At 41.9% G+C, this 144,179-nt stretch overlaps 1 protein-coding gene across 2 annotated transcripts; it reads left to right on the top strand.

Annotated features, from left to right (window-relative positions):
- Positions 1-29,497: 29,497 nt before the first annotated feature.
- LOC134575560 (zinc finger protein 566-like) lies at positions 29,498-121,725 on the top strand. 2 transcript variants are annotated; one of them, XM_063434857.1, is made up of 6 exons: positions 29,498-29,561; positions 54,422-54,611; positions 81,385-81,573; positions 81,655-81,775; positions 116,000-116,068; positions 120,387-121,725. In XM_063434857.1, exons 2-6 carry the CDS (start codon positions 54,528-54,530, stop codon positions 121,601-121,603), a joined length of 1,680 nt encoding a protein of 559 aa, XP_063290927.1. In that variant the 5' UTR covers positions 29,498-29,561; positions 54,422-54,527; the 3' UTR covers positions 121,604-121,725. The 2 variants fall into 2 exon arrangements, with proteins under 2 accessions (XP_063290927.1, XP_063290926.1); XM_063434856.1 differs by lacking the exon at positions 29,498-29,561 and adding an exon at positions 39,161-39,177.
- Positions 121,726-144,179: the final 22,454 nt, after the last annotated feature.

Raw genomic sequence — 144,179 nt, 5'->3', positions numbered from 1 at the left:
GTTGGTAGGATCTCCCTTAGTGGCACAGCACCTGGAGTGCATAGAAGTCTGCTGTCTGCACTTCCAGGAGGTGGAATACCCTTATAACACCACTACAAACATTTCTCCCACATACAATCCCAACACCACGCAAACATACCTCACAAAGCAGCTGCCCCCATACATAACCCATGTAGAATTCTCCAACATACAGAAACATTACCTTATATCAGGGATTCCCAATTAATTTTTCCCGTGGTACTCTTTGACATAAGCAGTGTCTTTTAGAGCAAAAGTTTTTTTGGGCACATACACTAATTTCTACAGATAGTAAACAGATTATAATACTTAGGAGCAGGTGTGCTTTTGTGTTAAGTTTGTGTTTTTATATAATTCTAGCATTAATAGAGGGGTGTGTTTATATGTAATGGTTGCATTTGCGTGCAGGGGTGTGTTTGGATGTACATTCGCGTGTAGTATTGGTGTTTGTATATAAATTTGGAGTTTTAATTTAGAGGTGTATTTGTATGTAATGTTTGTGTTTTCAGGGGTGTGTTTTCATGTTGTGTTGGTGTTTGATTGCTGGGATGTATGCACATACATTTTAAATTCTTTATTTTTCTTTGTGCAGAGATTGACAGAACGTTTGACCATGCCACAACGGCAGAATTAAGAGATAAAAACACGGTATTTGTACAGTAGTGACATGGAAATATCGGCACTTTTTAAATGTTAAGTTATGAACAAGCTATTCGTATGTTGCCATTTGTAGTTCTCAGCTGATTAAAATCGGTTAGGAAACAATGTTAGTGTTAGTGTCGGATTGCTCGTCTACGTGTATCGATCATTTTAGCTAAACCCAGTGCTGAGTACTACTCTCAAGGAGGTAACTTGTAAGTAATTTGTATGCTAAGTTATGCTTTTATGTAAAGTGAAAAAAAACTTTGTTTAAACGTGTAGCGGATTGGTACCGGGCTGTCCCACAACATGTATGAGAATAATTGTATTTGGTCATATTGCTGGTTTAATGTGTGTGAACATGTATAGAAATCATGGTATCCGGTTATATGGACAGTTGAATGTATGTAAAGAACTGTATTCCTCTAGTTGTTCGGTAGAATCATTCATATAAAACAAGGGAATGAAACTACCGAACAACCAGACCACCCTGTGTAAAGTGTGCCTTCAATTACCGTTTGCAACAATGTTGCAAACGGGTAATTACCTATTCGTGCAGTGTGGTCTTTGTCCTCTGGGTGGCCGCCATTCGGGATACGAACACGTGGCGGCGGCCATCTTAAACTGCCGAACAGCGGTGTTTTGCCGTCGAGTGTCTGGAACCGAAATCGGACACTTGACTAGGCAACCACCGCTGAGACCTCCAGACTCCTAATACTTCGTGGGGAAACTACCGAACGGCCCGCCGTTCGGTAGGAAGAACCCCACGAACTAGGGGATTCATCCGACTCCCCGTCAGGCCACTTAACAGCAATATTTCACCCATTTGTATTCGCCTGTTTGTGACCGACCGCAGGGCCAAAATGCATGGAACTGTTTTCGGATACTTTACCTCTGCGGTCGGTCCAAACTTCAAAGTCCCATAACTCCCGAACGCTTTATCCGAATGGGCTGATTTTAAAGTATGTTGGTCCCCCAGAATAGAGCTATCTGGGGATATTAGATTTGTGGATGTACCCCAAGTATTTAGGGTACATCCAAAACTCGGGGAAAACTATGTACATGCTAAGGGGATTATGATGCTAGAGGAGGGGAGGAGATCTGTGGGAGGTTACTGCTTGTAGATTGGATAATGTCTTAAGTGATAGAACCTCCTCCCTTGCATGGGAGAGGGCTTTATAAGGAACTGTGAAATAAAGCTTGTCAGTTCTACTCCTGAAACTGTGTGTCGTCCAGTTATTGGGATTGCGATGGGGATATTGCTGTATTCCTCTACCTGCTGGAAACCTTGCCTGTGGACTGATCATCACCTTGTTCCTGAGCCTCACTGGGATCTCTAGTGGAGAATAGCTGTGCAAGATCGGCTCTCCGCTACATTGGTTGGCAGCGCTGGGATCCAAACTCACAGAGGAACAAGCGTAAATGGAGTACGGATGGAGATTGATTTTTCTGCGCTAAAACGCTCCACGCTAAAGGACCTCCTAGAGGCAAGGGGTATACAAGCCAGCAATAAGAAGAAAGCAGTACTTGTTACAGAACTCATGGCAGAGTACAGAATGGAGGGCGATTCAGTTCCGGCACAGAGGGAGCCGGGAGGAACACCACAAGGATCGGAATTCCAGAGGCAGGTTCAGTTCAGGCTATCCCTTTATGGGGAAAACCCCCCAGCAGAAATTGTTACCAGGACAGTGTCCGAGGTACAAGAATTCATCCTAAGGACACAGGCACCAGAACAAAGCTCTGCAATTAATGTGCCACAGGAAGGTAAGCCTAAAATACCGTACCAGGCTTTTAAAACATATGTGGAGGCAGAGGAAGATATAGACGCTTTCCTGCAAGACTTTGAGAGACTGTGTGCACTGCATAAGATTAACGCAGAGGACTGGGTACCTATTTTGGCCGGAAGGTTAACCGGGAGGGCAGCAGAGGCATATCGGACTGTACCTAATGACGAAATAAGGAATTACAGTAAAGTAAAAGAAATTATACTCGCCAGGTATGCTATAACACCCGAGGCATACCGGCGGAGGTTCCGGGATCTAAAGAAAGCAGAGAAGGACTCGCACGCAGAGTGGGCATGCCGATTACAGGGGGCAGCACTCGGGTGGGTGCAAGCTAGCAAGGCACGTTCTATGGAGGATGTAATACAGATGTTGCTGATGGAGCAGTTCTATGAGGGAGTAACCAGTGAGGTCCAGGAATGGGTAAGGGACAGAAACCCTACTTCCCTCACCGAGGCTGCTAGAAAAGCGGATGACTACCTGGATGCACGCAGGCCACAAAAACCTGCAGCTCCAAAAGCAACCTTTAAAACATTCGGGGGAACCACCTACACCCCAGCTCCACCGAGACCACTACCACCACCACCACCACCCGCTGCACAGCCCCGGTTCCGACAACCCACCGCTGGCCCCCGTCATCACTGCCAGAAGTGGGGACATTATAAAAGGGAATGCCCACAGCTACGGGACCGTTCCACCTGGATTCGTCCAGGCCCACCTCCACCCAGGGCGGCCGCAGCCCATCACTACCAGGACCTAGTTACCACCCCGTATGGTTCCGCAGTCCCCATTACCACTGTGGAACAATGGGAGGTACTGCACGAGGCAGATCCTGTCCAGGCCAATGTGGATAATCTACGGCACCATCGACAGACGGTATATCTGAATGGTACAGCAGTCCGGGGATTACGAGATTCGGGAGCCACCATCACTTTGGTACAGAGCCACCTGATTTCAGATCAGGCAAAACTGAACAAAACTGTTGCCGTCCGGGTAGCTGGGGGAGCAGTGTACCGGCTACCTACAGCAAGGGTACATTTACATTGGGGAGCGGGGGCAGGGGAAGTGGAGGTGGGATTGATGCCGCATTTACCGGCGGAGGTTTTATTGGGGAACGATCTGGGGAGGCTCACTTCTGCTTTTGAGCCCCAGTCGCCCACCACAAGGGAGGTCAACCCTGTAGTCACCCGACAACAGGCCCGCACCCAGGACCACAACACACTGCCGGAGGTCCAGGTAAGCAACCCTACCCCCCCTCTAGAATGTGTCCCCTGGGCTCCACCTAATGAATTTGTTGCTGAAGTTGCAACAGACCCCACGCTTCAGGTGTATAGGGACAAGGTTGTCACGGGTTCCCCCGGGGCGGAGGGAGAGAGGTTTATCTGGGATAAACAACTTTTGTACAGGGAAACAAGCAAACAGATTACGGGGTCAGACCCGATAGCGAGGAGACAATTAGTGGTACCGCAGCGGTACCGGGCTGAATTACTCCGGATAGCGCATGATATTCCGCTATCCGGACATCTAGGGGTTAGTCGCACCAGGTACAGACTAACCCAGAGTTTCTTCTGGCCAGGGATTAGCCAGGAAGTACGCAGATATTGCACGACTTGCGATACCTGCCAGAGAGTGGGAAAAAGGGGAGATCGCAGGAAGGCTAAACTTCACCCCTTACCCATAATAGAGGAACCTTTTAGCCGAATAGCGGTGGATCTGATAGGCCCCCTCAATAAAGCTAGCCCGTCAGGAAAACTGTATATTTTAACGGTAGTAGATTATGCCACCAGGTATCCAGAGGCAGTGGCTCTGACCAACATCCACGCTGAGACGGTCGCGGATGCCCTCATGCGGATATTCTCCCGGATGGGATTACCCAGGGAGATTATCTCGGATCAGGGTACCCAGTTTACCGCAGAATTCACCCAACACCTCTGGAGGATCTGTGGCATTAAGCCTATTATCAGTGCCCCTTACCACCCCCAGACGAACGGGCTCTGCGAACGATTCAATGGTACCTTGAAGCAGATGCTCCGAACCTTCGCAGAGACCCACAAGGACTGGGAACGATTCCTGCCGCACCTCATATTCGCATACCGGGAGGTGCCGCAGGAATCCACAGGGTTCTCCCAGTTTGAATTATTGTTTGGGAGGAGGGTCCGAGGCCCATTAGATCTTATTAGAGAGCATTGGGAGGGAGACCGGAGCACAGATGGCACTCCCATCATACCATATGTGTTGGCCTTTCGGGACCGCCTAGAAGCGCTGACCAAGACGGCGAGGGAAAACCTTCAGGAGGCCCAGACCCGCCAGCGCACATGGTATGATCGGGGAGCCAGGGACCGTAGCTTTCAGGTCGGGCAGAAAGTACTAATTTTAAAACCTGTCCGACATGATAAGTTACAGGCCGCCTGGCAGGGCCCATATAAGGTGGTGGAGCAAAGATGTGATACCACCTATATTATCGGCCCCTGCACAGGGACTGGGGGGCGACGCATGCTCCATGTGAACATGCTGAAGCCCTACCACGAGCGTACTGAGGAGGTAACCGCCATCTGTGCCCCTAACACAGAAGAGTTTGACAGCTTACCCCTCCCCGATTTGCTGGGGGATGGGCAGTTGTCCGGAGATTTAGGGGAGGTCACGCTGGGAGATCGGCTGAGCCCACAGGAGCGGATCGAGGTACAGCAACTATTAGAAGAGAAACGCGACACGTTCTCTAATGTACCTGGATACACGCCTCTGGCAACTCACCGGGTCGAGACCCCAGGGCAACTACCCATGCGCCAGACGCCCTACCGCATCCCAGAAGCGGTACGGGCAAACATGCGTAAGGAGATCGACGAGATGCTCCAACTGGGGGTGATTGAACCCTCAGACAGTCCTTGGGCATCTCCTGTAGTCCTCGTACCAAAGCGAGACGGTACGACCCGCTTCTGCGTGGACTATAGGAGATTGAACGAGAAGACTGTATCCGACGCCTATCCGATGCCCCGGATAGACGAGTTACTGGACAGAATGGCCAGGGGCCAATACCTCACCACTATTGACTTGTGTAAAGGATATTGGCAAATCCCCCTGGCCCCAGACGCCATCCCGAAGTCGGCCTTTGTCACCCCATTTGGCTTGTACCAGTTTAAAGTCATGCCATTTGGGATGAAAAACGCCCCAGCCACCTTCCAAAGGATGGTGGATCGACTCCTGGATGGATTGCAGGACTATACCTGTGCATACCTGGACGATATTGCCATTTTTAGCAATACGTGGCAGGAACATTTAGCTCACATAGGAGCTGTGCTAGATAGGATAAGGGAAGCAGGTTTGACCTTGAAGCCGGCCAAGTGTAGTATCGGAATGGCTGAGGTACAGTACCTGGGACATAGAGTAGGGTGCGGTAAACAGAAACCCGAGCCCGCTAAAGTAGAGGCTGTAGCCCAGTGGCCCACCCCTAGGACTAAGACCCAAGTTTTAGCGTTTCTAGGGACAGCGGGGTATTACAGGAAGTTTGTTCCCAATTATAGCGCCCTGGCCAAACCCCTCACTGACCTGACCCGTAAGAACCTTCCCCGCCAAGTAAACTGGACCCCGGAGTGTGAGCAGGCATTCCAACAATTGAAAAATGCACTGATAAATGCCCCTGTCTTGGCAGCTCCCAATCCAACTAAACGTTTTCTTGTTCACACAGACGCTTCTATGTTTGGATTGGGGGCAGTACTGAGTCAAGTCGGGGCCGATGGCGGAGAACATCCAGTGGCTTACATCAGTCGCAAACTGTTACCTCGAGAAGTAAGCTACGCCGCCATCGAAAAGGAGTGCCTGGCTGTGGTGTGGGCCCTAAAGAAACTGCAGCCCTATTTATACGGACAGCCCTTTTCCTTGCTCACGGATCACAACCCGTTAGTCTGGCTGAACCGGGTGGCTGGGGACAACGCCAGGCTGCTGCGCTGGAGTTTGGCGCTACAGCCTTTTGACTTTAATATCCAGTACCGGCCGGGTAAGCAGAATGGAAATGCTGACGGGTTGTCAAGACAAACTGACTTAGAGAAATGATCCGTGAGCCCCCGGACATCCCCAAGCCGATCCGTGTTGGATGTCAGGGTACCTGAAGCCTCTACCTCTGAGAGAGGTAGAGACTTAGAAGTTTATCCGTCCGGACGGCATGTCTCCTCGGTCCCTCGCGGTTCACCCGGTCTTGCAAACGCCGGCCGCGAGGGAGTCACTTCCTTTTATAGCAGGAGGACCGGAGGTCGACGTCATGACGCCAACCCGGAACGTCCTGTCACTCAAATCTCTGGAGACGAATCAGGACTCGCCGGAGGCGTGTCTTCTCTCCCTAACCAGGATACTTAACAGTGGTTCTCTCATTTACTCATTGCCCTGTCGTGGTTCTAGTCTGCCTAGTCACACAGTGCTCTGTTATTCTCTTGCCTTTTGGTTCTGACCCGGCTTTGGTATTTACTCTCCTGTCTTTCTGTTATCCTTGACCCGGCTTGTCTCTCGCTTACCTGTCTTCTCGTTCCCTCGACCTCGGCTTGTCTCTGACCATTCTATCGTAGTTTTACGTTAAGTCCGGCCATTCTAAGGACCGGTATACGTATCTGCTACTCTTTGTACTCTGCGTGTTGGATCCCTGACCCGATCCTGACATTACGACAGGGCCATGGATCCTGCAGGTACAAATTGTCAGCTTGGTTCTCCTGATCCTAGGTTTGACGCCATGGATCATAGGATGGATCAGATGGCTCTAGCACTACAGGCGCTGCTGAGAGTTTTATCGACCAAAAGTTTCTCACCAAACACACTATCCCATCCCAGTTAAGGAAGATACCCTTGGCTGTTGAGGCCATTGATGGTAGACCTTTAGTTGAGCCTGTGATTTTCCGGGAGACCACACCTCTTAACTTAACTATTGGTATTCTACACAAGGAGGAAATATCCCTACTACTCATTTCATCTCCTTCTGTTCCCATAGTCCTGGGATACTCCTGGCTTAAGAGACATAACCCCGTTATAGATTGGAGATCAGGGGAAATAGTTTCGTGGGGTCAGGATTGTCAAGAGAATTGTTTAAAGAAAGTGTCACCTCTCTGTAGTGTCAACGCACTTAATAACGCTACCGACTCTACCAAAGTACAGATACCGTCCTTGTATCAAGATTTAAAGGCAGTATTTGACAAAGGAAAGGCTGATACTTTACCACCACATAGGCCTTTTGATTGCAAAATTAATTTACTTTCTGGTACTATGCCCCCCAGGGGTCATGTATATCCTTTGTCTACGAATGAGAACTTAGTTCTAGAGGAGTATATTCGTGAAAACCTAGACAAGGGGTTCATTAGAAGATCCTCCTCCCCTGCTGGGGCTGGATTTTTTTTTTGTTAAAAAGAAGGATGGTTCTTTAAGACCTTGCATTGACTACCGAGGTCTTAACAAGATAACCATTAGAAATGTATATCCGATTCCCTTGATCACCGAGCTTTTTGATCGATTAAAAAGTTCTAAGATTTTCACTAAGTTAGACCTTAGAGGTGCTTATAATTTGGTGAGAATTCACGACGGAGACGAGTGGAAAACTGCATTCAATACTCGATATGGGCACTATGAGTATACTGTAATGCCTTTTGGTCTCTGCAATGCCCCGGCGGTATTTCAGGACCTTATTAATGAGGTTCTTAGGGAGTTTCAAGATGACTGTGTGATTGTATACCTTGATGATATACTTATACATTCCAGGGATATTGAAACTCACCACGGACAAGTCAGAAGGGTTTTACACAAACTTCTTCAGCATGGCTTATACTGCAAATTAGAGAAATGCAGCTTTGATCAATCCCAAACTACCTTTCTTGGTTACGTGATTTCTGGAGAGGGGTTTGAAATGGATCCGGAGAAGCTCCAATCCATATTAGATTGGCCTTTACCTAAGGGTCTCAAGGCTATCCAGAGATTTATTGGTTTCTCCAATTACTACAGACGTTTCATTAAGGGATACTCCTCTATCATTGCTCCCATCACCAATATGACCAAACAAGGGGCTGATACTAAGAATTGGTCTACTGAAGCACTTCTGGCTTTTAAGACACTCAAGGAGCTGTTTGCTTCCGCACCAATTTTAGTTCACCCTGATACTACACTACCTTTCCTGCTCGAAGTTGACGCTTCTGAGACAGGTATAGGTGCCGTTCTGTCCCAAAGGTTGGGTGTAGATAAACCATTGCATCCTTGTGGATACTTTTCCAAAAAATTGTCAGGTACTGAAAGCAGATATGACATTGGTGACAGGGAACTCCTAGCGGTTATAATGGCCTTAAAGGAGTGGAGACATTTATTGGAGGGTACTTTGCATCCTGTTACTATTTTGACAGATCATAAAAACTTATCCTATATTGGAGAGGCTAAACGACTATCATCTAGACAGGCTCGTTGGTCCATATTCCTCACTCACTTCAACTACGTACTCACATATAGGCCAGGTTCTAAGAATTCTAAAGCCGATGCCTTGTCTCGCCAATATGAACCTGCTGCCATATCTGAGCCGGTTTTGTCCTCTATAGTACCTTAGTGTAACATTATCGCTAACACTACTCTCAAAGTCCAGTCTCCGCTACTTGAGCAGATAAGGAGCTTGCAGCATCTGGCACCTAGACTGACTCCTGCTTCCAGACATTTCGTTCCTCCTGAACTCGAATTGGAGCTCTTACAGTGTCTTCACGAGAGTAAGGCGGCTGGTCATCCGGGTGTTCGCAAGACGTATTCTTTGATCTCCAAAGATTTCTGGTGGCCTTCGTTACGGAAGGATATTAAGGATTTTATCGAAGTTTGTGAGGTCTGTACTAAAACTAAACTACCGCATTCGCTTCCTTGTGGCCTTCTACAACCTCTGGAAATTCCTGACAAACCTTGGTCCTGTGTGGCAATGGACTTTATTGTGGATTTGCCTGTTTCTAAAAGGCACACTGTTATCCTCACCGTAGTCGATAGGTTTACCAAGATGGCACATTTCGTACCTTTGCCTAAACTTCCGACTTCTCCTGAATTGGCGGAGATATTTGCTAAAGAGATTTTTCGCTTGTATGGGATTCCTTCGGAGATCACTTCTGATAGAGGCTCCCAATTTGTTTCAGGTTTTTGGAGATCATTCTGTTCTCAATTAGGCATCAAATTGAATTTTTCTTCCGCCTATCATCCTCAGTCTAACGGAGCTGCCGAACGAACCAACCAGAAGATTGAGCAATACTTACGTTGTTTTGTTTCCGAACACCAGGACGATTGGGTCGGTTTGATTCCTTGGGCGGAGTTTGCGCACAACAATCTCGTTTGTGACTCTACGCATTCAAGCCCCTTCTTCATGAACTATGGCTTTCATCCATCTATTCTTCCCTCGGTTTCTCCTTCCCAAGGAGTGCCGTCGGTTGATGTCCATGTGGCCAATTTGAGGAAGTTGTGGGATCAGACTCGACAGATTCTTCTACACAATTCTATGCTGGTTAAGAAACATGCTGACAAACGTAGAAGGGCGGCTCCGAATTTCGTTCCAGGCGATAGAGTTTGGTTGAGTACTAGGAATATTCGCCTTAAAGTTCCTTCCATGAAATTCGCTCCTCGTTATATTGGTCCCTACAGGATCTTGACTCGAATTAACCCAGTGGCGTATCGTCTAGCTCTCCCAGCTACTTTACGCATCCCGAACTCCTTTCACGTGTCATTGCTGAAACCTCTAATCTGTAACAGATTCTCCTCCACAATCGCCCCTCCGCGCCCTGTTCAGGTGGAGGGTCAGGAGGAGTATGAGGTTAACTCCATTATTGATTCTCGTGTCTCCCGGGGGAGAGTACAATATTTGGTTGACTGGAAGGGTTATGGTCCTGAGGAGAGGAGTTGGGTACCACAAGAGGATGTTCATGCTCCTCGCCTTCGCAGGGCATTTCACTCCCGCTTTCCATCTCGCCCCGGCTCCTTCCGCCCGGTGGGCGTATCTGAGAGGGGGGGTACTGTCAGGGTACCTGAAGCCTCTACCTCTGAGAGAGGTAGAGACTTAGAAGTTTATCCGTCCGGACGGCATGTCTCCTCGGTCCCTCGCGGTTCACCCGGTCTTGCAAACGCCGGCCGCGAGGGAGTCACTTCCTTTTATAGCAGGAGGACCGGAGGTCGACGTCATGACGCCAACCCGGAACGTCCTGTCACTCAAATCTCTGGAGACGAATCAGGACTCGCCGGAGGCGTGTCTTCTCTCCCTAACCAGGATACTTAACAGTGGTTCTCTCATTTACTCATTGCCCTGTCGTGGTTCTAGTCTGCCTAGTCACACAGTGCTCTGTTATTCTCTTGCCTTTTGGTTCTGACCCGGCTTTGGTATTTACTCTCCTGTCTTTCTGTTATCCTTGACCCGGCTTGTCTCTCGCTTACCTGTCTTCTCGTTCCCTCGACCTCGGCTTGTCTCTGACCATTCTATCGTAGTTTTACGTTAAGTCCGGCCATTCTAAGGACCGGTATACGTATCTGCTACTCTTTGTACTCTGCGTGTTGGATCCCTGACCCGATCCTGACATTGGATCAGACTGTGTATGCCGGCTTGTGGGCAAGGGGGAGCAGTGTAGCGGATTGGTACCGGGCTGTCCCACAACATGTATGAGAATAATTGTATTTGGTCATATTGCTGGTTTAATGTGTGTGAACATGTATAGAAATCATGGTATCCGGTTATATGGACAGTTGAATGTATGTAAAGAACTGTATTCCTCTAGTTGTTCGGTAGAATCATTCATATAAAACAAGGGAATGAAACTACCGAACAACCAGACCACCCTGTGTAAAGTGTGCCTTCAATTACCGTTTGCAACAATGTTGCAAACGGGTAATTACCTATTCGTGCAGCGTGGTCTTTGTCCTCTGGGTGGCCGCCATTCGGGATACGAACACGATTCGTATCTTAAACTGCCGAACAGCGGTGTTTTGCCGTCGAGTGTCTGGAACCGAAATCGGACACTTGACTAGGCAACCACCGCTGAGACCTCCAGACTCCTAATACTTCGTGGGGAAACTACCGAACGGCCCGCCGTTCGGTAGGAAGAACCCCACGAACTAGGGGATTCATCCGACTCCCCGTCAGACCACTTAACAGCAATATTTCACCCATTTGTATTCGCCTGTTTGTGACCGACCGCAGGGCCAAAATGCATGGAACTGTTTTCGGATACTTTACCTCTGCGGTCGGTCCAAACTTCAAAGTCCCATAACTCCCGAACGCTTTATCCGAATGGGCTGATTTTAAAGTATGTTGGTCCCCCAGAATAGAGCTATCTGGGGATATTAGATTTGTGGATGTACCCCAAGTATTTAGGGTACATCCAAAACTCGGGGAAAACTATGTACATGCTAAGGGGATTATGATGCTAGAGGAGGGGAGGAGATCTGTGGGAGGTTACTGCTTGTAGATTGGATAATGTCTTAAGTGATAGAACCTCCTCCCTTGCATGGGAGAGGGCTTTATAAGGAACTGTGAAATAAAGCTTGTCAGTTCTACTCCTGAAACTGTGTGTCGTCCAGTTATTGGGATTGCGATGGGGATATTGCTGTATTCCTCTACCTGCTGGAAACCTTGCCTGTGGACTGATCATCACCTTGTTCCTGAGCCTCACTGGGATCTCTAGTGGAGAATAGCTGTGCAAGATCGGCTCTCCGCTACAAAACGAGTGTTGGGATGTACGTCAGCGGTTAACAGCGGGAAGCATGAGATATAGCTGTTCATACAAACCAACAGTGAAGTAATGTGATCTAGCTTTAGTCTTATGTGTCAGGTAATATTATAAGTGAAGGTGTAAATACAAATTCACTTACTGAAATGTTATAAAATAATAAAGTAACAAGCTTAATTAATTAAGTGTACACACACATGCAAATATATGTTTTCCATCGAGATTCACAGATTGGTACGAAAGTACTGCACATTATTTTGTGTTTAAAACTTTATGGTTCAAGCTATACACATTTGTAGACATATGTTGATTGGTGTCGTGTGGATGTCTCAGTGGGGTAGCGTAATGTTTATTAAGTTTAGCTAATGTGTGAGAATGTGTTGCTCATACATAATCTTGGTTACTGTAGGTAATACATGTTATGCTTCGGTAGTAGGCTGCATTGATGCGGTGAGATATGGGAGTATATTATGTACGTGAGATACGAGAGTTATACACTGCTGATTAGATCTAGTGTATGCCTGTTTGATATGAAGGATACCAGCCAGGAACTGCTGTAGTGTCGTTATTTTAGTAAGATGAACCCAGCCTAGGCGTGCATGGTGCGGTGTCGGCAGGGGTTAACTTATGGAATGTGAGGTGCCGCAAACCTGTTGGTAGGCATGTAGTGCACCTTGTCAAATCTAAATAAACTATGAACACAAAACTTAAGTTATCAATGAGAAGTAACATGGGGACCATCTCGGTCGCTATCAGTCCCGGTCAGAGAGCCTCTCGGGGCTTCATGTAGTCGCTGTAGCGTACGGATCCGCTGTGTGTCGTCATGGTGTAAACGGGGTGATTTTGCGTTGGCCTGGTATCGGGTTGCGACTGAGGTTTTAATAAAAGGTCCTGCGGTAGTCCTAAGTCCCTTAGGAGTGTGCCTGTGTCTCGTAGATCCTGGAGTTGGTGTGTGGTCTCTCAATGTATGACCTGGAGCATGTGGGGCAGGCGCCAGCGGTATCCTATGTTGCGCTGTGGAGTAGTGAGGTAAGGGGCTTGAATTACCTCCGCCAAGCCATTGTACTGCCGGACAGGTCGCTGTAAAATTCCAATGCCATATTTTAAAGCAATAGTTTGGCTTACCCCTGATTGCCATCTTGTCTGCTCGGTGCCTGAATTGGATAATCAGGTCGCTCGATGCCGTTGGTGAGGCTTTGGCCGGCTTGGGGATATGGAAAAGCCTGTTGAGGGGAGTTGCTTTGGCCTGCTTGGGTGGTAGTAGGTCTCCCATCATTCTTCTCATTAAGTGCGGCAGCTCCGCTTCAGGGACCGCTTAGGGTACCCCCCTGATTTTCAAATTGTTTTGCTGTCATAGGTCTTCCTGGGCTGCGAAGTGGCGTTCATGGGCCTGATTTTGCTGCTGGAGGTCCTGCACCGCTCTCTCCAGCACCTGTATCCACTGGGAGTCCTGGTGGGTGGTAGTTTCTAGTGTTTCGATTCGGCCTGTTAGTCCCTGCAGCCCTCTACGTATCGTGGCAATGTCTGCTTGCAGGGTGGTCTGTAGTTCCGCAAGGATTTCCTTGGGGATGTGTCCAGTTGTGTCTGTTTTGTTGGTGGGGGGTTTCGCTACTGTGATTGAAAGTGTCTCTACCTCCTCTGAGGCCAGGTCGTCCGAGAAATCGGAACAACCACCTGACAGCGCGGCCATCTAGGGCCCGCTCACGCCATGTGCTTGGCGCCACATTTCACCGATGTTCATCCGCAGGTTAGGTCGGTCCTGTTTGGGCTTTTTTTGTTTTGTGTCCCATGGTGGTAAGCAGGGCCGTCTTTAATAGTGATTGGACCCTGGGCAAGCATTTGCTTGGGCCCCCTGGACCCTGCTGCCCTCCCACTCCCTGGCATGCAATCATGCCTTACATTCCAACCCAGTGGCGGAACTAATGCAGAGAAGCCCTGGTACAAGAAAGTTGTTTGGGCCTCCCCCTCTAGCACAAGAGTGGTGAAAAGATACACCCCCATCTGTCATACAACTCCCACAATGCTATGCTAGCTGGGGATCTATACTTTGCCTATTCTTGTAGGGTTGTATTTGTGTGCAGTGTTTGTGCATTTGAATGTAAGCCTGTTTTTGTATAGAGTATATGTGTGCATGAAGAGGTGTATTTGTATGTACTATTACAATTGGAATGCAGAGGTGTACTTGTGTGTAGTGTTTGCGTTTGAATGCAGTGGTGTGTGTTTGTATGTATGGTTGACTTTTAAATGCAGGTGTGCAACTGTGAGTTGGTGTATGCATATCATTTTGGCATTTTAATACTGGGTTTTGTTTGCATGTAATATTTGCCTTCAGGGTTGTTATAGGATGTAGTGTTGTCTTCTAAACATTTGTGTATAGTATTGGTGTTTGAGTAAAGGGTGTGTTTTATATATAATTTTGGAGTTTGAAATCAGGGGTGTGTTTGTCTGTAATGTTTGTGTTATCAGGGATGTGTTTGCATGTTGTTTTTGATTGCTGGGATGTATACACATACACAGTTACATAAACATCAACACACATATAAACATACTGACACATGCACATACCTTGACATACAGATACACACACTGGCACATGCACACAAATTATGATATGCACACTGGCACATAAACACTCAGATACACACCGACACAGTTACACACTGGCACACACATACACACAGATACACACACTCTGACATACATGTGATAATTTTTATGTTTGCAGCAGGGCAGAAGCAAAGAGTTGGAGGAGGCATAAAGCTTGTAAATGCTGATGCTGCTGTGGCAAAGCAAGCTGGTACTGTTATATGTAATGCACAACAAAAAAAGAATAAAAACATAAAATAAACACTGTGCTCAAATGCAACTGCAGCAATAATTAAACTCAGCTAAACAAAAAAAAGCAGTGAGTGGGGGCACATAGTAGAAAGGCAGTGAGTGGGGGCACAGGGTAAAAAAAGCAGTGAGGGGGGAAGGCAGGAGCAGTGAGTGGGGGCACCGAGAAGCAGTAAGTGGGGGAAAGCAGGGCAGGGGCAGAGAGTAGGGGCATAGAGAAGAGAAGAAGTGAGTGGGGGAAGGCAGGGCAGGGGCAGAGAGTGGGGGCATAGAGAAGATAAGAAGTGAGTGGGGGAAGGCAGGGCAGGGGCAGAGAGTGGGGGCATAGAGAAGAGAAGACGTGAGTGGGGGAAGGCAGGGCAGGGGCAGAGAGTGGGGGCACAGAGAAGAGAAGAAGTAAGAGGGAAGGCAGGGCAGGGCCAGAGAGTGGGGGCATAGAGAAGAGAAGAAGTGAGTGGGGGAAGGCATGGCAGGGCCAGAGAGTGGGGGCATAGAGAAGAGAAGAAGTGAGTGGGGGAAGGCATGGCAGGGGCAGAGAGAAGAGAAAAAGTGAGTGGGGAAGGCAGGGCAGGGCCAGAGAGTGGGGGCATAGAGAAGAGAAGAAGTGAGTGGGGGAAGGCAGGGCAGGGGCAGAGAGGAGAGAAAAAGTGAGTGGGGAAGGCAGGGCAGCGCCAGAGAGTGAGGGCACAGAGAAGATAAGCAGTAAGTGGGGGCACAGAGAAGATAAGCAGTAAGTGGGGTAAATCAGGGCAGGGGCATTGAGTGGGGTGTTTTTTCTAAAAACTATCCTAGCTGCAGCCATTCACCCAGAAGGAGAGGATCAGGGACTGGATACACTTACCTTCAATGCAGCTTAGTGCTGGCTGAGGCTGATGGGAGTGGGAATAAGCAGCAGCTCATTCCTGCCTCTCCTCCCCATGCTGCTACCTGCTGCTGCCTCCTTCCTCCCGCGGTGCTCTCTTCTGAAGCTGGGAGGAAGTGATCAGCTGTCACTTCCTCCCAGCCAGCTAATACTACAGGGGCCCGGTTGGCTCTTAAAGGGCCCTGGCACCCCACCGGGTCTCTGTTCAGAGATACCCATCGGGTGACCCTAAATGCATGAGCCACCTGATAGGCCCCTCCAAATTGTTGTGGGCAGTGTGGGCCCACAGGGCAGCTGCTTTGAGCCCCCCAGGAGTAACTGGGCCCGGGGCAGCTGCCCCTTTTGCCCTGTGTTAAAGACGGCCCTGGTGGTAAGGTGTGCAGGTTTGATGTCTGGGATCTCGGTATAGCAGGAAATAGCCCTTAAAAGTACGATTTTGTCGGCTTTTAGTTCGGAGCTGCAGTGGCATGCAACTTTTCTCTTTAGTAGCTAGGCTCCGCCTCCCTGATGTATGCACATACATATTAACACACAGATACACATTCATACACACACACACACACACACACTGACATAAATACAAACAGGCACACCTTGACATACACACAAACGCACACTCAGATACACACAATCTGACATGTTTAAATGTTTGTATTTGCAGCCACCCTCTTGTTAGATTACCTTTATGTCCAGGAGGATGGCTTTGGTTCTTGTCCTAGCTAAGGCTGATGTGAGTGAGCATGCTGCAGCAGCAGCACACTCCAGCTTCTCCTCATGGAGGTAATGTTTCTCTAATGTGCCTGTTATGAGCTGCTGCCTCAATTTGTTGTTGTTATTATTTTATTATTTATATAGCGCCATCAAATCAAACTCTATTACTACTGCACCAAGCTCTGTGAAGCTGGGAGGAAGTGACACGCTGTCACTTCCTCCCATTCAGCAGATACTGCATGGGCCTGGACACGTTCTTAAAGAGCCATGGCACCAACCCGTGCCCCTGTTCAACGATAATACCAATCAGGTGGCCCTAAATGCATGAGCCACACGATGGGCAAATCGCAGTGGAACCCTATCCTTGGCTTAGTGGACGACCTGACAGTCATCCCACCTTACAGACAGCCACATATACACAACATAGACAGCCCACATCACACACACATAACACATCAGGCAGCCTAAAGCTACACACGTACAATGCAGCAAACCACTCCAGAATACCACCATATACACATGCGTAACAACACAAATATTCCACAAACAGATAACGTACACATGATGCTCAGCCCAATCACAAATAACTAAATAGAAAACCCACATAAAACCTCAACATGCCACTGCACCAATACATAACACATGCAGAATTCTCCAATGTACTTAAACAATGTCAACACCCTATGGGACTAATGCTATTAAAAGGTTGCCTACCCTGGCCGAGAGGATGAGCAGATCATTGAACCCTCCAGCACAGGTTAGTTCTTATTTCCAGTGATGGGAGACAATGCTATACAACGATATTGGGAATACTCAGGTGCCACAGGCCACTACAAATGCTGATGTTCGTTCCCTACAGAAAACCATACGCTGAGCTAAGCGCTCACATGACAAACCTCAACGATATGGGGACATACTAAAAGGAATGACAGATTGGAATGCCCATAGACTTTAACAAGGCAGTGGAATGCCCATAGAGAATAATGGACATAAAAGGAATGCCCATAGAGAATAATGGAAACAAAAGATTTCAATTAGAGACAAAACTATTACACATATGAAATAAATATTTTGCCACAATACTCTCCAGATTCAGTGTCAATTTTTGAAATTGAGATTAAGTGGGATTATCATTGTTTTCTATGGAATGACAATGGTGAATGACTAAAGAGAATGCCCATAGACTATAATGGGAGGCAACACATAAACTCATTTGCAGGTAAATCTGTGTAATGTAGCAAATTCATCTTTACCACAGGTGTTCCCCAAGTACAGCAGTAGATTGTCAAATTAAAAGTAATTGGGATTATAGCTCTTTTCTATGGAATGACAGGTAAATGATACAATGGAATGACCATAGACTATAATGGGAAGCAATATGTGACTTGGAATCTGAACCGTGAAACATATCAAGTAAATATTTTGCAGGCATACTCTGCGAGTTCAGTGGCAATTTTTAAAATTGAGATTAAGTGGGATTATCATTGTTTTCTATGGAATGACAATGGTGAATGACTAAAGAGAATGCCCATAGACTATAATGGGAGGCAACACATAAACTCATTTGCAGGTAAATCTGTGTAATGTAGCAAATTCATCTTTACCACAGGTGTTCCCCAAGTACAGCAGTAGATTGTAAAATGAAAAGTAACTGGGATTATAGCTTTTTTCTATGGAATGATAGGTAAATGATGCAATGGAATGCCCATAGAGTATAATGGGAAGCAATATGTGACTTGGAATCTGAACCGTGAAACATATCAAGTAAATATTTTGCAGGCATACTCTGCGAGTTCAGTGTCAATTTTTAAAATTGAGATTAAGTGGGATTATCATTGTTTTCTATGGAATGACAATGGTGAATGACTAAAGAGAATGCCCATAGACTATAATGAGAGGCAACACATAAACTCATTTGCAGGTAAATCTGGGTAATGTAGCAAATTCATCTTTAGCACAGGTGTTCCCCAAATACAGCAGTAGATTGTCAAATTAAAAGTAACTGGGATTATAGCTCTTTTCTATGGAATGACAGGTAAATGATAAAATGGAATGCCCATAGACTATAATGGGAAGCAATATGTGACTTGGAATCTGAACCATGAAACATATCAAGTAAATCTTTTGCAGGCATACTCTGCAAGTTCAGTGTCAATTTTTAAAATTGAGATTAAGTGGGATTATCATTATTTTCTATAGAATGACAAAAGTGAATGACTAAAGAGAATGCCCATAGAGTATAATGGGAGGCAACATATAAACTCATTTGCAGGTAAATCTGTGTTATGTAGCAAATTCATCTTTACCACAGGTGTTCCCCAAGTACATCAGTAGATTGTAAAATGAAAAGTAACTGGGATTATAGTTCTTTTCTATGGAATGACAGGTAAATGATACAATGGAATGCCCATAGACTATAATGGGAAGCAATATGAGACTTGGAATCTGAACCGTGAAACATATCAAGTAAATCTTTTGCAGGCATACTCTGCAAGTTCAGTGTCAATTTTTAAAATTGAGATTAAGTGGGATTATCATTGTTTTCTATAGAATGACAATGGTGAATGACTAAAGAGAATGCCCATAGACTATAATGGGAGGCAACACATGAACTAATTTGCAGGTAAATATGTGTAATGTAGCAAATTCATCTTTACCACAGGTGTTCCCCAAGTACAGCAGTAGATTGTCAAATTAAAAATAACTGGGATTATAGCTCTTTTCTATGGAATGACAGGTAAATGATACAATGGAATGACCATAGACTATAATGGGAAGCAATATGTGACTTGGAATCTGAACCGTGAAACATATCAAGTAAATCTTTTGCAGACATACTCTGCGAGTTCAGTGTCAATTTTTAAAATTGAGATTAAGTGGGATTATCACTGTTTTCTATGGAATGACAATGGTGAATGACTAAAGAGAATGCCCATAGACTATAATGGGAGGCAACACATAAACTCATTTGCAGGTAAAAATGTGTAATGTAGCAAATTCATCTTTACCACAGGTGTTCCCCAAGTACAGCAGTAGATTGTCAAATTAAAAGTAACTGGAATTATAGCTCTTTTCTATGGAATGACAGGTAAATGATAAAATGGAATGCCCATAGACTATAATGGGAAGCAATATGTGACTTGGAATCTGAACCGTGAAACATATCAAGTAAATCTTTTGCAGGCATACTCTGCGAGTTCAGTGGCAATTTTTAAAATTGAGATTAAGTGGGATTATCATTGTTTTCTATGGAATGACAATGGTGAATGACTAAAGAGAATGCCCATAGACTATAATGGAAGGCAACACATAAACTCATTTGCAGGTAAATCTGTGTAATGTAGCAAATTCATCTTTACCACGGGTGTTCCCCAAGTACAGCAGTAGATTGTCAAATTAAAAGTAACTGGGATTATAGCTCTTTTCTATGGAATGACAGGTAAATGATACAATGGAATGACCATAGACTATAATGGGAAGCAATATGTGACTTGGAATCTGAACCGTGAAACATATCAAGTAAATATTTTGCAGGCATACTCTGCGAGTTCAGTGTCAATTTTTAAAATTGAGATTAAGTGGGATTATCATTGTTTTCTATAGAATGACAACGGTGAATGACTAAAGAGAATGCCCATAGAATATAATGGGAGGCAACACATAAACTCATTTGCAGGTAAATATGTGTAATGTAGCAAATTCATCTTTACCACAGGTGTTCCCCAAGTACAGCAGTAGATTGTCAAATTAAAAGTAACTGGGATTATAGCTCTTTTCTATGGAATGACAGGTAAATGATAAAATGGAATGCCAATAGACTATAATGGGAAGCAATATGTGACTTGGAATCTGAACCGTGAAACATATCAAGTAAATCTTTTGCAGGCATACTCTGCGAGTTCAGTGTCAATTTTTAAAATTGAGATTAAGTGGCATTATCATTGTTTTCTATAGAATGACAATGGTGAATGACTAAAGAGAATGCCCATAGACTATAATGGGAGGCAACACATAAACTCATTTGCAGGTAAATATGTGTAATGTAGCAAATTCATCTTTACCACAGGTGTTCCCCAAGTACAGCAGTAGATTGTAAAATTAAAAAATAACTGGGATTATAGCTCTTTTCTATGGAATGACAGGTAAATGATACAATGGAATGCCCATAGACTATAATGGGAAGCAATATGTGACTTGGAATCTGAACCGTGAAACATATCAAGTAAATCTTTTGCAGACATACTCTGCGAGTTCAGTGTCAATTTTTAAAATTGAGATTAAGTGGGATTATCATTGTTTTCTATGGAATGACAATGGTGAATGACTAAAGAGAATGCCCATAGACTATAATGGGAGGCAACACATAAACTCATTTGCAGGTAAATATGTGTAATGTAGCAAATTCATCTTTACAACAGGTGTTCCCCAAGTACAGCAGTAGATTGTAAAATTAAAAATAACTGGGATTATAGCTCTTTTCTATGGAATGACAGGTAAATGATAAAATGGAATGCCCATAGACTATAATGGGAAGCAATATGTGACTTGGAATCTGAACCGTGAAACATATCAAGTAAATCTTTTGCAGGCATACTCTGCGAGTTCAGTGTCAATTTTTAAAATTGAGATTAAGTGGGATTATCATTGTTTTCTATAGAATGACAATGGTGAATGACTAAAGAGAATGCCCATAGACTATAATGGGAGGCAACACATAAACTCATTTGCAGGTAAATATGTGTAATGTAGCAAATTCATCTTTACGACAGGTGTTCCCCAAGTACAGCAGTAGATTGTAAAATTAAAAAATAACTGGGATTATAGCTCTTTTCTATGGAATGACAGGTAAATGATACAATGGAATGCCCATAGACTATAATGGGAAGCAATATGTGACTTGGAATCTGAACCGTGAAACATATCAAGTAAATCTTTTGCAGACATACTCTGCGAGTTCAGTGTCAATTTTTAAAATTGAGATTAAGTGGGATTATCATTGTTTTCTATAGAATGACAATGGTGAATGACTAAAGAGAATGCCCATAGACTATAATGGGAGGCAACACATAAACTCATTTGCAGGTAAATATGTGTAATGTAGCAAATTCATCTTTACCACAGGTGTTCCCCAAGTACAGCAGTAGATTGTAAAATTAAAAAATAACTGGGATTATAGCTCTTTTCTATGGAATGACAGGTAAATGATACAATGGAATGCCCATAGACTATAATGGGAAGCAATATGTGACTTGGAATCTGAACCGTGAAACATATCAAGTAAATCTTTTGCAGACATACTCTGCGAGTTCAGTGTCAATTTTTAAAATTGAGATTAAGTGGGATTATCATTGTTTTCTATGGAATGACAATGGTGAATGACTAAAGAGAATGCCCATAGACTATAATGGAAGGCAACACTTAAACTCATTTGCAGGTAAATCTGTGTAATGTAGCAAATTCATCTTTACCACGGGTGTTCCCCAAGTACAGCAGTAGATTGTCAAATTAAAAGTAACTGGGATTATAGCTCTTTTCTATGGAATGACAGGTAAATGATACAATGGAATGACCATAGACTATAATGGGAAGCAATATGTGACTTGGAATCTGAACCGTGAAACATATCAAGTAAATATTTTGCAGGCATACTCTGCGAGTTCAGTGTCAATTTTTAAAATTGAGATTAAGTGGGATTATCATTGTTTTCTATAGAATGACAACGGTGAATGACTAAAGAGAATGCCCATAGACTATAATGGGAGGCAACACATAAACTCATTTGCAGGTAAATATGTGTAATGTAGCAAATTCATCTTTACCACAGGTGTTCCCCAAGTACAGCAGTAGATTGTCAAATTAAAAGTAACTGGGATTATAGCTCTTTTCTATGGAATGACAGGTAAATGATAAAATGGAATGCCCATAGACTATAATGGGAAGCAATATGTGACTTGGAATCTGAACCGTGAAACATATCAAGTAAATCTTTTGCAGGCATACTCTGCGAGTTCAGTGTCAATTTTTAAAATTGAGATTAAGTGGGATTATCATTGTTTTCTATAGAATGACAATGGTGAATGACTAAAGAGAATGCCCATAGACTATAATGGGAGGCAACACATAAACTCATTTGCAGGTAAATATGTGTAATGTAGCAAATTCATCTTTACCACAGGTGTTCCCCAAGTACAGCAGTAGATTGTAAAATTAAAAAATAACTGGGATTATAGCTCTTTTCTATGGAATGACAGGTAAATGATACAATGGAATGCCCATAGACTATAATGGGAAGCAATATGTGACTTGGAATCTGAACCGTGAAACATATCAAGTAAATCTTTTGCAGGCATACTCTGCGAGTTCAGTGTCAATTTTTAAAATTGAGATTAAGTGGGATTATCATTGTTTTCTATAGAATGACAATGGTGAATGACTAAAGAGAATGCCCATAGACTATAATGGGAGGCAACACATAAACTCATTTGCAGGTAAATATGTGTAATGTAGCAAATTCATCTTTACCACAGGTGTTCCCCAAGTACAGCAGTAGATTGTAAAATTAAAAAATAACTGGGATTATAGCTCTTTTCTATGGAATGACAGGTAAATGATACAATGGAATGCCCATAGACTATAATGGGAAGCAATATGTGACTTGGAATCTGAACCGTGAAACATATCAAGTAAATCTTTTGCAGGCATACTCTGCGAGTTCAGTGTCAATTTTTAAAATTGAGATTAAGTGGGATTATCATTGTTTTCTATAGAATGACAATGGTGAATGACTAAAGAGAATGCCCATAGACTATAATGGGAGGCAACACATAAACTCATTTGCAGGTAAATATGTGTAATGTAGCAAATTCATCTTTACCACAGGTGTTCCCCAAGTACAGCAGTAGATTGTAAAATTAAAAAATAACTGGGATTATAGCTCTTTTCTATGGAATGACAGGTAAATGATACAATGGAATGCCCATAGACTATAATGGGAAGCAATATGTGACTTGGAATCTGAATCGTGAAACATATCAAGTAAATCTTTTGCAGGCATACTCTGCGAGTCACATTCTAGGTTTCTAATTTTCTTTGTTAACTCACTGAGGGTTATTTTATATATATATATATATATATATATATATATATGTGTGTGTGGGAGTGTGCTGTGTGTGTGAGCGAGGGTGCTGTGTGTGGGGATCCTTTCTTCCTGGGGTGGGGAGCCATGCTTCCTTCCCTGGTGGTCCAGTGGTGAGAGTGAACTCTAACCTCGCGATAGGACCCGGCGGAGCTGCTGGCTAGAGCTCCGCCGGTACTCTCTCCTGCCTCCCTCCTTCCCTCCCCAGCCCGCGGCCGCATCTCAATGTCTCTGGGCCGGTGTGGGAGATCTTTGATCTCCCCACCGGTCCATGGAGACGCACAGCAGGGTTGGCGCTTGGATAGCGCTGGCCCTGCAGGGGCTGGCAAGGGAGATTTCCCCTGCCGGCCTCGGCCCCACGGCCATCGCGGCCCACCGGGCATTTGCCTGGTGTGCCCGATGGCCAGTCCGGGCCTGCTATACAGGGAGTGCAGAATTATTAGGTAAGTTGTATTTTTGAGGATTAATTTTATTATTGAACAACAACCATGTTCTCAATGAACCCAAAAAACTCATTAATATCAAAGCTGAATATTTTTGGAAGTAGTTTTTAGTTTGTTTTTAGTTATAGCTATTTTAGGGGGATATCTGTGTGTGCAGGTGACTATTACTGTGCATAATTATTAGGCAACTTAACAAAAACCAAATATATACCCATTTCAATTATTTATTTTTACCAGTGAAACCAATATAACATCTCAACATTCACAAATATACATTTCTGACATTCAAAAACATGACAAAAACAAATCAGTGACCAATATAGCCACCTTTCTTTGCAAGGACACTCAAAAGCCTGCCATACATGGATTCTGTCAGTGTTTTGATCTGTTCACCATCAACATTGCGTGCAGCAGCAACCACAGCCTCCCAGACACTGTTCAGAGAGGTGTACTGTTTTCCCTCTTTGTAAATCTCACATTTGATGATGGACCACAGGTTCTCAATGGGGTTCAGATCAGGTGAACAAGGAGGCCATGTCATTAGATTTTCTTCTTTTATACCCTTTCTTGCCAGCCACGCTGTGGAGTACTTGGACGCGTGTGATGGAGCATTGTCCTGCATGAAAATCATGTTTTTCTTGAAGGATGCAGACTTCTTCCTGTACCACTGCTTGAAGAAGGTGTCTTCCAGAAACTGGGAGTTGAGCTTGACTCCTTCCTCAACCCGAAAAGGCCCCACAAGCTCATCTTTGATGATACCAGCCCAAACCAGTATTCCACCTCCACCTTGCTGGCGTCTGAGTCGGACTGGAGCTCTCTGCCCTTTACCAATCCATCCATCTGGCCCATCAAGACTCACTATCATTTCATCAGTCCATAAAACCTTAGAAAAATCAGTCTTGAGATATTTCTTGGCCCAGTCTTGACGTTTCAGCTTGTGTGTCTTGTTCAGTGGTGGTGTCTTTCAGCCTTTCTTACCTTGGCCATGTCTCTGAGTATTGCACACCTTGTGCTTTTGGGCACTCCAGTGATGTTGCAGCTCTGAGATATGGCCAAACTGGTGGCAAGTGGCATCTTGGCAGCTGCACGCTTGACTTTTCTCAGTTCATGGGCAGTTATTTTGCGCCTTGGTTTCTCCACACGCTTCTTGCGACCCTGTTGACTATTTTGAATGAAACGCTTGATTGTTCGATGATCACGCTTCAGAAGCTTTGCAATTTTAAGAGTGCTGCATCCCTCTGCAAGATATCTCACTATTTTTGACTTTTCTGAGCCTGTCAAGTCCTTCTTTTGACCCATTTTGCCAAAGGAAAGGAAGTTGCCTAATAATTATGCACACCTGATATAGGGTGTTGATGTCATTAGACCACACCCCTTCTCATTACAGAGATGCACATCACCTAATATGCTTAATTGGTAGTAGGCTTTCGAGCCTATACAGCTTGGAGTAAGACGATATGCATAAAGAGGATGATGTGGTCAAAATACTAATTTGCCTAATAATTCTGCACACAGTGTAGACAACCAGATCACTTCATCTGTTTTAAGTGTCTCTATATTGTAAGCTTGTCTGAGCAGGATCCTCATCAACCTATTGTTCATGTAAGACTTTATAATTGTCTAATTTAATTAAATTTCCTTCTTTTCTAATATTGTAAAGCGCTGTGAAATAAGTTGGAGCTATATAAATACCAATAATAAGTGGTTTGGTACATTGCTGTTTAGCTATGTGAGCTATGTTTTGTTTCCATTGGCTAATCCAGTTGTTCCCAAACATTTTAGGTTAAAGGTGCCCTTAATATTTCAGTATTTTCCCAGGGCACCCCAAGTCAAAATTTCTAGGTTGTATACAGGGCCGCCGTCAGAAATTTTAAGGCCCCTAACTTAGCTGCGTGTCTGGGCCCCTGGGAGCCTGCATCCAAGCCCGCCCACAGGAATACACACACACACAGACACAAACACACGCACTGATACAAAAGGACACAGATACACACAAAGATACATACTAACAGACACGCATACTGAAATAGACATACACGCATATAGGCATACATACTGACACACATATACAGACACACAGGCATACATATTGACAGACAGACACATAATAACATACATACTGTCAGGATCCCGCGGGCGGCTGCGAGGGGAGGCTGCAGTCCGCTCGCGGCACTCACCCTCCAGCCGTCCGCGGGTCCTTTCCCGGCATACGCTCGCTGGGCGGCATCCTCCCAGCCTCGGATGCCGCCCGCGTCCTCCTTTCCGTCCCCCAGCGGCAGCATGCATGACGCTGAATGCTGGGGGACCGCCCACTCTTGTACACACCGTGGTCAGCCACCTGACCCGGCGTTAAAGACACAGTACGACAATCACAGTGGGAGACATAGATATCTCCCACGTGTGATTGTTAATTCTGATTGGAAGTTATCCAATCAGAATTAACCACAGGGTTGAAATACTTACCTTTCCTGTTCCTCCCTGCCCTGTTGTGGTCTTTGCTTACTAGTATTGATACTGAACATGTGTTTCTGGTTACGTACTCTCTGGCTTGTTAAACTGACTTTGTGACTTTCTCCTACCCTTTGACCTCGGCTTGTTTCTCGTTATCCTGTCTTCTGGTTCCCCTTAATTGGCTTGTCTCCTGACTATTCTGTGTGTGCTTAGCCCGGCCACTCTAAGGTCCGGTACGGCACCCTTTCTGTGTGTGTGTTAGCGTGTTAGGTTCCCCGAATCGTGACACATACAGACACACACACGCATAAGGACATACAGACACTGACATACATACATTTATACTGGCATACATTGACAGTGGCATGCATACATACTGACAGACATAGATACATGCATACTGACATACATGCATGCATACAGACATACATGCATACAGACACTGATATCCATACACACACACACAGACATACATTCATAATGACATACAATGGTACTGGTATACATACATATATGCATACTGACATGCATGCATACAGACACTGACATCCATACATACACACAAACATATATTCATACAGACATTGATACTCATACATACATATATACATACTGACAGACCTACATATATACACATACTGACAGACGTACATACATACTGACAGACATACACACTGACACAGACAGCTCATTTGTCAGCCACCCTCCTGTTTCTTACCGTTTCTTTGCAGGAGGGTGACTGGGGCTGATGGGAGTCAGCGTGGCTCTCCCTCTTCAAGGCCTCCATGCTGCCTCTCCTCCTGCGCAGAGTGAGCTGGGAGGAAGTGACCGGCCGTCACTTCCTCCGAGCACCACTTGCGTTGCGGCTGCATTTATTTTTTCTTCAAGGGGCCCTGTCGCGCTATTACACGGTCACAGTGCTGACAGTGCCCCTGAAGATATAGGGCCCATCGGGTGGCACTAAGTGCATGGGCCACCCAATGGGCCCCATTAGCGTGCGGGCCCCGGTACAACTGCACCGGCGGCAGTTCCGTCGCTACACGTGTGGCTTGGGCAATTTCAAGAATTTACACTGAACCTTCATGGTTCAGAGTCCAAGTCACATATTGCTTCTCATTATACTCTATGGGCATTCCATTGTATCATTTACCTGTCATTCCATAGAAAAAAGCTATAATCCCAGTTACTTTTCATTTTACAATCTACTGATGTACTTGGGGAACACCTGTGGTAAAGATGAATTTGCTACATTACACATATTTACCTGCAAATGAGTTTATGTGTTGCCTCCCATTATAGTCTATGGGCATTCTCTTTAGTCATTCACCATTGTCATTCCATAGAAAACAATGATAATCCCACTTAATCTCAATTTTAAAAATTAACACTGAACTCGCAGAGTATGCCTGCAAAAGATTTACTTGATATGTTTCACGGTTCAGATTCCAAGTCACATATTGCTTCCCATTATAGTCTATGGGCATTCCATTGTATCATTTACCTGTCATTCCATAGAAAAGAGCTATAATCCCAGTTATTTTTAATTTTACAATCTACTGCTGTACTTGGGGAACACCTGTGGTAAAGATGAATTTGCTACATTACACATATTTACCTGCAAATGAGTTTATGTGTTGCCTCCCATTATAGTCTATGGGCATTCTCTTTAGTCATTCACCATTGTCATTCTATAGAAAACAATGATAATCCCACTTAATCTCAATTTCAAAAATTGACACTGAATCTGGAGATTATTGTGGCAAAAGATTCATTTCATATGTCTAATAGTTTTATTTCTAATTGAAATCTTTTGTTTCCATTATTCTCTATGGGCATTCCTTGTATGTCCATTATTCTCTATGGGCATTCCACTGCCTTGTTAAAGTCTATAGGCATTCCAATCTGTCATTCCTTTTAGTATGTCCCAACGATATGGCTAAAACCCAAAATGTTAGACTTCATGGGATGCTGGGGGACATTAGAAGTGAAGTGCTACATTATTTACAGTATCTAATTAGTCCTAGTATCTCATTTTTGAAAGCGACGGAGATAGCGGAAAAAAGAGGAATAGTGAGTTACAGGGAGCAAGATGAAGTCAGGTAGTGTTAGTGAGAAAAATAGCTAGTGAGTAAGAGACAGTGGGGGAGTGGGAGAAAAAGCTAGTGAGTAAGAGACAGTCAGGGAGTGGGAGAAAAAGCTAGTGAGTAAGAGACAGTCAGGGAGTGGGAGAAAAAGCTAGTGAGTAAGAGACAGTCAGGGAGTGGGAGAAAAAGCTAGTGAGTAAGAGACAGTCAGGGAGTGGGAGAAAAAGCTAGTGAGTAAGAGACAGTCAGGGAGTGGGAGAAAAAGCTAGTGAGTAAGAGACAGTCAGGGAGTGGGAGAAAAAGCTAGTGAGTAAGAGACAGTCAGGGAGTGGGAGAAAAAGCTAGTGAGTGAGAGACAGTCAGGGAGTGGGAGAAAAAGCTAGTGAGTAAGAGACAGTCAGGGAGTGGGAGAAAAAACTAGTGAGTGAGAGACAGTCAGGGAGTGGGAGAAAAAGCTAGTGAGTGAGAGACAGTCAGGGAGTGGGAGAAAAAGCTAGTGAGTGAGAGACAGTCAGGGAGTGGGAGAAAAAGCTAGTGAGTGAGAGACAGTCAGGGAGTGGGAGAAAAAGCTAGTGAGTGAGAGACAGTGGGGGAGTGGGAGAAATAGCTAGTGAGTAAGGGACAGTCAGGGAGTGGGAGAAATAGCTAGTGAGTGAGAGCACTAGCTACCGAGTGTTCCCGCTGATTTGAGATTCCCGCTTCCTGCTGCGCCGTATACTATGTGACCTCGATAATCACATGGTTCTTGTGGCATCACAAGCCCTTTACCTGGATAGGATCTGACCGCTACCCTGGAAAGAGGCTCGAAACGCAGATACAGGAAGTATAGTGACACGCAAATTTGCTTTCCGGTTAGGAACTTCCGTTTATTTTCATATGTAATACAAACGCCGTAAATGAACTGCTGCAGGTTAGTGACTGGGTTCTTGCTTTTACTCTGTATTGTTGTTTTAATGTTTGAAGCGGTTTTCTCGTTCTTTATTCTGCTCTGCTTAGAATGAGGAAGTGATTTCGTCATCTTCTGATTTCTCCCGAGTTACATAGGTGTGAGTTGGCTTTAGTCATTGTCTTAATCACATCCAGATTCTGTAGATGACACATTATATATATATATATATATATATATATATATATATATATAAATTAAACACACACACACACACACACACTATATGGTAATCGGCTTTTTTTTTCTCAAATGTTCTATCAACATTTATTGATTTATTTTTCTTCCTTCCTACAGATTTTAGATTACATTTTTGGATAAAGGCTATGTCCCTCTGAGATGCTTATACCTCAATTTTTTGTTTCAACCAGGATACTTGTGTGTGATTTTGTTTTCCTCTGTGATGCCAAAGTTACCTTTCTCCTATTGTTTCCGCTTCCGATATCCCAGAATCTGTTCTTTTCTGATCAAGTTTTCTTTGAAACATAAGATAAAGTAGGGGCTACTTTGTCTTATGTATTTTTCCTACATAAGAAATTAATTGACCTTCTTAAGTCAGCTCCATACACCCCCTCCCCCACATCTGATAAAGTGCCCCATGGTGGGGCACCCACCCACTAAAATAAACACCAAAAATAAATCCAGGTTCACCCAGCGAAGGCTCTGTCCAGAATGAGCTCCACAGACCTTTTCTATGCCCTGCAATTGGACTCCGACCGCTCTGATTGCTTTCATGTTAAAACAGAAAATTTACACCATACTCACCGATATTTTCTTTTCGCAGATATATGCCATGGCAGCACTATGTATGGGTATAACCACCTCCTAATGAATTAATAAAAGAGACTTCCTCCCATGTCCCTTCAGTCTTCGTTCAAAGCCACAAAACAAAACAAAAAAATTAGAAAGGGTGGGACTGTAGTGCTGCCATGGCATATATCCGCGAAAAGAAAATATCGTATGGTGTCAATTTTCTGTTTTCCCCGGATATATCCATGGCAGCACGATGTATGAGTTATACCGAAAGGTACAAGGGAGGGGGAAATAAAAACAACAACCAAAAAACGCCCAAGTCATTGCAAATTAAAACTCTTTATTGACAAATCAACTATAAGGGAGCGGAGAGGACACTTCTACCAGATTCCGTGGTAGAGGACCGAACTACGTCCAGCTGATAGTGATTAATAAATGTGTTAAAGGAGGACCATGTTGCTGCTGAACAAATGTGGTCCGGAAAAATGTTGGCTGCAGCTGCCCATGAAGAGGCCAATGATCTGGTGGAATGAGCTCGAACACCTGGTGGAACTGGAACCCCGGAAGCTGCGTAAGCCTGACTTATGGCTGAGATTCTCCATCGGCCAATAGAAGTATAAGAAGCAGCCTGACCCATCTTGTATCCTGAAGGAATGATGAACAGATAATATGATTTCCTTATTTCAGAAGTACGGTTCAGGTAAACAATGAATTAGATCCAGACAATGCCATTTCTCTTCTTCTTCAGATGAGGGATGGGGGAAAAAGGCTGGCAAGATGATGTCCTGATTCATATGAAATGCGGATGGCTTGAAGAAACCTTCCAACGTCCAGATCAAATGCCAATTTCCAATCCAACAGAGCAGAAAGAGCTGAAATTTGTACTTTCAAGGAACTGAGGCTCAGACCCTTATCAAATCTATCTTGCAAGAATTAGTCTGGAATAGATTTCAAATCCTCTTTCATTTACGTGAACAGGACAAATTACTCCTTCCGCTGAATGGGAAGAAACAAAAGAATGAATGGCCACTGCTTTCTCTGGTTCTAGAGGAATGCTTTTAGACACAAACAGAGTGTGAGGGATAGTGGAGAATTCCAGGGAGTAGCCGGACCTTAGGATCTTCAGCACCCACTTGTCTTGTATTGTTTGAGTCCAGACCTCGTCGAAATGTAGGAGTCTTGCTCCCACTCCAAAGGGCTGGACTGGCGTCCCATCAGAATTGTTTTGACGGTCTGGTACTGCCACCTTGTCCCCGGGAGCTTTTGGAGGAGGAATATCCACCTTTCCAAGATTGGAATCTGGAGAATTCTCTACTAGGCCTGTATCGTCTAAATTCCTTATCCCGAAAGGAGCGTCTGTCTTGTGAAAAAGATCTTTTAGGTCGTCTATCTTGAGGAAGGAAAGCTTCATGTCCTTCAAATGCCCTGTTATTACATTTGTCCAGATATTTGCCACAAAGCATATCCCCTTGAAAAGGGAAAGCACACAGGCTATTTTTTTTAAGAAGTATCTGCCACCCAATTACGTAGCCAAAGAGCACGTCTTGATGCTACTGACAGGACTATGCTTTTGCAGATGGATCTCACCAAATCTATAGACGCTTCCGATGAAAATTCAATAGCCAATTTTACTTTTTTCAAAGATTCTAACAGTCTGGATCTACTGACTCCACTTGAAATGTCTTCTTCGAGATTGTCCACCCGCTGCTTTAAAGCCCTGGAAACGGATGTCAAGGCCACGGCTGGACGAAGCCCAGAGCCAGAGGCAACATAGGCTTTGGATAAGTTAGAATCCATACGTTTATCCATGGGATCACGTAATGATCCGTCATTATCCACTGGAAGGGTGGTGTTTTTGGCTAATCGGACAATTGCTGCATCCACTTTGGGGGCAGGATCCCAAGAAACATTGCCATCAGATTTAAAAGGGTAAAGTTTAGAAAAACGACCCTGAATAGAAGCTCTCTTCTCAGATTTTTTCCATTCTTGTTTAATAAGGTCCTCAATGGCCTCATGCAATGGAAAAGTAGGATTGCGCTTTATTGGGTCTGCAAAGTGCTTAATAGAAGTCGGTTCTTCTAAGGTCCAAGGTATCACTGTGGCGAAACCAACCTCGCCACTGTCCACTGGAGGAGCCTGGTTGCCAGCCTCCTACCTGCTGACTATGGCCCCATGTATGCTTGTCCTGTTTGAGCGGTGATACCCCAGATAGCTATGCCATGGAGCCCATTCGTATGATGAAAGACTATGGGAAAGACTTTAGCTCCATGGCAATTGAACTGGATGTGTGTGGTCTGAGCGCCATTCAATAATGTGCACTCAGACCTAAGCTATCTGGGGATATGTTGCATGTATATGTTTTATGTAGTAATTGTAACATTGTGTAATTTTATGTCCTTTTGCAACCATGTGCTCAATGGAGTCTGCCTCTATCCCTGGATATAATTGGATTATTTTCCCCATTGTCTCCAGGATAGAGGGCTCTGTAAACCGGCTTGGGCCAGAAAAGCCATGCTTCATTTTTTCAAATAGGACTTTCCCTTAACTTTTTAACCCCTGGTCTGATTCGTGTCATTTTTTAATATGTTGTTCCCCTGAATGGATTGATTGTGAATATGTAGTTTTTATGTGAATGTGATTTATAGTTTTAAAGTTATAGCATATTTGTAAAAACTGTATTTCTCTGTCTGTGATAATTCGATTACCCATTGTGTTCAGTAATCATATTACAGGCAGAGGGGAGGATTTTGTGTGGGAGTGTCTGTGTGTATTGTACGGATTGATTGGTTGTTCTGTAAAACCCTGTGGGCTGTACTATGTTTGTGGATTGGGAATAAAAGAGACTGTATGTGCCAGTACAGTCAGAGATTCTGCTTGACCCTCAAAACGAAGTGTCGTCTCGTTATTGGGGGAATTGGATTGTATGCTGACTACCAGGAGTGTAAACCGTTCGTATGGTTTTTCCTGTTCGGCTGTTTCCAGGTTCGTGTAGTTTGCAGTTCGGGAGATTGGTGCTTACAGTAGCTGCCTGTGTATCTGGAAAGGGGGATATCGCCTAAACGTTTTATATCCTGCTTTGGGCGCAACGGTCCGTTACAATCACGAACCACCTTGATTAGAGCTTCAATTTTACCTTTTGCTAATAAAGACAGGAGAGGCCCCAGACTCTTTATCTTGAGATGAATATGTGTCTTGTTCAAATACTGGGGGCATATATTCATCTGAGCTCAAATCAGGATATTTTTCAGGGCTAAAAGATCTACGTTTTTTTCTTTGCCATATCAGACTGCAGAAGACCCTCTGAAACTGCTTTACCGATGTAAGAGAGAACATCTGGATCCGGTTCTGCATCACCTGCCACTGCTTTAAGACAAGCTAAGCAAAGTATTTTCCCAGGCAGCACCTTGTCATCACAAGCTTCTCACAAGGGGGTCTTATCCATCTTTTTCCTGTTTGAGGATCTGTGGGCAGAACTGAAATCCTCCAATTAGATAGATGAAATGCACTATTTTTAATTTGTATATTAAATGCTGAAAATAAAAGTGACTTAGTCTGAACCTCGAGATTGCAACATATTTTTTGAAGAATGACCAGGGGACTCCATCCTAAGAGGGCAGCTAGAAAATTAAAAACAAAGTTTCTAGCAATCAAGAAAAAAAATATAAATTATCCAAAGGACTAAGAACAATAATTAAGGAACTCTATTACTTTAATAACTTATTAACTTAAAAACCTCTACAGTTCCTTATCATTTTAAATCAAAAGGAATAACAAATATTCCACTTACCTGCAGCCAGGATAAAATATGATCACTACAAAGAGAATGATGCAGGGATACAGGAACCGATAGAGGGAAGTCCAAATGGCCACTTTAAATTGAAAAATAGAAACCCGGAAGTAAAATTTCCTTGCAACTGGCCTCACTCCGGCGTGCATTCCACGACCGGATTAAGGACTGCGATGGGCCGAAAAACCCGGAAATGAGACATATGCGTTCCAAAACTGGGAAGTGAAACACAGAAGGACACCTATCCGGAAAGCACCGAAAGGGAGAATAAGCAAAGAAAAGCCCCTGGTCTGGCAGACCTCTTTCAGGAACTGCCACTTCACCAGGAGACAGGACAGGATCCATCCAGGAAATGGGAAAGCCAAGAAGCCCATAATTTATGCAGCAGGTAGGTGTACCCTTTTTTGGGGAATTATCACCACAATGGGTTTGGCATATCCAGCTGCTACCTATAGGGTCACTGCAGCATAGCTCCCCGGTCGCTGAGGGGAGAATCCTCCAGGGGGTCGCCCTTGGTGAGGCGCCGTGTCCTGAGGTTTCCATGGGGAGAGAGGCTGAACTCCCCATGGGCTAGGGGTACAATAAGACCAGAGTAAGCCACAAAATAAAAAAATAGGAGGTGAAACATCCTATGTCCATGAGAAGTGGACAGGAAAAAAAGACTGAAGGGACATGGGAGGAAGTCTCTTTTATTAATTAATTAGGAGGTGGTTCCTGTCCAATTGAGAAGGGCAGGAGCTATACCCATACGTAGTGCTGCCATGGATATATCCTCTGCCCCCACCCTCCACACAGGGATGAGGGCCGAGGGATGACGACAATAGGTTCTACCTTACCTTTTGTCAATTAGGGCGCCACCCGTGGGGTACGGCCAGGGGAGAAAATAGATTACCTCCTCACTCCCCCCTTAATTTTGTCAATTAGAGCCGCCACTCGTGGGAGGGGGCCGGAGGAGAGGACCCTTGGTCCCCTGTTTAGTTGAATAGCCCCCACTTATGGGGTACAGGTGGGGGCTGAGGGAGGACACTATGTCCCCCTGTTAATTATTTTAATATATGCCTCACCAAATGTGGTTTGCTTTCATTGTTTGTAATTTCTATTTATTCATTCGTCTTTCTGAAGAATGAACGAATAGCTGAATTTCCTGTCCGAATTTTGCACAATAGCGCCCAAGTGTTAATCGCCGATTACGTGTCACACAGGGCTATCATCTGCCCACACAATGATGGCGACATCGTATGTATGAATGTATGCATGCATACGTACATACATATTTAAAATCAATAAACCTGCACTCCAGACTGTTAAAGTCTATCAGGCCCGGTGCTGGTCTGCAAAATTATCCAAAATGCACAAACAAGATAGCATTCCAGGGACTTGTGGATATTATAAAAATAAAACTTTACTTTTATTCAGCAAATGCTTAGCAAACAAAAATATTGACGTTTCAGTTCTCACACGAACTTGCTTCAGGATGACTGAACATGCATACATAATAGGGTGCTGCTGGGGCCAAAATATCCAAAATACACAATACAGCGCACTCGCTTTTTCACTAAATAATGATTTCAAATCTCACAGTGTAGCGTTACTTACCTTATCCTGGGGCCGGCCGCGGTCCTCTTTTCGAGCCGTGCGGTCCTGCTGCTGCACGAGCTGCGCACGGCTCATCCGACGGCTGCAACAAGAAGGCGGACAGTGACCGCGAGAAGCGGTCACGTGTCCCGCCTGAATCTAAGAGCACGCCGTGGGTCTCGGGCGCACTCTTAAAGAAACAGTGGGAGCCTAAATTGGAAAAAGGCTCCCATTGGCCCCTGTCATGCCACACTCCCAATACTCTTACCTTTTGGGGGTGTGGATAAGACAGGAGCCAATCAAATTAATTTAGAAGGTACTTATTACTCACCTTTTTCCCTTAGTCCTTGCCCTATCGTGGTTTCTGTTGCAGTTCCCTTTAGCGCTTGTTGTGTTCAGTTGTGTTCCTTCGTATTGACCTTGGCTTTGTTTCTGACTACGTTATCTCATTATCCTTATCTGTTCTGTTTGTCGGCTTGCTGTTTACTGTGTACCAGACCCCGGCTAGTCCTAGTTTATGCTGTCTCTTTGTGCCCTTGACCTCGGATCGTTCCTGACTCTGTCTCCTCTCATATACGTCGAGTCCGGCCACTCTAAGGTCCGGCAGACGTATCTCTCCTCTGTGTTGTCTTTTGTCGAGTTGAATCCTGCGAGTTGGGGTATATTTCGTTACACACAGATTGCAATAGTTACATTTTAAAAACACCTATCACCTATGCAAAAAATAATGGGGTTTTAGTTACATTATATGATTGTATATTGCATAAGCCTGCCACAACATCAATGTACCCCATTCTTGGCAAACGATCCTGTGCTCCCCAAATTCCGAATACAAGTGCACGGTGCTTGTTGGCAATATCATACAAATTTAGCACTCCAGGGACTTCATCCAGTGAAGTTAAAACATAGCTTTTATTGCTTACATAGACATTTCAGTCTGCCCCAGCAAACTTTCATAAGGATAACTCTACATATGCGTACTCTGCAGGTTCACATGACGCCAAAAGGTACAAAGGTATTAAAACTGTTTATAAAGGTACTTAGATCATATATTTGTGTTCGGCAACATAAAAAGCCATGTTAAAATACGATGGTGCAGCGCCAGGAATGTCCTTCAAGTATATGTTGTAAAAACTGAGAAAGAAAGCTGATAGTGAAGTTTGTCACAGTTCCAATATGTAGTAAAATAAAATTAAGTACAGAAACACTTTTTCAGAGCTAAAAAGTGTCCCCAACTTGAACGCCTGAGTGGAACTACAGATATGATGGTGTGTCAGTCCATGTGATTTAATTCTTGCGGTAGTGGTGGCTGTTGTAGATATGTTAGAAAATAAAAGATATATGGTGCAATATGTCAAATCCAAATTTAAAAAGTAAGAATAATGGTAAATATTCACTCACATGTTCCAGAGCCTGGAAAGTGGCTCTGCAGATTCAGCTTGAAGTGTCATAATCCCCACTCATGGATTTGTTTTGATAAAAATTGAAGAGAAATAAGGTAAAATAGATCTTTAAAACAATATTAGAATACACTTGATGCATTTCACCTTACAATACTTATGCTGCTTTAAATACGGTTGTGATGTCATAGGTCACATGACCTTAACCAATTAACATGTATTTTTTTTTTATTATTAAAAACAGTATTTAACATAAAATTATACAATCATAAGTAAAATCGGACAAAATAAATGTTATGATTAAACACGAGCATTATTTGGATGTGTTTTTATGAACAAGGGAGGGAAGTTCCAGGGTCAAATATGGCGCTGACGGCCACGCCCACTTGATCTTGTCAGATGCAATATGTATGCATATCGTGAATGGGTGGGATTTAGGATAGAGTAAGAGGCCTCAAAGGGACAAGAAAGAGAAGAGTAAAAGATGGTAAACACCAAAAAGACAGAGTTAGATCCATATAAAGTGAAATAAAAGTAAAATAGGAGAGACAAAAATGAAATAACAAAGGAATATTTAAAATAAGAGCAGGGATATATGGAACAAACTAAAAAAAGAAATAACTGCAAAGGACAGCAATATAGATAAAAGGGAATAAAAAAGCAATATATAAAGCAATTTAAAAAAAATAGAAAACTACAGTAAACAATTTTATAATTAAAAAGGGGGGGAGAAGTTGTTATAATAGAAGGAACAAGTGGGGAAGAAATGAATGGAAAATTAAATAAAAAAAGGAGTACAAAGTTAAACTTAAAGGACCACTATAGGCACCCAGACCACTTCAGCTCAATAAAGTGGTCTGGATGCCAGGTCCATCTAGGGTTAACCCGGCAGCTGTAAACATAGCAGTTTCAGAGAAACTGCTATGTTTACATTAGGGTGGCTGTCTCATTGACGGCCTATAGAGGCGCTTCCATGCTTCTCACTGTGATTTTCACAGTGAGAAGACGCTGCCGTCCATAGGAAAGCACTGAGAAAGGGAGGAAAGTCCCCGGAGTTGGAGAAAGATAAGTGTTTAACCCCTTAACCCCTCTTGAGCCCGGCGGGAGGGGGACCATGAGGGTGGGGGGACCTATTAACACTATAAACTTGTTTTCCTGGCACTATAGTGGTCCTTTAAAATGTATATAAGGGGCAATCTAAAACATGTATATAAAATAAATAACTAGAATACAGCAGTCGAACTAAATGCAGCAGCAAAAATATAAATTTTCTTATTCTTCCTCAAACTAACGTTTAACTTCTTGTTTTATAATATTTTTTAAATATTAACATGTCACGACTGGCCTGATCAAGTGGGTTTGACCTTCTGTGCCATATTTAACCCTTGAACTCCCCTCCCAGGTTCATAAAAACATTAAAATACATCCAAAGAGCGCTGATTTGTAATCATAATAACATTTATTTTGTCAGATTTTACTTATAATTGTATAATTTTATGTTAGATTCTGTTTTTAATAAAAACAAATGTTACTTGTTTCAGGTCATGTGACCTATGACGTCACAACTGTTACATTTTAATTTTTACCCCTATTTAAAGCAGCATAAGTCCCTTCTTATGTAAACACTTTAGATAAAGCCTTTGTAAGGTGAACCGCGTCAAGTGTATTCGAATATTTGTATTCTAATATTTAATATAGCTTTTGGCTATAGCTAATATATGTCTTGTATAGCTATTTTACCTTATTTCTATTCTCTTTTTTTATCAATCAAGTACCTTTTTATTGGACCTATTTTGCTGTTGGATTTCCTGAACATCTATATTCTTGGTGGGGATGGCACCATCTATGCCTGTTGGATAAGAGCAATCCTTATCTCCTCTACTAAACGGGAGTAGTTTTTATCCATTTAAATTTATTTTGGATTCCATACGGTGTACACTATTTTGGTTTGTCTTTTCCTTTCATCTAGATCATTGGAGAGAGACAGCCACCACCAAAATCCATGAGTGGGGATTATACCACTCCAAGCGGAATCTGCAGAGCCGCTTTCTAGGCTCTGGAACACGTGAGTGCTTATTCAATATTATTTCTGCTTTTTATATTTGGATTTGACATACTGCACCATATACTTTTTAATTTAATTTTTTAAAATATCTACAAGAGTCACCACTACCGCAAGAATTAAATCACAAGGACTGATACTCCATCATATCCCTAGGCGGGGATTGTTCCGCCCAGGCGTTCAAGTTGGGGCTACATTTTAGCTCTGAAAAAGTGTGTGTGCTTAACTTTATTTTACTACACATTGGAACTGTGACATACTTCCCTATTAGCTTTCCTTTCTCCCTTGTTTTACAATATATACTTCAAGGACATTCTAGGCGCTGCACTATCCTATTTTCATCTGCCTCAATACGGAATGAGAGACCCCGGTTCTGTTGATTAAGCTGTTTTTTAGACTACATCAGCATTTGTCAAACGCTGAATATTTTCTTGTTCTTTACATATAAAAAGCCATGTGATAACACAGGTGAGGTGCAAGTCAGTAGTGGTGTGCAGAAATTAGTGATGCTCTGAAATTTCGGCTGCTGAAAAGGGGCCTATCCCATTTTGGACGAAAAAAAGGGTAAAATCAGCCAAATATAGGGCAGAGTGACTTGTCACATCCTCGGTCCATGACCAAGGACTCGACATTGGGAGGAGGCCCGACGGCTTTCCCTTTGTGCTGCCGATTGCGAGGCCTCTCCCGTCTGCCCAGGGAGAGAGCCAGCACAGTCTGCAGCTCCGCCTGGTGTGAGCTGCAGACTGTGCTGTATCTCGCAATCTCTGGCCAATCTTGACTTTTTGATATTGCGAGATACAGCACAGTCTGCAGCTCACATCGGGCGGAGCTGTAGACTGTGCTGGCTCTTTCCCTGGGCAGACGTTAGATGCCTTGCCATTGCGTAAAGAAATGTTTGTATGCAATGTGTGCCTTCCCTGGGGTGTTCTCACGTAGCCAGTATGCTCCATTAATGCTGTTAATACATTGCATATTTGCGTGGACTGGCTAATGAGAACGCTCTCCTTTTTATTTATTTATCTTCGTGCAAAACACAAATGGAGACAGGTGCACAGCAATCTGCACTCTGCCATCTTTAAATCCGGCATAATTACAGAGCCCACTATCGGCATGGAATATTAATCTTTGTACACAGAGCTGTGTAGATTTTAAGACCTCACATTTTATTATAATTGATTGAAATGCAAATTGCAGGATGGCAGCTACCCACTCTAAGCTTTTTTTCCACTAACACATTTTGTGTTTTGTGAGAAATATGGATCCATTAATGATGCGGTTTGAAATTGAGTCTTAATGGTTAGCAGGATTGTATAATGACCTCAGTCACAATGAGATACGACAGTTTGTGTTCATAGCTTTAATGCATGGTTTCTTGTCTAAAGGTTTACTAGCAGTTTACATAGGGTGGAAAATGTCCTGTGCCATTTAAAGCAGAACTTGACTGCATTCTGGGAACCCATCTCCTTAATCTCTTAACCAAGCACTGCCTGTCCTCATAATGTGTAAAATGATTGCCCTACATATATAGACCTAGCTCTGTCTGAGCCTGTCCTGATAATGTACAGTCAGATCCCCTACATTTGATATAAACCCAGCATTATCTGAGCTTGTCCTGATAATGTACAGTCAGATCCCCTACATTCAATATAAACCCGGCATTGTCAGAACCTCCCTCACTCAATCACTCTGTTACCCCCTCCCTCAGTCACTCTGCCACCAGTCACCCCCTCCATCCCTCACTCTGCCACCAGTCACCTTCTCCCTCACTCTGCCACTAGTCACCCACTTACTCTGTCACCAGTCACCCACTCCCTCACTCTGTCACAAGGCACCCCCTTCCTTACTATGCCACTATGTCACCCCCTCACTCACTCTGCCACCAGTCACCCCCTCACTCACACTGCCACCTGTCACTCCCTCTCTCCCATGCTCTGTCACTAACTCCCACTCCCTCCCACGCTCTGCTATCCCTATCCCACCCCACACTGTGTCCTACCCATACTACATCCCTATCACCCCACACTATTTGCCCCATAACACCCCACCCTACGTGCCCTACACACACTACATCCCTAGCCCACCCCACACTATGTGCCTTACACACTCTACATCCCTATCCCACACCACACCGTGTTCCCTACACACTCTACATAACCTACAAACTACATCTCTATACTGCACCACACCAAGTTCCCTACACACACACTATATAACCTACACACATACACACTACACCCCTTTCCCACGCCTCACTGTATTCCATACACACCCTACATAACCTACACACATACACACTACATCCCTTTTGCACACCTCACTATATTCCATAAACACACTACATAACCTGCACAAATCATTTGGGGTAAAAGTCTGTTTCGGTTTTCGGCCAAGGGCTTCCAGAATTTTTGGTTTTGGCCCAGAATTTATTTCAATGCATCCCTAGCTGTAATCAACATAGCGGTAGGCCTGCAAATAAAAGGGCTTACTAGTATATAAGATTAAAAGGAGAAGGGGATAGGTTGATTGGATGACCTATATGTCACAGCCCTGGTAAGAGGAAGGAAAGGGGATTTTATAAGAATGCTAACTTGTCCCACAGTTACAGGCCTCCGGCCTTAGATTTGTGGTCGGCAACATAAAAAGCTGTGCAATAACACAGGTGATGTGCAAGTCTGTAGTGGTGTGCCGAAACTGACGTACGGGTAGGCCTGCAAATAAAAGAGGGCAATAAGGATAAGGATGCTTTGAAACACACTTTATTACACATAACTTATAAAACAAGATTCATGAAGGCTTTCGTCAACTCTTTCTCAGTTTAAGGAATATAGGTGTTAAACACTGAAGAATTCCAACGTCCTAGTGTTTTAATAATATGAGTTGGATTATCAACACTGGATATGGTGGTGGCAGATAGGACATTTTGAGATAGTGTTCTGCCTTGAGATAGTAACGGAGTAAGTCCATGATTAGATTGTGGAAAGCTGGTGTTCTGGCTGGGTATCTGCTGGCAGTCGGATGGAGTAGAAAGAAATTCTGTAAACGACAACAAGATAGAGCATCAGCAGCCGAGTTATTGCACCCTGGGTTATGCTCACAGACAGGTGGCCGCCAGTCATGTCCATCTGTGAAATAATTTCATGATGGTCAACACAGAAGACCAACCTTTGTTTATTATTTCGCAAGCTTCCGTATTGTCAGTAACATTTCACCGCCATACCTGACCATAGCTTTCTCTGCATATATGCTGCTGCCACGATATGGAAAATATCAAATAAGGCATGTCTCCTGAAAGGAGGGTAACCCAACACTCTCAATAGACTTCATGTCTCTAAACCCAAAGTTGTCATAAATAGCTGCAAATCTTGTGTGGGCAGTAGTGTCAGTCCAGAAAACTAGGGATTGATCAAACAGACGGGGAATAAACATAGTAATTCCATTCCAATGGGAAATAAATTCTTGCCACATGGTTAAATCGGCCTTAGCAGATGGGTCTAGTAAAATTCTACCATCATCTTGAAGGTCTGGTTGGAGGCAAAGCAATCTGGATATGAAGGAACCTGTCTAATTCTTTGCAAATACGCAGGAGTTTATCGTCAGGGAGACAGGACTGCATTATAGTGGAGTCCAAGATAATCCCCCAAAATATCAATCTGGTATCGGGGCCAATGGTCTTGTCAGGAGAAAGTGGGACCCCCAGTGCAGAGAACAGTTCTGTGGTGCTAAGAATGCTCTGGGGAGTGTTACAACTATCTTCCACCAACAAAAAATCCAAATAATGGATCACCGTAGGACATCTGGCAACACTGAGAAGTTAGCAGAGCATCTTAGCGAAGATATCAAAATGTTTGGGCCTGCTTTTTGCCTCAAACGTAAGCCTTGTAGGAAATTTATTTATTTATTTATTTTTTTTTTTATTAAATCTTTATTTTTCTTCTTTAAAAAAAAAAAAAAAGTAACAAATCTCAAAATAACAATATTATACAAAATGGAGAAAAAAACATAAATATGTTAACATACAAATCTCGTTAGTGTTTTTGTTATCAAGGTACAATTTGGCCTGTTTGACAATTTGTCATATCAAGTCAAATGTCCTGAGAATGTATAAAATAATTATTTATCAATAGTATAACACAAAATCTCTTTATAATTAGTGCATCATAGCATCTTAAAAGGAAGAAAAAATAAAAGGAGAACCATAAGACAAAAAAGATGACAAAAAACAGAGAACCGATTGTGCTTAATAAATTGATTGATCACTACTAAATTAAAAAGTGAAGCACAACTCCAGGGTCATAGTTAACATTAATCAATGTAAATGTCAAAATCATGTAATTTGCTCTGTTAATATAATTAAAAATTTTGTTTTTTGCGAATGCAGATTACATAATCTAAATTATGCAACCCTAAAGCATAAAATGTGGTTACACAAGAGTAGCTCTATATGAAGACCTATAATTTATTTAACCATAATATCCATATTTTCATATATTTGTGTACTTGACCATCGGCCCCCCAATAACTCCTCCATAGATCTTGTATCTTCTACTTTATTTACCCATTGCTCCAGATTAGTTTTATTTTGTTTGTTTTTTCAAAACCAGACAGGGCTTGACAAATTTGCTTTCAATCTAGGAGCCAGTTTTTTCCAATGACAAAAATAAAATTCTTGAAAGGACACTATACTCGCCAGAACTACTACAGCTTAATGTAGTGGTCTGGTGTCTATAGATTGTCCCTGCAGGCTTTTCAAAGTAAAGTGTTTACATTGCTGCCTAGTAACACCTTTGGTGACGTCATTCAAACAGCTACTAAGGTGTCTGTCTCCTACTTACATTCTGTCATGGTTCTCCCCATGCCATCATGGTTCTCCCCATGCCCACAGGTGCATTACAGGGGAATTGATCCTGGGTCCTTCTGTATCCTAAGCCTGCCCTCCTGTCTCTGAGCCACTTCTGAACTTATGGTTCTAGCCCTATTTACCTGGCCTTGTCTGCAGCACTAGAGGGCTGGAATTCTCTTTTGATTACTACCTGTGTCTTTAAGTCCACCTGTGTTATCTTTGTTTATTTATAAAATATTTTACCAGGAAGGATACATTGAGATTTCTCTAATTTTCAAGTAAGTCCTGGGTGCACAAAACATTGCATTGATTCAATAGGGTACAATAAAATACAAAAACAATATTAATACACAATGTACTGTAGGGCTTAGGCAGGATTTGTTTCTGTACAGGGCACCTAGTTTCGGATAAAGTTTAGATGCAAGTTTTTCTATATGGAGGCCAAAAGATAGATTGGGGTCTAACAGCATACCCAAGTATTTGAAAGAGTGGAATGCGGTCAGTGTGCCATTTGATTTTGTTTTGAGGCATAGATTTTGTAATTTAGGTACTGTTCCAAATATCACTTTGTAATTTGTGTAATTTAGGTACTGTTTCAAATATCACTTTGTAATTTGTGTAATTTAGGTACTGTTCCAAAGATCATTGTGACAGTTTTGCCAGTGTTTAGGAAGAGTTTGTTTTTTGTGATCCACTTTTCTACCTCTGTGAACTGGTCTTGGAGCACAGCCTCAAGCTGCGTTAGATCGGATTTGCTTGCATTGATTACTGTGTCGTCTGCGTACATGTATACATTTGAGGATTTTGCAGACATTAGTCAGCTCATTTATAAATAATGTGAATAGTAGGGGATGGAGAATGGAACCTTGGGGAGCACCACACATGACTGGGAGAGGGAGTCGGTGTCAGAAATGGATCGATCCATTTTGTGATTGACCTGATACATATGATCGAAACCAGGTTAGCGGACGATCACCAATACCTGAGTTTTTTTAGTTTGTGCAGTAGAATGTTGTGGTCTATTGTGTCAAAGGCCTTTGCAAAATCAAGGAAAATAGCTCCAGTTAGGTCTCCTTGTTCCATGCCAGTTTGGATATCATTGCAAACTTTTTAGAGAGCAGTTGTAGTGGAGTGATTCGGGCGAAAACCTGATTGATCAGGGGTCAGATAGATTGTTGGTAATACTCACATAGTTGCGTATGTACACATTTTTCTAAGATTTTTGATAATACTGTGAACAATGACATTGGGCGATAGTTAGAAACCAAAGTAATGTCACTGATTTTATAGATAGGCACTATTCTCGCAGTCTTCCAAAGTTTGGGTATGTATCCAGACACCAAGGATTCGTTAATTAGGGTTGTGACAGGTTTAGCAATTGCCAGCGCACTGAGCTTCAACAGCATTGCTGGGATTTGATCAGATCCAGACTGTTTTTTCACTTTTAGTTTATTAAGGTGTTTCTTAATGACACTAATAGGTGCAGGTCTAAAATTGAACTCGTCTCTCTTGAGTTTTTGCAAAATTAGTGGAGCCTGATCCACATTTGTAGATTCAGGATTTGTGTCATTTATTAGCTTGGCAATCAGGGTGGTGGAGCATTTGACAAAATAATTGTTAAAGGCATTTGCTACTTCTAAGGGAAGTTGCAGGATTTGTTGTCCACTTTGACAGTGGAGAGTTGGGAGTGGATTGGGGGAGTTTGTAAGTTATTTATGATTTTCCAAAAGTTTCTAGGGTTTGAGATGTTTTTGTTCAGATTTTCACAGAAATATTGGGCCTTGGCCAATTTTGTTTAGTGCATATATTTTGCCATTGTCTATATGCACAGTGATCGTTCATAGAGCCAGTATGCTCGAACTTTGACCACAATGAGTCCTGCAACTGGTACATTTTGAATACGTTCAGCTGTGATCCAAGTTGTATGTGCCCCTTTTTACTCTCACCTTACGCAGCGGGGCATGCAAATTCCAAGCTTGTAGGAGTTCGGACTGAAATAATTCAACTGCACAGTCTAGATCTGGGATTGTGTTTAATCTGTTCCATGGGAGGTTCTTGATGTCATTTATGTCATTTAGAAAGTATTTAAGATTACATTTTTTAAATGACCTGGTGATTTTAACCTTGGGATAGGATTTAGTAGCCTTTATTTTGCGCACCCAGTACACTAAGCAGTGGTCACTGAAACTGTTAGGGAGAACACCTGCCTCCTGGACTCTATAGGAGAAGTGGAGATAATCCAATCAAGCAGAGTTTGGTTATGGCTTTTAATGTTAATGCGAGTTGGGGAGGAGATTAATTGCTTTAGCTGCAAAGTCTTAAAATGCGAGCAAGAACTCTTATTTTTAGGATTCAGCCAATCAATATTAAAATCTCCAAAGACCAACAGTACACTTTTTGGGTTTTGAGCTATGGTTTCACTAAGTAGATGGGCTATGTCAGAAAGGGAATGCACAGGGGACCTGTGTAACAATGATTGCATTGCTGCACGGGATCTCAATTGTGCCAGAAAGGAAATCAAAGGTGGCAGGAGAGCTAAAGTTTTGTAAGGTGGGTGAACTTTATGGTCTATGCTCTGTCATTTCTATGGCATGAATATAGAAATGTTTAGAAATGAAAATAGTATTGCAATGGCAGAGTCACTTATTTTTGCGGTTAGCCACGATTCAGAGAGCACAATGATTTAGGGCTTGTAATGTAAACACCATGCTTGCAGTGCATCGATTTTTGGTAGTAAGCTGCGGATATTACAGTGCACAAAGGAGAGGCTAGGAATGTAATCTGTTGGGGGACCAGGGTTAAACTCTTCATAGGAATTTGGACGTAATCTTTGTTTGGTAGTATTGCAATTGTAGGGTTTTATACTTTTGTGGGGTGGGGGTTGGAGGGCTTGATTTCAGCAGATAAATCTTGCCAATTGGCTGCTCGTTATGCAGCTATATAACACTGCCTCTCCTTGAGGGCAGTGTCACTTCATTGTTTCCTTTTTTCTGTTCCTGTTGCGTAAGACTGACTTAGCTTGTGACCCCTGCTTCTGGATCTTTGTTATTGCCTGTTCGTTGCCTGCCCTGACCTTTGGAACAGACTACCTGTATTTGCCCTTGTCTGTTTCCTCGTACCCAGTTATTGTTCATGCCAAGCCCCCGTGCACAGATTCACAGCCCAGGTAGCTTCTTACCTAATTATCGTGGGTTTTGTTGATCTGCAAGGGTGAGCAAACACCTCTGCACTTTGACTCCAACCAATGTAAGACCGTTGCAAAATGAACTGACCTTCATGGAGTCTGCAGAGATGCGCAAGATGCTTACCCAACAAGTGCCCAGCCTGGACCAGACTGTTTCGTATCTGCTGCAAGAAGTTCAGTTTCTTAAAGGCACAGTATGCCCAGCCCCGGAACCTGCATATTCTGAGCCTTTTGTTGTTATGCCAGAGAGATTCGACTGTAGCCGTGCATCCTTCCAGTGCTTTAAGGTGGATTGTGAAGTTATATTGGACTTAAAGCCTCTGACATATGCCAGTGACTTTATCATGGTCCGTGAGGCTATCAACCTGCTGTCTGGGAAAACCCAGTACCAACACCACACCTCACATCTCGATTTATAGAAAAACTCCAAAGGTATCCTATGTTCCTCTTGACCACGAATAACCTATGGAGATAGGTCTCGTCAAGACCAGATTGACTCCTGATCAAAGAGACCGAAGGAGAGGCCATGGTCTCTGCTTTAATTTTGGAGCAAGAGGGCCCTTTATCTCTCTGTTCCATACACGCCCGCTAGTCCTCAGGCTCTCCGTTTGGGCACTGTCCAGATCCACCGGTCAGCAATGCACCTCAGTCTGTGAATTGCCAGCACTGTTGTTGTGACGGAACCAGCCTCGCCACTTTCCACTGGAGGAGCCTGGTTGCTCGCCTGCCCCCTTTAGACTGTGGCCCGGCATTTCAAACCTTTTATTTTCCCTGCTGAAAGGCTTATTCGTGCCTTTCTGCCAGGGTGTTCGGTAGATTTAATCTACCGAACAAAATACCCAACGATCAACCACCTGGGAATTGGAGTGTGCCGTCAATTGACCGCCCAGAAGCTGCGGTTAACCGCAGCTTACTTGACGAACGCTGGGTGGCCTTTGTTTGCTGAACACGTGGCAGCGGCCATTTTAACTCCCGAACGGCCAGCGGTGTTCAGCGCCCAAACTATGGAAATGGAAACGGACACTTATTTGCGCAAACACCGCTGAGCCGCCAGCCTCCTTACCTCTGCATTTGGTAGTGTAACCGCATGCCTGTTCATTTGGTAGTTTAACCATATGAACAGCATCATCCCAGATAGCCATGCCATGGAGCCTATTCGTGTAACGAAAGACCATGGGAAAGACTTTGGCTCCATGGCAATTGAACTGTATATATGTGATGAGAGCGCCATTCGGTAGTGATGTGCGCTCAGATCTAAGCTACCTCGGGATAGGTAGAATGTATATGTTTTGTGTAGTAAGTGTAACATTGGATATTTTAATGTATTTTATTGTCCTTTTGTCTGCCATGTGGTTAATGGAGTTTTGCCTCTGTCCTTGGAGATAATTGGATTACTTCCCAATTATCTCCAGGACAGAGAGGAGGGATTGTGATGCATTGTGGGATTGTAAGCTTGTGATTGGTCAGTGTCCAATATGTATCCCAGTCTTCCATCTGGTCCCCTAGGGGATTGTCGACCAGGTGGGAGACCTGCATAAAAGCCGGGCAGGTAGCCCCAGTAAACCAGATTCTGCTTGACCCTCAAAATGAAGTGTCGTCTCGTTATTGTCGTCTCGTTATTACACTCCTATGCTGATTGCCAGGATTCAAAAAAGAAAAGAAGCCAGTGACAAAGTCAACCAGCCTCTAAGTGTGTCACGGGAATCCTTACAAGGGGGTAACCCTTACATACGTGAGAAAAAACAATATTGACAAAAAGGTAGACCTAGGTGGAAAAGAGGAAACTCCTCATCCCCACACTAAGTCGACCCAATAGGAGGCCCCTCCCTTTGGTAATGCTTCAAGATAAAACTTAACTTTTATTGTAATTAATCAAAAATAAAAAAATGATGATGCAAACACAAACAAACAAATAATAAATGGTAAAAAAAGGAAGAAAAAAATATAATATAATGATGGGGAGAGCCACAAAAATAACTGCGGGTGTGGACAATAATCAATAGTATAATATTTGTGGTCCTATCAAAAACACCCCCAGATAGAAGTCCAGCAAAAAAGCTCAATAGTTAGCTAGGGTGAGGTATAAGGAGGAGAGAAAAGGGGGAAGGGAGAGAGTTAAGTAAACTTAGTTTCCCTTCTGATCGCAACACAAGACATGGTCAAGAATAAGGCTTACAGCTATGGGGACATCTCAGTAGTTCTTAAGGCCAGGGACCCCAGGCTCAATAAGAAATTATAGCTTTCGGTCTGTACAGGGACGTAATATGTTTCATGTCTCCCCAACATAGGGAGGAGCTCGACCTATACCTCCACAAATTTGTTGACCTTCGTAACAAGTACGGAGGCTACTCTTTCAATGACTATCATAGATCATTCTCGGCAAAGGTGACGGCAGCTTTGATCCAATTTAACATACGCTCTGACTGGAGCCAAATAGAAACGGAGCTATTCTGCTGCCACTTTGCTGGCCTCAAGCCTCCGTCTTGTACCATATGCGCGTTGTAATGGCTACCCAGGTAGAGAGAGGGTATCAGCCGTTGGAGACGTCCTTTTCCCTGCAAGCTGCTGTGTAGAAGTCAGGCTGGTATAATCCCATCCACGATATCCAGAGAGAGAGTCAGGTTCAGCTGTAAAAAGAAGCAGGATAATATTCCCAAATAATCCCCTTTCAAGAACGAGACAAGGCTACGTATTGAAGGGTCAAGAAAAACTGAGGACCTGGATGCCCAGCCTGCTTTTTATTGTAGTTACATACAAAAAGAACACACCCAGGGTGACGCATACAATCACCAATCACACATATGGTACAACCCACACATCCCCTCCCCTCAGATAAACAGTTAATTATACTGTACACATTTTTAGCCAAGTTCTGGATGTACCCCAAAAACAGAGGGTACACCTTTAAGTCCCCTTGTTCAGGGGAGCAACATATCCGAAAATCAGCCCATTCGGATGAATGGTTCGGGAGTTATGGGGTTCCAAAGTTTTGACCGACCGCACAGGTTCACTAGCCGAAAATAGTTCCTTGAGTTTTGGCCTTGCGGTCGGTCTCCATTCGTGTATCAAAACCCCACAAAATCCTTGCCATCCACCGTTATCCTGCCGTTCGCCGGAATCCCCATATCAAGTTAAGTGTAACTACTGAACGGCCGGTTGTTCGGTAGTTCCAGCACGAAGTTCTGGGCGCATGGAGGTTTCAGCGGTGTTTGCCTGTTTGCGTATCCGTTTTTAGTTCCACGCATTGACGGGCAAACACCGCTGTTCGTGCGCAAGATGGCCGCGAACACGTGCAAAGTCCCGAAATGGCGCCCACCTATTCAGAGCACAAAGGATTCGTGTAGAATCATACGAACGGCTGTATTCCCTGGTAATGGCATTTCTTTTACAATATCCATGCGAATAACTCCAGTTATTTTAACAGTCCAGGCATGCAGTATAGTCTTGTTACACGCGTCTACCGCACACACACCACAAATCTGTGCCCCACTGACATTAGCTTATCTTCTACCAGCCAAAACAAACCCACTCCCACTAAATCGGACAGGACACTCCAAGACAAATTGGGCAGGCCCATCGTGTTCCTGGGCAAGGCACAGGTATGCAATAACTTCAACGCTGGAGGTTGTAGCTTTAGCGCTTGTAGAGCACACACCAAGACGATGTGCCCCAACAGAATGTTCCCCAAACAATGACTCCCCGAAATTCACACCGACAACCTTACATTCTATCTAGCAAATCACCCATCCCCTCACTTGGTCAAATTCCTTACCACAGGGTTCACTGAAGGATTCCACACGAGGCTGGTGGCACTCCCTAGACCCAGACACCACAGATATCCTGCTCACGGCCGAACTTCACCAAGGGTTTATGATTGGGCCTTTCAAACAACCTCCCTACTCCAACTGGAGAACAAACCCAATCGGCATAGTTACGGACAAATTTAATAATAAAAAAGGTTTAATCATCGACCTATCCGCACCTCATTCCTCTTGTGTTCCTAGTCTCAATGCACTCATACCATCAGGGGAATTCTCACTACAGTACGCCACAGTGGACAATGCCATGGGAGCAGTCTTGAAAGCCGTGGATGACGCCTGGTTATGCAAGACGGATATATCAAATGCTTTCAAACTACTACCCATGCACCCGTCACTGTAGCATCTACACTGTGTCAAATGGAGGCGCCAGTACTATTTTGCCACACTTTCGGGGCCAAGAGCAGCCACAAACTGTTTGACACGTTTGGTGAAACACTGTGCTGACTACTCCTGAACATGTGCTGCTGTCCAGTGGCAATACATTATTTAGACAACTTCCTCACCGTCGAAGAACCCAACAAAATTCCCCATAGCATCAACAAAACTGTGGCCCTATCCTCAACATTTAGGGGTCCCCCTGGCAGCGGAGAAAACGATAGGCCCCACTACCAAGCTAACCTTCCTAGGCATCCAACTGGACGTGGCAACCAGGATAGCAAGCCTGCCTAACTAGAAAGTTCACTGCATTAGAGACTAAATATCAGGGTTCGTACATAAGAATTGTTGCTCCTGCAACGAACTTTAGTCAATACTCGGCTCACTTAATTTCGCTATTCGCATAATACCACAGGGCCCCGCTTTCATTTCATGCCTACTGCACCTACTAACTGAGGTCCCCCATGATAACCACATATTTTTTCCATCGACATTCACGCCAGAGCAGACTTATGTGGGGTGAATTTCTTTCATCCTGGAACCGGAAAATCAATGTTCATACCCCCCTGCCCAGTCATATGGACCGACGCCGCAGCACACCCAGGGTTCACATATATCAAGATCAGTGATTCAAAGACTCATGGCCCCCCCCGGAGCTCTGACACTGCAGGCCTTTAGCACCACTATATTCAAATTATACCTTATAGTAGCAGCGGCACACACCTGAGGCTTACTATGGGAAGGCAAAGCAGTCAAATGCCTCTAATCAACAAAGGGAGGTCCTCATCTCTAGTGATCATGAGACTCACATGGCTGGCAGCAACACACAGCTCTTACCTAGTTTGCATACACGTACCCAGCCAAGAAACCATTGCAGCTGATGCTCTCTGTCGCTCCAACTTACATGCATTTTTCAAACACCACCCTACGGCAGCCAGCCTACCCGAGACTACCCCCGATTTCCAGTACCTGATAATGGACTAGTCCTTCTAAAACAACACGCTCAGACCCTGGCAAAATCAGTTTTATCAGATAACACCAAGAAAGCCTGTGACAGAGCACTGACCATCTTCACCAGGTTCACAGCCGAACATCACATCACCGACACCTATTCCATAGACACGATAAGTTCACTACTCACTGCCACTTACTTAAGTTAGCACACAACACCATAAAATGTATCTAATGGTAATACAACACTACCTACTCACTTCATTCCCCACCCACAGACCTTTCACTTCAAACTATTACCTGAAGAACATGCTCAAAGGCATACAACGCAGGGAGGGCCCCCCTAGTACAAAGAGACAGCCAATAGACAGGGGTAAATTCAAAGCCCTATCCGACCTATTGGACCCTCATACTAACAACATTATCAAGGCACCCACGGGTTCTTACGCCCCAACAAGTTCACGGTGGGAAGACTTTCAGGGAATCCTTCATATATTAGAATTAGGGATCTACACAAACAAGGAGACCACTACATACTACAACTAAGACGTTCCAAGACTAACCAGGTGGGGCCCCCAACCAAGGTCCAATACTTTCCGACTCACAACAAATGGTGTCCTGTTACTGCCTTGGATACTTTTGCCTCTCTCACACAGAACAAAAGAGGTACTCCTCTCTGTTCGAAATACATAACAAACCACTTACCACCGCCAAGTTCATGTATTACGTAATGGCCATAGCCATTAGAATAGGCCACTTCCCCATGTCAATCTCAGGGCACTCCTTCAGGATCAGCGCCGCTTCAGCTGCATCCAGCAAAAACGTGCCAACAAACATCATACAGAAATTGAGCAGGTGGAAATCCGCCACCTACAGTAAATATATTCCACAACCATAGAAAGAACTCAGGAAAGCATTCAAAGAACTGGTCATGTAAATAATAGAAGCATTAAAAGGGTCTTGATTAAATCCTTTTGCCCTCATTTATTTCAGGCTTACCTGATCGTTGGTTTATTCACACCTCTGCCAACTATGGTTACAACCTCGACATCAAGTACGGCTTAATGTCCCCATTTACAAATGTTAAGGCGGAGCCTGTAGTTGTGGGAGGCGTTAACCGGCCTAGTTAAAGTCAGACCTACCCCTAATCTTTGCCGATACCAACCAGACTCCCCTTAACAATCACTCCCTAGATGGGCCCTCATTTATTTCAGGCTTACCCGATCGTTGGTTTAGGCAACGGCTTAGTGTCCCCGACTACAAATATACACACACACATAGACACACATAAATATTCTGGAACCCTTGCATGTGAATTCATGTATTTCTAATCTGCATAATTATTTTTTTTTACTCTCCCTCTTCTATCCAGCGCACTCACCTATCCACTAAACAGCAACTTCTTTGTTGACAGATTTTTTTATTTTTTTTATTTTAAATAATATATATAATGTGTATTTTTAAATAAATTAACAGTACTTTACAGCTAGAACTATTCATAAAGAAGAAACACAAAAGTATACATCCAAACATTTCAAAGACAAAGACAGACACTTTAATTCTGGGGGTGTGATAATAAAAGCTAATAATATATACATTTATTTTCCATCAAATGTTAATTTGCTTTAGCAGGTTTTATCTCCTGCTCTGTAAATTGACCTTTAATCACATAGGAGGATTTTGCAGGGTTTAGAAGGTTATTAAGTGAGTAGGAGGTAAGAAATTCTAGATTATACAGACTGTGCAATAAAGGAAGTTTAAACCTAAGAACTCTTTACAGGAAGCTGTGTAAGCCACATACAGGGAGGTGTGACTAAGGGGCAGAAAACTGAACAGTGAGACTGCAGGGGCATGATCAAAACTGTTCATTAAGCTAAAGTTATTTTGGTGCCTATAGTACCCTTTTAAGTATGTTATATAAACAGCATTATACTCACAGGTCTGGAATTGTGCGCTAGGGAACTCAGTGTTTCAACTTTATATCTGATCATGATAACGGTTAACTATTTACTATATCTTTGGTTTCCTTCTGCAATACATTGTAGCTATGCATTTTTTCTTTTTTTTTTTTTTTAGGTTGATATTTTGATCATTAAAAACAAACAAACAAAAAACCCAAATACATTCCAAAGCCAATTATTTCCCCAAGGACGTGAGCACTTTCTTAGAACGTTTTATTGACATGATCATGACCAAGGACAAGAGTCAGATGAGTGAAAGACTCCTAAATATCACACTGGAGATCATCTACCTGCTGACTGGAGAGGTGAGAGATTATGGGAATATCTCAGTGGCATTCTCCCATCATTTGTTGGCATATATAATTTCCTGAAGAAATGTTATATGTACATTGTGCTAGCTAAATTGGTCATTTTTGTTATTTCATATTTTTTTAAAACTCCAACATATTTTCAGAGCATGATACTTTTGATAATATATGCAAAACAAAATCCAAAAAGGAAATAATGGATATGCCAAAATATTTAAGCTATTAAGATGATTATTTACATAACCGATAATTGTTGTGAACTGAAAACCAAATTTACTGGAAATTTAGACCAAATAATAATAGTACATATTCTCAAACTTCACTATATTGATAATTTGGCTGTTTTGACCTTCATTTTGTCATTATTTTTACTTTATGTTGATTAGTTCCCCAGTTTTTCTATTACCAGTTATGAAGTCGCATTTGTGAAATGCCTGTCATAGTATTATGATATCATGCAAATCCTTTTAATAAGCACAGACATTGCCGGATCACAATCCTTCACCTGGTGTCTTTTTAATAATGGTTTATGAATCTTTAACAGAATTATATGTTTGTTTTCTGCCTGTCACACAACAGACATTAGTAGTGGTTACCATTTTATGGCTGTTGTATTTTTTAATAAATACATTTTTGATACATTGTTTATGATTGCTTAAAGCATTTGTCACATTCAGGGGTATTTGCATATTATGCAAAGATCATTTAAAGGGACACTATAGTCACCAGAACTACTACAGCTTATTGAATTTGTTCTGGTAAGTAGAATCATTACCTTCAGGCTTTTTGCTGTAAACACGGTCTCTTCAGAGAAAATGCAGTGTTTCCATTACATGCCTAGTGATAACTTCACTGGCCACTCCTCAGATAGCTGTTCGAGATCCTTCCTGGGTCATGGCTGCCTAAAATGCATCCAAACATTCAGTATCTCCTCCTTCTGCATGCAGACACTGAACTTTCCTCATAGAGATTAATTGATTCAATTTATCTCTATGAGGAGATGCTGATTGGCCAGGGCTGTGTATGAATCATGCTGGCTCTGCCCCTGATCTGCCTCCTTGTCAGTCTCAGCCAAGCCTATGGCTCAGCCTGATGATGTCAGCAGACTGCTTGTTTTGCTGAGGCAAACAGCATGCAGAGTTACAGCTTCAGGCTTGAATACAGTAAGATTTTGCTATATTTATGGAGGGGCCCAGGGGGGCTAGATGGTGTTTTTAACACTATAGGGTCATGAATACATGTTTGTGTTCCTGACCCTATAGTGATCCTAAACTTCTGGAATAAAAGGGAATTATGACATGTCACACATGTGCCCTTGCTCTATCTGTTGCTGGGTGTACAACTGAAGGAATATGGTTACTTGAAGCTCTCCCTTACATATATTGTCACATTCATTCTTCAGCTCCTGGTGCTTCATCTGCCAGGAGCTTGCATCTCTGTTGTACTTTTCCACATGTGCTTGAGTATAACAATGAGATCTATGGTCCTCTATAGACCAACTCACATGGTGCACAAGAAGATTTGTCTTTCCTACAGCTATCATTAGCGATGCCTGTAAGACTATACAAGCATTGATGGCAGAATCGATTCATATTCTACAACAGCTGCCCTGATTGAAATGAGTTTTGCTAGCAAAGAAATTCTGTCAGTAACAGACATTTTTGTTAATAAAAGAAATATACAAACTTTGTCAAAACATAACAAAAATCTCCTCCTCCAGTTTTGACATATGTTTTGATTGAGTTGAAATTTCATAGTGAAAATGAGTATTGTGGATGAGCGTGGCCGACTTCCGCCCGAGGTAGACACATGTAGTAAGAGGCAAAAGCGACAAAATACAGACACAATTGGCTTACAAATGGGTCCTGCCGATAGACAAATACTCACAGACACAAATGTCACCTTCCAAGCATCTTAGAAGGAGAATGACACATCTTGAAAACAGAACAGAGGAGCTGTGTGAAGCACACAGTAAGGTGGTGGAAAAGTTGCATAAACTGGAGGAAGATCACGCTGTACTGAAACATAAAATGGCCGATCTTGAAGATAGATCAAGGCACAACAACGTGCCTTTTCCGCGGCGTAGAGGACAAGATCCCAGCTGAAGCCTTAAAGAACTACATCAAAGCCCTGTGCAAACTACTAGTTCCTAATCTTGAGGATACGGCATGGGAATTGGACAGGGTACACAGACTACCACGTCCTCAGTGTTATACCGCCGACACCCTCAGGGATACCATATCACGGAACTATTATTTTCGCTCCAAGAACCTGCTCTTTAATGCAGCATGAAAACTCCCAGCCATGCTAGTGCCTTATACTAATATCACTCTTTGCTGACCTGTCTGCTACTTCCAAGGCATGTAGATGGGTATTTATCACTATTACGAAGACGCTATGTAACAACAATATCTCGTACAGATGGGGATACCCAATCTAGTTATTGGTTTGGCATGGAGGCCAATTGATAGTGATTCTGGAGTCCGAAGTAACTCTTGCCAAGATCAAGGAATGGGGTCTATTCTGCGTTGAAGGAGAAGAGGCGCCAAGAAGATCTTCACCTAAATCACTCCTGCTGGAATGGCGAACAGTAGGAACATGATCTAGATCACCGAAGCACCACATGTAGAGGGCCACAGACGCTTGAAGCCATGTTGCTCACTTAAGTATTATTGAACTAGTATTATAACTTTGCATTGAAATATACTTACGATACCAGGAATTGTACATGTTTATATTTCACTGCTCGCAGTGTTGGGAATAAGCACAACATTTAAAAAAATTGAAAAATTTACACTGTTTCCCCAACCCAGTATTTACATATTGTTAAAATATATGTTATTCAGTTTGCTGCCTTTGATATAGTGGCAATCCCTTATAAGATGTCTTATACAATACTGTGAACTCTCCATGCATTTGTTTCCTATGCTGCCAATATTGAGAGTCTGCTGGTACCTAGGAAACATACCAAGGTGTATATGAGATGATTGAAATGGCATTTGATTGTGTTACTTGAGGTTACCTAGGTGCCTGTTGCACATGTTGTCCGCATAAGTATTTGTATGACACTTTTACTGTATATGCACATGTGCTTAGTATTTGCTAAATTTGAAGGCCTGGGGCCCCTGACTTTATCCGTAACTCTTGATTAACAACCTAGTAATTTTTTACTGTCCCTTTAGCTGCACCCGCATTAGGTATTCACCGGCTATCCTACAGTGAATTATAGTTGGATGTGAGTGTAAGCACAGCACGGCTCTACCTTACAATGGCTAAGCACAAAATTGAGGAAACTTGTAATTATGCCCCATGCATGTGGATAATTAAGCTATACCCTTACACTGTACAATCAGCACTCACATCTATGCTGTGATGAATTCCTACTATACAAATGTACCCCACGAGAATCTGAGCCATCCTTCACATTTTGATAACTGTCAGGCCCTTCTGGTACACTCACGAATTTCACCGTACTTAGTCAAATAGAACTACGGTAGTACGCTCACCTTCAATTTAAAGTTAGGGGCTTAAAAATATATCACACCAACAAGGAGAATATAAAATGGCCTACAATCTATCCATCTTATGGGCAAGCACCTACATTAGTATTTATGTACTGATAGGTCTGTTCTTTGATTTCCTAATCTCTTATTATACGCAAAGGTATAAGACACATGCCTATAGAGTCTAGGCCAATTACATGGGTAGGTTTTATAACCTTAACTCTGATGGCCAAAGTCTGTGCTTCCCCTGCAAAGCTGAATTGGATATACTTATGTTTTTGTTAAATGTATGCTTTTGTTTATTTCCTTCTATTTCCTTCCTAGACTCTTTACCCCTCACACTGCCCCGGGTCTCTCTTCTGCACTCCAGTAGGTTCCCCACATCTGCGCATTACTCCTCTATGGAACAAAATGATGTACCTCCTACACTCCAAATCTACAGCTTCACTGCCAACACCGCACGGTAACCTACTCTTATATACACACAGTATGGTGTTACAGGAAGCTCCCCATTGTGCCTGGTAATTCTTATACTTGTAGATAGCATGACACTCCTTCCTTTATATGGCAAATGATTCTTGCAAGATTATATCTCTCAATATTAAAGGTGTAAACAACCCCCCCAAAAAGATGCCTAGCTGTGCGAGACATGCATACAGTATCTCACAAAATTGAGTACATCCTTCACATTTTTGTAAATATTTTATTATGTTTTCATTTGACCACACTGAAAAAATGACACTCTGCTATAAAGTAAAGTAGTAAGTGTACAGCCTGTATAACAGTGTAAATTTGCTGTCCCCTCAAAATAACTCGACACACAGCCATTAATGTCTAAACCCCCTTAGTGGAAATGTCCAAATTGGGCCCAAAGTGTCAATATTTTGTGTGGCCACCATTATATTTCAGCACTGCCTTAACCCTCATGGGCATGGAGTTCACCAGAGCTTTACAGGTGGCCACTGGAGTCCTCTTCCACTCCTCCATGACGAAATCACGGAGCTTATGGATGTTAGAGACCTTGCGCTGCCTCACTGTCCGTTTTTGAGGATGCCCCACAGATGCTCAATAGGGTTTAGGTCTGGAGGCATGCTTGGCCAGTCCATTATCTTTACCTTCAGCTTCTTTAGCAAGGCAGTGGTCATCTTGGAGGTGTGTTTGGGGTTGTTATCATGTTGGAATAGTGCCCTGCGGCCCAGTCTTCAAAGGGAGGGGATCATGCTCTGCTACAGTATGTCACAGTACATATAGTGAAAAAAGTGATAAGATTAAGCAGAGTGGAGATTAAGGATTGCCTACAAGGACTGGTTTTATTTATAGTTCTTTTTACTATATAGTTCACTTTTAAATAGTTTTATTCATTCTGTTTAGTAATAAAGATTCTGTTGTAATAGCCAGTCACTCTTGAGCTCCTTATACTCTCACCATCACTCTGCTGTTCTGGATCTACATATATCCCTAGGTGGGGATTGTTAAACCTAAAGCTCCATACACTAGAGCAGGTCATTGCTCTAGCAAATGTAAGTAGGTCTAATATTTACTTATCCTACTTTTACATATGTACTGTACCATTGGTATACATCCTTATTTTTTTCATATGATGAGCCGCATTACCTTGGGAATCTGATACCAGCAAAAATAAATCCTTAGACAGGGATTGTTCTGTCCAGGCTCCTAAAATAGAGCTTTTTAAGCTCTGGAAAACGTGAGTGCCAATTTGGAATATATCTTTATCACCATGTTATTCATAACATACTGCACTATCATTGTACTTTTATTTCTTTTTTTTTTAAGAGTAAGAAACATAATTGCGAAATCTGCTGCTACCTTTGTATGTATGATTTTATTATAATAATTCTTAGCGCTGTCCACCTAATTTTACTAGCTTGTTATGTCACAGTACATGTTTGCATTCATGGTTCCCTCAATGAACTGTAGTTTGTCAATGCCAGCAGTACTCATGCAGGCCAAGACCATGACACTCCCACCACCATGCTTGACTGTAGGGAAGACACACTTGTCTTTGTACTCATCTGGTTGTCGCCAAACACGCTCAACAAAATCTGAACCAAATAAGTTTATCTTGGTCTCATTGGACCATAGGACATGGTACCAGTAATCCATGTTCTTAGTCTGCTCGTCTTCAGCAAACTGTTTGCGGGCTTTCCTGTGCATCATCTTTAGCAGAGGCTTCCTTCTGGGACGACAGCCATGCAGACTGTAACGGACCGTTTCACTTACAAGAGGATAAAACCCAGTTTAGGCGATATCCCCCTTTTCCATAGACCAGCAGCTACAGCAATCACCAATCTCCCAAACTGCAAACTGTACGAATTCTGGAAACTCCCGAACTGGAAACACACGAACTCTGGAATAGCTGAACAGGAAAAGCATACAATCTGCTTACACTCCTGGCAGTCAGCATACAATCCAATTCCCCCAAAAACGAGACGACACATCGGTTTGAGGGTCAAGCAGAATCTCAGGTCTGGAACACCCAGCCTGCTTTTTATTACAGTTGTGCACATACAGGACACACCCAGGGGGAGGCATAAAACAACCAATCAAGTAACAGTACAACCCACACATCCCCTCCCCTCAGATAAGCAATTAACATAATTATTACAAACAGTAAAAATACAGTTTCCACACATACTCTGTAACTTTAAAACCATACATCACATTCACATAAAAATACATATCCACAATCAATCCATTCAGGGAAACATGGCATGAATCAGACCAGGGGTTCAAAAGTTAGTAAAAGTAACTTTTGTTCCCCCTGGCTGGCAGTATTTTAATCTGGCTCAAACAGTAAAAGTAAAACATCCCCACAATGCATCCTGGCTTCCTCCCTTCTGCCCTGGAGATAATTGGAGAAGTAATCCAATTATCTCCCAGGTCAAAGACAAAACTCCATTACACATGTGGGGACCTAAATACAGGATTATGTTTTAAAATATGTAAAGTCACTTTTATTACACCAAACACAGACATGTTACATATCCCCAGATAGCTCAGGTCTGCGTGCACATTATTAGGTGAATGGCACGCAGACCACACAAATACAGTTTAATTGCCATGGAGCCAAAGTCTTTCCCATAGTCTTTCATTATATGAATAGGCTCCATGGCATAGCTATCTGGGGGTATCACTGCTCACACAGGGCAAGTACCGAATGGCCCCACTGTGTTTAAAGGGCCAGAATGAGTGACATGCACTCTGTTAGGGCCGAATACGTTTTGTAAAAGGGCCCAATCTCCCAGGGCCATAGTCCAAAGGCAAGAGGCGGGCAAGCAGCCCCCTCCAAGGACACGTGGCGAGGTCGGTTTCGCCACACAGACCAATTTAATTAAGTGTGCGGCATATGGTCTCAGCACTGACAGGCATACACCCACACCCCTTCAACCGCCGCAGCAATGCTGGCAGCACTCATACGTCTATTTCCCAGAGACAACCTCTGGATATGATGCTGAGCATGTGCAACTTCTTTGGTCGACCATGGCGAGGCCTGTTCTGAGTGGATCCTGTCGTGTGAAACCGCTCTATGGTCTTGCCCACCGTGCTGGTGGATGTGCGCTCCCCCACCTTCCATTTGAGGATGTCACACAGATGCTCAATAGAGTTGACTTGCTTGGCCAGTCCTTTACCTTCAGCTTCTTTAACAGTCTTGGAGGTGTGTATGGGGTTGTTATCATGTTGGTATACTGCCCTGCAGCCCAGTCTCTAAAGGGGATCATGCTCTGCTTCAGTATGTCACAGTACATGTTGGCATTTGTGGTTCCTTCAATGAACTGTAGCTCCCCAGTGCCGGCAGCACTCATGCAGGCCCAGACCATGACACTACCATGCTTGACTGTAGGGAAGACACACTTGTCTTTGTACTCATCACCAGGTTGCCGCCACACACGCTTGACACCCACCGAACCAAATAAGTTTATCTTGGTCTCATCGGACCACAGGACATGGTTCCAGTAATCCATGTCCTTAGTCTGCTTGTCTTCAGCATACTGTTTGCGGGCTTTCTTGTGCATCATCTTTAGAAGAGGCTTCTTTCTGGGACAGCAGCCATGGAGATCAATTTGATGCAGTGTGTCATGTATCGTCTGAGCACTGACAGGCTGACCCCACATCCCTTCAACCTCTGCAGCAATCCACTCATACGTCTACTTCCCAAAGACAACCTCTGGATATGACGCTGAGCACGTGCAACTTCTTTGGTCGACCATGGAGAGGCCTATTCTGAGTGAAACCTGTCCTGTGAAACCGCTGTATGGTCTTGCCCACCGTGCTGCATCTCAGTTTCAAGGTCTTGGCAATCTTCTTATTGCCTAGGCCATCTTTATGTAGAGCAACAATAATTTTTTTCAGATCCTCAGAGAGTTCTTTGCCATGAGGGGCCATGTTAAACTTCCAGTGTGAGAGAGTGTGAGAGCGATAACACCAAATTTAAAATTTAACACACCTGCTCCCCATTCACACCTGAGACCTTGTAACACTAACGAGTCACATGACACCAGGGAGGGAAAATGGCTAATTGTGCCCAATTTGGACATTTCCACTTAGGGGTGTACTCAGTTTTGTTGTCAACGGTTTAGACAACAATGGATGTGTGGATGAGTTATTTTGAGGGGACAGCAAACTTACACTGTTATACAGGCTGTACACTTGCTACTTTACATTGTAGCAGTGTAATTTCTTCAGTGTTGTCACATGAAAAGATATAATAAAATATTTACAAAAATTTGAATAGTGTACTCACTTTTTTGAGATACTGTAGATCGCAATCTGGGATCATATGCTTTCAGGAGACACAACATACTCCCAAGCATGCCTTGCCTACTCACCACATAAATCTAGGGGTAGATTTCCAACTAACTGAGAATATGTTGACAATTTGCGACGGTTTTTAATCTTGATGGGTACTCCAAATGGTGCTAAAGTGACAATAGCATCCTTATACACACCAAATGAATCTCAAATACCCTTTTTTTGCAATTACTAAAAAAGATTACCTCGCGATTGAGGATACAGATAATATGTGGAGATTTCAACCTCACTTTGAATTCCAATGTAGATGTCAAAAGGGAACTGCACAAGCAACCAACTGAAGAACATTAATTAGTTGTCCAACCTACTACATGTACACAACCTTTATGACACATGACGTACCACCATTCCAGATGAAAGAGCATACACTTATTTTTCCCCTACACACTTGACCTATATCCAAATAGATATTTGCTTAGTAAATAAGCCTACCTTAACAAATATCAAGGAGGTATAGATTGGCCAAAAATCTTGGTCAGATTATGCTCTGGTCATGTGGTCACTTCACTCCCTGTACTTGACCAGGTATAGAGGTAAATGGAGATTAAACTACTACACGGCACAAAATGTTTACCTAAAATATCAGCAGTCGTAACAAATGATTTCCTAGAGTATAGAACAAAGTACTTGACTATGCCCAATGGCTTGCTCATAAGTCAATCATTAGAGTAATGCTTATCCAATTTAGTTCACTCTGGAGGAAGTCATCTGAAGAGGCCAAAGCGAGTATCACATTGGAATTAAACCTTTTAGAGTCCCTAAATAACAAACAGCTCACAAAGAAAATAGTGGTTTTACAAAACGCCCTGAATGCACTGGCACTGCAAAAAGTATAAACACAAACGCGGGCTCTCAAACTCTTACTATAGGCATCTAGATCAGGGCTGTCCAACCTGCGGCCCCCCAGATGTTGCTGAACTACAACTCCCATGATTCTTTCAATGAAACAGATAGCCAGGGAATCATGGGAGTTGTAGTTCAGCAACATCTGGGGGGGCGCAGGTTGGACAGCCCTGATCTAGATATTGTCAAACAAAGATTCCCTACATCAACTCTGCACAATATACATCTGACATAGTGAATGAGTTAGCACTCTTCTGGAATACATTTTATAACTTTAAAATGATCCTGAGGAGCCCTATCCCAAATCTGATAGTTGTCACGTATGAAGCGAGCACATAAAAATGTGATTAATGGCATTTACTGTCCTGACAGGAAATGTTGTGCTGAGCAACATTACCGTCCTTACAGGAAAAGTTATGCCAAGCAGCAATCATGCAAATGGAAACCTGGTAATTGCCTTTGGGGTCAAAAGCCGGTCATGGCCAATCAAATCCACAGGAGGGTTTGTGCTGAGCAGCAATCATGCACATGGAAACCTGGTAATTGCCTTTGGTGTCAAAGGCTGGTTACAGCCAATCGGATCCACAGGCGGGGTATTTAAACCCAATTCTCCTCTTGCTCATTACCCTGTCGTGGTTTCATGCCTATGGTTATCGGAGAGTGTGTTCCTGATCTTGATTTTCGAATATTTGACTTTGGCTTTGTTTTGACTTCCTTGATATCTGGTATCCTTGACTTTTGGCTTTCCCTCATCTTTGTGTCTGATTCTGTGTCCCTCACCGTGGCAAGTATTTTGACCATTCTTGGAGATGTTAAGTCCGGCCATTCTAAGGTCCGGTTATACGTTATCCTTAGTCCTAGGTGTGACACAGTACTGTGTGCTGGATCAACTTGTAATTCTGACAATAGTATTGAGAATTTCCTTAAACAAGATCTATCTATAGATCTACCGAAAAATCAAACACTAGCAAATTCAACTGTTGAACACACCTTTTACAGAGGAGGAGGTGCACAGAGCTATTTTGTCATTTCCCAAACATAAAGCCACAGGGCCTGATGAACTGTCCAATTATTACTATGTCAAACTGGCTATAGAGCTCACTCCCCATCTGTCGAAAGTATTTAGTCATGTTAAGGATACAGGACGGGAACCATCAGAAATGCTGGAGGTTCATGTTGTCACACTGCCCAAACCCTGCAAACCCCCAAAGGAATGTGCCAATTTCCGCTCCATATCCCTCTTAAATGCGGACATCAAAATGAATGCTAAATTTTTAGCATTTAGATTGAAAGGTATGCTACCAGACTTGGTCTCTAACGAACAGGCGGGTTTTGTCCCAGGAAGGCAAGTCGGAGAGGACACCAGGCATTTCATCAATCTAATCCACTGGCAAACTGCAACAAACATTAAGGTGTGCTCCTTGCATTGGACACAGAAAAGGTGTTTGACCGCTTCAACTGGGACTATATGCAAGCCACCTTACTGAAAAGGGACATTTCTTAAGGAAATAGTGTCTCTGTACTCGCAACCTTCAGAGAGAATATTTAACTCTTGATTTCTGTCTGAGCCATTTTAGATCACTAAAGGGATCTGTCAAGCTTGCCCCTTATCGCCCATTATTTTTTTTTTTTAATTTATTATCTTTTTATTCAAAGATAAGTAATATGGCAGCACATGAAACAAATGGATTTATAATTATAAAGAAGGGTACACATATACACAGGAAGGATAAGAAAGAAAGTGGTAAGGGAAAGCGGGATAGACTAAGAAATAACACAAGTTTTTGTAAAATTAAGACACAAAAATAATTAGTTAAAATAATTGTTATAATAAGCAGGAGTGGGGTCGATCCATAAGGCTTCCCCCTATCCCTATCTCACACCCTCAATATGAATACTAAATTGTACTTGGGTAATTTTCCTCTATCACACATTCTTAGTTTGGACACTAACTTATATAATTATTTATGTATTTTCTCTCTTTTAGAATCAGCACTTCTAGGTAGACTCCCTCTAGATTGCTACCCTCAGTACGCTTTTCCCACAAGATATGTGGGATCTACATCTCAGGAATGCTATGCACTACCCAAGATACTGTGTAGCGTTTTTTTTTTGCCATACATCTTATTTGTCTTAGGTTGACACCATTATTTGGGATCAACCTGTCTTATCTTTATGTAATCACCAATAATGAAGTTTTTATTATTTTTTACAATGCTTTGGAAATTCAAGGAGGGAGAGAGCCTCAAAAACAGATAAGGAAATACAATTTAAGTTGATATCAATAAATGCCCGGGGGATCAACACACCATGCAAAAGGTCTATAATTCTAAACTTCCTGATAAAAATAACAGGTACAAATATGTGCTTTGCAAGAAACCCACTGGACAAGAACTAACCAAAATATGATTAACTCATCAAGATACCCTACCATTATAAGTGCGGCTCTAGAAAACAAAAAAAATAATAGGCGTAGCATTTATCTTTGCAAAATATGTATCACTAATCAAATTTCAAGACTTAGACCCAGAACGACTATATATCATTTTAATATGTGAAATAAATTATTATTCACATTAGTCAACATTTATGCACCAAATTAATCCACAATAAAATCTATTACAACAATGCTTAAGAAAATAGACCAGATTAAACAAGGGTTGGTATTAATTATGGGTGACTTTAACTGCGTAGTGGATCCTCTGAAAGACAGAAAGAGCCAGAATGTCAGGATAAGTAAGAAAACAACGGAAAACAGATTACAAAAACGTATTACATAATCATAACTTAAGAGACATATGGAGAATATTCCCCCCTTCAGACTTGGATTATACATGCTACTCTAGAACATTCAACTCATACTCAAGCAACGATTTTATCTTAGGCAACGTATCCATTCTGTATCTTATTAAACGAGGTAGAGATAAAGGATATAGCATGGTCAGACCATAGTCCAATTCTGCTGAAATATAAAGATAATTATGACATATTCTAAAAATAGTGGCGCCTGAAAGACTTAATACATACAAAAATAAATGTTGAAGAATTTAAGAATATAACATATATTTTTTTTGTAGAGAATAAAAACAAAGGTACATCTGATATAATGGTCTTGTGCGCCTATAAAAGCGTAGTAAGAGGCCATTTGATAAAAAATGGCAGCTACTGTAAATAAAAAAGGATTACTGACGCTTTCTAAATTGTATATAACACTAAGCGAATATAAGAGGCAAAACAAAACAACTCCCTCCACACAAATGGCAAGGAAGATTGAAGAAATAGAAAAACAGATAAATATCCAGCTAACCAATAAAGAAACCAAGCAGTTAGAAGTACTACAATCTAAATGGTACTCAAAGGGTAACAAGCCAGAAACACTAATGTCCAATAAATTAAAAAAAGAGAAACAAAAAAGAGTAATCACTAAAATAAAATATAAAGAAACCTATTTAATGTCCCCAGAAAAAATAGGCAAAGTGTTTCAAAGATTTTATCAAAACTTGTATAACCTACCAAAAGAAACATTTGGCAGGGAGAAAGAGATTGAGGAATTCTTCAAAAATGTATCCCAAAAATCCCACCCGACCAATTAAAGCAGATAAACAAGCCCATAACAGAAATAGAGGTCAGCAAGTCCATAGAGAAGCTTAAAATAAAAGCGGCCCCAGGCCCAGATGGCTTCACAAACAAATTTTATAAAATAACAAAAGACCAATAAAAAGTGGAACTCACTAATATTTTTAACTATATAGTGAAAACTGGAAGCTGTCCTGGAGAGCTGTTGAGAGCGAACATTGTTCCTATTCCAAAAGCAGATAAAAATACAGAATTGATTGGCAACTATAGACCCATATCATTAATCAACACAGATATTAAAATACTATCCTCTATTCTTGCTGATCGAATAAAAACAGTCATACCTCAACTAATTAATAATGACCAAGTAGGATTCATACCAGGGAGGTCTCCAATAAACACTCTTAGAAACATAATACACATATTGGAAGAAACAGAGAACAATGGAACCTCATGAATGCTACTGTCAACAGAAGCAGAGAAAGGGTTTGACAGAGTTGAATGGGACTTTGTTTGCCACCTTAAAACAATTTGGATTCGTTAGAAATACAGAAACACTAACAAAACCACACAACACAGGTACATGTCTAAAAAGAAAAAGTAATATGGCAGTTTGACATGACAATTTTTTACAGAATACACAGTAAAAGTTATAAATACATATTAAATGACATATCCAGGAAAGCCATTCATTGCTAGTGAATCGTTAATAAGCTGAATACAATATAGATATCATGTGAGGATTGATCAGACATGCAACCTTCCAGTACAAATACCTAAAACACCTCCAATTATAACTGCATGTTGAGTACGTTAGATCTGTCGCCCTTATGAACATTTTGGCCGTTAAGTAAGTAGCAATAATAAACCAATTAAAGTGCTATGCGCAATGGTGTGGTGCGAAAAATAACTTTCCACTATTTCATTTGTGTTGGGTTCCTTGGTATTTCCCGGATCTTAACCCAAAGGGTCGTGGACTCGTGGGGTAAGTGTAGTGAATAGAGGTGGGCGTGAATAGAGGTGTAAAATGTAGAGGGTCCGTCAGGTTATCGGAGTAGAGAAAACACTTTGTGCGGAAATTTGGTTTGTTCTATAAGTTTGTGGGTGACATCCGCTGTTCCGGGTAGGAGCATGAGTCTCTACCCTCATGCCATTTAATGTGAGAGCATGAGGGGCACTAAGGGATGGGGAAGGGGGAAGGAACACTGTGGGAAGGGGGAGGCACTATGGGACAGGGATGGGGCGAAAGAACACTACGGGACGGGGGGAGAGACCACTAAATTAGAGGCAGGGGAGAGGAACACTAGGGGGGAGAGAGAGGAACATTAAGTGGGGGAGACTAACAGGAGAGAAGGGAAAAGGAACACTAGGGGACAGGGAAGAGGACCACTAATGGACAGGAAGAGCAAGGGACAGGGAGGGGAGAAGACCACTTATGGACATGGAAAGGAGGAGAAAAGAACACTAAGGTACATGGAGGGGAGAGTAGCACACAAAGGGGCTTGAGTGGGGAGAAAGACACACAGAGAGACATGAGGGGGGAGAAGTACACACAGATGGGTCTGCAGTAAGAAAGATGCACAGAGTGGCTGGGGATGAAAGTGAAACACGGAAGGCCCTGGGGTGGAAATACAAAGGGACTGGGGGTGAGAGAGACACAAAAGGGCTGGAATAGAGGAAAAGAGACACAGGGGGCTGGGGGAAAGTAGACGAACTGGTGGTGAAAGAGAAACACAAATGAGCTGAAAAGAGTAAAAGACACAAAGGGTCTGGGAGAGAAGGAGACACACAAAGGGGCTGGGGGGAGTAAGACACACAAAGGGGAAATATAGGGGATAAGATACACTAAAGGGGGTAAGACATTTAAGAAAATGGATAAGAAACAAAAGGTGGCTTAAGAGACAAACAGGTGAAGATGCTTTTGGGGGGAGGGGAGCTATGCACCAGCCTGCCTGTATTAGACCTGCTAATGGCCTTTACCTGGATGGTATTTGCAATGATTTACAGATACATGTTTTACTGGTAAACCAATGCAACTGAACATACCTAATATTAGTTTAACACCACATGACATTTCAATACAGTATTACTGTAACAGGAGGATAAACAGTACTACAATCTTGTATATTGGAACTCAAGGATTGCTAGAACGGGTCATAAACCTGTATGATTCAACTTAAGGAAGTGGTAGTAACAGCTGCATTGTATTGGTAGAACTGTATATTAAAACCCATGAATAAATTAACCAAGTAACGAACAGTAAACCCCAGTATGAATACCAGCGTGATAAGTACTGTCATTTGTAATTGTAACACTTACATATACTGCTTATATGAGGTAAGCAGTCTACAAATCATTGTGTGGAAATCGCTCTTTACATAGGACACGAGGTCATGCATTTAGACTGGAAGAAAGACTATTTCGTCTAAGGCAAAGGAAAGGTTTTTTTACTGTAAGAACAATAAGGATGTAGAATTCTCTGCCTGAAGAAGTGGTTTTATCAGAGTCCATACAGATGTTTAAACAGCAACTAGAAGCATACTTGCAAAAACAGAATATTCAAGTATCTCATTTTTCAATGTAGGGTAAAAGCTGCTCGATCCAAGGATAGATCTGACTGCCATTTTGGGGTCATTTTGGGAATTTTTTTCCTAGTTTATTACAAAATTGTGAGTTCTTCAAACTTTTTTTTTTTTTTGCCTTCTTTTGGATCAACAGCAAAAATAAATGTAAGGAAGGCTGAACTTGATGGATGCAAGTCTCTTTTCAGCTATGTAACTAATAATACCTGCCACATAACTAGCTTTAATACATTTAATTGTGCAGGCATCACAGATTTACATGCAAGCTATTTAAACCTGCTTTATAGAATAATACAACAGGGCAGGTTTCCAATTCTAGACATAATTGTAAGCAGTTACTTCACTTCTATAAGCCTGTTTAGCGATAGCTATATATCTATATATGTGTGATTCTCTAATTTGGTTATCTAGCTGTTGCCGTATGTGAGGGATAATCCAAGATCTAATAGAAGTAGGACTAGCCATGTCCCTTCTGTGTGAAGGTGTATCAGACCTAGCAGTAGTGCTGGGCCAGGACAGGTCTTTACACCTTCTTGTTGTTGAGACATGTTAAATAACATAAAGTAATTAGTGTATACCCTTATAACGTACTGGCTTACTAGCTAATGCCAAGTGGTCAAACAATTAAACTTGGTTGTTGACGGGTGAGGCCATACTAGATGCCAAGCGGATTGAGAGGCTCTATCTATGAGTTTGCGCAAGGGGATTTTGTGACCACCGAACATTGACTTTTAAAGCATAAGATATAATGGGAGTGACAGGTGAGGCCCTTTCTATGCCACCATGCGAGGTGACCAACTAGGCGTAGGGCCGATGGGTGCAGTACCTCCGAGTATCATTAACTATTGGACTCCTGGTGCCCTGTCAGCCAGTAACAAAACTAACTAGAGGAAGAAGGGTATAGTAGCGTATAAGTACATGTAAATTGACATACCTGAGAATAAGTAAGTCACTAATGCGGTTTAACACAAGAAAGGGGATTGGAGGAGACCTATAGGGGGTAACGAGATAGTTGTAGGAAGATGTGGTATGTGATGTAAAATTATAATTATCCTGGTATACCAACAGGATAAATAGCGCGGTTAGGTTCAACCATAAGTAGGAGGTTGTGCAGTAAATAGTAGATACCTAATACCTAAAGATGCACTGATGTAGCGTATATGTGTAAATTGTACGGGCTTGTGGACCCAATTTAATTAATCTATAACAGACATACCTAACTAGCGTAGTATAAGTGGTTTGATGAGTAATGTTGCCCTAAAGTCCTGAGCACCCCGTAACCTGTAAATAAACATTGTATGAGTAATGGCCCTTGATACAAATATCTTATAACCCACGACCCACTTTGAAAGAAGAAACGGATTCAAATGAAAGCAGTGGTCCTAAATAAGGGATCAAATGATATGATGTAATATACGAGGAGTATGTACATGGCCCTCGTAACATATTATACAAAAGTTAATAATGTCATCTGGGCACATATGTCCTATGATCTGGAACCTCCTTGAGCGTAGAAGACAGATTCCAGATAAAACAGTAGTCCTATTTAAGGAACATAATAACGTGGTAATATAGGCAAGAGAGTATACTATACACAAATTGAGGTAAGCAGTTTAGAAAAGCCACAATAGCAGTTGATTTAGGATAGGGAGCCTAAACTTTGTAAAATAATTATGATTATACACCAAGGCGAGAATTTAGTGACTTAGTTGATAAGTGTAACCACCTACAAATAACCTGATTGCATTGTTGGATTAATATTTGATTAAGCCGTAGATAATTTAACATATACTCAAGAAAATTGACAGACATAATCATCATGTATAAAAACCTATGACCATACATAAATATGCAATGACAAGATATTGCCATATAATTCTTAAGAAGCAGTGAAATAGTGTTTGAATGTACTGCGTGAACACTTTATGCGGCCATAAGACTTTCGTGCTGCCTTGGATTGATTCAACCGAACAGGGTGAGTTTGTTGGAAAAATAGACAAACATTCCCCTGATCCGGCAGTAATTTAGAAACATGAGAATGCCGCTCATGCGAATAAGCCGAACTATAATCGTTATCTTATTATTGCACGAGTCCCGAAAGCTCGCGAATGAAGCTAAACTGTTTGGGAGTTTTGAAAACAAATACAATTAGACTAAATAATATACGAAATTAGTTATACGAATGGACAAAGCAGGGAATAGACCCAAACTGAGATTACGTCATGGGACTGCGACCTTGGCGCGACATCTGGGTTTGGAGAGTGCTTCTGGATCAGTCTGTAGTGAACTGGAGCCTTAGAGGGGTGAAGAGGGGGCCAATTCCGTCAAGAAGTATTGTGGTCGATTGAGTCTGAGGGGTGACAGCCATCTGGGTAACCGACCAGGTAAGTTTAAAATAGTGACTTGCATGTGACCGGAAGTAGCCACATCCAAATCGCTAGAACAGGAACAATACAGGTGAAGGTGAGGAGTCTCTTTAAAAAGGTAAATAAGCCCCTCCCACAATTCCAGGCAAAGCCTTAATATATGTATTTTTCACACACAGTACTCTAACTTTAGCCAATGTTGGTGACTAAGTGGCTACTAAAAAAGCCTGGACACACCCCATTTGTAATATCTTGGGTTGTCTACTTTTGCAAATCGTATGCTATCATGAGGGTCATTCTCATTCCTGGGCTACCATACAGTCTCAAAGTCAACATAACCAGTCTGGCAAATTTCAATTTGTATAAACTGAAAAATGTAATGTGGTACATTTGACCCTGTAACTTTCCAAAACACCATAAAACCTGTACATGGGGGGTACTGTTTTACTCATGTGACATCGCGGAGTACAATATATATATATATATATATATATATATATGCTCTGGATAGAAATGAAGAGACCACAACTAAATATTAATTTCTCTGGTTTTACTATTTATATGTGTTTGAGTAAACTGAACATTTTTTTTTTTATTCTATAAACTAACATTTCTCCCAAATTGCAAATAAAAAAATATTGCCATTTTGATCATTTATTTGGAGAAAATGACAACTGGTCGAAAATAACAAAAAATATGACCGTTTATAGATCTTAAAAAATAAATAAATAAATATATATATATATATATATATATATATATATATATATATATATATACAGATCCAGAGAACCCCTGCACTCCAACTTCAATAATGAAAACATTTTTACCTGGTGCTCTGGTGGCTAAACAATACAGGATACAAAATTACCGGCACTCAAGGATTGAAAATGCTTCAAATCTTCATTTATTTCGAAGACAGAAATCAACGTTTCAGCTCCTCACAGGAGCTTTCATCAGGACACCAGGTGTCCTGATGAAAACTCCTGTGAGGAGCTGAAACGTCGATTTCTGTCTTCGAAATAAATGAAGATTTGAAGCATTTTCAATCCTTGAGTGCCGGTAATTTTGTATCATATATATATATATATATATATATATATATATATATTTTTAAACTAGAGATGCGTACAGTTAGTTTAATAACTTGTATAACTAGTCAGACATGGAGATGCGAGTAAGTATTAATTTAAGCTGACATGCTAATAAACCGTTACATGCTAATATTCAACTGGGTAACAGACACTTTATAGATAAAATTAAGAGAACAGGACTGAACTCCCAGCACCCTAAACACCTCGTAGCAAGTATACCACTGGGAGTGATGTGTAAAGGAAAGATTCCTGCACAAAGTAAATAACTTAGATCAGAAGTGTAGAGAAACCAAAACTAAGAAGTGCTAACCAGCCGAACATATATTTAACTAATACAACCAGAGCATGTCTATGAGAGCTTGTGAGTATGTCCACTGGGCATCGGACACAAAATAGAGTAGGTATTTGAGTGTCTCTGTAAGACAAGGTAGTGTGCCACTGAACAGTTCATCCATGCCCCATGCTGGTCCTGTTGTGCCATCTCTTCCTGCTTCACGTATGGCAGCGCCATTCGCCTCTCCCAGTCTTGAGCTTGTATGTGGAATAGTGGGTGGACGTGTGTCTTGTGCGTTCCCAGCCCAATAGAGCAGCTGATCAAGACCTCGCCAGGAATTAGGCCAATGGCGGCCCGGTGCCAATGGACCTCCCTCCACGGTGTAGCGGTGCCATGCTAGGTACATGTGTTGCTGGGGCCAGGGGTTTACGCAGTTCCCTTGAGGCACTGAGAGATTTCTCTGGCCGGCGAGTCAGTGTGGCGGCCATTTTAGATTTGGTGCATTGAAGTTCCCGAGCAGGCTTTGTTTGTGACCGTATCGGTAACCTCCAGTGGGGACCGGGATATCCCCACTGGCCAAAAGGGGGGTGGGGGGGGAAGGGGCCTGTGAGAGCAGTCATGTGGCAGTCAGGTAAGTGAGCAGGCGGCGGCCATCTGTCCCACTTCTCTCCCAAGAGGGCCGCACGTTACAATGCCTTGTATAGCCCGTGGGGCCCCAAAGCTCCCGATCTCACAGCCTGCTGTTGTGCCAACTTCATTTCGAGCACAGTGCTGTTCCCTTCTGGCTCGGGTTAAGGCTGTGAGCCCAGATCGAAAAGGCAGGAGCCTCTCGACCAGTCAGCATGGCGGGCATTCCCCGCCCCCTGAAAATACATTTAATTAAAAAAAATGTATATTCTTTATTTATGTTGTGCACAGAAATAATATACAGCCCTGTTGCGCCACATCAGTGACAGCAGGGTAAGTTGGAAAACATTTGCAAGACTGGTTGTGGCATACGTTAGTCAGGCACATTTTGTTGGGGGGGTTATTAGGATTATGATTTCAACATAGTAAGGTCTCGCTTATGTAACTGTGAAACATCATTAAACAATACTGAGGCAAAGCTTTGAACAGTACCATAGATTCTGTCCCCAAGTGCTAAATTGTGGGCCCATCCAGTGCGGTCAGACTATTTAACTGCTGTAGCATGCTAACCTGCTGCGCAACGTGAGAGTAACAGGCTATTAGACAGTAGCATTCTATGATGTACCCCGCTAGACTAAACATGCTTATATCAAAACTTGGTATGCTTCAGAATGTATATGCGTAGCTTGTATTCAATGCGGTATATAGGCATTGAGAGCACAGTAAGTAGTGTAACAAATTATTAGTCTTATCCTAGTAGTACAGTGCATATCTGTTAAAGCCATTGAAGCAATTAAAGCGATTATCCCAGTCATTGAGTTATCTAGCAGGTCTAGGTCATAAATAATAGTGTATCTTCACTAGCTAACCGACTGTGGTAATAAGCATATACCATATTGCTGTACAGACTAGGCACTGGAAGGATTATTCAGGAGTGAAGGCTATTACTCGCTAAACAAAGTCAAATAGTGACAGTGGGGCTGGCTTTGCATATAGTATGTAGTTGCAGTTTTGAGGCAGATATAGAGCAAAAGAAAGTAAGGAAAACAATAAATGCGACATGTAGAAAATCAAGGTGCTTTTTGCTCTCTTGCCGTATTTAGAGTCCTCTGCTGTCTGTAATTAGATGTGTCCGCCGTGTAAGTAAGATCGACTAGTGTCCCAGCGGGACCCGGAGGAGGTGTTGGACTCCGGTTGCCAGTTCGAGGTAATCCCTTAGCCGACTCCGGATCTCAAGGCTTGCAGTCTGGGCATAGGGATCCGCTTGGTGGTATGGTGTATCCAACCTCTTCATTCGATGCAGGATGTCTTTGTGATGGTGAGGTCATAGCCCCACTCCGGTGAGGTGGACCTGCTAACATAGGAGAGTCCGTATAAGGTGGTATACTGCCGGTTGTGGTGTCGCATACGAGGTATGCCTGGGTAAGGGTCCGCCTCCGGGTGGTGTTGGTAGAGGGGTTGTGGTGTGTTCTGCCTGGGATCCCTCGGTCGTGTCCGGTACTTGTTTGGCGCAGTGTAGTGTGTCTTTGCTGCAGGGTGGCCTTTTCATGCCACACTGGTAGATTTAGTTTCGCCGGGCGCCTGTGTTGATGGGTCGCTGTCTTAGGCAGTGGAAGACGCTTGTGCTTACTGGCTTTTCGGGTTTGACTTTCCCGGGCTTTGCTTGCATGAGGAGGTGTGCACTTTTGTTGGGAGATCGCCGGCAGTACTGTGACAGGTTGGTGTGCCTTGGTCTGCTGCTCTCTGGAGGCTATTGTCCTCCAGAACGTGGCGAAAAGCTTGTCCAGCTTGGCCTCGAGGTCAGGTTTCTTTGTATCTCGATCACATGTGGCATGTCGGCCTGTGGTACTCGATAGCATGGACCGGGATAACCCCCGCCGGTCCTGGGGGGGGGGGCCCAATGCTTCGGGTGCTCCAGGATTAGCTGAGCTGGGAGAGCGGCCGTCTCTCCCCTGCTCTGCATGATGTAGGCCCCAAGCCTCCGGTCCAGTTTCCCGGCAGGCATTTGAGTGTGCGAGGTGTCCCCCGATACCCCTGCCTCCGTACTGTAAGGTGAGGCAAGGTGGGGTACAAGATTAGGTGGTTTTCCCACTGTCTTTTACCGATAATTATGTTCAGGCTTGGGAGCTCACAGAAAGCGTGTCTGTTCAGCTCCCCGGTCAGGCCCTGCCCCTCTGAAAATACATTTTTAAACAACAAAATATAAATGTTTTAACTTAGCAAGAGTGCAGAAGTTAATATTTGGTGGTATAACCCTAATTTTCAATCACAGATTTTATGCATCTTGGCATGCTCTCCACCAGTCTTTCACATTGCTCTTAAATGCCAATCCTGGCGCAAAAATTCAAGCAGCTCAGCTTTATATGATAGCCTGTGATCATCCATCTTCCCATTGATCACATTCCAGAGATTTTCATCAAAGTTCAGGTCTAGAGAATGGGCTGGCTGTGAGAGGGTCTTGACCTGGTTGTCCTCCATCCACACCTACATTGACCTGGTTCTGCTACATGAAGCAACAATGCTCATAGTTGGCAAATTGTCAGAGCAGAAAAAAAGCACTTTTTTTTTTTTTCTTCAAGATAACGTGGCTTGACACCCTTTAAAAATCAGAATCTGCCTGATTTCACCCTTGCTGAAGTGCTCCCAGAACATCATGCATTCTCCACCAAATGTCACAATGGGTGCAAAACACTGTGGCTTGTAGGCTTATCCAGGATAATATATCGTACTGTGTCCTTGAATATTCTGCTACTTCAAGACTCTATTGCGCTTTTTTTTGTGATTTGTTCTATTTTTTTTTTGTGAGTTTTGAACCACATATTTATTTAAAGGGACACTATAGTCACCTGAACAACTTTAGCTTAATGAAGCAGTTTTGGTGTAAAGAACATGCCCCTGCAGCCTCACTGCTCAATCCTCTGCCATTTAGGAGTTAAATCCCTTTGTTTATGAACCCTAGTTACACCTCCCTGCATGTGACTTGCACAGCCTTCCATAAACACTTCCTGTAAAGAGAGCCCTATTTAGGCTTTCTTTATTGCAAGTTCTGTTTAATTAAGATTTTCTTATCCCCTGCTATGTTAATAGCTTGCTAGACCCTGCAAGAACCTCCTGTATGTGATTCAAGTTCAATTTAGAGATTGAGATACAATTATTTAAGGTAAATTACATCTGTTTGAAAGTGAAACCAGTTTGTTTTTTTCATGCATGCTCTGTCAATCATAGCCAGGGGAGGTGTGGCTAGGGCTGCATAAACAGAAACAAAGTGATTTAACTTCTAAATGACAGTGAATTGAGCAGTGAAATTGCAGGGGAATGATCTATACACTAAAACTGCTTTATTTAGCTAAAGTAATTTAGGTAACTATAGTGTTCCTTTAAAAGAATACTCTCGCTACTGGATAGAATATCCAGATGCTTAGAGTATGTACTGGAATAAATTTACAATTAAATACTCATAATAATAGTTAACAGTAAAGAGATGATTACAGTACAGCATAGATACCCATTCCTAGTAGTCAGAATCCAATGAGTAATAATCTTGCCTAATGGCTTACGGAGGAGCGACCCATTAGCCCATTAGGCAAGATTATTACTCATTGGATTCTGACTACTAGGAATGGGTATCTATGCTGTACTATAATCATCTCTTTACTATTAACTATTATTACGAGTATTTCATTCTAAATTTATTCCAGTACATACTCTAAGCATCTGGATATTCTATCCAGTAGCGAGAGTATTCTTTTAGTTTTACGCACCGGGGTTAAGCCCCAGGACACCTCTGGAGTGTCCAATTAGGTGTTTTCTCTACGAGTGCGGGTGGGACCGTGTTTGGACCACCACCACTTGTGGATCTTTCACTCACATATTTATTTAGTTAGTTATTTTTAAATATTATTATATTTGTGTGAAGTAGACAATTTACGTTAAAGGACCACTATAGTGCCCTGAGGGTGCCCCCACCCTCAGGGCCCCCCTCCCGTCGGGCTCTAGGGTGAGGAAGGGGTTAAAATTACCTCTTTCTCCAGTGCCGGGTGGGGAGCTCTCCTCCTCCTCTCCGCCTCCTCTTCGGCTGAATGCGCATGCGCGGCAAGAGCCGTGTGCGCATTCAGCCAGTCCATAGGAAAGCATTATCAATGCTTTCCTATGGACGCTGGCGTCTTCTCACTGTGATTTTCACAGTGAGAAGCGCGGAAGCCCTCTAGCGGCTGTCAATGAGACAGCCACTAGAGGCTGATACTGATTAAATATATATATATATAATTATTGTTTTCTATATATATATATTTATATATAATATAAAAAAATATGTAAATACGTAAAAAAAATTAAAAATAAATAATAAAAAAATATATAGATGTGTGTTATTTCGTTCTAACTGTATTGTGATATTAATATATATATATATATATATATATATTATATCAAAATACACGTAGAACGAAATAATATATATATCTATATACATAAATATATACGTATAAATCACTATATATATATATATATACACCTATATATAAATAAAAATATTTTTAAAAAAAAAATATATATATATATATAGATACATATATTAATTCTGCATATATATATTATGTAATATTTTTACATAATTAGGTATCTTAATTAATTACAATTAGCAGGACCTGCCTGACAACTCATGCCGAAAGTATAGGGAATTTAATTTGCTAGCACTATATTTAACCCTATAACTTTCCAAGACACCATAAAACCTGTACATGGGGGGTACTGTTTTACTCGGGAGGCTTCGCTGAACACAAATATTAGTGTTTCAAAACAGTAAAATGTATTACAACGATGATATTGCCAGTAAAAGTGACGTGTTTTTTGCATTTGTCACGCACAAACAGCACTTACACGGACAATATTATTGCTGTGATACTTTTTACTGTTTTGAAACACAAATATTTGTGTTCAGTGAAGTCTCCCAAGTACAACAGTACCCCTCATGTACAGGTTTTATGGTTTTATGGTGTTTTCAAAAGTTACAGCGTCAAATATAAGGCTTGTGTTTCATTCTTTTCACATTGAAATTCACCAGATTGGTTACGTTGCCTTTGAGATCCTATGGTAGCCCAAGAATGAAAATTACCCCTATGATGGCATACCATTTGCAATAGTAAACAACCCAAACACACACCAACAAATACTAACGCTAACTTTGGCCAGTGTTTGTGACCAAATGGCTACTAAAAAAAACTGGACATACCCCATACCCCATTTCTTATTTTCTCCCTTTTTGTTTCATATTAAATTGTGTTTCATAGCTAAATATTTGATATTAAATGAAAGCCCTGTTTCCCCTGAATAAAATGATATATATAATAAGGGTGGGTGCATTTAATATGAAAGAGGTGAATTACGGTTGGACAGACATATAGCGCAAATGCCAGGTTTTGTTTACGTTTTGTTTTGTTCACAACATGTACATTTGTCTCAGTCCTTAAGGGGTTAAGCACTTTATATGATTGCACTGTGTATTTGCACTTTGTGTTGTTTGAAAAATATTGCACTTTAAAACGCAGCGCACCTATTGTTTTTTTTTGTCAAGTCATGTCAGACTTCACTAAGGAACATAAGAGTGCTGAAAGCTGTTCCTCATGGCAGTACAAGGGAAAACCCCTGTGCAGTTTGAACTCACCCCACCTTGTCTTCCCCGGTCTCACACAGAATCCTTTGGTTTAGAGAAGATCGCTAAGGCAGCAAGTCCTACGAAATAAAGCAGTTGCCTACCGCTGTGGTGTTCAGTGATGTAGTGTGGGGCTGGAGTGTCCTTCCCACTGGAGTAGATAACTGCCATGTGGGAGTTACTGGTTAGGCTACGTTTATGTGCTACTTTATTAATAAGCATATCTAAAACCCTCGCTTTACTTGCCATTTTTGTACAAAAATTGTATACTACTGTATCGGTTAATATGTAATCACTTTAATTATTTATAGTAGCATGCTCACAGGTGAAATGCGTTCTAAATAAAGAATTTAAAAAAAAAAAACTCTGGGGAAAGATAGCTTGGCAAAACAAACTTCATTGTTTCACATAAATGTTAGTTACTCTGGCCACATTTTTACACATCTTAAGAAAAATTAATTTCATACTCTTAAAACTTTTTGGGCATCTAACACTTTGCTGAATATGAAAACTGATTTCCTGTTAACATAGATGGAGTACTGGGTGGCAGAAAGTCTGTTGACGAATGTAATCTACTCGGTGTACCCCAGTGCAGGTCCTATAAAATATAAAAAAAACTTTATTCATGTCTAATTATTTTAAACTGAAACCTTTTGGTAATCAACACACTTTTTCCAGGTAGATGACCCCAACTTGTTTAACCAGTAACACACAGAAGCTAGAATTTCTTCTCATATTTTAAAAATAATATATTTCAGCACCTTTTGTATAACTTTACATTGTTCACTTAAATAATAACTATATATATTTTTTTTAATTAATCTTACCTTGTATCTGGTGCTGTTCAGGCCTCGCCACAGCAGCTGCTCCTCCTCTTCTGAGATCATCTTGATATTATCTAAGGCCCTTCTAGTGCTTCTCATAGAAGCACTGGCACATGTGTGGCAAATGCCACATCAGTCACTTGGATGATTGTCATAGAGTAATATTTACATTTTCAAAGTGCAGGGGCAAGGTCTATGCACCAAAACCACTTGTGAGATGTATTGATTTTGAAACTTAAACTGACACTTTAATTGAAGGATTATTGCACTTTTTTGATGATGAATCCATAGTGTAAAAATTGTGTTTTTGACTGGACACACAGTTCTTGGCCCATAACATTTTGATTAATCTGGTGATTGTGACTATTACAGCATCCCTTTAACCCCTTAAGGACACATGACGTGTGTGACACGTCATGATTCCCTTTTATTCCAGAAGTTTGGTCCTTAAGGGGTTAAAGCTAATCAATAACATGTTATTCAGTGTAAATGTTGATCACGTGGGAAAAAAAGAACCACAACCTTATGTTAGGAAAGGAATTTTTTTTTATTGAAAAAAATAAATAAATCACTAACCAACTTTGCCTATCTAAATGTTTAGGATTATATTGTTATAAAAAAGCCTGTGGAACCCGGAATACAAAGCAGCAGTCCCAGTGTTTCAGAAGCATACAGCAGATCTCAGAGCCCATTCATGGCATCTTTACAACATTCGCTAAAACAAGAGAAGGACAACAACAAGAAGATCCTGGAATTGACCAACAAGATAATTCAGATGTTGACTGGTGAGGTAAGCACTGTAGGGAGTGGGACAACATATACAAAAACAGCAGTAATGTTCTGAATGATGACTGTTTCATTGTGTGTACAGGTTCCTGTAAGGTGTGAAGATGTCACAATCTTTTTCTCCATGGAGGAGTGGGATTATTTAGAAGGACACAAGGACTTGTATAGTGACATGATCACAGGGAATCACGAACCCACATGCTCAGGTATGAGATGGTTTAAATTGCAATCCTGCCATGAAATGGTTACCATATAAGTAAACGAACACCGTGTGGCAAGAGCTCAGAATAATACTTAAACATATATATATATATATATATATATATATATATAGTCCTCTTCAACCTATTGTTCCCGTAAGTTTATTTGTAATTGTCCTATTTATAGATAAATCCCCTCTCATAATATTGTAAAGCGCTATGGAATCTGTTGGCGCTATATAAATGGCAATAATAATAATAATATATATATAAATATATATATATATATATATACAAAACAAAAATAGTAATGCACTCCACCTTCCTTGATGTACTTGCCCGGTGCTTATCAGCAAACAGATACAGCCAAAAGTACAAGATAGCACTCCAGGGACTTCCAAGTTGAATGAATAAAACTTAGCTTTTATTAGCTCAAAATAAAAATCAACGTTTCAGTCTGTATCACAGACTTTCATCCTGATGAAAGTCTGTGATACAGACTGAAACGTTGATTTTTATTTTGAGCTAATAAAAGCTAAGTTTTATTCATTCAACTTGGAAGTCCCTGGAGTGCTATCTTGTACTTTTGGCTATATACCGTATATACTCGAGTATAAGCCGAGTTTTTCAGCACATTTTTTGTGCTGAAAAACCCCAACTCGGCTTATACTCGAGTCAATGTCTGTATTATGGCAATTTGCATTGCCATAATACAGACTGGGGCTGCAGAGAGCGTTACTTACCTCTCCTGCAGCTCCTGTCAGCTCTCTCCTCCTCCGCGCCGTCCGTTCAGCACCTCGGTCAGCTCCCAGTGTAAGGCGGCTCTCGCGAGACTTACAGTGTGAGCTGATAGAGGAGCTGACCGGACCGGCGCAGAGGAGGAGAGAGCTGACAGGAGCTGCAGGAGAGGTAAGTAACGCTCTCTGCAGCCCCCCTCTCCCCCCCACTGAACTACTAATGACACTGGACCACCAGGGAGTAAGAGCCCCCCTCCCTGGCCAGCTAGCAAGCAGGGAGGGGGGACGAAAAAATAAATGAAATAATAATAATTAAATAAAAAATAAGGAGAAGAAATAATAATGAAAAAAAAAATTAAAATAATAATAAAAAAATAATAATAAATAAAATAATAAAATTGCCCACCCCCCCACCACTGCAACACACACACACACACACACACTGCACTCATACACATACACATACACATACACACACACACTGCACACATACACACACTGCACTCATACACACACTGCACTCACACACACTGCACTCACACACACTGCACTCACACACACTGCACTCACACACACTGCACTCATACACACACTGCACTCACACACACTGCACTCACACACACTGCATTCATACACACACACACACACTGCATTCATACACACACACACTGCATTCATACACACACACAGTGCACACATACACATACACTGCACTCATACACACACTGCACTCATACACACACACACTGCACTCATACACACACACTGCACTCATACACACACACTGCACTCATACACACGCTGCACTCATACACACGCTGCACTCATACACACGCTGCACTCATACACACGCTGCACTCATACACACATTCATTATACACACACACTGCATTCATTATATACACACACTGTAAATAAATATTCAATTAATATATTTTTTTTAGGATCTAATTTTATTTAGAAATTTACCAGTAGCTGCTGCATTTCCCACCCTAGTCTTATACTCGAGTCAATAAGTTTTCCCAGTTTTTTGGGGTAAAATTAGGGGCCTCGGCTTATATTCGGGTCGGCTTATACTCGAGTATATACCGGTGTATATATATATATATATATATATATATATATATATATATATATATATATATATATATATATATATATATATATACATGTGTATATTATAAGAGTAAATTACATTAAAGAGGAAAGCCCCTACATATATACTAAACTAAAAATCTGTAACTGATGGCAATCTGATGATTGTCAGATGTTTACTTTATAATATTTTATTTCATATTATTTGGAAACTTGTTTCAATGACACTACAGGCACCAACACAGCGTAAGTTTATTTGCAGCTTTATGCAGTGTAACTCTGCCCCCTTATTTCACAAAGCAACGTCCTTATTAGATGTTCACTTAATTGTCGAATGTAGGCTGGGTGGTCATCGTTCGTATAATGAACACGAGGCGGCGGCCATCTTGGACCCGAAACTCTTCACTTTACCTAAGGCTGCTCACCTGGCAGATGAGTATACAGATGCCCACAAACTAGATAACCCTGTGGCCAAGACAACTGCTCGTGTGGATTATCGAACAGCGGCACCTCCTCCAGCTGCCGCCAATCCACCGCAGTCATATCTCTTCAGCGGCCGATTATTCCCAACAGCCCCGATTTAACTCTCAGGACTACTCACAACCCATCAGGTGTTATGAGTGTAAACAGCTAGGTCACAAGAAACCAGATTGCCTGCTAAACCCAGCCCGGCAGTCTCAGTTGTGGTGAAAGCCAGCTGGAGGGAATCTTCCCACACCCCTGCCTGCTGCCCACTGCTTTGAAGAGAAATAATGTTGGGGCATCCTACACAAGGCAGATCCAGTGGAAGCAGCTAATCGTGACAACAGGCAGCAGCACAGGCAAACCGTCCGGGTCAATGGGAAGGTAGCCAATCGCCTCCATGATACTGGCGCCACCATGACCCTGCTGCATAAGAACCTTGTCTCCAAAAGCCAACCTACCGGGAGATAGCGTAGCCGTAAGGATGAGGGAGGCACTGTTTTCCGGCTACCTGCTGCCCGTGTGCATCTGGATTGGGGGGTTGGTTCGGGACATGTGAATGTGTGGGTGATGAAGGATTTGCCGGCCGATGTCCTACTGGAGAATGATTTGGTCCCTCTCGTTTCTGCTTACGCACCGATGGGACCCGCTGAAGCCAACCCAATGACTACCCGTGCCCAGGCCCGTGCTGCTGGAACCGGCCCACCTACTGCTGAGACCCAGGTAAGACTTTCTTCCCCGACATGTACCTTAGATCAGGCCTCTTAGACTGGGATAACCCAGAGGCATCCTGGAGGGAAACCCGGGAGGACCCGACCTTGCACAAGTATAGGGCTAGGGCAGATACCCAGGAAGAGGGAGTAGATGGGGAGCGCTATGAGTGGGTGGGGGATAGACTATATAGGATCCCTAAGCCATCCCAGAGAATTAATGCCCCTTCGCAGAAACGACAGCTGGTGGTGCCCGCGAAATACCGGCTGGAGATTCTGCGAATTGGACACAATGTACCATTATCCGAACATCTAGGGTCCCGTCGCACAGCCCATAGGATCACGCAGAATTTCTTCTGGCCCAATCTTAATCAGGATGTGCGACAACACTGCAGCCGTGCAACACTTGTCAACGGGTAGGTAAGCGGGGGGACCACCCTAAGACCAGACTTATGTCCATGCCTATTATTGGGGAGCCCTTTTCCCGCATAGCTGTTGACATTGTGGGACCGTTGGCCAGGCCTAGTCCATCCCGGAAAGAAGTATATTCTCACCGTGGTGGACTATGCTACCCGTTACCCAGAGGCAGTAGCTCTGTCCAATATTGAAGCGGAGACAGTAGCTGATGCCGTGGTTAAGATCTTCACTAGAGTGGGGTTCCCTAAGGAGATTCTCTCTGGCCAGGGGACCCAGTTTACCGCTGTGCTCACCAAGCAGTTGTGGAAGGTGTGCAATATTAAACTCCTGTTAAGCTCACCTTACTACCCCCAGACTAACGTTCTCTGCGAGTGCTTTACTCAAACAAATGCTGAGGACCTTTACTGACGCCTGCAGAGACTGGGAGAGATTCCTGCCTCACCTGTTGTTTGCTTACAGGGAGGTACCCCAGGAATCTACTGGATTGTCTCCCTTCGAGTTACTCTATGGGCGAAGGGTCCGCGGACCCCTAGATCTCATTATAGGACACTGGGAGGGAGAGACAAAGCAGGAGGGGACCCCCATAGTGCCATATGTTCTGGAACTCAGGGACTGCATGGAGCAACTGTCTCTGATGGTAAGAGAGAATATCCAGGCGGCCCAGGGGAGACAGAAGAGATGGTACGATCAGGGTGGCCGTCAGCGCGTCTTCCAGGTGGGGCAAAAGGTCCTAGTCCTCAAGCCTGTAAAGACAGACAAGATGCAAGCATCTTGGCAGGGCCCGTAAAAAGTGGTACTACCTATGATACTACCTTATTGCCAGCTGTGCAGATGAAAGGATCCAGCGATCCTTTCATGTGAACATGCTGAAGGAGTATCAGGAGAGGCAGGAAGATTTTGCTGCGGAGTGCGTTCCTGCTGCAGACGACTCTGAGAGTTTACCCCTCCCTGACTTATTAGAGAGGGACCCCCAGACTGACCTTACTAGTCTTGTACAGCTAGGAGACCGGTTATGCCCCACAGAGAAGGAACAGGCCAAGCAACTTCTGTGGGAGAAACAGATGACTTTCTCCCAAGAACCGGGCTATACGGCCCTGGCTGTACATAAAGTAGAAACCCCTAGTCAGTGCTACTTTACCACCCTACCGTATCTCTGAAGCAGTCCGAGAAGTAATGCGGAAGGAGATACAGGAGATGACCCAGCTAGGGGTCATTGAGCACTCAGAAAGCCCTTGGTCCTCACCTGTAGTCCTGGTGCCTAAGAAAGATGGACTACAGGCGGCTCAATGAGAAGACTATCACTGACGCAAACCCGATGCCCCGGGTAGACGAACTGCTAGATCGGATAGCCAGGGGACGCTATCTAACTACAATAGACCTGTGTAAGGGCTGTTGGCAGATTCCCCTGGCCGAGGATGCCATCCCCAGTCAGCATTTGTTGCCCTGTTTGGCCTGTACCAGTTTACGATCATGCCATTCGGGATGAAAAATGCCCCGGCTACCTCCCAGCATATGGTGGATAGGCTCCTCGATGGCTTCCAGGATTTTGCATGCGCATACCTGGATGACATTGCGATCTACAGTGAGTCGTGGGAAGAGCACTTGGTTCACATATGGGAAGTTCTGGACAAGATTCGGGTCGCAGGCCTGACCTTGAAACCAGACAAGTACCATCTAGGTATGGCTGAGGTGCAGTACCTGGTACACAGAGTAGGGTGTGGGAGCCAGAGACCAGAGCCAGCCAAGGTAGAGGCAGTAGCTAACTGGCCCACACCCCGCACTAAGACCCAGGAATTAGCCTTCTTGGGGACTGCAGGGTACTATAGACGTTTTGTCCCTGACTATAGCGCTATCGCCAAGCCCCTGACTGTCCTGACGAAAAAGAACTTGCCTAGGCAGGTCCAGTGGTCTCCAGCTTGTGAAGCCACGTTTATAGCTCTTAAACAAGCACTTGTAAATGCCCCTCTCTTGGCTGCCCCAGTACCTAACAAACGTTTCCTTGCCAAGTCGGGGAGGATGGAGTAGAGCACCCTGTCGCATACCTAAGCCGAAAACTGTTACCTCGAGAAGTGAGCTATGTGGCAGTGGAAAAATAATGTTTGGCCCTGGTTTGGGCACTGAAAAAAACTGAACCCCTATTTGTACGGACAGGAATTTTCGTTAGTCACCGACCACAACCCATTGGTCTGGCTTAAAGGACCACTCTAGGCACCCAGACGACTTCAGCTTAATGAAGTGGTCTGGGTGCCAGGTACCTCTAGGATTAACCCTTTTTTTTATAAACATAGCAGTTTCAGAGAAACTGCTATGTTTATAATGAGGGTTAATCCAGCCTCCAAATCCTCTAGTGGCTGTCTCATTGACAGCCGCTAGAGGCGCTTGCGTGCTTCTCACTGTGAAAATTACAGTGAGAGCACGCAAGCGTCCATAGGAAAGCATTGTAAATGCTTTCCTATGCGACCGGCTGAATGCGAGCGCGGCTCCTGCCGCGCATGCGCATTCAGCCGATGACGTCGCGATCAAGATGGAGAGGAGGAGGAAAGCTCCCCGCCCGGCGCTGGAAAAAGAGGTAAGTTTAACCCCTTCCTCTCTCCAGAGCCCGGCGGGAGGGGGTCCCTGAGGGTGGGGGCACCCTCAGGGTACTCTAGTGCCAGGAAAACGAGTATGTTTTCCTGGCACTAGAGTGGTCCTTTAACCAGGTCTCCGGAGACAATGGCAGGTTGCTGGGGTGGAGCTTAGCCCTGCAACCTTACAACTCACCATCAGCTACAGACCCTGTAAGCACAATGGCAATGCTGATGGGTTGTCCCGACAAACATACATCACTCCGGCTTCCTAGTTCCGGACATCCCCAAGTTGACCCGAAAAGGATAAAGCTGGGTCTGCCGGAGTGTCCCACAAGGAGGGAGCCATGTGACAGACCTCTCTGTCTTTAAACTACTTTATTTCTCCTTGGTTCGTCTGTTTGTTCGGCTATTTCCTTGTCCATACAGCCCTTACGTTTATAGCTTGTTTTACCGAATGAACTGCCGAACGGCCAGCCACCCAGCAGGGAAGTGTGCTGCTGGTTAACCTCTTGGCCTCATTAGAACGTTGTGGTTAACCGCAGACACCTTTTTAATTGTCAAATGTAGGCTGGATGGTCATCGTTCGTATAACGAACACGATGCAGCGGCCAACTTGGACATACGAAGGCCCAGCGATGTTCGTCAACGATTTCATGGAACTTAAAACGGACACTATTTTGCATGAACACCGCTGAAGCCGCCGACCTCCCTTCTTCTATTTCTCCATCATACGAACTCCGGCCTGTTCGGTACTTTTCTTCACGAATGGACTTACGCCAGATAGCCAACCGATGGCGATTGAACTGTATGTATGTGATCTGAGCGCCATTCGGTAATAACGTGCGCTCAGATCTAAGCTATATGGGGATACGTTAATTGTAACTAGTGCATTCGGCAGTTTTCATATTGTATATTTTTGTGTTTTTATTGCCATGTATAAAATTGAGTTTTGCGTCTATCTAGGGATAATTGAGTTACTTCCCAATTACCTCCAGGATAGAGAGGAGGGTCTCCTACAGATTATGTCTGTAACACTGTGATTGGCTACTGTACTGTTTTTTGTCACAGTTTTCCACCAGGTCCCTTAGGGGAGTGTCCACCTGGTGGAAGACCTGCAACAATACCTGGCAGGTAGCCCCATTAAATCAGTTCACTGCTTGACCCTTGATACAGAGCTTTGTCTCGTACTTGGAGGGGATTTATTTTATGTTTTTTCCAGTTCGGCTGTTTGGAGTGTGGAGTATTCGTATGATTCCTGTTCGGCTGGTTGGAGTGTTTGTTAGTTACCTTGGCATTTGAAAAGAGAACATCCTAAATGGCTTTAACCCTTCGTATACCTGGGGGTGCGTTACACATATTATATAGTAAAATAGCTTTGTGACTTGCGCAACAAAACAGGATACTGAGGGGGGGGGGCGGGGCCTGACCGCCATGGAGAGCAGACGTGCTTTGGAGGAGCTCCTCCATGACCCAGCAACTAAAAGAATGTTTAAGCCTAAAATAGCTCAAGACCGAGCAAAGAAATCGAAACTCTGCGCCTCCAACCCACAGACTGAGTGGAGCAGCGGACAAAAAACAGATGGGAAACCCGCAGCTCTACCATGGCGGATTCGGCCTGGCGCACGCCGGGCGGGGGACGCGGCCGAACCCCTGGACCGGAGAAGCCAGACAGATACCAGTCACATATCAGTGCCCCGTTACTCCCCCCTTCTGGACCGGGGAGGTGATCCCGGTCCGCCCCAGGAAGGCTACTCAGCTCACACAGCAGCACGCTGGGCGACAGGGGAAAGCGACACCGCATCTAACATGGCGGACACCACGTGGCCTCCACGACCCAGCGCTCACCAAGAGGACATCCTCACTAGACTAGACCGGCACTTCACAAATTTTTGGCGGCAGTTAGAAAGGCGGATGAAAAGTCCTGACCCTCCACCGGCGACTACTCATCACATACCGCGAAGACCTCCTCCCAAACCGGCAACGCTACCAGCGGGTAAAATCCCAACATGGCGGTGGATCAAGTACCGCTACCCACCCAAACACAAAGCGGTACCGTAGAAGCCACACAAGGGACTACAAGCGAGGTAACACCCGGAGATGGGGAAAGGGACCCCAAAAGCGACCAACAAATCAACCTACCTGAGGAAAGACCCACGCCCGTTACAGACAGCAGAAACCCCGGGAACAGCGATAATACCCTCCAGTGAGGCCAAGGACAAGCGGGACGCCAGGCACAAACCACACCTTGCATTGCCACAAAGATGCACCCACGTGCCCACGAGAGCTCCTGGGGACGAAAGGGACTTACCAAGCCGATGTATTGGCTGACAGTGCCACATACCCTCGAGCAAGGACTTGCAGTCATAACCCAGCCTACTGGTACCAAGACACACAATGTTGTTAAAAGATGTCACAGTTATTGATTTGATTTGTTTGTTTTTTATTCATGTTTTGATGACTACTAGCTATCTGCCTTTACTTAAATGTACTTACATACAACATCACCTGGGGGGACAACAACATACCAGCAGCTGGCGTGGGCTAAGTGACTCCTGAGATTTTTTAAGTTAACTGTCCTATTTATGCCAACGTACTCACTGTTAGACAGCCTAGCACAGTTGATTTTACCAGTGCCGTATAGTTTTTGGTTCTGCCTAATGTGTCCCCTAGCGTACCTCTATGATGCCTCTTTTAACGTGACATATGCCTTAGTGCCACTATGATCTACTCTGTCTTAACAAACAATATGTCTACTATCTACCAAGCCTAAATACCAATGTTTAATCATCAGATAGGAAGTAGCTCAGAATTGTTACCTGATCTGCCATCACTAGCCCATGCCAAATGGTGACACCTTCCATGCAAATATAATGATCTAGCGTATAAGTTGTGTTTAAAGCCTTGACTAGCTAAACAATTCCTGCTAAATGAACAACTATGTTTTTTCCTGTTATTCATATTATAAAAAGTGCAAGTTTTTCCTGAGTGCCAAGATGCATAAACGCTGCCCATACAAACCGAGCACACTCAGATCAAAGATGTATACCTAAGCAAACTCGGACTGTTTATCCTAAACACGCATTGCCCTGTTTTTTCAACGGCTATGTCATTAAACATATTTGATGTGCTTCCCAATGCTGTTGGAGCACGGCGAGTTATTCTGTTATATGTCATACATTGCACAACAAAATAAAGAATAAAAAAAAAAAAAAAAAAACAGGATGCTGAAGGCAATTTGTACCATAAAAGGAATTTACAGAACTAAGCTGTAACGGACCACCTGGCACCCTGACTGGGTACCTCCATTGAAGGATGCTCCTAGCGCTTCCTGAGGACTCCAAGTACTCCAGCAGACACCATAACCACTGTAGACTCCTTCAGGTAGCAAAACAGGAACAAGCTCTTACAAGAGCTTAGTGATTATAGCGAGAGTATGATGAGCAGATTCCCCAATAAAAGACAGGACTCTAAATTGAGGGTGAAGTAGAACTGTTTTAATAAGCCTCAAAGGTCTTTCTTTTATGCAAGTTCTTACACAAAGTTACCACCCACAGACACTCCCAGCTAGGACACACAAACCCTCCCCTCTGCCTGTGATATAATTACTGTACACAATGGGATAACTTAATTATCACAGGCAGGAAAATATACAGTTTCATACAATATTCATAACTTCCAAACCATAAATGCAATTCTCATAAAAGTTACATTCTGAATCAGCATACTCCATATACAAACATATGTCAAAATCATACCATTCCCTCCAGTGGTTTAAAAGTTAGGCGGAAGTCCTATTTGACTGCAAGCATGGCTTTCCTGTCCAAAACAGTTCCACAGATTTTCAATTTTCTCCTCTATCCAGGACATAATTGGCTTAAGTAACTGTAGTAAACTCCATTATCTCCAGGTACAGAAAATATCACTAAGTCACAACTGCAACAAAACACCTTAAAATACATAACTAATATTCTCTAGAACTGAACCCCCACATTTGACCTATCCCCAGATAGCTTGGATCTGAGCGCTCAATATAGCCAAACAGCGCTCAGATTCTACGAACACAGTCAAATCGCCATGTGGTTAAACAATAGCAAGGGCTGATGAGAGACCGATGAGGGACAAAGAAGCCAATTCAAACTGGTCTGGCAGTGTCCCTGGGACAACGCCCTGCTGAAGAACAATGGGACAGGAAACGGGGGAGGGGAAGAGGCACACCCTCCCATGGATTCAAAGGGGCAGAAAAAGTGTCCCAAAATCCAATAAGCCCAAACAGACTTTTTAAATGGCAATACTTCCCAGGGGCCATAGTCACAAGGCAAGAGGCTGGCAAGCAGGCCTCTCCAAAGACCAGTGGCAAGGTCCCTTTCGCCAAATAAGCATATTTCAACAGTTATATATATATAAAAACATGAAGTTAGTTAAGGCATGAGGGTAAAGCTGCAATCGTCTCCACAGAAACCACAGAATGTCACACGAAAAATAGATTTTTGCCAGGCTCTTAAACTAGGGTAGAGATCAAAGCATATCATGATCTAAGTTAGCAAATGTAATAAAAAGCTGGCATCTAAGTTAAGGTACAACCAACACGAGGTTTTGATTTACACAAGGATGATAGAAGACAGGAGAAGAACTTAAATGTAAGAAAAATCATCATTATGACAAATACTGCGATAAGTAAGAAATACAAAATTTTCTTAATTAGCATACTGAGCCATGTAGCAAGACCAAAGGTTCCAATCCCAATCCCCAAAGAACCCTGTATCTTTTTTGATATTACTGACTAGGTCATGTAAGTTTTGTATATGCACATGGATCATGGTCCCATGATCCGAAAGATTAAAGCAGCACATGCCCTTTATTGCCTCACATCCTAAATCATGTTTCTTTAACAAATAGTCAATAGCTGCCCTATTTTCAAGGATCACTTTCTTATTAACCTGGGTATCCATTAGACGTTCCTCCAGGGCCTGGGATGTTGCATTCAAACCTTTGGCGAGGGAACAGGCTAGGGCATTAATTACTCAGTATTATACAGTGCTAAGCCTGGGACTCCTACCATAGAGTACGCAAGGGCAGCGTATTCTGATTTAAATAAGAGGGTGTTTTTGACATCTCTCCTGTCTCTCTGTGGTTTGCGTAGCTGGGTGGTTTCAGAGATCAGGCCAGATTTGGAAAACATGGTCATGGTTAGGCATGAGATTCCCCGTGGACCTCCTGTAATGTTACCTGGGACATAAGCATAAGTAACATTTCCACAGGAGAAAGTCACTTATTTAGGGAGATAGACATGGTGATGGTAACTCATAACTTGGTGAGTTTGGATACATTTCATAGTGGTGCTCAGGACTCTACAATTCAAGGTATTTTTCCACCATGTGGGGCAAAACATCAATTTAGTATTAGGGTCTCTTGAACAATTACATGAATAAGACTAACATAGTTCAGCGGCTGTCACATTAATTGTTTTCAGGGCTATGGGGGGCTTTCCTACCAGTGGGTTGAAAGCATAAGAATGTAGTTGTAGTGTTTTATGGGGTTTATGGGTATGTAGGTACTTCTCCAAGAGTGAGATGTGGGTAGGGACAGCTATAAGACAAGATTGTATGGCATTTTCAGTACCAAGGAGAAGGTTGAGGAAAAAGGAGGTTAGATTAACCCCTTAATGACACAACTTCTGGAATAAAAGGGAATCATGACGGAATATATCCGTCGTCTGTCCTTAAGGGGATAAAAGCCTTTGCTATCTGCATCCATATATTTCCCTCCCATGCATTATTATCTTCTGGTCTCAAGTCAGAGCATACAATGGTAAAGGATATAAAAAGCTTTATGTCGGTGGATGAGTCGGACTGACTTGTTTACAATGACTGGCGTGTATCCACATGGCTTTTCCTCCTAGTTTCACAGAGGTGGCTGTGGTTAGCAACACCTGGAAGGGACCATCAAATCTTGGCTCAAGCTTTTTTTTCACGTGTCTTTTTATCACTACCCAATCTCCATGTTGTAGTTTGAGTGGTAGAACTGGAGTCTAGATCCGGAATAGAATCAAACACTTGTGAAGTGAAGGTGAAGCGCTAAATATTTATAAATATAACCCGTAAAAAACATGCTATAGTGCAGACATATAGGTAACTGTACCTTAATATTTATATTAAATTCCAATGGTAGTATGCAGTACCCTCAAAAAAATAAACAAACAAAACCAAACATAGTGTTTACTGTGGTACAAAGAGGATATAAATAGAAAAGGAGGGAAATATGCCCACTCACACTTTTAAGAGCTAAATATGTATAGCTCAATAGAATCGCTTGGGAGGTCCGTAAAGGCGACCCTATCACTTCTTTGATGTGTGTTCTTTCCTTTCTTGATTTCTAAAGCAAGGGAAAACTCATATGGTGCAATATCGTAGATGGTGATGGAAAAAGTCAAATTTGTACTTACAAGCCCAGAGCCATCCACATCGGCTCTGATCAGAGGGTGTATGTGGTTAAGGACCACAATCCTTCTTTAAAAAATTGCAGGAACAATGCCAGTAGTTATAAAAAAAAAAATATATATATAGCGTATATACTCGAGTATAAGCCGAGTTTTTCAGCATATTTTTTGTGCTGAAAAACCCCAACTCGGCTTATACTCGAGTCACTGTCTGTATTATGGCAATTTACATTGCCATAATATAGACTGGGGGCTGTGGGGGCTGCAGAGCGTTTACTTACCTCTCCTGCAGCTCCTGTCAGCTCCCTTCCCCTCCGCGCCGGTCCGTTCAGCACCTCTGTCAGCTCCCAGTGTAAGTCTCGCGAGAGCCGCGGGGTCGTAGTGCGGCCGTGAGACTTACACTGTGAGCTGGCAGAGGGAGCTGCACGGACCGGCGCGGAGGAGGAGGGAGCTGACAGGAGCTGCAGGAGAGGTAAGTGCTTCCTGCCAGCCCCCCTCCTACACAGTGCCCATCCACTGGACCACTAGGGAGTGAGAGCCCCCCTCCCTGCCATGTATCAAGCAGGGAGGGGGGACGGAAAAAAAAAAAAATTAAATAAAATAAAAAATAATAAATATAATAAAAAATAATAATAAAAAAATTTATTAAAATAATTTAAAAACAAAATTGCCCACCCCCCCACCAAGGCTCTGCAACACACACACACATACACACACACACACACACACACTGCATTCATACACAGACACACTGCACTCATACACACACACACTGCACTCATACACACACACACTGCACTCATACACACACACACACTGCACTCATACACACACACACACTGCACTCATACACACACACACTGCACTCATACACACACTGCATTCATACACACACACACTGCATTCATACACACACTGCACTCATGTACACACACACTGCACTCATATACACACACACTACACTCATATACACACACACTGCACTCATATACACACACACACACTGCACTCATATACACACACACACACTGCACTCATATACACACACTGCACGCATACACACACACACTGCACTCATACACACACACACTGCATTCATACACACACACTGCATTCATTATATCCACACACTGTAAATAAATATTCAATTAATATAATTTTTATAGGATCTAATTTAATTTAGAAATTTACCCGTAGCTGCTGCATTTCCCACCCTAGTCTTATACTCGAGTCAATAAGTTTTCCCAGTTTTTTGGGGTAAAATTAGGGGCCTCGGCTTATATTCGGGTCGGCTTATACTCGAGTATATACGGTATATACATTTATTTAAACATTAAAATATTTATTAAAAAAATATAAAGTAAAATACCACTATCTAGGCATAAAAAGTCCAATACATCAAAGGCTGTTCCTCACATGGTTCCCAGGACGCGTTTCGCCGTGAAGGCTTCTTCAACTGGATGTAGAAAAAAAGTATTTCTGTTTTCTTTGGGACAGGTTCTTGCTATATGTACCCATCCAAGGGTAGGATAATTGGTTTCCAGCTTGTAAAATCGCGGGTGTTCACCATGGAAATGGTGACGCCCAGCGTTTCAGGCCTCACTTTCAGTTGGTTTCCGAGTACATTCGTCACTTCCGGTCTCGTGTTTGTATGCCGATACGTCATAGATTTTGCGTTCCAGCTAGCGGTTCATTCCCTGAACAGTATAGCCGGTTGACATAGTAACAAAAATAGTAACAGAGAATCAATAACTCATTCTTTCTGTATTTTAACAAATAGATTATATACATAATACAAATAAATTATGTGTATAATTGTTTCAATAGAAAGGGTAATTCTATAAATGAACATGACTATAGTATATAAATAATCATTTTTTTAGATTAATTTGGTATGATGTCCATTACTATAAAATTGTGGAATCAGCTGATATACATAGCATTAAGTTAATATCCAGAAATGTATAGAAGGGTATATACAATAATATAAACGAAATACATATCTATAAAAAAATATATTTTGATCAATAAAAGATTACAAAAAGAGACTTTAATACCCATGTAAAATCCATATAAAGTTGGGATAAACATAAATACATAAATACAACCAGAGATTCTATTTTAAAAAGTGACACATCTCAAAAATCTACATTGAGACCATAAGGGATAGGAGTGTTTAATTTAAAAATCCATTCCATTTCTTTTTTGCATCAAAATTTCCTCCTCTCCAGTCTCTTTCCAATTTTTTTATACCTAAAAATCTAGTATCTTTCGTTTCACAATTATGGTGGGCCTTAAAATGTGCAGAGACGCTATGATTCTCAAAGCCCTTGGTTATATTTCGGCCATGCTCTTCTATTCGAATATGTAGTGCCCTTGTGGTTTTACCGATGTATTGTAAACCACAAGGGCATATAAGATAATTTGGTGTTCTATTCCATCTTTGCTTTAAAAACTACTAATATGTCTTTTTTTTTTTTTTTTTTTTTAAGTCCTCTTGCATGCCAAACAATACCCACACCTAAAAAAACTTTTATCTGTATTTAAAAATGTATTGATTATTTTCTTTTCTTTCATAAAACTTGATGTAAGGGCAGTGCGAAGATTGTTAACTCCTCTGTGTACAAAATAAGGGTTTTTCTGGAAGGAATGTCTTTGCTACAGGATCTTGTAAAAGAACTTGGAAACTATTTTTCTAACTTTATAATTGTCCATACTAAAATTACATATGAAAGGGATTTCCTTAAACTCAGTCTCTTTCTTCTCTTTATATTTTGAGCTTCAAAGGTAATAAGGTCAGTACAATTGCGACGAATGCGTAGAAATTGGCCTCTAGGAGCATTTTCGAGCCAAGGTGAAAAGTGACAACTTTCTCTACCTATATAGCTATTTGCTTCCACTGTCTTGAAGTGATTTTTTAGTTTTTATCATATTCTCTTCTATATATATATTTTTAGGTCCAAAAATACAATTTCCGACTTGCTCCAATTGTTCGTTCGCTTTATCCCCCATGTATTAGTAATAAGATGATTTAAAAGTTTAATGAGATCACTCTCTTCTCCCTCCCAAATGAAGAAGATATCGTCAATGTATCGGCTATAGGTGACCAAGTTCCGTCTCCAGCTAAGTGGGCCATATATGAAAGAATTTTCCCAATTGGCCATGAACAAATTAGCATAGCTGGGGACGAACTTGGTCCCCATGGCCGTTCCATTTATCTGCAGAAAGAACTCCTCTCCATACAAAAAGAAATTATTTTTAAGAATTAGTTCTATCCCTTCCATGATGTATTCTATCTTAGTTTCTGTTAGATCTGAAAAATGATTTAAAAAATATTTAACTGCGTTGCACCCATAATGGTGAGGGATATTGCTATAAAGTGCTGAAACACCACTGGTAACTAAAAAACAATTCGAATTCCAAGTACATTTGCTTAAAATATTTAAAATAATCATAATAGTGTCTTTAATGTATGAGGTAGTGTTTTTTATGAGAGGTTGTAAGTGAATGTCCACGTAGTGGGATAATCTACTAGATATGGAATCTACCCTGCTAGTGCTACTATGGGTCTTCCCGGGGGGTTGTTTGCATCTTTATGGACCTTCGGAAGGAAGTAAACAGATATTTGATATTTAAAAAAAAAATATTCTTTTTATTAAGTATTTTAAGCCCCATACCTTTATTTAAAAAGTTTAAAAAGGTTTGATTCATATCATTACTAGGATTAAAATTTAGCTTCTTATAAGTCTGTTCGTCCATCAATATTCTTTCAGCTTCTTTGCAATAAAACTCTTTGGACATTAAAACTATCCCTCCCCCCCTTGTCTGCTGGTTTTATAATGAGGTTCACATCTGTTTTTAGATCTTTAAGCGCTTTTCTTTCCTGTATGGTAAGATTATTTGTTTAGGGTAGAATGAGGATTTTCTTTTAGTTTGGTATGTCTTAACTCTTCTTCTTGGTTGTATTTGAGTTCTATAGGATTTTTAGCAAAATATTTTTTTAAACATATATTTCTTTTAAATTTATTGAGATCTATATAGAACTCATGTATTAAGGGGTTTGTTTGGAGCGAATTTTAATCCTTTAGTAAGTACTTTTTTATGATCGGTTAAAATCTTTTGGCTTAGCCCCTTAAGGACTGAGGACGGTTCAGGACCGTCATCGGCATTTTTGCGTTGCCGACCGATGACGGTCCGGAACCGTCCTAACTTTAAGATGTACTTACCCGATCGCTGTCGTTCCCCCGGCGGCGATCGGAGGTGCTCCCGTTGTGGGGAGACTGCCTGCAGCCCAGACAGTCTCCCCATGGCGGATTAGGACCCCTGGGGCCATGTGATCGCTCAACAGAGCGACTACATGGTCACAATAGGTGTCCATGTGTCTGCCTGCAGGGGGACTGTCTGTGCTGACAGGCAGTCTCCCTGCTAGTGTAAAAATCAAAGAAAAAATAAAGTTAATGTTAATAATAAAAAAAAATTATATATGTGTGTATATATATATAATATATAGACATATATTAAATGTATATAATATATGTGTATATCTCATATATATAATATCATACTATGTGTATTTTTATATTAATATGTACATATATTAATATAAAAATACACTTATAATTAAATTACACACGTATATATATAATATATATAATAACTATATATATTGTATATATATATTATTATAAAATACAAATAATAAGTAAATTAAATGAAATAATTTTTTTTAAAAAATAATAAAAAATTAAAAAAATTATATATCTATATGAAATTTTATTCTAACTGTATTTTGATATTAAAATATATACATTTATATCAAAATACACTTAGAATGAAATTGTATATATATCTATGTATATATAAATAAATAAAAATAATACGAAATATACATTTGTTTATATACAAAATTGCATAAATAATTATATAAATATACACGTAGACTTCAAATATATAAATGTGCATATATATTTAGATTCTAAGTGCGTATTTATGTAATATTTTTACATAATTAAATAATTTTATTAATTGCAATTTGAGGGACCTGCCTGCCAACCCAGGCCGAAATTGCAGATAATTTAATTTGCTAGCACTGTATTTTACCCTGTAACTTTCTAAGACACCCTAAAACCTGTACATGGGGGGTACCGTTTTACTCAGGAGACTTTGCTGAACACAAATATTAGTGATTCCAAACAGTAAAACCTATCACAGCGATGATATTGTCAGTGAAAGTGACTTTTTTTCAAATTTTTCACACACAAACAGCACTTTTACTGATATAATTGTTGTGATACGTTTTCCTGTTTTGAAACACTAATATTTGTGTTCAGCAAAGTCTCCCGAGTTTAACAGTACCCCCATGTACAGATTTTATAGCGTTTTTGAAAGTTACAGGGTCAAATATATGGGACAAATATTTTGACATTGAAAATGGCCAGGTTGGTTACGTTGCCTTTGAGAGCGTATGGTAGCTCAGGAATGAGAATTACCCCCATGATGGCATACCATTTGCAAAAGAAGACAACCCAAGGTATTGCAAATGGGGTCCAGTCTTTTTTAGTAGCCACTTAGTCACAAACACTGGCCAAAATTAGCGTTCAATTTAGTTTTTTACTTTTTCACACACAAACAAATATGAACGCTAACTTTGGCCAGTGTTTGCGACTAGGTGGCTACTAAAAAAGACTGGACATTCCCCATATTGAATACACTGGGTTGTCTACTTTCAAAAAAATATGTACATGTGGGGTGTTATTCAGATAATTTTTACAGATAATAGTGTTACAATGTCACTATTGATAAATTTGAAAAAATTTATGTTTTGAAACCACAATATCCTACTTGTACCTATAGCCCTATAACTTGCAAAAAAAAAGCATGTAAACACTGGATATTTTAAAACTCAGGACAAAATTTCTAATCTATTTAGCAGTTTTTTTTTATTCGCTTTTGTAGATGAGTAAAAGATTTTTCAAGTAAAAGTCAAAAAACATGTATTTTTTTTCATTTTTTTCATCATATTTTTTTATTTTTTTTAAATTAAATTACATGAGATTATATAAATAATGGTATGTAAAGAAAGCCTTTTTTTGTCCTGAAAAAAACAACATATAATTTGTATAGGAACAGTAAATGAGAGAGCGGAAAATTACAGCTAAACACAAACACCACAAAAGTGTAAAAAGAGGCCTGGTCGCAAATGTACAACATCGCAAAAACAGTCCAGTCCTTAACGGGTCAAATTAAAAATACCTTTTAGAGAGGTTGAATTCTCTGCAATCTTTCTCGTCTTTCTTTTTTTATGTGTTTTCCTCCTCTTGTTCCTCTATACTTGAATTCCTTCATCTTTTGTAAGGTGTCATGATGTCTAGGATTTCTTCTCTTTTCTGTCTCTCTTTTCCCTTGCTCCTTCAAAAATCCTGATCCTCAAAGTCATCTAAGACTTGGAATCTATTACTCATTTGTAATGGTTCATCTTTCTTATAATTGGTAGGTCTCTGATGCGGAGTTCTCTCTTTAATTTCTCTTCTGGCATTTATTCTTTCTTTTGGTCTTGCCCCTTCATACATGGGTCTCCTTTCATTTCTTTCTCTTGATCTTTTATCATATGTAGATCTTCTTTCATTTCTTTCCCTTGGTTTTTCATTGTACATAGGTACGAGGTACATATCCTCTATATTGTTCTGATATCTATCTTTGTTGCGTAGATATTGAGTTCCAGGTTTTAAATTATCTAAATTTGGGGGGTGATATTGTTCATAACTATTTTTTATGTTTATAGTTATAAGGGCTGTGTTTTAAATAAGTTTTACCTTCTGTGTTATATTTATGGTTTTATTACATTTTCCTATATTTAAGTGGTTCTTTTAGATCTTCTCTAGTTTCCAAATCTTTATCCTGATGACTGTATTTGGAAAATGTTCTGACCTGTTTCATTTTGTAATCCCTAGTATTTGGTATTTGCTTTTTTCCCATCTATTACTTCTTTTTCCAATTTATCTAGATTTTCCTTTATATCTTGTGTCATATGGTCAAATTGTTCTTGGTTAGGTGACTTGAGGATGGCATTTTGGCTCTTATTTATTTCCAAATCTAACTCCTATAGATATTCCTTTCTCCTTTTTACTATGAGGTTCATGGAAGTTATGGAAAAGTTTTCCAAAATAGAATTCCATTCCTCCATGGAACTCATGACATCTTTGTCAAATGTGGGCATTTTGAAGTATCTTAGGCCTCTTTTTAGTATTTAAGTATTTTTCTAATGTGGCTTTCTCCCACTTTATTTTTAATTCTTTCTGTAATCATTTTTCCAATCGTTCACCATTATTGTTATATCCCGTTTTTTTGCCTAATTAGTTTTTTTCTGTTTTAGAATCAAACACTTGTTTGACTCCTGTCTTAGGGGCACATCCAAACAAAATCTCAAAAGGGGATAGGCCATTTCTTGGCTGAGGGGTGCATCTCATAGAGAAGAGTGCTACGGGAAGGCATTCAGTCCAAGGCTTCACTGTCTCTTGCATGGCTTTTGCAATTTTATTCATTATTTCTTGCATTATTTCCCCAGTGAAATGGCTACCTCTGTCTCTTTCTTTCAATCACTTAAGGTACCATGTATCTACATACCAGTTCCTTCAGACGCTTACTTGCTTTCAGGCCAACCTGAAAAGAGATCAATGTACACCAACACTCCTTCATACACTCCTACATTAGGCAGTTGAATATAGTCTATCTGCAGTCTCTGAAACGGGTAAAGTGGCCTTGGGATATGTTTACCTGGTGTTTTGACAGCCTGTCCGGGGTTATTTCTAGGAAATCATGCAAGCTCGGGTATACTTCGCTGCTACAACAGTAAACCCAGGTGCCACCCAATGGGTATTCACTATACTGTTCATGTTCATCTTGGATAAATGTGTGGGTCCATGGGCTACTTGAGACATCATAGGGTACAATACTCGTGGTAAACACAGTCTTTTACCTTATCTCCACATCTTGTGATCATCAGGTTCTGCATCTTGTTTCCTCCAGAGATCTTGTTCTTCTTTGCTTGCTTACTTCTGCAGGCTCAACAACATATTGTAGTCAACAGTCTTTTCTGGAAGGACAACCTGTAGGAAGGTATTACCTATACCTGATCGTTTCTACTGGACAGTTTGCTGCCTCCCAGGTGCTTGGGTCCGCATGTTGCCGACAGAGTGGAGGAATTATTGGGAGGAGCTGGGGATGACCCAGCTGTCATGGTCCATATTAGTACCAATGACAGTCAGAGGAAAATGGAAGGTCCTAAAGAATGAGTTCAGGGAACTAGGAAGTAAGCTAAAGAAAAGGACCTCCGAGGTAATATTTTCAGAAATACTACCTGTGCCAAGCGCTACAGCAGAAAGGCAGCGGGAGTCCAGAGAGGTCAATGCGTGGCTGAAGTCTTGGTGCAGGAAAGAGGGTTTTGGGTTTTTAGAGCACTGGGACAATTTTGCGCTTTGGTACAACCTGTATAGTCGTGATCGATTGCACCTAAATGGAAGAGGGTCTTCTGTGCTGGGGGATAGGATGGCTAGAAGGTTGGAGGAGATTTTAAACTAGTAGTGGGGGGGAGGGTCAAAGCAATCTAAAAAATGGAGATACGATAGAAAGGATGGGCTTTAGCTCAGTGTAAAGGTGATGGAGATGGGGGGGGGAAGCTCAGAACAGAGGAGGTATGTAATATTGATGAAAATTCACAAAAAGTACAAATGACTCATGACAATTATTTTTTTTTTTAATTCTTTATTTTTGCAGTGCATATGGTGGTAACATTCAGGCACGTGGTACCCCAAAGGCAATCCGCATGCATATTTCAAAACAAAGAGTGATAACATGGAAAGTATTAGGGTAGTACAATGCACTATTTTTATATTTATGAACAGGCTTAAATCATGCTATTTAGGCATATTATAGATTATAAGATAGCTTTTCAATAGTGTTATCAATCGCTGCCAACGTTAGGTATTACTATTAGTCATCGCTACCAACAATCGTTATCTGAAGGTCTATGTGAATTAACGGTTACACAACATCACTTTTTATAGTTAAGGTAAACATGTTTGCTGAGACAGTCTACGAGGCATTACTGGTAATGGTAAAATGTAGCTGGAACCTAACCTGTCAAGTTTACTGCCCCTTCCATATTCCCTGGCAGCAAGAGAGTAACAGTAAGTAAAATAAAATGAGCGGTGCCTGACCGGCTAGTTATGTTAGCGTAATTATAATGTAGGAAAAGTAACTTAGCTTTAGTACACATACTATGAGAGAACTAACTGAGTACACTGAACTGACAGGTTATACATGTTACTTAGTGGATGTGTGTGCGAACAAGCTTATCGGGTCGAAAACAGATTATTAGTGTAGCCCTATGCCATGTTGCTTGTATTAGAAAATGATGAGAACTAAAAGTGGCAGTTAGGTATTCAGGCTAAACTAGTTCAAAATACACAAAAATGTGGAATAGGTGGCGCTTTTTTATATTCGTGTACAATTTAGAGAAAATAGCCGCTAAAACACTCCGTGGGTACTCCTATAAAACCCACCACATATAAAAGATCACCAAAAATCAACAATGAAAACCTGCGTTTTCTTGAGTGTAGCGCTAAATGTGATAGAATAATACAATAGTGAATAGTGCTCTTAATTGCACTTACCCTCTTTTACACACTTGTATACATGAAAAAAAGGGAAAAAAATAGACAAATAATTGTGCAGTATGTTTAAGCTGAATTAGAAAATTTTTTGTGAATTCTGAAGATAGAGTCAAGTTCACTCACATTTGTTAGAGCCTTTTATAGAGCCTATATCTATAAAAGGCTCTAACAAATGTGAGTGAACTTGACTCTATCTTCAGAATTCACAAAAAATTTTCTAATTCAGCTTAAACATACTGCACAATTATTTGTCTATTTTTTTCCCTTTTTTTCATGTATACAAGTGTGTAAAAGAGGGTAAGTGCAATTAAGAGCACTATTCACTATTGTATTATTCTATCACATTTAGCGCTACACTCAAGAAAACGCAGGTTTTCATTGTTGATTTTTGGTATTCAGGCTAAACTAGACTAGCGAGTATCTAGTGTGGGGCGCGGTATTGCGCTAAACTCCATCTTAGTGGACTGAAAAGCCTGGACATAAGCCTGGACATATAGAAAGGGCTTCTTGCCGATGCATTGATTTGCTATTTTACTTACCTGGGCTCCTACGATGTCTACACCGGTTCCACTATGCAAGTTTGAGGGATACTAATAGGCTGCCTCGAAGCAGCAGTTTATTTGGCGGTGGTATAGTCAGTTAGTTTCAGGGCATTTACAGGCATGTTACTTTGTAAACCTTTAGATCCTGCTGGGAAGCTTTCTTTGTGGTCTTCTAGCACGGCTCACTAAACGGAGGGGTAACCTCACAGACCCTAAGTAGGTCATTTTGTACTCTCCTGTACGTCCTTATTAAGCAACTACTGCATATCCTATTTTTCTTTAGCTGCTGCCTCTACAGCAAGTATCCATACCATTTATTGTTGCTAGAACCGGAATAGACCGTATTCTCACCCCGATTAGGAGATGTGGATGTCACTCATTTGATCCTTCCAAAGGTCTCTCGATACTTATCCATCCAGGCTCCTTGTGCAAATATCTGGGTGTTCACTATAGGAGCAACCTTCCAGGTTTTTAATAGGTGGTTGTATTTGTATTTTCACTTTAAACACTTGTAGGGTGTATTTATCATTAAAATGTATTTATTTTTTCTGGTAAATTTGTTACCAACCAATATTACTCTAAACTTTGATTAAAGATTTATTACCACACTTATGTGACTTTGTACTTAAAGGGAGTAGTCAGTAAATGGGAATAGACTCCACCCACTTTTTAAGGGGCGGATTTTCTCTTTCCCATTTCTTTCCTTCTGTCTAATTTTTCTACCCGGGGTCAAGCCCCCACTACTCCCTGTAACCTCCTTTTGAGGTTTGGAGGTGATTTATTTCACACCCATAACCTCTCTCTCTTTTTTCTATACTTAAACCAGCATTATTTACAATATAGAGTCAATTTTGCTAGGTTATTCGTCAGTGAGTATATCAGTATGAATAGGTAGTTTAACTTAGGGATCCTGGGAGTACTATAGGACCATGATGACAATTTTAAATGTATGCTTACTAATGCAAGGAGCCTATATAACAAAATGGGGGAACTAGAGGCAATATCTTACACTAAACAATATGATATAATAGGCATAACAGAAACCTGGTGGGATGAGAAACATGACTGGGTAGTTAATTTAAATGGGTACATGTTATTTAGGAAGGCTAGGAAAAACAGGAAGGGTGGTGGGGTATGTTTGTATGTCAACCATGAGTTAAAGTCAAATCTTAGGCATGTGGAGTGTGACAAGGAAAATGTGGAAGCTTTATGGGTAGATATCTGCTTGGGGCAAACAAATGGAAATCAATTATTAGTTAGGATATGTTATAAATCACCTAATGTAAATATTAATGAGGAAGAACAGCTGTTAGAGCAAATTGGGAAAGCTGCAAATCGGGGTAACACATTAATTATTGGAGATTTTAATTACCCGGACATAAATTGGGATAGAGTGACTAGTACTTCAGCAAGAGGAATCAGGTTTTTGAATGAGTTAAATGACACCTTTATGTCACAACTGGTACAAGCACCAACTAGAAAGGATGCTTGTCTGGATCTCATTATAACAAACAATGTTGATCTTTTAACAAACATTCAAGTAGGGGAGCATTTGGGAAATAGTGATCACACTATGGTAATTTTTTTTTAATAAACTCAAAAAAGCAAAAGCACGTGGGGTATACTAAAAGTATTGTTTAACCCCTTAAGGATCAAACTTCTGGAATAAAAGGGAATCATGACATGTCACACATGTCATGTGTCCTTAAGGGGTTAAAAAAAAAGCTAATTTCAATAAGATTAGGGCAGCTCTACAACATATCGACTGGCATAAACTCCTTAGTGGAAAAAACACTGAGGATAAATGGAACTATTCAAACAAATATTAGAAAGGTACATTTCTCAGTATGTACCATTGGGTAATAAATATAAAAGAAACAAATTGAAACCAATGTGGCTTAGTAGAGAAGTAAAACAAGAGATTAAAAATAAGAAAAGGGCATTTAAAGCATTTAAATCGGACAAATCAGAGGCATCCTATATAAGATACGAGGAAGCCAATAATGCTTGCACAAAGGCAATTAAAGTGGCTTTACTAGAAAATTAGAAATTGATTGCCAAAGAATGCAAAACCAACCCCAAAAAGTTTTTCAAGTACATCAATTTTTAAAAAAACAAAAAATGAAAGTGTAGGTACACTGGAAACAGAGATGGGTCTGTTAGTTAATGAAGAACAGGAAAAGGCAGAAATTTTAAATAACTATTTTTCTTCAATATATATTAATGAGGATCCTATGGCAAGAGATATGCAAATGATTACTGCAAAAACTTGCAGATAACTTGTGATTGGATAACTCGAGACAAGGTGCTACAGCTGTTAGAGAAAATTAATGTAAATAAAGCTCCAGGGCCTGACGGTATTCACCCATAAGTACGTAAGGAGCTAAGTAGGAAAATAAGTGAACCACTTTGTTAAATTTTTCAAGATTCTTTTGTTTCAGGTATTGTACCGGAGGATTGGAGGAAAGCAGATTTCGTTCCTATATTTAAGAAGGGTTCAAAATACTTGCCTGGAAATTATAGACCTGTGAGCTAAACTTCTGTGACTGGGAAAATATTTGAAGGGCTATTAAGGGATAATATTCAGGAATACATTGGGAAGAACTTTGTTATTAGCAATAATCAGCATGGTTTTATGAAACATAGGTCATGTCACTCTACCCTAATTGCATTCTATGAAGAAGTAAGTAGAAGTATAGATAAGGGTGTTGCAGTGGATGTGATCTACTTGGATTTTGCCAAGGCATTTGATGTGGTTACTCACAATAGGTTAGTCTTCAAACTAAAAGAAATTGGTCTAGATGATTATTCTTGTTCTTGGGTAGAACATTGGCTTAAGGATAGAGTACAACGAGTTGTCATTAATGGTAAATTTTCAGGCTGGACAAAAGTGGTAACCCTTAGGGTTCTGTTTTAGGACCGCTTCTTTTTAACATATTTATAAATGATCTTGAAATGGGCATTGAAAGCCATGTTTCGGTGTTTGCAGATGACACAGGAACTCTGTAAAGTAATACAATGAGAGCAGGATATTGCTTTGCTGCAGAGGGATTTGGATAGATTGGGGGATTGGGCACTAAATGGCAGATGAAATTTAACATAGAGAAATGCAAAGTTATGCACTTTGGGGTCAAGAATGCACAAGCAACTTACACCCTAAATGGTAGTGAATTAGGGATAACCACACACGAGAAGGATTTGGGAATTGTTATAGACAACAAATTAGGCAGTAATATGCAATGTCAATCTGCAGTTGCTAAGGCCAGTAAGGTTTTGTCATGGATAAATAGGGGCATAAATTCTCGGGATGAAAATATAATTTTGCCTCTTTATAAATCGCTGGTAAGACCACACTTTGAATATGCTGTGCAATTTTGGGCACCTTTTTTAATGAAGGATATCATGACACTAGAAAAAGTGCAGAGACGAGCTACAAAATTGCTAAAAGGAATGGAGCATTTTAGTTACGAAGAAAGGTTAAAAAATTTAAATCTCTTTAGTTTGGAAGAACGGCGCCTCAGAGGGGATATGATAACATTATAGAAATATATTCAGGGCCAGTATAAACCATTATCTGGAAATCTATTCACACATTTAAGCTGGAAGAAAGGACATTTCATCTAAGGCAAAGAAAAGGTTTTTTTTACAGTAAGAGTAATAAGGATATGCAATTCTCTGCCTGAAGAGATGGTTTTATCAGAGTCCATACAGATGTTTAAACTGAAATTGGATAAATACTTGCAAAAACATAACATACAGGGATATAATTTCTAATTAGTGGGGTAATAGCTGCTTGATCAAAGTTGACATCTGACTGCTATTTTGGGGTCAAGAAGGAATTTTTCCTAGTTTGTTGCAAAATTGGAAGCACTACAGAATAGGTGTTTTGCCTTCTTTTGGATCAACAGCAAAAACATATGTGAGGAAGGCTGAACTTGATGGACGCCATTCTCTTATGTCAGCTATGTAAGGATGATGTTGGATTGCTGCTTGCTTGGCAGCTTTGTCTTCTTTGTGGTTACCTCATCTGTGATCTTCACGTGAGCTTCCGCCTGCTTGAGGAGGTAGCAGGATAGCATCCATAAGTGCACTCACGGCTTCAGAGTTCTTGATTGGAGTTCCTGCTGAGGTGAGAAAATCACGAGCCCGCCATATAGGCCCAAAATCATGGACTATACCGAAGGCATAGCGAGAGTCTGTAAATATTAGCTGTCTTACCAGAGGCCAGTTTGCACGCTACAGTGAGTGCCTTCAGCTCAGCCTCCTGTGCAGAGCAGTGAGGGGCGAGTGGTTCAGCTTTTATTACCTTGTGTGCAGAGACTACAGCATATCCAGTGTGGAAATTGCCCTTCTCATTAGCATATCTGGAGCCATCTACAAAAATGTCAAAGTCTGGATTAGACAATGGAGACTTAATTACATGTGAAAAAAGCTGCTCTCTCTTGTGCCATTAATGCTGCACAATATGAGCTTCAGCTAACTTGTCGGGTGACAGGGAATTTACAAAAAGATCAGAATCACCACTCCCCTCTTTTAAATCCAGGGGAAGCAATGTAGATGGATTTAACACCATACACCTTTTCAAATTTATGTTTAGAGGCATGAGGAGAGCACACTGCATCCTGAGATGCCTTGCAGTATGTATGTGTTTTGGCTGAACTTGTGAAAGAATGCTGTTAATGTCATGCGGGGTGTAAATGGTGACAGGATTGTCTAAGACAATGTCAATGGCTTTGTCCAGAAGGGCAGTTACAACAACTACTGCTCTTACACAGGAAGGGGCACCTTTGGCAACAGGGTCTAACCTGGTGGAGTAATTGGCAATGGGTCTCTGTTTCCCACCATGGACCTGCGTAAGGGCAGCTGTTGCATAACCATCCTGCTTGATGCAAAATAGGGTGAAGGGTTTTCTGTAATCTGGGAGACCCAGTGCTGGAGCTGAGGTGACCAGCAACTTAAGAGTGTAAAAGGCTTCCTCTGCTTCAGGAGCTTCACGGGTGAGGCAGTCATACAGGGGCTGCATGTAGATTGCTGCAGAGCGAATCCATGGGCGACAATAGGAGACTAGACCCAGGAATGTACGTATCTGGACTAGGCTGCGTGGGGGGGGGGGGTGTTAATTTTCTGGACTGCAATTTTCCTGTCTTCTGTCAGATGTACCATGGGAAATACAGTGTCCTAAAAAAATAACAGTGGGAACTCATGCTTGCAGTTTGGCTTTTGTAGCTTAGCACCCCGCTTGTACATGATTTCTGGTCTGGGCAACATAAAAGCAAATATTCAACATATTGTAATAACACAACATCATTTGCCCTTGACCAAGATTCTAGAATTTGGGCCATTGCCACGCTATACATGGTAGGTGAATTTTGAGCACCTTGTGGCAAAACCGTCCATGTGTATTATTTGTTTTTATGTGTATATGCAAAAAGGAATTGACTGTCTGGGTACAGCTTCAGTATAGCCCAGTGACTCCTCTTTCCCCTGTATAAGATCTCCTAGGTTTTTACTGTAGCCCAGTCTTTAAAGCGGCACTGTCATGCCGATCTTACCTATCTTTAATCGATTCCTCTTCTCTCCCTCTGTCAGGATCTGTTCTTCATACCTTGCCTCCATATTCCCGATGAGCGGCGGGTGGGGGCCATAAAGCAATGAGGGGAGTGGGACCTATTGTCCTACCCCACCCCTGAGCGCTGGGTGGAGGCCCTAAATGAGAATAGGGATGGGACCTATTGTCCTCCCCTTGGCCCCCACACCTGAGCGGCAGGGGGGTGACCTATTGTCCTCCCCCACCCCTGAGCGCTGGGTGGAGGCCCTAAATGAGAATAGGGGCGGGGCCTATTGTCCTCCCCATGACCCCACCCCTGAGCTCCGGGTGTGGACACTAAAGAGCAATGGGGGGGGGACCTATTGTCCTCCCCGCCGACCCCCTCCCCTGAGTGGCAGGTGGGAGCCCTAAATAGCAATGGAAGGGACCTATTGTCCTCCCCCCAGCCCCTACCCCTGAGCAGCGGGTGGGGGCCATAAAAACAATGAGGGGGCCTATTGCCCTCCCCCTGGCCCTTACCCCTGAGCGGCGGGTGGGGGCACTAAATAGTAATGAGGGGATGGGGTGACCTATTGTCCTCCCCCCGACACGCACTCCTGAGCGGCGGGTGGGGGCCCTAAATAGCAATGAGGGTGGGGGGACCTATTGTCCTCCCCCCTGCCCCTGAGCGGCGGATGGGGGCCATACATAGCAATGAGGGGGGCCTATTTTCCTCCCCCCTGGCGCCACCCCTGAGCGGTGGGTGGGGGCCCTAAATTAACATGTCCCCTCCAAGCTGGGACCCATAGTCCCTAGTCATCCCCCCACCCAAAACTAAAATGATTAAACCCCTACCTACCCCCCTCACCCTAAAAATAGTGAGGGGGGAATGAAAGAACTAAGTGCCTGTAAAAAAAAAAAAATCTTAATTTTTCAGCCCCCAAAAAGGCCAAATAAAAACCATAATAACTGTTGAACTTGTAAAAAATCAGGCTAAAAAGAAAAAACCCGATGCTAAAAAATGCATCCATCTTCACCTGGCGACGGTACGGCGCAGATTGAGCTCCGCAGGGTGGGGAATGGCTTATAAAGCCTTCCCATACCCTGCAATTAGGTTCAAAGCGCTCTGATTGGTTGATATAAGCCAACCAATCAGAGTGCTCTGACAGGTAAGTCTCTACATTTACCTGTCACAGCACTCTGGTTGGCTTGGAATTCAACCAATCAGAGTGCTCTGTGTCATTTTACACAGTGTGGCGAAAATTGCAAAGAACTTTCCCACACTGTGTAAAATGACTAGCACTCTGATTGGTGGAATTCCAAGCCAAACCAATCAGTGTTCTGAGTCAAATTGCAGGGTGTAGGAAGGCTTTATAAGCTTTTCCCCGCCCTGCAGAGCTCAGTCTGCGCCGTGCCCTTGCCGGGTGAAGATGGATTAATGAAGATTTTAGAAAAAAAAAGACATCAAATGTTAAGTTTCTTGGCTTTTTTTTACAGGCACTTAGTTCTTTTATTTCTCCCTCACTATATTTAGGGTGAGAGGGATAGGTAGGGGTGTAATAATTTTTGTTTTGGGTGGGGACTCCTAGTCACCTTGGGGGGGGGGGCAGGGACATTTTCATTTAGGGCCCCCACCCGCCACTCAGGGTTGGGGGCCGGGGAAGAGGACAATAGGTCCCCCCTTATTGTTATTTATGGCCCCCATCCACCATGCAGGGGTGGGGCCCGAGGGGGGGGACAATAGGTCCCTCCTCATTGTTTTTATGGCCCCCACCCGCCGCTCAGGGGTTGAGGCTGGGTGGAGGACAATAGGTCCCCCCCTCATTGCTATTTAGGACCCCCACCCACCGCTCAGAGGTGGGGGCAGGGGGGAGGACAAAAGGTATGTGTGTCCCCCCAAACTTATTTAAGGCCCTCACCCGGCGCTCAGGGGTGGGGGCCGAGGGGGAGGAAAAAAGCCCCCTTACCCCCCCTCGCTTTTTAGTAGACCTGCCCCTACTCACGTCATAGCAAGTAGGGGCATTCAGGAGATTTCAATCTCCCTTATGCTAATATGGGTGAGGGAGGACATGGAGGGCTTAGGAAGTGGAGGGGGGACTGCTCTCTGGCGCTTTTTATTTTTACATATTACAAGGACGGAGCTGCACGCCGCTAGCTCCCTCCTTGTAATAAACTGACCGAACAAACGAACTCCGATATTTGTTTGTTCTTGTGACATTTCTATTCATTCATTCATCTTTCTGACGAATGAATGGATGAAATTCCCGGTCGCATGCCCACGTGTTTAACTGGGTATGAGCTGGAATTTCACAGCACTATCTAGTGTGGGCAGATGACGTTTCCCACACAAAGATGGCGACACCCAGGACCTAGGTCGGGGCAGAAAATAAAGTTTAAAAACTAGGTAATATGGTGGGCTTGGGGGCATTTGTGGGTGACTAGGGGGTCAATTAGATGTAGTGGAGTCGGGAGAGGGGTTAAAAAAAAAAACAGGATTTGGCCATGACAGTGCCACTTTAAGGACAGATACATAAGATTTTCCTGAGGCTGCTCTAGGTCTAAACCATTGGTCTGTTTTTGTCGGTTGGTCTTCTCCACCTTTCCTCAAATTCCTCTCATGGACATCCGTGTATTGGGCAATGATTCAAGCAAGGACAGGACCTGCCTTTAAGTCAATTATTTGTTTTAGGTCTTTCCAAGTGCATTGGTAAGTAGCCTGAATAGTGGACAGGGATTGAACTGAAGCTAAAGGAGCTTTTTACACATCTGGCAACTGTTGAATTAAAGCCAGTTGTTCACTCTTCCCACCCTTTTGGCCCTACTTGAACCTCTAGTGGTCTACTTTCATTAAAAGCTCCTTGCCTATTTTTCTTTTTATCTGTTTTCTTTTGTGCCTTTCTTCGGGTGGTTATACTCCCATCCCGTTACTCTTTCCCCTCCCCCTCCCTCCTCCTTTGACTCTATGTCCTCTTCAGGGTTCTCCATAGGACCCTTGAAGATGACAGGAAGTAGATTCTGGACTCCCTTTGCGCCTTCTTCAGCGGATCCAGACTGCATTAAATGGTCAACGGGAGGGCAGGGGAACTCGTAGCTTCTACATTTTTCTTCCCACCATGGGTTTGTCCATTCACAACGTGGACAGATCCAGTATGCTTTTTGGGTAATAGGATTTACAGTGGATGCAGATACTTGATATCTCATTTTCTCTTTAGGGACCGATTTATGTATGGTCCCTTCCTTACCCGACTAAGCAAAGTAATATCTTGCAAGGCAAATAACTATTAGTTCGGCCGAAGAGCGAAGTTACCTACCTATCCAGCAAGGTACGAGGTAGGATAAGAAAATTATGCTCTGAATGCTGAGCACCTCGTAACCTGTAAAATTAAAACACAATGTACATCACGAGCAAAGGCTTGGAAACATATGATCAACAAAATCAACATGGCATTAATGTGAACTTGCGCAAACGCTCTATACAGCCATAGAGAATTTGTGCCAACTAGAAACCGACCGATCACAAATTATGTATGATGTTGGCACTCCATACAGGGTTTTGGGGCAGGTATAGAAGTCACCCTCTCTAATGACCCCTAAATACGTAATCAAATAATACAAAAAATACTACACTCAAAGATAGATGCTAAAGAGTATATATTTTATAAATATTAATACAAAAAACCTTACTACAATAGTGTATAAGGGAAAAGACAAAAGGCTACAACGGATGTGAAGCCCAAGGAGCAACTAGCCCTGTGCCTTTGCAGTATGACATAAACTTGATAAGAAATAACATGTCAATGAACACATAGGTAAACAACAATTAATCAACCCCCTGGTTAAAGCGGTAGTAACTGCATGAATAGTCAATAACTGACTGAAAAGTCAGATACAATATACACCTTAACATATAATCCACTGAAGACAGTGTGCATATGGATATCCTGATATCGAGAAAAAAATCTGAAAAAAGAACAAAAAGTCTGTATACAGAAAAAAGAAAAATGCAAAAAACTGACTGAAAAATATATGTCTGGAAACAGGTTAGATCTCACGCATCTGGAAAATATACTAGTCCTGGTCCAGTGGGTGAGTGGATCTGACGTGACCACTAGAAATGGTGATGGTAGGTGGTTGATCCTTCTTTTCAAGTATAATATGTAGAGCCAAATGTCCACATTGCAGAATAACTCAGTCTATGGGCTGTAGTCATCAAATGGGTAAAAGGTTAGGCAAGGGTACAGGCGCTGCTGGCACTCTGTGCTAGTGGGCTGAGGATGGGGTGCACGCTCGGGACCAAGCTGTCCCTTCAAGGGCCCTGACCTATCCGGGAAACTGACCAATCCACCTCACAGAGCGGTCATCTAAAAGGGTACGAACACTATGCTGAAATAGAGTAATCGAGTAGTAACATGTAAATTGAAAGAGCGTACGTGCACTAAGTTGCCGAACAGGCCTACCTTAGGCGTTCATGCATTAGGGCCCGAATGCCCAGTTTGTACCAGTGTACTCAGCCTATACTTCATGTACAATATTGAACAAATGAAAATAAACTAAATGTAACATACAAAAATGAGCATTCGTGTAATTTGAGTCATGCAAAATTTGAAGTCTCTGGAGGAGAGCTAGATGCTCCTGCTTAGGAGCATGTTTTAGCTCTCCTAAATTAAATCCTGCAGTGCAGGGCTAGCTCATTGGCCAAATGTGTCAGTTGATTGCACTCAGCCAGTTCTCTAACCTCTGCATGCTGTGTTTAGCTAAGACAGAGAGTTATAGGATCTCTTTGAGAAGTATCAGAGACGAGGAGCGGCACCCAGGAAAGCAGTCAAACAATTATATAACAGTTTTACTATTTGCAAAGAAGAGACCCCGTGGCACTCCTAGCTCACTCTAGTGGTTACATAGTTACATAGCTGAAAAGAGACTTGTGTCCATCAAGTTCAGCCTTCCTCACATTTGTTTTTTGCTGTTGATCCAAAAGAAGGCAAAAAAAATACAGTTTGAAGCACTTCCAATTTTGCAACAAGTTATAACCCTACATTGAAAAATTATATCGAACAGTGGGTCCAACGGGTAGAAAGGACCAGAGAGCTGGAGGAGATACATTGGTCGACCCAGGGTAAGAGGGAAAAATACTCCAAAACCTGGGAACCGTGAATTACCTATTGGAAGGCACCCCCCACAGGGACGTCACCTATTACCACCAACGGCTAGAGTACTGGGAGAGCGGCATACACAGGTGTAAAAGACACAACTGCACCAGCAGGAGAACACTAAACATCTTTTTTCAGTAGTAGCAACAGTATACCCCACCCTTTCACCACCTCCCCGTGCACCTAACCCCCTACCGAAGTTCTTTCTCCTTAACCCCCCTAACCGCATTGTAACTACCCACCACGATACCTGACCTCCAGGGGTTAGCAGCCGATATTGCTTGTCTATTTTAAGGACTCTGTATAAATATGTGGAACCCCACTTTGTACAATCACTTTGCGTACCCCTTTCTCTTCTGTACCCCCCTAATGTTTTTATTATTATTTGACGACTCGAATTGAAAAACTAATAAGAAACGAAATTAAACAAAAAAGAAAAATTATATCCTTGAATATTCTGTTTTTGCAAGTATGCATGTAGTTGCTGTTTGAACATCTGTATGGACTCTGATAAAACAACTTCTTCAGGCAGAGAATTCCACATCCTTATTGTTCTTACAGTAAAAAAAACTTTCCTTTGCCTTAGACGAAATCTTCTTTCTTCCAGTCTAAACGCATGACCTCATGTCCTATGTAAAGTCAGGTCTGTGAATAGATTTCCACACAATGGTTTATATTGGCCCCGAATATATTTGTATAATGTTAGTGTGCTTGGTGTGCTCTTTTAATTATGGAGATCAGTTTGATGATAAACCTGTTATATAGTGGGTTTGTGTGTATTTCTGCTCACTTAATGAAGATCAGTTTGATGATAAACCGGTTATGCAGTGGATTTCTGTGTATAAAAATGCTTGTCATCCTACAGTTCTGACAGATACAGACAGACAAATAAATTATTTATCTCACACACATACAGATATCATGAGAACGTCACTGGAATTGGATTGTAGCCCGGAGATTTGGTGCAATGGAGAGACATTCGCTGGTGAGATTTTTAATTTGGGTGACAATTTAAATTTTTATTGATTTAATGGTAAAAACATCTGTAGCTAACAGATGTTAGTCAGTTAACAGTAATATAAATCAAATTAAAAAACAGAATGATGGAAATAACATTCCATGAAGATATAATATAAACAGAGACATACATGTGTGTTATTTTGTCCTGTTAATGTAAGAGTGAGCAAAAAAAAAAAAAAAAATAGAAAGAGCTGAAGAGAGAAATTCCCAGGAAATCAAGGGAAATTATCTGTTTATTCTTAAGAACATGGTTTACTGATTTGTGAAACAGATCTTCTCCATAGATACTTACTTAGGGTTATGTTCTTGGCTCCCATAATTTAGCAATGATCATTCTTGTGATTATACAAAGTTTATTTGCAGGAACAGTAAGATGAAAGGTTTCTATTGACCTGTTAAGAAGCACTATCCAAGGACATGATCCCAACTCTATGTTAAGGACTGCTTAAATATTTATTTAGCAACCTTTATTCAGACTAAAGGTTGAAATATTAGGGGGCTTGGTGCCACCTAGAGGGCGAATGACTCAAAAAGAAAATAACCCCTTTTAAAAAAAATAAATACAGTATTTTTATTATGTGAGCTTTAAATGATTATCTGAGACACAAGTGACCTGACAACCACAAATATTTATTTATAGAATATTTTACCAGGAATATTTAAAATGTACGGTTCTGTGAGGCATAATTTAGCCAAATCATTAAAGTTATCATTTTTCAACAATGATTTGAACTCCTTTAGCCATATTCTTAACCTTCCATTCCCTCAAAGGCTCGACTTCACTGCATTTGATTTCACTCCCATCATACTCCGTTACCTGCCACCAACACTGCTTTCACCACACGGTTCCTTTAACCCTGGCCTTGCATACTTTGACCTATTAGGCCTCTGACCTCTGCCCACCATGACACCTGGTATATTTTCACACCAGCAGTTAATTTGCCGTTCACTTACATTGTGTATTGAAGAGACCACACTAGGGAGAAACACAGTTTATTGTTTGTAGTGGGGATCTGAGTGAAGGTGTTTGTGTACATTTATTGAAAGTTGTATAGCTGGAATGGGTTTGTGTTTGGGCCCTTGATGATTTTTTATAATTTGTCGATAGGCCCTTGGCTTCCGGAAATTAGAAGATACTCAGCACAGAAAGTGTGCAGTGTTACATTATGCAAATCATTATCATCCTTGTCTCAGGATTGCCAACTGGATTCACAAGTGGTCATCTAAAAAATTATAAACTCAAATGTGAGCAAAATACAACTTCCGGTATTCACCTTAAAGTGTTCTAAGAAATACCTCCTCATAACAGTAGAAAATCATTTACGATAACCTTCTCATACCCATAACCCCTTGTGGATAGCCAAATAGAGCAAAGAGATAATGCAGAAATAAAATATATTGTCACTCTATTATTCAGCACACCTTGACTCAAGGCAATACAAAATATACAAACTTATCTAATTTCCCTACATTCTATACCCCAACCTTGAGAGTATAAATTTAAAAGAAACAAAAAACAAAGCATAATCATTATTGCTCTTATTCACCCCACCTTGACTCAAGGCAATGTAAAATATCCAAAATGATCTAATTTTCCTATATTCCTTTTAGAGTGTTAAATAAAAAAAACAAAGCACAATAAAACAACAAAGTCAATGAAGATGGAGAGAGAAAAAAGTAGATTGAATGCTACAGGGCTACGCGCAGGGGTGGGGGCCGGGGGAAGGAGTGTAGGTCCCTCCCCATCATTATCTTTATGGCCGCCGCCCAGGGGTGGGGGCCGGGAGGGAGGAGAGTAGGTCGTCCCCCTCCTCATTATCTTTATGGCCCCCACACACCACTCAAGGATGGGGGCCCCCCCTCATTATTTTTATGGCACCCACCCGTCGCACAGCCAATAGTTTTTTTTTGGTGTTTTTTTTTTACAGGCTGCTCACTGTTTACTAGACATGAACCTACTCGCGGTATAGCGAGTAGGGGCTGAATTTACTAATACGAAGTAATCTTTACTCAGTATTAGTAAATGTGGCTGAACGACCAATTTAGGTCTTAAAGCCTTTTAGTAGATAACTCCCTGATACCGTGGTAATTAGGGAGTTAGCTCCTAAGCGGCTGTAAAATACAGCCACGGCAATGAATAGCATCAGAGTTTCATTCATTCGAATTAAATTCTAATACGAACAAAGTCCCGAATTGCGTTCTAACACGAATGGAGAAACTGTTAAAACGCAATTCAGCAGTTTTGCCGGCGTCCTGTCTAAGTGACAGGATGAATCGCCGGAATAGGGAGGAAAGGTAAGGATTGTGGGAAAATTACTGTGACCACCGGAAACGAAGCACACTTTGCTCCTCCGCTGGTCACGGCATAGGAAACCTCCATAAGAGAAATATTCCCTACTTTTTCTTAAGTTTTAATGAAAGCTAGAGCAGATAGGAAGAAATGAAGAACAGATCCTGAGAGAGGGAGAGAAGAGGAATCGATTGGGGAAAGGTAAGTTCGGCATGACAGTGCAGCTTTAAACCAATTAGCTCTTGAATATCTGTCAGACTCTTATTAAGTAATTCTTTTTTATATGCATATTCATTCTGATCAGCATGTGCTCCAGGTGGAACAGTCCGTTTGAAGAAAACAAATAACCTATTTACAAAGCCCTGAACACAGACTCCCCTCTCCTCTGAGCACAATTACTAAAAGTAAAATGATGATTTATTTCCTCTAGACCAAGAACGTTTAATAACTCTTTGATAAGTTGTTTCTTGGTTCTAGGTTCTATAAATAGAATGCATCATTGGCATTTGCTTGGGACGTAGAAAGTTAAGCTTTCTATGTCCCAATTAAATTACAATTATACATACGGTTTCAGAATGTTATTGTTTCTATTTTTGTTAGAAGTATTAAAGTGTTTATACTACACGTATATACTCGAATATAAGTCGAGTTTCTCAGCATATTTCTTTGCTGAAAAAGCCCCACTCGACTTATACTCGAGTCAAGGTCTGTATTATGGCAACTTACATTGCCATAATACAGACCAGGACCGCCGGGCTCATTACAAGCCTGGCGGTCCTGTTGGGGACTGGCAGCAAGCTGTTACATACCTTTGTAGCAGCTCCGGTCAGCTCCCTTCACCTCAGTGCAGCTCCCCTGTCAGCTCCCAGTGTAAATCTCGCAACACCCGCGGCCGTCAGAGCGTTGTTGCCACTGGTTACCGTGGCAACGCACCGCGCGGCACGCAGACCGCAAGATTTACACTGGGACCACCAGGGATTAAGATAGCTCCCTTCCCTGACCAGGTAACAATTTTGCAATCCAGATTATATAACAAAAATCTAATTCATCTTGGGAGACTATATTTTTATCTTTTCATGTTAATAAAAGACAATTGAGTTATTTTAAATACGTGGAAGTCGGGTCTTGATCTTAAATTTTATATGTGGAGCTGTCCCCTACAATTCTATGTGCCTCTTTCATATAAAATTGGCGGCTCATGTGCCTCTTTCATATAGAATTGGCGGCCCACCCTTATCCGCCTGCTTGATTACTAAATTAGGAATAAATACTAAATAATAAAATAATAAAACAATATTAAAATTAAAAAAATAATATTTAAAAAAAATTCTAAAAAAATGCCCTCCCCCCACCCAGTTCACACACACTACACACTACACACACACACTCTGCATTCACTCAAAGACACACACTCTGCATTATATACACACAGATTGTGTGTGTATATAATGCAGAGTGTGTGTTTGTATGAGTGTGTGTGTGTATATAATGCACACACTCTGCATTATATATACACACACACACTCTGCATTATACACACACACACTCATACAAACACACACTCTGCATTATATACACACACACACACTCATACAAACACACACTCTGCATTATACACACACACACTCATACAAACACACACTCTGCATTATATACACACACACACTCTGCATTATATACAGGATTATGTTCCAGGATCTTACCTAGGTAAAATCTGACAAAATTATAAAAATCACAGAATTTCATAGCCCCTAGTTTTACCCTCGACTTATCCAAGAGGCATAGTATATTTCACAATTGTTGGTCACAAAACTGCACTCGACTTATACACGAGTATATACGGTATATTTGAGAAAACTCTAGATTTGTCAGTGAAAGGGAGTGGTGTAATCCTAAAGTATGATAAATACAATTACTTGGTTTAAACCAGACACATGTATTTTGAAGAGTTTAAAGTAAAATATAATCTCAATTTTTTTTTTTTTTTTGGTAGATAAGTTTGTGGAAAGAAATAAAGAAGAGCCTCACACTCCTATTTCTTCACCAGTTCCTTCAATAGTGCATGTAAACAACCATAAAACTAAAATTAAGAAGCATCCTATGGCAAAATGGCTGAGAATAAATAAACCGATGAAGAGACAGAACAAGGCTGTGCGGAACCTGGTAGAGGAATCAGACTTACAAGAAAAAAGAAAGCTCATCAACATTAATGGACCTTCAGATTACGCATCCATCCATGTTAGTGAAGAATCCACCTCCTGGGAGGAAGAAAATCTTGGAGATATTGATATTTATATACCCATAGAAAATTCAGACACAGACTATCCATCTATTCACATTAAGGAGGAATTGGGCTCATGGGAAGAAGCAGATCTTACAAATCCTAACATTTACACAACCACAGAATATATACAGACGGAATATTCGCCTTCTAATGTAAAAGGTGAATCCACTGAAGAAGAGACTCTCACAGACTCTGACCTCTATGCAACAGCAGAACACTTACAGGCAAAAACAGAAAGGATGTATAACTATGCAGAATGTCAGGAGTTTTTTGCTGGCCACTCAGATCTTGATAGAGCCAGGAAGATTCATAAAACGTATAAGCTGACTTGCTTTGAATGTGAGAAACACTTTCGTTTTAAATCAGACCTAGTTGCGCATCAAAAAATCCACACAGAGGAAAAACAATTTTCTTACTCTGTACACGGGGAGTGCTTATCTTTTGGTTCGCATATTGCTCCACATCAGATACTTCACACACTAGAAAAACCTTTCTCATGCTCTGAATGTGGAAAACGATTTTCCTGTGCTTCACATCTTCTAATACACCAGAGAATACACACAGGAGAGAAACCGTTCTCATGTCCGGAATGTGGGAAATGTTTTTCCTGTGGTTCTCACCTTGTCAGACATCAGAGGATCCACACAGGAGAGAAACCATTCTCTTGCGGTCTTTGTGGGAAGTTTTTTACTCGTAGCTCAAGTCTTATTCGACATAAGATGGTTCATACGGGAGAGAAACCTTTCCCATGCGCTCTTTGTGGGAAATGTTTTACTCGTAGCTCTAGCCTTGTTAGACATCAGAAGATTCACACAGGAGAGAAACCATACACATGTTCTGAATGTGGAAAACGGTTTACTGATTACTCAAGTCTAGTTAGGCATCAAGTTCAACATACAGATAAAAAAACAATTGCTTTTCATTAGCATGGGATGGTTTGTTTTAGAAAATGTACATTCAATATCTAATTATGAAAGCAGATATGACTATATATTGTTTTTATTCATCTTACAGAAGTGGGTAGAACTTTGCTGGCATAAAATAAATATGGAAGTTTTTAAAATGTCCTTTTAATTGATGTGTTTTTTTTTCTTTCTATTACTTTATGGATCACCAGACACCTCTGTATTGCAAGCATTAAATATTATTTGCTTTTATAGTTTGTCTGCATAGGGGAAAATGCAGCTGGTTTGACTATGAATATGCTGGTTAGTCCACATCATAAAATGTATACATGTGTCTGTTCAGTCTCCACACAGCATATCCAGTGTACACATATTAACGTGTATGTTATAATTCCATGTTAATCATTTTTTTTATTTCAAGGAACAATCTAAATAGATATTTTGCCCCTGCTCTGTATCAAACCTTATTTCCGCTTGGTGTCCATGGCCTGGCCCATCGCTCTGCAAATTACTGTTCTCCTTAGGCTGGTCAATTTCGCATAGGTTTGGGTGGCATTAATTATGTCAACTTCCACTGAACTCCTTAACCTCATCAATCTTGAGTTAAAGAAATTTGAATATTAAAAACTGTCAGCTTGACATATATCAAATACATTAGCATTTCTATACAGGCCTATGAATAAGTTCTTTTGTGAAAATGAAATGGTTGACATTTGCTTTTCTGTATTTGTTAACATCTGAACTCTGTTTTGAGACAGCAAAACAACTTTATCTTAAATGAACGGTCCACACACATAAAGCACTTTAGCCTGCCTGGAATGTTTCTGGATGCTGTCACATTTGTCCATCTTTAAATGTGCTGATTTAAATAGAAATTGGCTCTTTTTATAATTGGGACATGAACACATCTTGACAGCCAGGGAGGTTTTCTTCCACTTCTTTAGCTCCCCAGAACTAATGGAAGTGGAAGGTGAGCAGTGCTAGCACACACTTATCTTTCCCCATTCTCAATGATCTGTAAGAGTGCACACAATGAGAAGCCTCTGATTGGAGTTTTCCTCTACACACGAAAGTCTGTATTGGGAGAAAAAAGGAAAGGGCTTGCAAAGGCTGCATTCAAGAGATCTGCCTCTTTTGTAAGCTGCTTTTAGATATCACTTCCCACCTCCATGCCCTGACCCCTGGGCAGTGGGTGGAGACTTTTTAATAAAAGAAAAGGTAGAGGCACCCTAATGTCCCCACAAGTGGTAATTGCGTGGGGGTCCACTGTGTCCCCCTGGTCCCCACCCATTGTTGGGGGCCATAATTATAATATTTAGGGTGGGACCTATTGCCACACCCAATTAAAAATAAATAACCCTTATTACCCTCCTCACCCTAATAATGGAAAAGGGGTAATGTAATTAATAGATGTTAATAAAATGTATACTTACCATTAGTAAAGCGTTTGTCAAGGCTTGGCTATCAGATTGCTCTTACTGATGATATTCTATACCATAGGAAATTTTACAATGCAATATATTAGCTGCCTTCATAAGGGCTTTCACTGCTATGAGTGCTCAGTCTGCGGCGAGCCCTCAAGGGGAGAAAATTGATTCATTTTCTTGCTTGCAGTTTAGACTTTTCTTTTTTTAATGAAAGTAAAGGGGGTGGGTAGGTTTACTTTTCATTAGGGATGACTAGGGAATTGGAATGTCTACCCCACAATTTTTAGAGCCCCCAGACGCTGCGCATAGGATAGGACACTGTGTCCCCTCCCCCAAATAGAAACATAGAATGTGACGGCAGATAAGAACCATTCGGCCCATCTAGTCTGCCCAATTTTTTCAAAATACATTCATTAGTCCCTGGTCTTATATATAGTTAGGATAGCCTTATGCATATCCCACACATGCTTAAACCCCTATAATTAGTGTTTCCACAGACCGCCAACTTGTTGGGGAAAGACACTCCTTTTAACATTATAATTTGGGCCCTGACAACCCAGTGGGTGGAGCCAGAGAGAGGATCTTATCAGTATTACAAGTACTACATATTTATTTTAAAGTCCCCCACCCTTGTATTTAACAGGCCCCATCCCATGGAATTATGCCTTTCTAGCGACTGGGCAGTAATGGCTGAATAGATGTGCCCCCACCTGCCCCATGGCAGGTAAGGGCATATTGAGGTTGTAAACCTCCATTATAGTAATATGTGTGTTTCATTGATGCGCATAGGGTATTTATTGCCACATAAAAAAAGTAAAAATAATGGGTCCAAGTACAGATCCCTGAGGTGCCCCACTGGTAACGAGACCTTACTTCGAATATACTCCACTACTACAACCCTCTGTTGCCTGTCACTCAGCCACTGCCTAACGCATTCAACAATATTGGAATTCAAATTCAAAGATTGCAGTTTATTGATAAGCCTTCTATGTGCAACAGTGTCAAAAGCCTTACTGAAATCTAGGTAAGCAATGTCTACTGCACCACCCTGATCTATTATTTTAGTTACCCAGCCAAAAAAATCAATAAGATTAGTTTGCCTTGATCTCCCTGAAGTAAACCCATGTTGTCTCTAAACTTGAAATCCATGTGATTTTAGATAATCAAAATTCATATCCTTTAACATGGTTACCATTAATTTCCCTACTAATGCAGTAAGGCTTACTGGCCTATAGGTGCATTACTCCTCCCTACTACCTTTTATTGTGACTTGGCACAACATTCACTAATTTCCAATCTTCTGGGTCTACTCCCGTTAACAATGATTGGTTCAATAAATCTGTTAACGGTTTTGCTAGAACAACTCTAAGTTATTTTATTAAGTTATTCAGGTGTATTCCATCAGGCCCAATAGACTTATTTGTTTTGACTTTAGACAGCTAAAATAGAACCTCCTCAGTAAACTCACATGTAATAAATAACTAATTGAGGTCCCTTTCTTCATTTTCATCTGTAAATACTGAACTTAAATACTCATTGAGGTAGTCACCTATACCTTGATCCTTTTTACATACCTTCCTTCTTTTGTTTTTAGTCTAACTAAACCTTGTTTTACTTTCCTTTTCTCATTTATCGCAGAAATATCCCTGCACTAAAACTCTGGTATTGCTAGCATCAATATACAAACAACCCAATATGAATTACATGTGCACTAGCTGAAACCCTACTGCACACTTTTAAATACAGTTTGAGTCTTGCTATGTGGCTGTAAGCTACTAAGGTATTATTTGTGAAATATAGAATATTGATACATCAACTACATAGGAGAAACCCTAAACTATATTCAGAAAACAAAATGCAAAAATAAAAAATAAGCATATTCAAGAAATAACGTTTTTTGTTTTTTTACTTTTCATGTAGCCTATGTTTTTGTTTTTATTTATTTATTTTGCAAGCCTATTTACACGTGGTTCTAATTTGAAGAAAATGGCATATTTTTGACAAAATTTAAATGGCAGCTGCTACTTTTACTATTTACTTATCCATATGTTTAATAAAAAAGTACTTGTATGTATTTCTCACATTTTGTTATCCTGCAACTTGGATCTTTCATTTTAAATCCCTGTCATTTATTTTTTTATTAGTTCTGTCCTTTGCTATTGGTGGTCAAGAATGTTTCTATTTCACCTGTCTTGTCTTGTCTGAACTGGATTGTGATGTAGTTTATAATGTAAGATTAAGAGAAAACAGAGCAGAGGTGATATTCAGTGGTGTAAATTTCCCTGTAATGTGAAACCTTTAAAAGGAATGACCGCTTATAGATAAACTAGGCCTGTTGCCCTTTGTGAGATTTGAGTGGCACAGATACTTATAACGTCAGGGAAAAGCCAGAATTCTGGTATAGGTGGTACTGTATGCAAGCCATGGAAATTAACCAAGGAAATAGTATATCTATAAAACTAGGTATAACAGTGCACCACAATATAACAACACTCAATATTAGGGATGCACCGGAATTTCGGCTGCCGAAAATGGGCCTATCCTGTTTCGTCCGAAAACGGGTCAAATTTTTATTTAAATTTTTTGGGGGATGGGGGGAAAGAACACTATGGGACAGGGGAGGGGCGGAAAGAACTCTATGGGACAGGGGAGGGGTTGAAAGAACTCTATGGGACAGGGGAGGGGTTGAAAGAACACTATGGGACAGGGGAGGGGTTGAAAGAACACTATGGGACAGGGGGGGTTGAAAGAACACTATGGGACAGGGGAGGGGTTGAAGAACACTATGGGACAGGGGGGGGACCCTATGGGACAGGGGAGGGGAAAAGAACACTATGGGACAGGGGAGGGGGGAAAAGAACACTATGGGACAGGGGAGTGGGGAAAGAACACTATGGGACAGGGGAGGGGCGAAAGAACACTATGGGACAGGGGAGTGGGGAAAGAACACTATGGGACAGGGGAGGGGGGAAAGAACACTATGGGACAGGGGAGGGGGGAAGAACACTATGGGACAGGGGAGGGGGGAAAGAACACTATGGGGACAGGGGAGGGGGGAAAGAACACTATGGGACAGGGGAGGGGGGAAAGAACACTATGGGACAGGGGAGGGAGGGGGGAAAGAACACTATGGGACAGGGGAGGGAGGGGGGAAAGAACACTATGGGACAGGGGAGGGAGGGGGAAAGAACACTATGGGACAGGGGAGGGAGGGGGGAAAGAACACTATGGGACAGGGGAGGGAGGGGGGAAAGAACACTATGGGACAGGGGAGGGAGGGGGGAAAGAACACTATGGGACAGGGGAGGGAGGGGGGAAAGAACACTATGGGACAGGGGAGGGAGGGGGGAAAGAACACTATGGGACAGGGGAGGGAGGGGGAAAGAACACTATGGGACAGGGGAGGGAGGGGGGAAAGAACACTATGGGACAGGGGAGGGAGGGGGAAAGAACACTATGGGACAGGGGAGGGAGGGGGGAAAGAACACTATGGGACAGGGGAGGGAGGGGGGAAAGAACACTATGGGACAGGGGAGGGAGGGGGGAAAGAACACTATGGGACAGGGGAGGGAGGGGGGAAAGAACACTATGGGACAGGGGAGGGAGGGGGGAAAGAACACTATGGGACAGGGGAGGGAGGGGGGAAAGAACACTATGGGACAGGGGAGGGAGGGGGGAAAGAACACTATGGGACAGGGGAGGGAGGGGGGAAAGAACACTATGGGACAGGGGAGGGAGGGGGGAAAGAACACTATGGGACAGGGGAGGGAGGGGGGAAAGAACACTATGGGACAGGGGAGGGAGGGGGGGAAAGAACACTATGGGACAGGGGAGGGAGGGGGGGAAAGAACACTATGGGACAGGGGAGGGAGGGGGGGAAAGAACACTATGGGACAGGGGAGGGAGGGGGGAAAGAACACTATGGGACAGGGGAGGGAGGGGGGAAAGAACACTATGGGACAGGGGAGGGAGGGGGGAAAGAACACTATGGGACAGGGGAGGGAGGGGGAAAGAACAATATGGGATGGGAGGGAGGGGGGAAAGAACAATATGGGACGGGAGGGAGGGGGGAAAGAACAATATGGGACGGGAGGGGGGGAAAGAACAATATGGGACAGGGGAGGGGGGAAGAACACTATGGGACAGGGGAGGGGGAAAGAACACTATGGGACGGGAGGGGGGAAAGAACACTATGGGACAGGGTAGGGGATGAAAGAACAATATGGGACAGGGGAGGGGGGGAAGAACACTATGGGACAGGGGAGGGGGGAAAGAACACTATGGGACAGGGGAGGGAGGGGGGAAAGAACACTATGGGACAGGGGAGGGAGGGTGTAAAGAACACTATGGGACAGGGGAGGGAGGGGGAAAGAACACTATGGGACAGGGGAGGGAGGGGGGAAAGAACACTATGGGACAGGGGAGGGAGGGGGGAAAGAACACTATGGGACAGGGGAGGGAGGGGGGAAAGAACAATATGGGACGGGAGGGAGGGGGGAAAGAACAATATGGGACGGGAGGGAGGGGGGAAAGAACAATATGGGACGGGGGGGGGAAAGAACAATATGGGACAGGGGAGGGGGGGAAGATCACTATGGGACAGGGGAGGGGGAAAGAACACTATGGGACAGGGTAGGGGATGAAAGAACAATATGACACAGGGGAGGGGGGGAAGAAAACTATGGGACAGGGGAGGAGGGAAAGAACACTATGGGACAGGGGAGGGGGGAGAACAATATGGGGGAGGTGGGGGAAGAACACTATGGAATGGGGGAAACACTGGGACGGGAGGGGAGAAACGAACACAATGGAACTGGAGAGGAGGGGGGGAAAGAACACTGAAAAAAGAGGGAGGGGAGAGGAGCACTAGAGGGGGGGAGAGAGGAACATTAAGCAAGGGGGACCACTAAAAGAGAAGGAAAGTTCTTCATATTAGATTAATTAAATTCATTAAAAAGTCTAATATTAAATAATTATAGGAAAACAACTTTTGTAAAATCATTTGGGGGAAAAAAGTCATTTTCGGTTTCGCTTTCGGGACAGAATTTTCATTTTGGTGCATCCCTACTCGATATAAGTCAGCACATCAATCAGAGTTGTGTATGTGGTGAGTTATTTTAATCTCCCAACAATGATGTGAGATCTAAATAAATTACGTAGTACATATTTGGCAACTATACATAGTATAAAGTGGAGAGACCAACACAAGAAAAAGGAGCAAAACAGTATGTTGGAGAGACCATGAAGATACCTAAAACATCTCTGAATGATACAGGTAATGTACAATTCTGGAATACTTAAGTTATTCAGTTATTTTTAAGACATTTTATTAAAAGTTACAGACTTTTAAGACTACCTCCTGCCCTTCATTACCCAAGGTAATTCCAACCTAATTCTTCAGATAATATTCTGCAAACCACATCTACTCCATTTTATTTAATGCACTCTAATCTTAGGAAAGACAGTCTAGAGCAGGGGTAGTCAACCTTTTAACACCTACGCACACTTTTGCATCTTTGTTGATGGTAAAATTTCCTTACTGCTCATCAGTGCTGCAATAACTAATTTTTTAGCACAGTGCAATTTTTTTTTTGGGGGGGGGGGATGGGCTTTTAAAAAAAATGTACTTAGATTATCTATTTTTTTCCCTTTTTTTCTATTCTACTTTTTTTCTTCGTGTGTGTGTGTTTGGTGCAGTGTGTGTGAGGTGCAGAGCGTGTGTGAGGGGACAGTGCATGTTAAGGGAGTAGGGCGTCTGTGGAAAGGGGTGCAGTCTGTGTGTGTGTGAGGGGGCAGTGTGTGTAGGTGGGTGAGATGTAAAAATCTATCTTAATGTCTCCCTCGTGTCAGAGATATTGTGTTGGAAGGAAATACGTATATAGTGTGTGATAAAAAATAATACATGCAAAAAAAAATATGCCATGAGGTGCTAAAATGAAGAAACAAGATGTTTTTCTCAAAGTATGACCCTGTCAGCTAAAAGAGTCAAACAGTGAGTAAATAAATTTGTGTCAATCAAAGATAAGAACACAGATAAGACAAGTATGTGTTAATTAAAAGTATGTGTTCAGCAAATACAAGTATATCGCTATAAGGTATTTAAACTAAGTTTAATTATATATAAAAAATAGAAATATAGTGTGATATATGCTAAGTTAGCAATTTACATATATAGAAACTCTATACATATAACAATGTAATTAGCAATGAGTTAAATTAAGTTAGCTTAAATATCCTGAAATTGCCATAACGCTTAGGTGAACAGGGACACATTGGTTTGTCCACATGAGATAAAAGAAGACACGTTGACCAAAGCATCTTGAAGTTAAATATTCCTCAATTGTCCTGAACAAGAATTAACCCTATATGATAATAGCTGGTAACACTCTTGACGTAGACCAACAGCTCTTCCTGCTGTTTAAGACGTATAGAAATATATATTAAAATTATGTCAACAGCCATTAACATAATGAATTACCCCAAAATGTCATTGGACCAGGTCAGAAGGTTAACATATAAGGAATCACACATAACCCAATGAGAGACACACAGACAGACACACAGAAGGAGATAGGACACAAGACAAGAGACGGACAAGAAGACATCTTGAAACAATCTTAAAATAACATCCAGAACATCTATCGGTAAATATAAACCAATTATACTCACTATAAAATTACATAACTAAAAGCTAATATTTTCTGGGTAAAATATTATATAAAATATTTCATGATAAAGATTGTTATCTCAAATTGCAGACTGGAATATTAATCAAAATCGTGAAATAAAAAAAAGTATCAAGAGTTACCCAGAGGAATATTAATCATATAACAATCTAGGAAATATTTATCAGGAAACTGTTTTAACTAAACCTGCAAAAGTTTAGTTACTGGATGAATTAATGAATCATAATTAATTACTCTGAAACAGCACTGAGCTTGTTAAAACATTGTTGTAGAACTTTGTGTATAGATCACCTGAGTAAATAACAAACTCTGTCCAGCTAAGTCTAATCAATTGTGTTTACAATAAGCAAACAATCTACATGTGTTTGTAAATTGTACTAAGAAGTAGAAAGCTAAGATTGTATTTTAAGATCCTGAAAAATTCTGTATTTCAATTATAATAATCCATATGCTGATAAACTCATATGGTTCCTTATAATTTAACAAATAGTAACATTCTATTTGCTGATTGTCTCAATCAATAGTGTATGTAGAACATATTCGATATACTAACCTTGTTGATTGAATTTGTCATGGACTAACTATCCTATCACTCTAAAGAGTTTGAAATTGTTACTGAGATTGTGATACTGTACTATGCCATATCTTGTTCAATATTATTAAAAAACTTTTCACTAATTACCATGTATAATTACACTTATTGACTAAAATATTATAATTTTTATAAAAAGTTGTGATATTACTGTATGAAGTATTAAATTTGAACAACGTACTAAAGGTCTGAAGAGTTAAAATAGTGAGTAACTCTTTAAATAATAAATAATAATAATAATAATAATAATTGGTGATTTTTTGACACACATAGCAATTTAACAATACATTTACAGAGACCTTTAAGGGTTACTGCCGAAGAACACCCAATATATGTTCAGCAACATCTCCTGAGTACATTGCTACCCCCATGTATTGGTGTGTCGGGTTTTTCTGGGGGCTAAAATACCTTATTTGGCGGGTGCGCATTAAAGTTTTCCAACTTGGAATTCTCTCAGCTGGTCATCATGCATCCATGTCCTATTTGGGACATTTTTGAAGCCAGACAATTTAATTTACCCCCATCAAACCATATATTTTTGAAAAATAGACACCCTAGGGTATTTCAAATGGTGATATTTTAACACATTCCATGCACTAATTCTACCACCAGTCTTTTTCAAACTTTTGGGTAAGTCATTGTTTTGTGTTATTTTTCTCTATTATTAGTTCCTGTTATGTGTTACTGACAAAGAACAGTAACACATACAACAGTGCCCCAATGTACAGGTTTTATGGGTTTTTGCAAACTTACAGGGGTCAAATGTAGGGTTCTCCCCTTTTCCATGTTTGCACATTGAAATTTGCCATTGGTAGTAGCCACAGAAACGCTGGCCAAAGTTAGCGTTTTTATTAGATTTTTTTTTTTTTTAACAAAAACTGCACTTTTACTGGTGATTTCATAGTCATGATACGTTTTACTGTTTTAAACACTCATATTTGTGTTCAGCGAAGTCTCCCGAGTAGAACAGTACCCCCCATGTACTGATTTTATGGTGTTTTGGAATGTTACAGGATCAATATAGGGCTTGCCCAATTCAGTTTGCCAGATTGGTTTGCTGGATCTGTGTTGCCTTTTGAGACCATATGGTAGCTCAGGAATGTGAAATAACCCTATCATGGCATACCATTTTCAAATGTAGATAACCCAGGGTATTTCAAATTGGGTATTTACAGTCTGTTGTAGTAGCCACTTAGTCACAAACGCTGGCCGCAATTTGCACTTTTGTTTTTTTATAAATGTTTTTTTTTTAATTTATATTTTTTATACATATATATAAAATACATTTGTGTGTGTGTGTGTATATATATACATATATATACACACACATATAGTACGTGCATATAATGTGTGTGTATCGCCGTGATAGGAGTCTAGAAGCTGCAAGCAGGGGGCTGCTAAAAAGTAAAAATAATAATAATTAAAAAAAAATATATATATATATATATATATATACACACACACACACTTTTATTTCATATATATATATATATATATATATATATATATTATACATATATAATGCATATATATGATTTCATTATAAGTATATTTTGAGATATTTACATATATATATGTATTAAGGCTTTTTGGCCTGTAATTGTGGGAGGGGCGTATGACACACCCCCTTCCCTACTTAAGGGACACCCCTTACCTGGCTCCATACCGTTCGAGGTCAGCGCTGCATGAGGATCAACCTCCGGTTTCTCGCACGGCGCCATCTTGGTTTTTCAGAAACCCACAATTTTCGTCACGTGTAGCTGTGTCCAGGAATCCTCTTGAAGGTATTTTCCGCCCATCCAGCTCCTCGTGACTCCGGTCTTCGTCGAAGATAACATCCCAGGGACTTCTAAATCGTAAGTCCGACGCCTGGATCATTCCCACTGCGTCCCGTTTTCAAACGGGTCCTCACTTTACGGCTCTCCGGCTTTACGGCCAGGTCGCAAATCAACATTGTTCCCATTTCGGTTAAACTTTTCGTGCCATAATCCTTTCGGTATGTTCTACCGTATGGTACTCATGTTTCCTAACACCATTTCGTTTCATTTCGTTTAGTTTCATTTTACCGTACGCACGTATTCATGCTGCTTTCCGTTCGGTTGTTTCAATCTGTATACAAATGTCTATCACAAGGTTTTTTTGACGAATGACACTGTTCTTGCTATTCTAATCATGCTTTCGTCAGTTTTGCTCAGTTATGCACGCATTCGTTTCACATTTTTCATACGGCAAACTCGTTTCGGTTTTATATTAAACCAAATTCGGTTCATCTACCTTTCATGTGCTGTCATAAATTTGTTTAAATCAGTTATACTTTCAATACTTATTCATACGATCCTAGGTTTCTATCTTGTTAAATTTTCTCATGTATATTGCTTAGATTATAGTTATTTTAAATTACTAGATTGTAGATATTTACATGTATATTACAGTGATGGCTTAGCCTACGATTATGGCTTATTTCTAAGGGTTTTATGGAGATCATGCTTTTATTACAACCATGTACATCACGATTACATGGCACTTACAATTTCAGGCCATTCTTGGCATACTCAGATGACATACCACGAGTATACAAGAACACGGTGCGATACTGGGCGAAATCTCATAGCAGCTCTGGGCCTAGCCGGTTTGACGCACATCCCTTGCCTGGTGCATGTGCTGAATTTGGTGGTGCAGAAATTCCTGAAAAACTACCCAGATATATCAGAGCTGCTGCAGAAAGTGTGGGCCGTCTGTGCGCGCTTTTGGCGTTCTCACCCTGCTGCTGCTCGCCTGTCTGCGCTGCAGCATAACGTCGGCCTTCCCGTTCACTGCCTCATGAGACTGTGCGAGCAGCAGCAGGCGATAGTGAAGTTTTTAGCAGCAGCACGCACGGGTCAGTCGCTCTGCGGAACAGAGTTTTCTTTTTTTATATGTCCCAATATTTGGGGGGCTACCCCAATAAAAAAAAACGAAAAAAACAAAGAAAACAAAACAAACAAATAAAAAAACAGTGTTGGCTACCTCCTCCTCCTCCACTGCCACTTCCACCTACACCGCCACGGTCACCGCCTCCTCAAACTATGGGTCACTTAGTATAAACTATGTACACAATAGCAGAGGCTTGTGAAGGCCTTTTCTCCATGCATCAGGAGTTGAGCATTTCTCCATGCATCAGGACTGCAAGAAATGCACCGCAGGCCGCAAATGTTTCTTTTTTATATGTCCCAATATTTTGGGGGCTACCCCAATTAAAAATAAATAAATAAATAAAAAAAAATATATATATATATATAAAAACAGTGTTGGCTACCTCCTCCTCCTCCTCCACCGCTGCTTCCACCTACACCGCCACGGTCACCGCCTCCTCAACCTATGGGTCACTTAGTATAAACTATGTACACAATAGCAGAGGCTTGTGAAGGCCTTTTCTCCATGCATCAGGAGTTGAGCATTTCTCTATGCATCAGGACTTCAAGAAATGCACCGCAGGCCGCAAATGTTTCTTTTTTTATATGTCCCAATATTTTGGGGGCTACCCCAATTAAAAAATTAATAAATTAATATATATATATAAATATATAAAACAGTATTGGCTACCTCCTCCTCCTCCACCGCTGCTTCCACCTACACCGCCACAGTCACCGCCTCCTCAACCTATGGCAGGGGCGGACTGACCGGTCGGGCACTTCGAACATGGTCCGAGGGCCCGGCCGAGGTAGGGGGCCCGCCACCCAGCCACTTTGTGTGTGTCTTTGACACAGACACACAACAGAATTTGCGCCTACCGCTCGAGTACAATGCCTCCCTTGCGCCCAGCAGTGCTTACAAGAGTTGGAGCTAGGGTCCGGGGGAGCAGAGGAGTATGTCATTCCTGTGAGCGTGGGCGCGCAATGTCAACGTCACACACGCCCATGGACGTGCGACGCCTGCACGGGCCACCAGCAATGCTTCACTGATCAGGAGCCCTGTGTAATGCCGCGATGCAGGGATTTACCCCCTCCCTGCTTACCAACAAGCCGAGAGAGGAGGGAGCCAGACTCCCATCACACTCAGCCAGATGCCACCCTCCTGAACCAAAAAGATATGTAAGCAGGGGGGTGGTTAAATATGTAATGTGATCTGTGTGTGCATGTTATCTGTATGTATTAGTGTGTGTATTTCTGTATATATTTTAGTGTATGTCTCTGTAACAGTATGTATGTTAGTGTGTGTATATCTGTATGTATGTTAGTATGTGTCTGTGTAACTGTATGTATGTTAGTGTGTGTATATCTGTATGTATCTTAGTATGTGTCTTTGTAACAGTATGTATGTTAGTGTGTGTATATATCTGTATGTATGTTAGTGTGTGTATATCTCTATGTGTTAGTGTGTGTCTGTATCTGTATGTATGTATGTTAGTGTGTGTATATCTGTATGTATATTAGTGTGTATATCTGTATGTGTTAGTGTGTGTATATCTGTATGTATGTTAGTGTATGTATATCTTTATGTGTTAGTGTGTATATATCTGTATGTGTGTTAGTGTGTGTCTGTATCTGTATGTATGTTAGTGTATGTATATCTGTATGTGTTAGTGTGTGCCTGTGTATCTGCATGTATGTTAGTGTGTGTATATCTGTATGTGTTAGTGTGTGTATACCTGTATGTATGTTAGTGTGTCTGTGTAACAGTATGTATGTTAGTGTGTGTATATCTGTATGTAAGTTAGTGTGTATATCTGTATGTATATCTGTATGTGTTAGTGTGGGTATATCTGTACGTGTGTTAGTGTGTGTCTGTATCTATATGTATGTATGTTAGTGTGTGTATATCTGTATGTGTTAGTGTGTGTCTGTGTATTTACATGTATGTCAGTGTGTGTCTGTGTATATGTATGTATGATAGTGTGTGTATATCTGTATGTGTGTTAGTGTGTATCTGTATGTATGTATGTGTGTTACTGTGTGTGTATCCGTATCAGTGTGTTTGTGTATGTGTGTGGGTGTGTGTGTATCTTTATGCATGTTAGTGTGTGTCTGTGTATCTGTATATCTGTATGTGTGTTAGTGTGTCTGTCTGTATGTGTGTTAGAATGTGTCTGTAAATTTGTATGTCAATGTGTGTGTCTGTGTATCTGTATATGTGTTGGTGTGTGTGTGTGTATCTGTGAGTCTGCACCTGTGTATCTGTACAAGCAAATACACCCCTGCATTTAAATATCAACAATACGTACAGACACACCCCTACATTCTAAGGCAAACAGTACACACAAATACACCCCTACATTCACACACACATACTCCATTCAAAACATGCTTACAGTCAAACATACAAACACTGCTCGGGGATAAGTTCAACCCTGCAAGGATGGGGAAATGGTAGATACCCATCTGGCAAAGTATTATGGTAGTTGTTCGAAAGACAGGGATCTACCTTTCTTTTCATCCTTACCATAGGTGGACCGGAAAAAAAATCTTGCACCAACACCCACTCTAATTTTGGTCAAAAATGTGAATAAAATAACTTTTTAATGGGAGGAAAGGGGGGCTGGGGACCTAAAAACTACCCCACTGCAGCCTTTGTCCCCCACAAACACCCAACACTACAGTCTCTATATATTTTTATCCCCATTTATCATTATTGATTTTGAGGTTTCTTTTTTAAGTTTTTTTCATTTTGGTTTCTCTTTCAGCGGCCGCCAGAGCAAGTCCCCCAGCGTCCGCCAGAACAGACAGCCGTCTGCACTGCATGACCCCCTGGCAGGTAGTAGTAATTTGTGTCAGTGTGAGTTTGTCTGTCTGTTATGATCTGTCTGTCTGTGTCATGGTGTGTCTGTCTGTCTGTGTCATGGTGTGTGTGTGTGTCTGTCATGGTGTGGGTGTCTGTCTGTCATGGTGTGTGTGTGTCTGTGTCATGGTGTGTGTGTCTGTCTGTCATGGTGTGTGTGTGTGTGTGTCTGTCAGTCATGGTTTGTGTGTGTGTGTGTGTGTCTGTTTGTCTGTCATGGTGTGTCTGTCTGTCTGTCATGGTGTGTGTCTGTCTGTCATGGTGTGTGTGTGTGTCTGTATCATGGTGTGTGTGTGTGTGTCTGTCTATCTGTCATGGTGTGTCTGTCCGTCATGGTGTGTGTGTCTGTCTGTCATGGTGTGTGTGTGTGTGTCTGTCAGTCATGGTGTGTGTGTGTGTGTGTGTGTGTGTCTGTTTGTCTGTCAGGGTGTGTCTGTCTGTCTGTCATGGTGTGTGTGTGTCTGTCTGTCATGGTGTGTGTGTGTCTGTATCATGGTGTGTGTCTGTCTTTCTGCCATGGTGTGTCTGTCCGTCATGGTGTGTGTGTCTGTCTGTCCGTCATGGTGTGTGTGTGTGTGTATGTCTGTCATGGTGTGTGAGTCTGTCTGTCTGTCATGGGGTGTGTGTCTGTCTGTGTCATGGGGTGTGTGTCTGTCTGTGGTGCGGCCGACATATTGGGCTCCACATCCACATTGTAATAAATATATGGCAAATGTCGTAGAGCATTGGATTAATTTTTTTTATGTCATATTTTTTATTTGTGTATGTAACTTCAAAACTATATGTCTTACTTTTCTGGAATTTACATGTTGAACACTTACCACAACTGAAAAAACCTTGTAAATTAAAAAAGCTTGGTTGTCTGTTTGTTGTTGCGTGTGGAAAAGAATTGGAGAGGAGGAAATAGGTCCATGGAGCTGAACAAAAAGGAAGCTCAATGGATCTATAATCGTAAGACCCTTAAACAGTGCCTTAATATAGATATTGACCTTGTAGGACTTATTTAAAAAAATATATATTTTTTTAGAGTTCAGTAATAGCATCATAACCCAGAGAGTGATTAATATGGGACTGACTTTTGAGGTGCCATCCTCTGGGATTGGGGCTGTTTGTTCCAATTACTGCACTACCTGTTTCCCTTTTCCATTCACTATTTTGCATGTTTCAGTAGCATATATATATATGTATATATATATATATATATATATATATATATATATATATATGTCCATTTGTATATATTCTAAATTTTATTTTTAGTTTCAGAACAATCTGATGCCAAATTCTATTCAATAGAGGATATACAATTTTATGTATCATAATATATACTCATATAAATACCATCTGTTCTATATGAATGTATAGGGTCCTTTATTATTACTGCAGTATATAAATGTACGGGGTACTTTATCATGACTTAGACATTTTTACGATATATATTTTTTTTATTACACACTCGTGTTTTTTTTATTACACACTCATGTATATGTATACTCATATAATAATTTCTTATATTTTTTAAAAATTTCTATTCTCAGTGTGTGTATATATATATATATATATATTTTTTTTTTTTAATTTATTTATTTATTTTTATCCCCATTTATCATTATTGATTTTGAGGTTTGTTTTTTCGTTTTTTCATTTTGGTTTCTCTTTCATGGTTCATTTGAGACTGTATAGTAGCCCATGAATTAAATTTACACCCATAATGGCATACCATTTGCAATAGAAGACAATCCAAGGTATTGCAAATGGGGTATGGCCAGTCTTTTTTAGTAGCCATTTGGTCACAAACACTGGCCAAAGTTAGCGTTCATATTTGTTTGTGTGTGAAAAATGCAAAAAACGCCAATTTTGGCCAGTGTTTGTGACTAAGTGGCTACAAAAAAAGACTGGACATACTCCATTTGCAATACCTTGGGTTGTCTACTATTGCAAATGGTATGCCATCATAGGGGTAATTTTCATTCTTGGGCTACCATAGGGTCTCAAAGGCAACGTATCCAATCTGGCGAATTTGTATGTGAAAAAAAATGAAACACAAGCCTTATATTTGACGCTGTAACTTTTGAAAACACCATAAAACCTGTACATGAGGGGTACTGCTGTACTCGGGAGACTTCGCTGAACACAAATATTTGTGTTTCAAAACAGTAAAACGTATCACAGCAATAATATCGTCCGTGTAAGTGCTGTTTGTGCGTGAAAAATGCAAAAAATTTCACTTTTACTGGCAATATCATCGTTATAATACATTTTACTGTTTTGAAACACTAATATTTGTGTTCAGCGAAGTCTCCTGAGTAAAACAGTACCCCACATGTACAGGTTTTATGGTGTCTTGGAAAGTTATAGGGTTAAATATAGTGCTAGCAAATTAAATTTCCTATACTTTCGGCATGGGTTGTCAGCCAGGTCCCGCTAATTGTAATTAATTAAGATACCTAATTATGTAAAAATATTACATAAATATATATGTAGAATTAATATATGTATATATATATATATATACGTATGTATATATATATATATATATATATATATATATATATATATATATATATATATGAATCCAGAGAGCCCCTGCACTCCAACTTCAATAATGAAAAAAATTTACCTGGTGCTCTGGTGGCTAAACAATACAGGATACAAAATTGAAGATTATGCTAGCGCTAGTGTACTTATAATCTTAATTTTAATAATGACAGGAGGCGAGTATTTTCCCACCCTTCCCACCTGGGAGGAGGGGAACTACTCTATTCATACTCTAATCATACTTCTCTACATTTCTTCATTCTTCTGTTTTTCTCATAACTCTTTGAATCTTATGTTCATAAGATAGTCACTGTTGTCATTAGCCTATTTAACTACTAGTAGTCTATACACTGAATATACAAATTAAATTATTGCAATGTAATCCGATGGATCACTGTCATGACTACAAACAGTTTCAAGACCGGTGCCTAACCTTTCTCATATTCTCTTTTCAGTTTAAGTGTGAAAGAATTTGGAACATCTACGGCATGACCATAACGATATTTCTCATCATATAAAGACCAAGCATCGGAAGTTCTCCGGTTGGTGCCTGTTTTTTCTTCCTACTCAACCCAAGAAGTTCATCATTCCCGTTGGATTCCATTACGGATGTTCGTTACAGACTTTATCACTATTTTCTTCCCTGTTCCGATGTTCGCTTCCGAAAGAGGGGGAGGAGCCTGTTGACTGAAATAATATACTCCCTATTTGCATTTTGATTGGTTAAAACGTTTATAACTTTACTAAAACTCCATAGCAGTAAAGAAAGTGAATAAACGTTTTAACCAATCAAAATGCAAATAGGGAGTATATTATTTCAGTCAACAGGCTCCTCCCCCTCTTTCGGAAGCGAACATCGGAACAGGGAAGAAAATAGTGATAAAGTCTGTAACGAACATCCGTAATGGAATCCAACGGGAATGATGAACTTCTTGGGTTGAGTAGGAAGAAAAAACAGGCACCAACCGGAGAACTTCCGATGCTTGGTCTTTATATGATGAGAAATATCGTTATGGTCATGCCGTAGATGTTCCAAATTCTTTCACACTTAAACTGAAAAGAGAATATGAGAAAGGTTAGGCACCGGTCTTGAAACTGTTTGTAGTCATGACAGTGATCCATCGGATTACATTGCAATAATTTAATTTGTATATTCAGTGTATAGACTACTAGTAGTTAAATAGGCTAATGACAACAGTGACTATCTTATGAACATAAGATTCAAAGAGTTATGAGAAAAACAGAAGAATGAAGAAATGTAGAGAAGTATGATTAGAGTATGAATAGAGTAGTTCCCCTCCTCCCAGGTGGGAAGGGTGGGAAAATACTCGCCTCCTGTCATTATTAAAATTAAGATTATAAGTACACTAGCGCTAGCATAATCTTCAATTTTATCACATGACAGGAGGCTTCATATTTTGCATTTTTAACGCTGTAGAATCAGAGACATGGCAGCACTGGAATTCGGACGGAAATAGAAGGTGCGGAATGTAGATTCCCTAGACCAATCAGCGGAGCGTAGGATATCCGTTAAGGAGGCACCCGCCATGAAGGCTGAGGATGCTGCTGCTCCGCGTACTGAGTGGGCTCCGAATGTAGTGTCCACACCGGCTAGCGATAGTAACCATCGAACCCATCTAGCTAGGGTGGTGGAAGTGATGGGGACATGTGGTCTGACGTATGATACTAGGAGTTGACCTGATGGTGTAGACCGAAGAGGTAGGGTGGTTTCCACGTACTGTTGTAGTGTGGAGACAACGCAGAGTTGCGGTTCTGTGGGGAAGAAAGGATAAAACACAGATGTGGAGTCCGTCTTAGTGCGGCGAGATATCCGGAATGTAACTCCTTCTGGAGAGATTGAGAAAGCGTCTATGTCCAGTGCTCGAATGTCTGACACTCTGCGGAAGGAGACCAGGCAGAGCAAGACTGTGAGTTTTGCTGATAATTGACGGAGGGAGAGTCTGTCGTTAGTTGGCCAGTCTTTCAGGAATTGGAGGCTTACGTCGACGTCACAGAATTTAGAGTATTTGGGCCCTGGGGGACGTTGTAATCGAATGCCTCTCAGGAGTCGGCATACAAGTGGTTCTTTGCCAACTGGAATCCCTTGTATGGGGACGTGGGCCGCTGAAATAGCTGAGCGAATTACATTAAGTGATCTGTAAGAACGTCCTAATGAGAAAAGGTGAGATAGGAAGTTCAAAATGGCTGAAACAGGGGCCGTAAATGGATCGAAGTTCCTTTCCAGACACCAAGTGGACCAGGAATTCCAGGCGGATAGATAGCATCTTCTGGTTCCGGGGGCCCATGAGTCCCATAGCAGTTCTTTAGCAGCCTGCGATAGTTCGTCGACTTGCCAGGAGCCCCTGAAAGCGTCCAAACCACCAGATGGAGATGGTTGTCTAGGATTAGTGGATGAGGGTTGCCTTTTGGATCTGTTAGAATGTATTGATGATGAGGTAGTAGAAGGGGATCGTGGCATGATAGAGCTAGGAGATCTGGGAACCATGGTTGTCCCCTCCATAGTGGAGTGATGAGTACTAGTGAGGTTTGCTGATTCTTCAGATAGTGTATGGTCCTCGCTATCATGGCGAAGGGAGGGAAGGCGTAGGCTCCCGTGATCGGCCAAGGTTGTAGGAATGCATCCACTGCTGCGCTCTCCGGGTCCGGGAGCCAGCTGAAGTATAATTTTGTTTGTCTGTTGTTGCGGGACGCAAACAGGTCCAAGTGGAGTGGACCTAGGCGTTCCGCAATGCAGTTGAAGATTTGTGGATCTAGTTTCCAGTCGCTGGTGTCCCGCCAGTGGCGTGAGAACCAATCCGCTGTGAGGTTTGTCTCTCCTGGGAGGTATTCCGCCGTGAGGGAGATGTTGCGGGGTAGGCAAAAGTCGAAAATTTATTTTGTTATTTCTGATAGGAGACGTGAGCGGGCTCCTCCTAGGCGGTTGATGTAACGGACTGCGGAAATGTTGTCCATCCGGAGTAGGATGCAACAGTCCGACTTGTCCTTTGCTAGGCTTCGGATCGCGAAAGACCCGGCTAGGAGTTCTAGGCAGTTTATATGTAAGTTGAGGTCTTGGGATGTCCAAGCACCTCCTGTCGATACATTTCCGCTCGTCGCTCCCCATCCCCAGAGGCTGGCGTCTGATTCTAATATCATGTCGGGAGCTTTCCCGAAGATGGCTCGGCCGTTCCATGCTTCCATGCTGTCCAGCCACCATCTGAGTTCGTCTCTGACTTCCTCTGTCATCGGGACCGGCTGATCGTATGAGGGGTTTTCCCTGAGAAAGGAAGCTTTGAGGCGTTGCATTGCCCTGTAGTGAAGTGGACCTAGAAATATAGCTTGAATGGAGGCCGAGAGAAGCCCTACGATGCGTGCGAGGGTGCGGAGTGGAATGGTGTGGGAGCGGATGGCCCTGCGTAATTCCTTGCGAATGGCTGAGATTTTTGCCGTCGGTAGCCGTAGAGTGCTGGAGGTGGAATCTATCTCGAATCCCAAAAATTGAACTGTTTGTGATGGGGAGATAGCTGATTTTTGAAAGTTCACTGTGAAGCCCAGGGATGATAGGAGATCCGTGGTGTAGCGTGTGTGTTGTATCAGTCTGAGTCTGTCTGAGCAGAACAGAAGGAGGTCGTCCAGGTATATAATGCAACGAATGCCTTGAGCTTGAAGATGTGCGACCACGGGTTTCAGCAGTTTGGTGAAACACCATGGGGCCGAACTGAGGCCGAAGGGGAGGCACGTGAATTGCCAGGGACGGCCTTGCCAATGGAAACGAAGGTATTGTCTGCAGGATTGATGGACGGGTACTGATAGATACGCGTCCTTGAGATCCAGTCTCGTGAACCAATCCTTGTCTTGTAGGAGGTCTCTTAAAAGATGTATGCCTTCCATCTTGAAATGGTTGTAAGTGACGTATTGGTTGAGTTGTCGTAGGTTTATGACTGGTCGTAGATCGCCCGTTTTCTTCTTGACTAAGAAGATGTTGCTGAAGAAACCTCGAGGTTCGGACGCGGGTTCTATCGCGCCTTTTGAGTATAGGGTTTGTAGTTCTTCGTTGATGAGAGATTTGTCTGTTCTTGAGCAGTTGATGGGACGTGGTATTTCCGTCTGTCGGGGTTGGTCTACGAAGTCTATGACGTAGCCTCGTACTGTCTGTAGGATCCATGCGTCCGCGGATATTGAGGTCCATTCCTGGAAGAAAAGAGATATGCGACCTGCTGTATGCATTGGAAGGGAAACATGAGTGAATTGGTTGCTTACCTGAGGAGAAACGTGCTCTGCCTCGAGTGCGTGGTCCGTGACCTCTGTCTGCGCCTCGTGTGTAGGAAGATGGTCGGTATCCCATCTCTGGGTAAAAAGGCTGTGGTCTTGTAGCTCTGGGGCCTGAGGGCCAGAAGCGGCTGGCAGCACGGCCCCTTTGGCGGCCAGCCCGTCCAAAAACACCCCTAGAGGTTTTTTTTCTAAAGACTCTTCTCATTGATGATTGAGCCTTGTTCAGGGATGTGTAGACGTTAACATGTCTGCTTAATTCTTTGAGAAATTGTCTCCGAAAAGCTTGCCCTGTGCCATAGGACCTAACTCCTTGGTGCCCAACTCCACCAATTTCCCGTCAATGCGGAGAAGTGCTGCTTTGCGTCGCTCAGATGATAAGGCGACATTGGCATTACCCACAAAACAAAAGCACCTTTGTGCCCATTCCCGCACGTCATGCGCCCATTCGCGCACCATAGTAGGGTCAAATTGATCGGCTTTGGCTAGAGCATCATCAGCCAAGTACATCATTCTGGATAGTGGTCCCACCGAGTCCAGAAGTTTATCTTGAACCCCTCTAAACCCTTTTTCCACGCCTTTTCGTGGGTCACGGCCACCTCGTGACATAAAAGTTGTCATCACTTGGTCAAATTCTGGCGTGTCCGCCACGTGGTCGGGTAGAAAAGGCCTTGGGCATTCTGACCTCAAACGGTTGCGGACCGTTTTGTCCATGGGCTTTCGTAGCCAGAGGTGCATAAACCTCGCTAGGTGGTCAGGTGGTGTCCAATCGCTTGAGCGAGGGTGTCTAATTTTTCTTGGGTCAAAAAGTTTTTGTCCCAGTGGGTCAAGGATGGTGTCTTCATCCTCTTGCGGGTTTTCCGCATTATATTGGTCTTGGGGTTCTCCCATGAATGTGTGTTGCGGAAAAAATGATTGGGATCCGGAGTCTGAACCCCAACCACCTTCATTGGAGTCTGAGTCGTCCGCTTGCCATTCATCTAAAATGGCCATGGGTTTAGTTTGGGACTGTTCTTCATCCGAAGAGTAGTCGTGTTGAGGATTCGTGATGGTGGCAGAAATGGGTTTAGCGCGTTTAGCGGGGTTTTTACTTTTATGTGAGTGGTCTTTTTCGCCTTTCCACTGGCGTTTGCCCGTGAGAGTTTCAGGGCTTTTGTGAGATTTTTGTGCATCAGAATCGGAGTCCTGGCGGGATGGGTGGGCTTTAGATGGTTTCCTCTTGTCGGAGCCAGAGGCCATCATCTTGGAGAGGACTTTCTCCATTGAGGCAGAAACGGCCTCGTTCACCATATTTTGGAGATCTGTGGTTTGAGAGGTCTCCATGGTGTCTG

The sequence above is a fragment of the Pelobates fuscus genome, chromosome 10 (genome assembly GCF_036172605.1).
Source record: "Pelobates fuscus isolate aPelFus1 chromosome 10, aPelFus1.pri, whole genome shotgun sequence".
In the NCBI taxonomy this organism is placed as follows: Eukaryota; Metazoa; Chordata; class Amphibia; order Anura; family Pelobatidae; genus Pelobates; species Pelobates fuscus.
Note: the sequence above shows the minus strand (reverse complement) of the source record. Positions and strands in the feature narration are given on the sequence as shown.

Excerpts from the sequence above, each read along its gene's own strand:
- LOC134575560 (XM_063434857.1), top strand. The coding sequence starts at position 54,528 with ATGATCATGACCAAGGACAAGAGTCAGATGAGTGAAAGACTCCTAAAT. Across the intron at positions 81,574-81,654 it reads TTCAGATGTTGACTGGTGAG|GTTCCTGTAAGGTGTGAAGA; the intron begins GTAAGCACTGTA and ends TTGTGTGTACAG. Across the intron at positions 81,776-115,999 it reads TCACGAACCCACATGCTCAG|ATATCATGAGAACGTCACTG; the intron begins GTATGAGATGGT and ends ACACACATACAG.